At 44.8% G+C, this 101,823-nt stretch overlaps 2 protein-coding genes across 6 annotated transcripts; one reads left to right on the top strand and one right to left on the bottom strand.

Moving 5' to 3' along the window:
* Positions 1-8,986: 8,986 nt before the first annotated feature.
* Positions 8,987-31,710, bottom strand: LOC119466474 (RNA-binding protein NOB1-like). Its single transcript, XM_037726991.2, has 8 exons — positions 31,527-31,710; positions 31,302-31,434; positions 31,089-31,225; positions 30,937-31,002; positions 29,412-29,636; positions 26,079-26,176; positions 22,645-22,786; positions 8,987-9,375 (listed from the first exon to the last, which is right to left on the bottom strand). The coding sequence occupies exons 1-8, from the start codon at positions 31,620-31,622 to the stop codon at positions 9,106-9,108; spliced, it is 1,167 nt and encodes a 388-aa protein (XP_037582919.1). The 5' UTR covers positions 31,623-31,710; the 3' UTR covers positions 8,987-9,105.
* Positions 31,711-32,341: 631 nt separating this feature from the next.
* On the top strand, positions 32,342-99,192 carry LOC119466438 (E3 ubiquitin-protein ligase wwp-1-like). 5 transcript variants are annotated; one of them, XM_049669918.1, is made up of 23 exons: positions 32,342-32,494; positions 35,046-35,122; positions 35,589-35,615; positions 38,493-38,561; positions 38,645-38,786; positions 44,836-44,960; positions 45,306-45,458; positions 62,194-62,568; positions 64,686-64,983; positions 72,941-73,036; positions 76,522-76,687; positions 84,650-84,704; positions 84,791-84,875; positions 84,955-85,065; positions 87,306-87,387; positions 87,743-87,814; positions 92,043-92,131; positions 92,194-92,353; positions 92,453-92,586; positions 92,694-92,834; positions 92,899-93,019; positions 95,027-95,228; positions 96,943-99,192. In XM_049669918.1, exons 4-23 carry the CDS (start codon positions 38,513-38,515, stop codon positions 97,113-97,115), a joined length of 2,829 nt encoding a protein of 942 aa, XP_049525875.1. In that variant the 5' UTR covers positions 32,342-32,494; positions 35,046-35,122; positions 35,589-35,615; positions 38,493-38,512; the 3' UTR covers positions 97,116-99,192. The 5 variants fall into 5 exon arrangements, with proteins under 5 accessions (XP_049525875.1, XP_049525861.1, XP_037582881.1 ...); XM_049669904.1 differs by having other exon boundaries at positions 62,191-62,568; XM_049669911.1 differs by lacking the exon at positions 32,342-32,494 and adding an exon at positions 32,770-33,154 and having other exon boundaries at positions 62,191-62,568.
* Positions 99,193-101,823: the final 2,631 nt, after the last annotated feature.

The raw sequence follows: 101,823 nt of genomic DNA, 5'->3' as shown, positions 1-101,823 counted from the left end.
CGTAAGGCATACTGAAAGGTTTACAGCACATAACACTGTGTAGTGCAGCAAAGGTATACAAAGCATAGGCATATTTACCAGGGGGCACTTTCTTCCCCCCCCCCCCACACACACACACTGGCAAAAGGGGGGGGGGGGCAAAGTATGCTACTTGCCCCCCCCCCTCCCCCCCCCCTCACTTTTGAAAGTGGGCACTTTCGGCTGCATGCTGGTAAATGTTATGGCGAAGTAACATGCATGTTGATGAATTGCTGGCTTTTTAAAAATTCCTAAACCAGAAGTGCTCTAAAACATGACATGCTGACAAGGTTTCCAACAGGCCAGTCGCATACGGGCAACTTTTGATGCGAAAGATATCATATGGCCCATTGAGTGCAAAAACCGGCGGCGTCTGTAGCAGCGAAACTGCACCTAAATTCCCATTTGCTGAGGGGGGAGGGCTTTGCTGAGACGCCACGTCACCAGCGCGCCTCGATGGAGCAGATACAGTGACGCGACGCAGAACGTCTTCGATATGCAGCCAAGTGTGGCTCAAAGCACGAGCGTCGATTGGCTTCAAAGCGCGAAGCGTAGCGGCGCCGAAGGGCGACGATGAGCCCAGAAACGCGAAGTGAGATGCGTCGATCCGATGCAGTGAGACAGCAGCGGATCTGCAAAACTTGAAAACATTACAATGTCTGATAATGGTACTTACCCCGATTCTAACGTGTTTTTTTTTTTTTTCTTTTTTTTTTTTTTTTTTTTAACAAGAACATTGGGTCGAAAATTGCCTGCACAGTGCAGTCGGACACGAAACCAAAACCGCGTTCGTATGATTTACCGCATAACACTGCTGTATTGAGGCGAAGCTGACTTCAAAAATAAACGTGCGGTGAAGCTGACTTTAGAAAACCGCCGGGCCGCCTGTGTGCACACGTATGTTACACTTTTGCCCATTTTTCTTGCTAAAAAATAGGGTGCGCGTTAGATTTCTACTTTGTTTACGAGCTTTAATATCACGTTAGTTTTCTACTCAGGCGCACAGGCACTGGTCATAGATTATACATCATATTAAAAACAAGACAATATAACAAAAGTTATAATAGAGTGAAAAACAGGTCATATACAAAATAAGTCACAATTATTTCAGAGAAAACATTAGTACATATTAGGAGAACATAAGGCAACTGCAATGAAAAGCAAAACAGCAACAAACATCGAAAACACTGTAAAAGTCCCAAGATAATAATAAGATTAGTTGACAAGTCGTGAGCGAATTAAATCTTGAAACTTTGTCAAGTCAGGTTCCGTGGCAATGTCTGATGGTGAGGCGTTTCACTCAGTTATTGTGCGCGGTAAGAATGAATATGCATAATGGGATGACTGGCAGTTAATGCATTTGACTTTGTATGGATGGTCACGACGTGGAAAGATAACTGGTAGTGACTGAAAGAAATCATCATGAAGTGATGGATGGTGATAAAGCTTATGGCAAAGATTTAAATTAAGATGACTCGAAATAGTTATCGGGAAAGCAATTATGAAAATATTAGACAAATTAAATTGTTAGCTGAAAGAGCCAGATGATGATCCTAATTCAAGATTTGAAGCCCACCATTGAAGGAGTTCATAACCGGTTCCAGACAAGCAAAAAGCTGATGCTGTTAACTTCGGCAGTGTAATGAAATTTGGCCAATGTTGCCCAGAAGAAAGGCACTTGTGAGTGATCTGACTGTACCTCACTATCGGGCAAGCATGAAGTGAGTGTCCTCCTATTCATAGCAGCATGAAGGTGAGGCGTAAAGTCATGTTTCTTTATTAGTTCAATAATGCCACCATTTTTGAGGGGCAGTGCAGCCAATACAAAAACTAAACCTGTTGTTCAAATGCCATTCAACTAAAGGAGCTTTAGTTTAAACAGCCTTGGTGCACCACCTAGTACGTTTCAGCAAGCTTACAGTGGTAGATAAGCAATGTGTGTCTTCACAATAGCAGAAATAACAGTGTATCAACAAGCAAGACTCTTCTCTATATTTGATCAAAAGTGATTTGTTGACCTGAGCTCATCATCTGCAGAGTAAGTTCCAAAGGGACATTCACCTCAAGAACAAACTTTTCTAACAAATAAAAATCTACTAATAATTGAGACAGCGATAGACTCTTGCTTACTTTGGCTAAAGCTTTCATTTGATTATATGTAGAATTTTTTGTGGCATACAAGGGGCAAATACAGCTTCTTGAGCAGTCTTTTTCTTCTGATGTTTGAATGGAGTCACCTGATAACGGACATTAGGCAGCTAAAATGTACATATAAGGATAATATTGGTGCTTTAATTTCAGATCTCCTGTAAGGCACATACTAAACATTTAAATAAATGGGTGCAACCTTTCATTAATTGCAACCCAGAGAACAACCATTATTGTAAAATAAAAATTAAAGCAGAGTTGAACATTGTTTGGAGATGCTAAGATTACACGGGAAAACATGATTTTTTGCTGTTTTACCTCGGAACACAAAATTGTCAAAGGCTAGTCCAATCGCAGACCACTCTAAATGAATTACAGTGATGGATCATGCTGTGCTAATAATGGGTGAGAGCTAAATGACTAATTTTGTAGTTTGTTAAGCTGCTAAAATTGCATGCAAGAAGTGTACAGTGTAATTTTGCAGTTTTAAAAAAAATTTCTTCAGGACAGTATTGTTCTCTTTGCTGCAAAAATTTCTTTTTAGCATCAAGGCCTTGCAGACTGTGCAAACTGCTTGTTATGCCATTCCCCATGCGTTAACAGACTGCATTCACAGTATTACTTCGTTGATTATATTAATGTTGCAATACTAGCTCATCTTTCATGTTATCATTAATTTGCGCCTTGATTTCTCAGGACTTTCAAAAGTGCCAATGTTTAAAAGTTGCTCACAATTATTTAACCTCTGAGCTAATGATGCAAATGTATAGCGTGCAAACTAGGCATGGACAGGATATATAGCAATGAAGACAAGCGCTGTCTTTTCTTTCTGTTCATGTCTAGTTTCCGTGTATAGTCGGGTACAACTTAAGAAGACAGGAGATATCCCGCCCTGATGACCGAAGCGCGGCAGCAGACTGCCTCCGCCACTAAAGAATAGACCCGTTGACGGCCCAGCTCAAAGCGCAGGTTGCATATGTCTTCTGGCGACGAGGTCACCGGCCGTCCGGCTCATGACGTCAGTCTAGAGTGCGCACACAATGGTCGAGGCTCGTGTGTATCTGCCTTTGAGAGGCAAATGCCGTTGCGTTCTAAATTTGCACCCGAGTATAGGTGCATGGTGTCATGCAAGCGATGCTCACTGGGTGATATTTGCTGCATAGTGGCTGCTTTCAGAGGACGTGAAAACGCTCTGTAACCTTTTCGACACTGTTTCAACAAGGAATAGTCTCAGGCACTTCAAAATTCACTGTGGACCAAGCACAGTAATGTGTTTTGCACCTCCCATCAGATTGTTTGATTATTCATGCTTTCAGATCAAGCAAACTTCATTCATGGCACAAAGTTGGTAAAGTGTCTTTAGAAACATGGTGAGAGTATAAATAGAAGATCATGCTGAAATGAAGAATCAGCTAGCTGTGCGTGTCAGGCCACTGAGTGTTTCATCTGAGCAGATGACACAGCCTCCACCTCTGTGCTCTATTGAAAAGCATGTGCAATGTGCTGCACTGGCACCCATGGAACAACGTATACTCTGCAGTGGCACCGCTGAAACTTTTATTGGGACCAGTGCCGTGAACCATGCATGAATCGAACAGAGCCACTAATTCGACTTGTAGCAACATCCTATCGAGCAAAAGGAAATTTATTCATACTTTCCAGATATGTGAGGTGCCTCTAAATGCAGAAGCTATGCAGCTTAATTATTTAAACTAACAAAAGCAAACATTGAACAATGCAACTATTAGCTGGCGCAATAGTACTTGGAAGCCTTTATAGCTCATATTTATGTATAGTATTTCACTATTTTAACTTGTGCACACATTTTTTTCTTCATATAGTTCTGATATTGCCTGTTTCAGAAAAGAGGCTACATAATTGTGTCAAATTCTGTGTCAAATGACACAGAATTTGGATGTGTGGCATTGGCACCAGAGAGGCACTATTCATAATTTTTTGTGCTCATACAGCCTCACATGGTTCATATTAAAGAAATCCATTAAGTTAACTTATGGGGTCTTGCATGCCAAAACGACACTCTGATTATGAGGCACGCCGTAGTAGGGGACTCCGAATTATATTTGACCACATGGGGTTCTTCAACGTGTACTGTTATGTCTTAAAATGGCAATGCACATTCATTTGGTGCTACCCACAAAGCGACCCTTCACCAGCGCCCACCTAGATGATGACGAAGCCTGGCACTGACTAATGGTGGGTCAACAAAGAAACTTCGAGGTGACAGAGACTGCTGCATTCTATGGGAGTGGTAAGGACCGTCAAGGCCCGGCTCCTGAACCTGACAAGCTGACCGTCACAGAAAGCCCACTAGCTAATCGCGGCAAGGAGCCAATGCCGATTGACTTTCGTGAAACATTGTGAACCCCTATTTCCCGATTGCCTTGTCTTAGCATTGTAGGCGAGTTCGAATGTTAGACACCAGTGGTAGAGTCCAGCAAAGTGGTGCAACCATGGGTGGAGTGCTGTCAACAGTGCGACTTTGATTGGCTGAGACATGGTCATCAAGTTCCCTCGTCTAGTTACCTTGGGAACATGACTGTTTTAAAAGTGGACATCTTTGGTGCAGTGTAGGGTGCTGATGTGAGTGCTCAGACATGTTGTGAAATCATACATGTAAAGTGCTCAGACATTGAGTGTGCTGCCACATCCATGGAGCAATGCAAGTTGTAAATATGTGAAATAAACTAATTCGTTTCAAACCTGCCGACCGCATCTCCACACCAACTGGCAACTCTCGGTGATAGAGACAGACGACGGCGTGGGTCCGCTTAGCCAGCTCAGTGCGACACCCGGGTATAGTGCAGGCCAGCTACCATGTTTTAGGCGCCCCAGCGATGTGGGCAAGCGACCCTCTGAATGACGCCCGAATCTGAACCCCGAACCCCAGAATTGTCTTCTTCTTTCTGGGGTTTTATGCGCCAAAACCAGTTCTGATTATGAGGCACGTCGTAGTGAAGGGCTCCAAATTAATTTTGATCACCTGGGGTTCTTCAACGTGCACTATAACCCAACAGCACCCAATGCATGATACACTAGTGTTTTTTTGCATTTCACCCCCATCGAAGTGGGGCCACGGCATTCGAGATTTGATCCAGCAACCTCGTGTGTAGCAACGCAATGCCATAACTACTAAGCCACCATGGTGAGTTAAAGAACTCCAAGCAGTCGAGAATTTAACATGCAGCCATCCACTACAGTGTCCCTATAGGGCACAGCCCTTGGCATCAATTTAATTGAGAACTGCACAAACATTGCGCATTCTCCAACAATGAAAAAACAATTTCTTGGCACAATGACAATAAAACTTTCCACAGCTTTTATGTAGGCAAGTTCTTATTACGATAACAATTATATGGACACTCCAGGCGCATTTCTGCCGTCACCGTCAGGTTCCGTATAACGTCCAAGGGTGATAAAATCGTCGCCACGCACTGTCGGCTGTATGTGCGAGTGAAAGCGTGCGAGGGTGAGCCGGCGATCGCAGCTCAATCTCGCGCACGCAATGGAGGAAAGCGGGAAGGAAGCGCGCCATCATTCATCGCGCACAAGGCTCCAGGGGAAGGGTGTAGGAGGGGGCGTGTTCTACTACGGGCAGCTGTGCGCGCCCACCCGAGCCACTGTATCTTAAAAGTGACTGCAAGTGCAGATAGCTTCGTGTGCTTCGTTTTCGCCGCTTAGTTCGCGTTGAAGTGAGAGGCAGCACGAAGGTCAATTCGCTCGCTGCTGCTCCCGCGCTTCAGCGTTTTGACACCAAGTTTCTGCGGTCATCGAATGATCATGTTTGCTTGTGCGCACATGACAGCATGCTTGTTAATTTATACCTCTGTCACACGAGCATGCAAACGGTCTTTTACCAAGTTGAAAGACTTTTGAATGAAGAGGTGTTGCGCTAGCATTCGAAACAATATCGGCCAAAAAAAAACTTATGTATCTCAAAATATAAAGTGAAAACTTAATGTTTACACGTTTTTCAAATAAATTTAACATAAAAAAACGTTAATATAAAGATTTATTGTAGTAGCTTAAAGAGCTCATCACGTGACATCCCCAGCCCGTTCGACCTGCTTACGAGAGTACAGAAGAAAATGAGCATTACTGGGTTTACACCTTCTGCGAGACCTAAAATTATTTTTTATGATGAGCCTAGGCGACAGAAAATTTCGCATTTGATTATTTTTTTCAATATATGATAATTGCTGGTGCCCACTGGTTTCGAGGCTACTCCTTTTCGGCCGTAAAGGAGATCGGCGAACTCCTTTTCCAGAAAAGACCGCTTCTGAAAAAGAGATCGCTCCCTCTCGTGTGTCTGCGGGCGAAACTCTTTTTTCAGGAGAAGTCTTTTTGCTCAAAAGACTTTCTAGTGCCCGTGTGACGGGTATTAGTTAGTATGCCTATTGTTTACTTATACGGCCGATAAAACTACTATCCTTACTTCGTATAGCTGTCCACTAATTTGCTATCTCAATGGATGCTTCGCCTTCGGGCGAAACTGCTACTTTTTTTAAAGAATCTCAGCTTTTTGGCAATTCCACATTTCCTTTTGAGCAACCTGTAGTCGTACAGTAAAATCTCGTTGAAAGAGACACGGTTACAAGAGACACTCGGTTATAAGAGACATTTGAAAGTGGTTTGGTTGGTTTTCCCGTTTGCCATGTTAACAACATCGCATACAAGAGACATGCAAGGTTACAAGAGACACTCGGTTACTAAGGAAAACTTTTTCGGTCCCTAGAGTAAATTCTTCACTATTTAAAAGAGAGACAACCCAGACACTCACACAAGGCGGCCAACACCGTACCAACCAATATGCGCTGCAATTTTCATTCCCTTGGCTCGATGCTGTTCCATTCCGCAGCCGGCGTCATTCCTCGCATGGTTGCGACTACAAATTGCACAGAACTTTCTGTCATCGTGCTTTTATAATCACTGACGCCACCGTCGGCGTGACCTGTTATGAGGGATCATGTGGACACAGCGGCCGCGTCTGCTTGGGAAGCGCAGAAGCGAGCTGAAAACCAAAGTTTACTCCCACCTGCGCTACGGTTCTGATAAAATGGGGTTGTTTTCCCGCTTCGGGCGTCTGTGTGACGACGATTGAAAGCACTACAATGGGTAGTGACTGCCTTTGAAGGCGTCCAACATGCATGGTAGGCTATTGCTCGGTACCGCAGTGCCGGACGCGTACGCAACAAAGCCCGGTGTCAGCCTTCACACCACACGTACCCGCAGGCCAAGCAGCTGCGCGTAGCTTGGATTGCAAAACTAGAGCCGGCAAGTAGCCATCGGCTACAACTCAGGTGTGTAGCAAGCACTTCTGTGAAGATTTCTGCTACGGCGTTGGGGCTGCCATGTTCGGTGAGTAACAGAAAGTGTGCACCGAGAAGCTCGACCGCGCGCGCTGCCTGGTTAATGTCATCAAGATTTCGTCTGTGAATGTGTTGATGCTAGATACTGGCAAGTTCACCAAAATGGAAAGGGAACGGTAAGAAGCGCATTCAAAAAAGGCATGGAATATGCTCATGTTTGTGTTAGCACCAAACAATAAATGTACTGGATTAAAAAAAAAGAAGCAGCAGCAGCGGGAAATTGCTCGCTGAGAAGACCGATAAACATACAGTGCGATGCAACTTGAGCAATAAATAGAAATGTCGAAGAATTTAGAAGAAAAAGATTGAATCGTCCCAATGACATCATGAGTCGCCGTATAGCGTCGGAAGTCCCTAGTTATAACGAAATTATTTTTCAACAGCTCTGATAGCGTCCACGCAACAATGGTTGCTTGTGTAGTGTCAAATGTTCATATGCTGGGACCTAAAGCTCACGGCACGGTGCGAAAACGCGCTTGCAGCGAAAGCGAAACATTGTGCGCGGACATGCATGCAGACGCGCAGTCGGTCGCTGCGAACCCGTGCGATCGCTGCATTGAGGCTCCATTATGTTATGCTCCATTTGTTTATACAGACAGCACACTATAAGAACATACTTCACTTAGTTTGCTCTCAGCGATTGCCTACCTTTCACGCAAAAAGCTGGTTCGGGGGACTCCATCGCGTCGACCGCACGCAATGGGCGTTCGCTGTACGTTTATTCGGTAAAGAGATAGCGCCTGTAAACTATTGTGCACTTTCTGTTTGCCCAACATCATTATTTTGACAGTAAGAAACTTCCCTCGTTTATGGGGTACTTACAGAAATGGCCAGGAGGGCTCCCGCGTGGTGTTTTTATTGAGCGCCGACAGCCAAACCTATGAGGAGCGCGCGGCATTATCCCTCGTACTACGCAGGCGAGGCGCTTCCGACAGATGGCAACTCCGTAAGTCCTCGCCCCCAATTGTGAGCAACAGGAAGGCTTGCAAAGTGAAGTTCTTTACCTCCAGAAGTTGGGAAGGAAGCCAATACTATCTGCAGTGACTAAAAAACATACTACTATGAAAGACATCCTGGGCAATTTCCTGTAGATGTGTTTAAACAGATTGTGATGCTGATGTATAATAAAGTGATCTAGTTTAACTCCTCGGTGTTTTTAGAATTTTTGGTCACAAGAGACCTCGGTTACAAGAGATATGTTTCCCAGGTCCCTTGAGTGCCTCTTGTAACAAGGTTTTACTGTATATTAAAAAGCCAAATTGACACCTTTGGTTTAGCCTTCCATGCTCTCAACCACTACAACTATAATACTAACAGAGCAGACTGTCCAGTTTAGCGTAATTATCGCATTGGCAAACATTCACTCCCAAATGCAACACTAAAATGCCGGCAGTACTATGTTGGCATGAGGTATTGTTACAACAAAAGGCTCATACAATCATCAGCCATATTTATTTCGATGCAAAAAAGGGAAGCCAAGGTCTTCTGTGAGACGCCCGATTACAATAATTCACATCAATGTGGGCCAATCTTATGGTCAAACTCAGTTTGTTCAGTTCCTTCGTTTCTTATGATTTCCTGTGTTGCGTTTCACTTGGTTGGGGTTTCGAGATCCTTGAGAGCCAGCTCGCATGTTGAGGTGGGCGGAACGAGAATACACATCATTAATCTTGAATGGTGAGCTTCTTGTAAGGTAGTCTGCATCCAGGACATCAACCCGGCCCATAGCCATTTTTGATAACCGGTTCTGTGGGATTGGCTGGTCCTCGCACAAAATGGGATCTGTTGAATGTTTCCCTCCTTTAGGTGTGGGGAGAGAGTACTGCAACAAGAGAATGAAGGCAGTTAGGGACTACTGCAAAACAATGTGCTATCAGCTTGCAGGCCTTGAGAGGAGTCAACAAAATTTCGGAAAGTCACGGCACAAGTTTGCATTTGTGTATGCAAACTTTGCAGACTGCAGCTCAGTTCCAGGCAGACTGTCCAAATCACACGCACAAAAAAATATATATATTTTCTGTCTTATCAGTGCCTGCTGTAGTCTACCATTACTTCAAAGTTCGATACTACTTCAAGCAGACAATCTCTCTACATTGATTGCCTATCTGTACATGACAGCTATACAATTAGCACAAATGATTCAGTATATCACAGCCTTGTTTAGCACAAAAGAAATGGAAGTGCTGCAGGCCTTTTCCCACATGGTGCCAGTGTATTGCGTTTCTCAACCAGGAGCCATATTTTGTAAGGATACTCTTCATTCAATTCTATTCATTTCATATCATCAGCCCCACTGAGTGGCTGATCTTGGCAACAGTGGGTGTGCAGCTTTGCATGAGCTTAACACCAAGGGAAAAACTTGCGTCTTCCATATTAAATAATAGACATCGCAAACCACTCTCATCATAGTGATACCTAGGTGCGCAGATATACATTCCAACTTATAATGTGAATCTCACATCAAATTTAGGTTATTAGCATAATTTTTCATAAACAAAAAAATTCTAATTTTCAACCTTTTCATTGTATAGCACACTTGAAGAGCTTGGAAATATGCTCTTTAGAAGACAGGCACAACACAATTTGAAGATAAATATCAAAAATGTTTTTCTGAAATATGTTGTACCTTAAATTGTAACAAATCTAAAAATAATGAGTTTCTTGTTATAAAGTGCCATTCAGAGACTACTGGAAAAAAAATGTAGATTTTATAGGATCAGGAAAAAATCCAGGACTGTCAACGGCCCTAAAAAACAAATTGTTGAACTCATTGAACGTTTTCATGAATTTCAAGGACTTGTGCACCGTCTAAAATATTGTCACTCGTCCTTGCACAGTGAGCTCGTCATGCCTACATGTGTCATCCTAAACTGACCACGAGAACACAGAAGGATGCTCTCTTTGTCACACAAAAACACCAATTTATCCACTACTGACAACCGGAGCCACTTTCCTGCTGATATCATATCAATGATGGACTGCTCTTTTTCACACCAGTCATTATTTGGATTTTAATGTGTTAGCAATATAGGCAAACTTCACCCACTTTGGAGGTATTTAGCAGAAAATATGGGCCAATCCCAAAGGCAGTGCAGTCTAACAGCATCTTGCTGTCGGTGCATGACTGCAATGAGGCTAACTGTCATGAGGGGGGGGGGGGGGGCAAGCACTTTGCATAACATGCAATTTCCTTGCTTTAGTGAGAGGAATCCAACAGCGAATAAAATGCCTAATAATTATCATAATATTGACATCAAGGATGATGACGATGTTTATTTCTTCAGCGTTTTACTCAAGTATCGAAAGAGCTTGATAGGGCCAAGAAGCCGGTCTGCAGAGCAGTGCCCGTGGTCATCCGTTGAAGCTCTTACCAAATGGTCGTGGCCTCAGGGAGAGGTCAGAACCCCCCCCCCCCCCCCGTCGGTGCGCCACTGGATCCCACCATCAGTCACATATATTTTTTTACAGCGTTATAGGCGGACTCCATCCGCTTTACAAGTATATACCAGGAAACTGAGTGTACACGAGCACGTCACAGTGTGCATGAAATTGCAAGTTTGTGCGAGATACAAGGTATAGAAACGTCACTTTGATAAATAAATGTGCAAGGCTACCCATGGCGCATGCACGTGCAGCGGTTTGACATCACAGTCTGAGTATGCTATCGCTATCTAGAGTTAGCAGTGCTAAGTTCTGGTCTCGTTTTTTTCACTGATTATTTTACATGAGTGCTGCAATCATTGATTGTTACAGTGCTGACTGGTTATTTTTTCAACAAATGCAATTTTTATTCTATAAGCTGCGTCTGTATTATATTTTGCCGCATTATATCCTATCCATCTTTTTTTTTTTTACTTAGCACACTTCCATTACCAACACTTCAGGAACAATTTTGAAAATAAAGAAATTTATCTTTATCATTTAACAAACAAGCTGAGCTGCACAGTAGGCAACAGTGTCTAAATCTAAGCCAGATGGTGCCTCCAGCTGACAATTATCATGGCCTTACAGTAGGCACAGGATGTAGAACCAGCATAAACAATGAAAAAGCCCGATTGCAAAAAAAGTGATGATTCAGTACTTGTCACCATTGCACTGCACTTGGCTATGGAAGAAAAATGTATTACTGCATTCTTAATTTGAATGTGACCCAGTTTGTTTTAATACTGTGCAAGGCAGAAACCATCTTTAAAAAAACGCGCGCAGGTTTGTGCGCCCTCCAAGAGGACAATGGTGTATTGGCGAGAAAAGAAAATGACGAGAAGACATAATGGCATGTGCTTCAGCCACACGAACTCGCATCTTATGTGACCGTTCATTCATTCAAATAACTTTATTGAGTGCCCTGCGATTTGGTGGGGTGAGCCTGGACCCCGCCTAGGCTTCGGCCAAGGGTTGTTGGCCCTTGGCAGCTTCCTCGGCTCGCTAGACGGCCCAGAGTTGGTACCTCAGGTCCGAACTGAGCAACGCAGACTCCCAGCGCATGCGGAGGCTGTCGCTGTTTGAGGCTGCATCACTGTTATTGTGCATTATACCCATACATTCCCACAGGATATGCTCTAGAGTCGCAATGTCTGCACTTGTCAGTCATGTATAAATCTGGGTGTATTATGCGCATGATAGCTGGACTCGGATAGGATCTGGTTTGTAAGTGCCACAATTCGACAGACTGTTTTTTGCTTAATTTTGGGTGAGGCGGCGGGAATATGCACCTCTGCAATCTATGGTGTTGTGCAATTTCGTGAAATCTGGTCTTCGATCTTCCTACTCCCACTCGTCGGTAGTCAGTGAGGCAGGGCTAACCGAGGCTCGGTCCATAAACTCTCGAGCCATGTGGTGCACCGCTTCATTGCTACCATCTGGTAGTGTGTGAGCACGTGTCCAGATCAGATGGACACTTTTGTCGTCGTTATTAATTTTAGGAGTCGTAGTGCCTCTGGGGAGATTCGACCGTTGGCGAAGTTTCGTATCGCCATCTGGGAATCACTGATGATTATGTCCGCTTGTGTTTGTGCTATGGCTAATGCGATAGTTATTTCCTCTGCGGTTTCTACGTGCAGCATGTTAACTGTAGTGCTCGTCATACATCTTCCCTCATAATTTATCATCACTGCTATGTAGGCGCGCTTGTGTCTGTATCTAGCTGTGTCTACAAATGTGGTGTCCTTGTCGTTAGTGAATTTCTTCTGTATATCACATGCTCTGCTATTCCGCCTACCCTGATGGTGGGTGGGATGCATATTCTTGGGTATTGGAGGGACGGTTATCATGCCTCTGATGTGTCTGGGTATATCTACTTTGACGCCATGTTGGGTATGATACCCTATACCCAGGCGATCCAATATTTGCCTACCTGTTTTAGTTTTAGACAGGTGTTTGTATAGTGCTATGCGTTGTGCCTCGATTAGCTCATCCAGTGTATTTTGCAGACCTAGCTGCAGTAGTCTATCGTTGCTAGTGGTGATGGAGAGTTCGATTGCTTGCTTCTAGATTTTTCTGATTAAGCAGTCTAATTTGTATCTTTCTGATGAGTGCCATCGTAGGTACGATGCCACGTATACTATTCTGCTTATTACAGTTAAACCTGGATATAACGAAATTGACAAATTCCCGAAAAACTTCGTTATAAAGAGGATCTCGTTACATGCAGCTTCGGCCCGAAAATTCGAAAAAGAAACGTTTACCGTATTTACTCGATTTTAACGCGCCCTCGATTGTAACACGCACCTGCTTTCCGTTTTCGTCGAAGCAATCATCCTTGGAATGTCACGCCAGGTACTGGATGCGTGGACGCGTGTCGTTTCGCACAAGCGCGAGGCATCAGAAACGAAGAGCGAGCGTCACGATGGCGTCGTAGCGTCTTATAGTGTTACAGTAGAACCCCGCTGTTACGTTCCCGGGTGCTGCGGTTTCCCGGCTGTGACGTTGTTTTCGGCCGGTCCCGGCACAGCTCCCATAGAACCCAATGCATTCGTAACCCCGCTGTTGCGTCGCAACTGTGGGACCGTTCCCGCATCATACGTTCCGAACTGCCACCCCGCGCCGGCCCGGTACCAGGTACTGGATGCGTGGACGCATGTCGTTTCGCACAAGCGCGAGGCATCAGAAACGAAGAGCGAGCGTCACGATGGCGTCGTAGCGTCTTATAGTGTTACAGTAGAACCCCGCTGTTACGTTCCCGGGTGCTGCGGTTTCCCGGCTGTGACGTTGTTTTCGGCCGGTCCCGGCACAGCTCCCATAGAACCCAATGCATTCGTAACCCCGCTGTTGCGTCGCAACTGTGGGACCGTTCCCGCATCATACGTTCCGAACTGCCACCCCGCGCCGGCCCGGTACCAGGTACTGGATGCGTGGACGCGTGTCGTTTCGCACAAGCGCGAGGCATCAGAAACGAAGAGCGAGCGTCACGATGGCGTCGTAGCGTCTTATAGTGTTACAGTAGAACCCCGCTGTTACGTTCCCGGGTGCTGCGGTTTCCCGGCTGTGACGTTGTTTTCGGCCTGTCCCGGCACAGCTCCCATAGAACCCAATGCATTCGTAACCCCGCTGTTGCGTCGCAACTGTGGGACCGTTCCCGCATCATACGTTCCGAACTGCCACCCCGCGCCGGCCCGACCGGCCATTTTGAGTTTTCATGACGCTTGGCTTGGTGGCTTGACGATTGCATTGGCCACCCAAGGTGCCGGAGGCGACAACTATGACGTATTTTGGGTTTCCGCCAGCAAAAGTATGGCCCTTGAGATCCATATTTGCTATCTAAAGATGGTGTCTATGACGCGTTGTAGCCCTAAAATTGGTTTTGGCTCATAGAGGTTCCGTATCAAGTCCAAGGGCGATAACGCAGTCGCCGCGCACCGTATGCTGTATGTGCGAGTGAAAACGTGCGAGAGGAGCCGACGACGGCGTCTAAATCTCGCGCGCGCAAAAAAGAAAAGCAGGGAGGAAACGCGCCTTCTTCCGTTGTGCTGGAGGCAGCGGCAAGGGAGCGAGGGGGGAGAGATAGCGGGTAGCGTTGTACTGTACTCTGGCATCAACTGCGTACTGCGCGGCGGCGGGCAGTCGCGCGGGCCGTATCTTCAAAGCGATCTGCGTTGGGGCAAAGTCTAGGCAGTGTAGGTGCGTCGGCGGCTCGTAGCTTTGTGCGTGCTGTGTGTTCTCGGCGCTCAGTTTGCGTTGAAGCGATAGGCAACGCACAAAGGTCACTTGGCTCGCTTCTGCAGCGGCGCTTCCACACGCCGCCAGCGTTTGACAGCGCGTGTCCGCGCTCGAGTGTGACGTGTCACAGCGTCTGCCAGCGCGTCGGCAACATCAACTGGAAAAGGAGAGTGCCGGCTTGACGGGCTAGGCCAGCTGCAGCAAGCGGCAGGATCAGGTTTGAATGAAGGGAGGGGGAAAGGTCATGCCCGCAGCGGCAAGATCGCCGGGTCGAGGGATGCAGGCCCGCCTCGCGCACGCTCGCACGCACGCACACGTGCGCTCGCTTCGCATTCCGTCGCGGCGTAGAAGGTGCTTCCGGTTGCTGCTTGTGCAAAAATGAAAAAAATTTGGGCGAAATCTCTAGGTTGTCGGCGGGGAAAATTCGTTATTTCGAGGTGGTTTCCCGCTGCCACTTCGTTACGTAGAGGTCTCAAATACATGTGCTTCTATGGAGTAATGGTGGGAAATAGAAAAACTTTGTTATACCCAGGAATTCGTTATATGGAGGTTCGTTATAAGCAGGTTTAACTGTACGAACGCTTGGACTAGTCTAAGCAGATTGCCTTCTTTCATTCCACTATGTTTGAGTAGCCGCATGATTTGAGATGTTATATCATCTAATTTACGTATGGTCTATTGTAGCCATTACTTTCAATGATGAGCCCCAATACTGTGATCTTGTCAACCTTGGGTATGGGTGTACCCTCCGCCGTAGTTACGCGAATTTCCGGATTGTTTCGTTCCTCGTAGTTGCATGCTTTTTGGCCACGTCGCGATGGAATATAAATGAGGAGCTCGGATTTCTCTGCCAAACAGGCCAGTTCGGTTCCTGCTAGGTATTGTTCAAATGCTTCCTTTGCATGTTGTAATGTGTTTTCAACCTGTCCATCGTTGCCATCGCTCACCCAGAGGGTGATATCAGCAGCGTAGATGGTATCGTAGATGGACCGTTGTCGGAGAATAATAAGAGAAGAAGTGAAGCGCCGCTCGAGGAAAAAAAAAAGAAGGCCTTCTTGGTCTCCTGCTTCGAACGCTGCAGTCATCTTTTTATTTACTTGCCGTGCACAAGTTATCCCACAATAAATTGTTGTCTCTGAATTCCTTGAACTGTTTGTTAAAATTATGGTGGAGGTGCGGGGTGACCTCCAGCCCCATTCGAGTTGGAGAAAGCAGCCCGGAGCGACGCCAACTCGGACCCACTGATCTCACGCCTGTCCACCAGGGCATCAGTCGTCACCTACATGGTGAGCCACCCGAATTTCCTCTTTTGTCGGAGCCAACTAGAGTAGCAGCAGCAGACAATAACGAAATGACATCCCAGACCGCCTCAACCCGCACCGTCGTTGATCAGCCGCGGATGCCCGAGCCTTTCCACGGTGACACTTTTGAAGGCGCGGAGGACTGGTTAGAAGACTTTGAGCGCGTCGATGACTACAATGGATGGGACGAAGGCTGGAAGCGCTGCAACATTTACTTCGCGTTGCTAGACTGTGCACGAACATGGTTTTAAAACCATGCAGCTGCCCTCCGGTCGTGGGACGACATCTGACAGGAGCTGCTGGCCACGTGTTCGAGCACAGACCACAGGGAAAGAGCTGAATCTGCTTTGCAAACAAGAAGGCAACGAGGCAACGAAACAACGAAAGCGTGGCAAAATATGTCGAAGATATGTCCAGCTTATTTTGCAGGGCCGATCCGAGCATGATCAAGGACAAGAAGCTTTGGCATCTGATGTGCTGTGTGAAGCAAAAGCTTTTTGCCGGTTTATTTTGAAGCCCTCCACACACCGTTGCCAAATTCCGCTCCGAGGTGACAACTATAAAAAAGACACTCCAACAGCAAGCGAGGCTCTACAACCACGATATGAACGTGACATCTGTGATCGCAATATTAGCAGTACAGCGTTGAGGACTTATGAGAACTCGGCAAGATCTGTGGTTCGAAAAGAGCTCCAGAGGCAACAGCTGAAAAATGGCTCACAGCAGTCTCTTCAGTGGCAGAAGTGGTTCGCGAAGAAGTGATACAAGCAGTCCGTGAAGAGCACCCACAAGCACAGCCACAAGCGTCGTCACCGGTACGGTCAATGGTATCGTACGCAGAGGTACTCAGAGGAACGCCTGGACGTACTTTCGTCATGACTACTACCCATATACCTGAACCTCGGTTCATGCCACCTCTGCCTGAAGGCTTACATATGGCACACTCCTGATAGAATCCCACTGTGCTACCACTGCGGCAAAGCTGGTCATCTCTACTGGATGCGCGAATACTGCAGAGTGGGACTTTGGGAGTTTTCCATAAACGCTCCTTGCCCAAGAAACGGTGAATGCCCTTTTGAAATCCAGGAGTATTTGTCAACACATCAAAACCCTCACACTTCACAGCAACATCAACCTTGGTCAACAGTGCCGCTGAGGTATCGATCACCGAGCCCACGTCCATCCTCAAGCTCCCCGAGGCGACGCTCCCAAAGCCTGCACCGGGAAAACTAATGGAGGCCGCCGTTATTACAGTATTAGGATGCACTAACAGAGCCTCCAGCACTGATTCCGAAATATAATGGACGCGAGAGCAGTTGCGGAAACAGTGACGTTGCTTCTGATTTGTGTGTGTTTAAAGACGGCTGTGGAACTACTGCTTTAGTAGACACAGGCACAGACCATTCAGTAATGAGTACAGAACTTTCCAGATGACTGAAGAAAGTGCTGACTCCTTGGAGAGGACCGCAAGTTTTAACCGCCTGAGGACACTTTATCGACCCGGTGGGCAGGTGTACTTCTAAAATTGGAATATCCGGCGTCACATACGTTGCTAGTTTCATTGTCCTGTCAGAATGCTCAAGGGATTTAATTATTAGAATGGACTTTCTGCAAGTGAACAGTGCAGTAATCAACTTGCAGGAATGTTGAGTGTCATTCTCAACGAAGCACGCCATCGCAACGTTCGAGTGTGAAGAGCAATTTAATACGCTCCAGATTATAGACAACATCATGATACCCCCAAGATCCAGCATAGCTGTCGTCATAAGAAGCAACGTATTCAGCGACTATGAAGGTATAGCAGACAGTAACACTAGGCTCTTACTCAAAAAATGGATCTGTATGACCAGAGGTCTTGTTTGGCTGCGTGATGGGTGTTCGAATGTCTTTCTCACTAATTTTGGAAATGAAGTCCAGCATGTTGCAAAGGGAACTGTCATTACCCACCTTAACAATTACGTCCAGACTATAGATTTGAGCCAGTCCGAGGCTGCACCACTCAATTCTGACAATGTAGACTCCATACTCGCATCCATCAGCATCGAAGCAGCGCTGTCACTGAACCAGAAGCAGCAAACAGAGAGCCTTGCACAAGAACTTGCCTTGTGCTTCTGAACATCATCGAAAGTCCCGAGAACATCCACCGCCAAACACCGTATCATTGTCGAATTTGCCAGCATCCCTACCAAGTGGCACTGAAGGAGAGAGAAGTCATCAGAAACCAAGTTGAAGCAATGCTTAGAGAAGACGTAATTCAGCCGTACACCAGCCCATGGGCTTCGCTTGTGGTGCTGGTAAAGAAGAAGGATCAGATCTTGCACTTCTGCATGGATTACCGAAAGTTGAACGTTGTCAAAAAGCAGGATGTTTATCCACTTCCTAGGATCGATGACACCCTTGATAGACTACGTACGAGATGCGAAATTCTTTTCCTCTCTCGACCTCAAAAGCAGATAATGGCAAATAGAAGTGGACGAAAGAGATTGTGAGAAGACAGCATTTGTCACACCAGACGGGCTATACGAATTCAAGGCACTTCCGTTTAGCCTCTGTTCCGCACCTACCACATTTCAGCGGATGATGAACACAGTACTCTCCGGGTTAAAGTGGCAGTCCTGTCTTGTTTATCTTGATGATATCGTGATTTTTTTCTACCACCTTTGATCAGCATGTGGAATGATTACGGACTGTGCTCAAAGCTATTAGTTCAGTAGGGCTGACGATAAAGCCACAAAAATGTCACTTCGGCTTCCATGAGCTCTTTTTCCTCGGCCATGTGATTAGTTCTGAAGGCAAACGTCCCGACCCTGAGAAGACCACAGATGTAGAAAAGTTTCCTAAACAGATAAAAAGGCCGTGAGGCCATTCTTAGAAATTTGTTAATATTACAGACGTTTCGTCAGAAATCTTTCGAAGATTGCCGAGCCGTTAAGGCGATTGACAAAAGAAGATGTACCTTTTGTCTGGCTAAGTGAACAAGAAGATGCATTCAATGAGCTACGACGGCGACTTCAAAACCGCCCGGTTCTTGCGCACTTTGATGACAAAGCGGAAACAGACATCCACACATACGCAAGCAATTTCGGGCTTGGTGCCATCCTCGTTCAGTGGCAAAACGGAGAGAAAAGAGTGATTGCATATGCTAGCCACACTCTTTCGAGGGCTGAAACTAGCTACTCAGCAACGAAGAAAGAATGTCTCGCAGTAATATGGGCTATACCGTAAAATTCCGAGCAAGCGCCCCCACCCGTGCAAGAGCCCCCCCTAACTTTACGGCCAATTCCAAATTTCCGCGCCGTTCCGGGAAAGCACCCCCCCCCCCCCCGCTCTGCACCAACAATGGCCGGCCACATCCAGTCCACGAAAATAATGGCAAATTCGGCAAAGCGCACCGGTGCGCATCGCGGTGCCCCGATGAGCCATTTCATCGAATCATGGTCGCACCTGGCGCCTCTAAAGTCCCTAGATATTTTTTTTCAAGGGACCTTAGGCGCCCTAGTGGGCACACGGGCGCATCGGGGCGAACTGCGGCTGGCGGTCTGTAGTTCACGGACCGCCGGCCGACAGCGAGATTTGCCTCTCACATAGCACAGAGGATTTCCCCGCGGCACAGCGACGTGACCACTCGGCGACAGAGGAGTGGTCGCGGCTACGCCTTGGCGTCGCCTCTGCTAATCACTCACCACCGATATCGTCGCTAGGCCTTTTCCAGTTCATTTCGAATCTGTAGCAGACGGCGCTTCAGAACGAACCGCCGACGCTCCGAAGCAGCAATGTTTTGTTGCCGTCGTTGCCGCTTTACCCTCTCCTAGCAATAATTTCACACGATGAAGAAAACATGCTGATATTTGCGATGCCACCAGTTGCGATGCGAGCATGGCCGAGCCGCGGTTCGCTGTCCGCCATCGGTAGCCATGCATGGCACCCTGAGCTTGACTTGTATCGGAACTCTCATTTAGTGATAAACGTTTCATCGTGGACATGGTTATTAATAAACTGAACATTACGCATCACTTTACTCTAGCGGACATAATTTTGCCTGGAATAGAAGCTGTATAACCAATGTTCCTTTCGCCGGTCGCGGCGACTCGTCGGTGCAGCGTCGATGCGCTCTTTCTGTATTTGTTTCGGTGGTTTTGAAAGTGATAAACACCACTAACAAATCTTTGGCTTAATAAAGTTCATGTTCAATAAAATTTTAATGCCATTCCCACTGCGCTTCTTTTTTTTTTTTGGCGGGAAAATTTTGTCGCCATCTTAAATTTTGGTGCCATTCCGGGATAGCGCCCCCCCTAACTTTGCCGGTAATTTCGACTTGCTTGAGGGGGGGCGCTTGCTCGGAATTTTACGGTAGGAAAATTCCGACCATATTTATATAGTAGACCGTTACGAGCAATCAGCGACCATCACTCGTCGTGTTGGCTTGCAAACCTGAAGGATCCTTCTGGGTGAATTGCTAGATGGAGTCTGAGGCTGCAGGAATACGACATAACGATTGTGTACAAATCTGGTCACAAGCACAGTGATTATGATTGCTTGTCACGCGCACCGGTCGAATGTGCCCCTGTGGAAGATGGACACAACTTTCCGTTTCTAGGAGCCGTGACCACATATGAGATGGCCAAACATCAACTGTCTGACGCCGAGTCGCTTCTACTCATCAGGAACCGGGAAGGACACCCCATCCATGTTCTGCGAGTTTTCAACCGGGGATTATCATCGTATGTGATGAGAAGTAACGTCTTCTACAAAAGAAATTTTTAGCACAGCACATAGAAATTCCTACTCATTGTTTCTTCAGCCTCGCAATCCGAAATCTGGGAAACCTGTCACGATGACCTAACCGCAGGACACCTCAGAGTGAGTATTACGTTCGCTCGAATTCGTGCTAGGTAAGTACTACTGGCCAAAGCTATTGAGCTTCAGAACGGCGCAACAAGGAAGACAAAAGCGAACACAAGCGCCGTATTTCAGCGCTTGTGTTCGTGTGATCTTTCGTCTTTTCGTCTTCCTTATTGCGCTGTTCTGAAGCCACGCATCTATACAAACTCACCCAATTGTCAGTGCTATTGAGCTCGGTGCAGCATTATGTGAGAACATGTCGGGATTGCCAAAGACGCAAAACGCCTCCATTAAAACACGCAGGCCTCCTTCAACCAATAGAACTCCCAGAAGCCCCGTTCAAAGAAGTAGGAATGGATTTGCTTGCTTCATTTCCAACATCGTCATCAGGGAAACGATCGATTGTAGTAGTGAGGGATTATTTCACCCGATATGCCGAGACAGCCTCTCTAATCAGTGCAACGGCCATTGAAGTGGCTGAATTCTTTGTCACCAACGTAGTACTACGACACGGTGCCCCTGCAGTTATAATCACGAACCGAGGAACTGCATTCACAGCCGATTTGACGCAGTCCATTATGAAAATGACGTATACCAGCCACAGGAAAACAACTGTCTATCACCCTCAAACAAACGGGCTGACCGAGTGATTGAACAGGACGCTGACCGATATGTTGTCAATTTATGTAGACGTAGAGCACCGTACATGGGACAAGATACTACTGTATGCAATATTCGCTTACAATACCGCATTGCAAGAGACCACTCAAGTGAACGCCATTCCAGCTAGTTTTTGGCCAAACAGTTGCCACACCTTTAGATACAATGCTGCCTGTAAGCGACAGTGCAGAACAGAATCCTTAAAACAGCGACTTTACATATAGGGCCGAAGAAGCACGTCAGCTGGCGCAACACCACATTCAACAAAGGCAGCGCATCGACGCGGACCGATACAACTTGCGGCAAAGAGAAGTCGAGTATGCACCAGGTGACAAAGTATGGGTGTGGACTCCGTTACAGATGCGCAGCCTGTCCAAAAAGCTTCTGTGCCGCTATTTCGGCCCTTACCGAATACTTCGCCACGTTATTCCCTTAAACTGCAAAGTTACGCCGGAAGGACAAGTGAGCTCATCACGATGCCGACGTCGCACAGAAACTGTGCATATGGTCAGGATGAAGCCATATTATGACAGGCAGTGAATATTCTACCAAAAACCTCTACTCAGTGCCATATACCACTTTAGTATGAACAACAGCTTCTCAACAATTTCGCCGCTTTACGCATCGGGATAATGCGTTGTTGAAGGGGGAATAATGATGCAAGACAGAAACCATCTTTAAACAATGCGCGCAGGTTCGCGCGCCCTCCAAGAGGACAACTGCGTATTAGTGAAAAAACAAAGACGAAGAGGCACATGCATTCGCCACACGCCCTCGCACCGTATGTGACCGTTGTCTGTGAATAATAGAAGAAGTAGTAGTGAAGTGCCGCTCGAGGAAAAGAGAAGAAGGCCTTCTTGGTCTCATGCTTAGAACGCTGCAGTCATCTTTTTATTTACTTGCCGGGCACAAGCTAGCCCACAATAAATAAATACATCTGAATTCCTTGAACCGTTCGTTATAATACGAAAGCTGCATCAGGCAACAACGCCAGTGCATACATTTTTTTTTTTTTCAGTTGAATAAATTGAGACAAAAATTTAGTTGCTTTTAGTTGACTACAAGATACACACACAGCAACCTTATAACATATGTGGCAATAGTTGCGTGTAACAAAAGCACACTAATCTTACCCGTGTTCCACGAATATTTATAGGCCTCTTGTAGTTTATGTAGAGTTTTGTAGAGCCATCCTCTGCTACAGCCACTGAGACACGTTTCAACGTCTTATTGCCACAAGCAGGACAGAACTGTTTGGTCATAACTTTTGTGATACTGAAACAGGAAAGCACACAAGTCATCAATACAAACTGATTTCATATGAAAATCTAAATGGGTACCTTCCATGGAATTCATTTATTTGGAACTGTATCTTTTACAATTTCGGTGCCCAAGAAGACACCCATTCCAATGAGAGAATGCCATTAACCCTTTAAGGTGCTATGTACACAATTGTGTACACCAAGGTAGTGTATCAACAGTAAAAAGCATTAATCAAAGTAATGATATTTAAAATGTGTCACATACAACTTGAAACACTTCTGATTGTAATTGTGCTGCAAGTTTGTATGACATGTGCAAAAGGTTTTAGTGAAATGAGTGTGAAGGCAGACGGGCTGCATATTTTTGCTCGGTGTGAATATGTCATTGCATATAGCGGGTTCACTTCTTTTATTGTTTTTAACAATGTGTTGCACTAGACATAATTTTCAAATGGCTGGATAGGTGCTTTTCAAGCCTGCTAGACGTGAAATAGTTGATGTTCTCATCACGGTGTAAGAAGATAGGGGCTCCGACGGCGCGCCCGCACTGGGGCAAGAGAGCGGCCACTTCATGTAACCGGAAGTGAGCGCCACCGCTAGGGGCAGCACGTGTTCACGAGGCCTTGGAGCAGTGGCACAAGAGTGGATAAATTACGACCTCCGTCAGCATTTAAACACCCATACCTAAAGATATGCAATTTTTCGTTATTCAGACGCCAAATCCTGAGCAGGTAGAAGGTTTCATGCCACTTACTGTCAAAATACCGTCATTTCCAACACGAGAGAGGCGCATCGTCTGATCGAGCAGACGGCGCGCTGCGCTTGCCGCTGCTCGCCGCATCGGAGTGAATCGGAATGTCGGCAGAAATATAAAGGGACGTTCCTCCAACCAAATAGAGTCGTTTTAAGCAGGCGGAACGACAAATATGCATCGAAATAAAGCACCTCTGGCGCGCGTGCCCATAAATGCACCAGCAAAGCGAGAGAAAAAGTGGCCCCCAGAACAGGTGCTGCCCCTTGCGGCGGCAGTGTGCGTAGAGTCACACTAAGTGGCCGTGCCTCGTGCCGCCGTCGGATCACCTACCTTCTTACACCGTGGTTCTCATATTTGATGTTCCTGTAGTGAGTTTTCACATGGAGTCCACATTTTGTAAACATGACAAAAATCATTAAAGAATTGAAAACTCTTAGTCTATTCTGCAGCTGTATGCTTTTTATGATTTTGAAGATGTAAGAAATGCAGTGAATGTAAGTTTTCAATTAACAGAATTAATTGGCACCTGAAAGGTTAATGTGTATGAAGTGAAAGCTGCATACAGGATGAGCTGAAAACAAAGCTGACAAAAATAATTATTAACTCTTTCTTGTTCTGGCTTTCAAATGTCTGGCTTAGGAGAAATCATTTGGCAGCATGTGTTAGCTGTATTCAACTGATGCAACTAGGAAGTAATATTTTAAAGAAGCCATACAGCAGCTAAAAATGAGTAAATTACAAAATAAGAATACAATAAGCAAATATATGAAACATATGACAGTCTGTCTTCATGTAAATCAATTTCAATAATTTTGTGCTTGTCAGTTATGTCAACTGTCCAATGTATTACAACAAAAGATTACATTTTCTTGTGTTGTTTAGTTACTGTACCCCCCTACTGGAGGTATCTTTCTTTTCTTTTTTTGCATTAAAGGTTTATAAGTCTTTCAGAGCTTCATGCCACTAGAAAAAGTATCCACTAATGATTCCTTAGAGCCATCAGCCTTATCATGCTACCGGTACCATTTTGTGAACAGCATCCTCAAAGCTGCCATCAGCACCATTGCTGCCCTATGAACCTAATTTAATTTAGTGTTTCTGTGTGAAGCATTCTTTTTACATTTTTCATTTCTTTTAAAACACTTACAAGCTTTCCCCTGAACTCCTTAATGCTGTAATTTTTCAAAATGAAACCACGAAGAAAACATTTTTTAAATGTCGCAATCCTGACACATTTATTCAAAGTACTGTGGAAATGGCACAGCTGTTAGCCCACCACCTTTCATAGTCTTTCAATTATCTCCTGTTTTCAAATACCTCTTGCTATCTCTGTCTTTTGCTACCTCCTGAAAGCTACTAAAATCATTTCTAGTTACTTTAGCTGTCTATGGCTCAATTTCATCCATAGTAAAATACAACTTCAGAAGGCAGCGGCATTTGCCCTGCAAAGGCGGATGCACACGAGCCTCCACCAATGGGCGTGCACTCAAGAGTGAGGTTATGAGCCGGACGGCCGGTGACTCCACCGACGGAGAACATTGTTGCCCTGCGCTCCAAATAGGGCGGGACTTTTGAGCGGGACTTTTGAGCGGGACTATTTCTTTGGTCGCGGAGGCAATTGGCCGCCTCACTTCGGTCATCTGGCCGAGGTCTCTTTTGCCTTCTTAAGTTGCACCCGACTATACATGCAAGTGTGTGTTTAACCTCGCCAGACACTCAAACCATATTCAGCATAAATCTTAAGCTTGATTTTCAGGAATCATTTTGAAGATGTTTTCACATTTATATGTGTGTGTGTGTTTGTGGGGGAGGGGGGGGGGTTAAATACTGCAATATATTTACATTTAAAAAAACTTGTTTGTTTAGTTCACTGTCTATTCCTCAGCAGTGTGTCGCCACGCCATGGTATAATGGCTTGTGTGTGTGTGTGTATTTTCCAGTGGACCCCAGACTAACTGCTAAGGCTATGTGGCCAATCGTTACTATGCAGTTTTAACACTTGCATTATGTACGACTTATGTTGTACACCAAATGCCAACTAATGACCTGCCACTCTCTCCCATTCCAATAACTGATGGAACAGTGGTTGCATGTTGACAAATCTGCCTTGTCAGTGACTACTTGTAAAATAATTTATATGCACTATACATACGGCTACATACTTACAGGCTACATTTGTACAACTCACCATGAAAACCAGTACTAATCAAAAGTAGTAAAAGGATCAACTGCAAAATGTATCCTGAATTAAATGCAATGAAATACAATGCATGCAACATTTAAAGTTCTATTCAAGCAACACTTGCTTCAAATTTCTGTTCACTCTCGTGAAGAAGTTTGCAGGTGTGGTACTTCAGGCAGACATAATATAAAAAAAACATAAAACCAAGCCTTCATATCTGTTATGAGCTATTACATTGAAGCGTGATAAATACTGCACATGATAATCACATAATTAAGGTCATAAATGCACATATAAGCAGAGAGTGCTTTATGTGCTTTATGCCTGGGACAGAGTGCATAAGTATTATGAAAATATGTATCTGCTTACGTGAAGCACGCATGGCAGCGTAAGACGAATGTTCTTGCATGCTTGATAGCCATTCCATCAACAGAAACAGCTTTTAGACCCATTTGAATCAGAACATTCTGAAAGAGACATTGATACCTTTCAATACTAACACTTGCATGTGCAAAACTTTAAGAAAATGCAATGCAGGGAAAAAAAGCAGAGAAACAAGCTTGGGTGCACAATGACAACAGTATTTTTTTTCTAAAATATAGGTCACTCGTAAATGAACCAGTAAAATTACTGGTTCATTATTAAACATTACTACAAAAACAATGGATTGTCCATTCATAGACTTGCGAACAGTCTTTTTTTTTTGCATAAGCCCAAATAAAGAATGGTAGCATCAAACCAAATACAAATATGAAGTTAAAGCTTTTTTTGTTTCCAAGCACTAATGACAGTTTTCAAGTTCCTATCTATTTACTACACTAAGCATGCTAAATTTATATTGCAGCAAGATCACTTCATCTAAACTAAACACTACGGCTGAACACTGCCAGATTGTGCTTTTACAAAATGCTGATAAGAATACTTGCTAGCCACAGAATTTAGAAGGTAGCTACAAGCAGATGTTAGGCATTCAAATTTAAGAATTCATAGCTGGAAAACATTGAAAATGAAACTAAAACAAGACAATAAAAACAAATTTCGACACACCAGCCCCTTACAATAGAATGCATTGATAGAATTACAAATTCTGAATCATTGACAGAAGTAATTATAATTTCAGCTTGCTTGCTTGCACAAAATTCATTTGGAAAATGGGTTTAGCAATTTGGTGACGTTCACATCACAATCGAGGAAATGAAAATACTTCAATAAAGTGAGAAAAGCAATATAAGTAATTTGTAGGTAAAACTGGAATATATAACATGTAGCTATTACAAGCAATCCAGCTCACAAAATTATCCTTTCGGGACCAGTCACACGTTGCATTACATTGTTAACTAGCTGCAAAAGCTTTTGCAGGGGAAAAAAAGTTTGTTCCACTGCACATTTTAATATCCATTCCTGCTTGCATTTGCTTTGTAATACCAAATGGAAGAAAATCTATCATTTGACATTTAATTCATTGAACCACAAATATAACTATTTGCCGCAGGCGCTATTTTTTCATACTTTTCCTAGTTTACAATGTCAATTCAGGTCTTATGGATCATGGTACGCCACCACAAATCTTAAAGCAGCAGCATCCGTAAAAGTGTTTTTTCTTTCTTTCCGGTCTAGAAGTAGCAAAAGAGAAACACATACAGAGGGAACACACATACTTAGCCACGACCCTATACCATGGACAGAGAAATAACTTTGGATGACTACTCTAATCGGACAATTCGCTTGGGGAGCTTTGTGGAAAATTTACAGCTTTGATGCCACTCCTCAGCCAGATGATAGCAGTTTCATCTTCTCCCTAAGAAGCTTTTAAATTTCCAGAACCAGGATGGCTGTATGCTATGTAATGTGTACACACTATAATACACCCTTGTTCCAATGCAGTAACGCTTCTGCTTATAAAATTCACTTTTCAATCACTCGCCCATGTGAACTATTCCAAAACTATACATTGAAAAAATATGTTCACAACGGGGAAAAATATTCACCATTTCCAATTACAGCTATTCCATTCAGTGAGCAAATTGAATAGCACCACATTCTATTCATTCCTCAGAATCTTTGAATTTAAATATTGGCACACACCAACACACAGCTTTTAAAACATACAACACAGATACTGTACATCCTGTACTTCCTGTACCCAAGTTCTGACTGCTACTCACACCCAGCACATATAGCTTAATAAAGGCATATTTATCTTTGAAGTCCACAATTAACAAAACAATTTTCCTCTAGCCAGTTGTCATCAACCTTTATTGTGGGCTAATGCTAATTCTGCCACTTGCAAGCTTCACGGCTGGCCAGTCCCTATACTATAGCAATTTCTTGCCCTCTGGCACATACATCCATCCAAATTAAAAGAGCACCAACAGATATTTTTTGAACTGAGAGACGTTTCAAGAAAACTCCACCGTGCACTTCACATGCATGAAAAGATGCCACTTAGGCAAGTATGCTGTATCACATGCAATTTCGTTGCACAATGTCCTAGTATGTATCAACATGTTTGCACAGCGCAAAACACGAGGACACAAGAAAGAACACAGGCGCTGACTGCAACTAAGCTTTATTTACGAAACTGCCAGAGCTATATACTTTAGACATGAGCAAGAAGTAATAAAAACTTTTGCATGATGTCACACATCTCATGCACCCCCCCTATCACATCGCAGCCAGATACTTGATTTCGTTTATGGTGAGGGCAATAGACGGCATGCTGATGCAAAGGTCACAAAGCTGCTGTATTTTGTCAGCCTCTATGCTTTGCTGTTCTCGGTGTTTCGAAATTGACGCATTTTTCAAATTCAGGCACACAAGGGCAGTCTCTGCAGTGAATGCCAAGATGACCTTGGACGTCACTGTGAACATTCGGAAAGAAGTGCATTGGCCGAACGGGCAGATGCTTAAATGAGCGATTGAAAGAGCCATTTTACAATGTTCACACAGCTGTCCAACATCATCTTGGCATTCACTGCAGAGACTGCCTTTGTGTGCCTGAATTTGAAAAATGCGTCCAATTTCAAAACACCGAGAACAGCTTACCTGTAAAATGCGCAGAGTTTCACTTTTGTTCAGGAAAACACAAGATTTCCTTACATTTTCAGCACTAACATGAATGGCATTTCGTCAATTAAAAAAAGCACCAAATGTGATGCTGTCACTGACCATGAACCTGTGGGAATTATGAACGACTTTCAGTTAATTATCTCATTGAAAAAGTGTCGCACACTTATTCATATGTGATACCGCAAATAATGGAATCACAGCAGCGTGCTGAAATAAGAAGAAACTACAATCCTGCCAGCCTTGACAATAATCACTATAACAATGAAAGTGTTTTCACACACACAGCAGCTAAACTTCTGCTATTGAAGTTACGTCACCAGACTTTATAAAATGTGCACAACCAGGCAGCTTTATGTTCAACATTCAAGATCTAAAATGCAACAATGGTAATGGCATGGAACATATTTCATCCAGGACTACAGTGTGGTTGCTGCACAGTGTGAAAGAGACATGTAAACATCGTGTGATGCGACACATAAAATATATCAGAAATAGCTCTAGACAGTATCCACTTCACTGCAAAGGCACATATTTCACCTAAATGATGAACTTAGCAGAAAGACAATATGAAGGCTTATAAAAACGTACCAAAGCACTCACTTGTAAGCATGCCAACAATATTAGGTGACATACCTGAACAGCAAAATCTGTTGATATACATGCAACTGGTATTGGCGCCTCTTCCAAAGTTAGCGAGCCCATTTCTTTTTTTATATCTGTGATATTGCTTGGGGTAATCCACTCGCCATCACTTGAATCTTCTTCCGTTGAATCTACTTCATCCTCACTGCAGTCTTCCTTGTTGCAGCCATCCAGAGAGCCAGCAGGCTCCACAGGCTCAGACTTTTCTGCATCTACCTGGATATTATTTACTTAGCTATGATACAGCCATAGGTTACACTTTCACAACATACAGGTCGCACGATACACAATTCTTAAAGGGTCCCTTGCCAAGTTCAGCCATTACAAATATACAAGTGCGCTGCATAGATCATGCAGTAGTGATTCTGTCTGCAAAGAATAACAATGACATATGCCGCAAAACCAGCTGAAAATTAAAATCGAAATTTCTGGGACCCTTCCTTTCCGAAGAACCGCTCTCCCCAGTAGCAGATATGACTTCAGAACTGCCACCTTTGCATCACACAAGCCACCTGTAGTGCACAAATAGCTAGCCGGCAATGCAAGCGACTCAAGGATTGATGTTCAAACCCATGTATTGATGTTGACATTAAAGGGTCCCAGCTGGTCAAAATTTAGCCGGAGCATTCCTCCACATGAAGGTGTGGTTTTGGGAAGTGAACGCCAATCATAGATGAGACGCCATATCCTGCAGGACATCAAATCACATATATAAAAATATATGAGGAGAATTGTGCAGGACTTTGTCCTGCATACTTTGATGAACTTGTGGGACCAACGCGGGCCAGGTACAAAGAAAAAATCGCCCTATGTGACGGCGTGGATCCATATCGGCTACCAGTTGGAGCGCAAGCCGCTGTTAATGCAAGCCTGCTACCACCGGTTACCCATGTTGACATTATAAATTATCTCGTGTTATCAACAAAATACATTATAAATTATCTAGTGTTATGTTTCATTAGATCAGATGAAGGCTACAAGTCGCTCGACTCGCAAGGAATAGCAAAAAAAAAGAAAAAAGAAAAAAAAAACGATTTCATGTGATTGCTGACAGAAAATGAAGGAGGCTGTGACGGATATTTTGTTTTGACTGTTTCTCTGCAGGTAACCATTCTTGAGGTCCTTCCTGTTGATGCGCGCAAGCCAAGTACCTCTCCGCTTCTCGGACAGCGCCTTTGTGTGGTCGCACTGATTTGTTATTACCTCAGGCAAACAGTACATCTGGATATATGGGCTGTGACACAATGGACCTTATATTGAAGCAAATTGCAGCGCATAAGGGCCCTTCCACTATGTGAAGATGGAAGAGCAGCGAAGCTGTTGGTTTTGTTTATTTTTTTTTTTTAAATTTGGTGGTTATGTTAAATGGTTGAAAAGACAACACATAACTTCGTTGCGTCACCGTGCAGGATCGGCCCACTTGTTTTTCCAGATGCTAGCCATAGACAGCTTCACTGTAAAATGCTTACAGTAAACAATCTTCTCTAAACCAACACAGAACCTTCACAATACTTACAACCGCTTGGGAGCCAAAGAAACCCGGCGAAGAAACTACATCTCTTGGGGCCGCAGTTGTCCATACCTACACGAAAGGAGAGATAAAAATTAGCACATCTTAAAAGCGGAAAGGGTCAAACTGTGCAAATCATCTGGTGGAACGCGTATTACCTCAATACTCTTCGGTTTCTTGGAAAGATGATCCGTCCCCACGTGCTCCTTCTCCAACATATACGTGAGAGCAAGTACCTTGATGTCAACTGCTGACAAACTCGGGTAGTCTCCAGTGAGTTTAGAAAAATCCGTTACTGCAGTAAATAAAGTATAATGATGAGGATGCTGAGCAACTTAATTGTAGATTTGTCGGGCCGTCTGCTAACTCACTGATTTTCACTGCTTCTGGCGATGGAACTCTGTAGTTCAACTTATACGGAAGAACTTGGAGCCTCTGTTTCGTTGCTTTGTCTTTTATTTCACTTACAACTTCTGCCAGTGTGTAGATGTTTTCACCGATTTCCTGGAAAACAGATTACAATTATGATCCCGGGATCAGACTGAGGAAAACTGCCTCTAGCTACAATAGCAAACAAAAACAAAATCGGTCCTTACCTGCAGAGCTGCATTTTTTATAAAGCCTCCTGAATCAACGACCAAATGTTTCACGCGTGAACTTGACGACAAATTGACAGGATCCATCTCTGACATAAGGCCTTTGCACCACTAACACAACAGGCGAAGCTTCCCAATAGCGTGCAAAATTATGTAGCAAAATATCGCTGCCTTTGACTCGCACGTGGCTTGGCCTGGCTTGGCTTGGATGGCGTCATTGCTCTTACGCGCCGCATCACGGCCGTTTGGCAGAGGTAGCGAATGGTAGCAGACGATCGCACATGTGAGCGGCTGCCGATAACCTTTGTGGCCATGAATACAAATTTATTTGCCTCTTGGCAACTGTTGCATGTGCCATAGTTTTGTTGAAAGTGCTCAACTTTATTGAGCGGTGATGTTTTCTGCTTAACATATTTCGAGCGGCTGCAGCTTCTGCGAGTTTTATGACACATCTGGTTTATGAGTTCAACTTTACAGCATAGTGGCACACAAGCGAAATATTTTCTCAAAATCAACCTTTGTATAACGTAATTCTATCGTTTGCAAAAAAAAAAAAAAAAGAAATGTACCTAATAGGTATCTCTTATGCACCGTGCTCATGGATTTGATACCCAGTGAACGTACCACGTCTTTTATCTGCCTTTCACAATCGCTGCTCGCCTGCAGAAAAGCTTAGCTTTGTCAACAGCACTTGCAATTTTAACCGTTTTTCACTCTAGCAACGCTGAGGATTAACGTAAGAAAGCAAAATATTACATTGCAACCAACGCGCATAACGAGATTTCGCGAGATGTTTTCCCAGAACAGGAAGCGCAGGAAGTCGAGAATAATCACGTGATAACAAATGGTGGGTTCTTATCGTCTTACGAAGGGAGTTGCGATGATGTGACCAATTGGTCGGAATTTAAATGGTTCGGTGCTCGATCACTCTATTTAGGCCCATGTTTCTAATTTCCCGATAATGCAAGGTAAGATAACGGTCATGTTGCGGCTTTCGCTTCTGATCGGTGTTTTGCTCAGGCTTCTCATTCTGCGGAATCCAAGGTTACACTTCAACAATATATTTGCTTTTGCTTTTTTTCTTTGCCGGAATGGGTGTGAAATGAGTTATGGGTTGTGTGTCTTGTTCTGATTTGAGATCATGTTTATTTCACGCAAATATGCGGTGAGGCCAATCGTCACTGTCGCATAGCTGAACTGTTCCCGATTTATTGTCCGTGTCTGTTGGGAGGAAGGGGAAGAGGCGCTTCGGGGAGGCCGCATAGCACCGTTGTGTTTCCGCCTTGGACCGTAACAGCGAGTCAGCTATCATCCAGCCTTCCAGTTAGGAGAACCGCGGCGATGTTTGCGCGCCCATAGTTCCACTTGCGTGTTGGCACTCGTCACTTTCTGTAGCTTTCACATCACGGCCAGATTAGGCCTAAACGATGTCAGGATATTCTGCTCGCATTTCTCCAGTTTTCATCTCGTAGGCAGAAACGACTCAACTGCTCGGCCAGTGTGCTTTACTGTTCGTAAATATAGAGCAAATGATTGCACTTAGTGGAGCGCCAGATGCTGCGTCGTTGACGTATTTAAAGCAAGTTTCAACGCCTGTCGCCTGAGCGATGAGCAGCTGACCTGCACGGGTATGTTATCTGCTGGCAAACATCCTTCATGTAACTCTAGCCGACCGATCAAGGTTCGCGGTAGGCACGTACATGGGATTTTGCGCTACATTGTGATCGCTATGCGTCAGCGTCGGAACCATTCGTGAAGTCTAGGTATGCAGCTTGACCGAATTGAGTAGTCTCTGATTTCTGTGTCGCATAAAATTTTATTAACCTGTACGACTCGTGAAAAGGAAACCGTTATACACATAACGGTTTCCTCTTTCATGTTGTGTGCGCTGTTATGCATGGTAAATTGGAGTTCTCCAAGGTTTTCTCAATGTGAAACCAAAGTGTTTTCTTTTTTTCTCCTTTGCTCTGCCTTTCTTGTTTAATATAGGCTTATGGTTGTCGCAAAGCAATGAAATGCGAGAGCAATGCATGATCTAGAAAGTTTTTTTTTTCTCTCTCTCTCTCTCTCTCTGAACAGAAAACAGTCAACTTATGAAGAGTTAAGGCTGTGAATTATTATTGTGATTTCTCTACTGAAATACTAATATTGATGGTGAAGTGCAAACACAGCATGTGTTGTTATTCTGTAAACTGTGCTGTGCTTCACAAACGTTTACTATATACTCTATTTTCGGTGCCTGTCAATTTTAATAATTTTCTTATCAGTTTAAGATGTATAATGCAATTTATCTGAAGATGAAAGTGGTGTATGCCATGAAAAGGTGCTACGTACATTTCAAAGCAATGTGTGTGGAACAGCAATGTTATACGCATATGCCAAAAAAACACACACACATGCAACTGCTTCTTATACTTTATAGTAGAAGACATGCTCATGTAGGGCAGCACGTTATAGGTGTGACATGCCTTGCCACTCAGTTTAATAACGCGCTTCAGCTGCAGTTTTGCACCAGTGAGTGTCGCTGAGCCACATAATTTTTATACCCCATCACGTTCAGCAGAACTTGTATTGCTGCACTCTTTAAAAAAAATTACATCACTGTCAATTATCATCTGTTACTTTGACTGTCCTGTCTATGTCTATGAACATATCTTTACCGGGTCAGTTTGTGTCCATAAAAACTATTGAATGAATCCAGGATGTTTTTGTTTTTTGTATTCCCAAGAGACATGTAAAGCTTCTTTTTGTATTACAAAGCTTGCTTCACCTATGGAAGCAATCCAAAAGATAGTGTAGCAGGTACTGATGATATGCCCGTAGATGATTTCACTATATAGGACATTTTTCACACCAACGAAGACTGTGGCTGTGAAAACTGGGAGGCACTGGCACTTTTCATGGTTCATATAGTAATTTATTGTACAAGCATCTCAATTCTAATTATAAGGCTTTACATTGACATGTTTATGCATGTATTCCTAGAGAGAATTTTAAGGCAAATTGAAAAAGAAACAAAGTATTGGAGGAGTTTGTGCAGTTCAATTAGAGCTAATGAGAACATTTATATTTCGGAGGAGCATACTGTAGCAAGGAAACACTGGTTGATGCTAAACCCAGTAGCAGAATTAACAATTTTGTTGATGCACTGTGTATGGACATAATTTTATGTTCACTAGTGTTTTTTTTTTTTTTATGTTACTGGCTAAACAGCTGTAAAGAAAAAGAAATCCTGAGATGTTTTATTTTCCACATACCCCTGAACAGCTCCGATGAGATTCTCCCTGAGATTTTCTTTTTAACACCATGAACCTCTTCAGTTGAGAGCTATTGGCCTTCATGTTAGGCTGCGTAAGATGTGAAATATTGTGGTATGCATGTGCTCCTTTCTCCAGCCTGTTGTGCATTCTTGGGGCCTCTATCACAGGAATATGCTTATTTTCCTTATCAGGATATATATGTTTATTTTTTTTTCTTTCGTTACTATTTTGCTTCATGCGCTTTTTGCCTGTCTTCTAGCTTGCTGGCCAGTATGAACTACAGCTGTGCTCTACAACTCCTTTTGCCGACACTCCTGCTTTACTGACCGATTTTAGGCAAGTGATACTTTTCAGATTGCTACCTTCTGTTTGACCTTGCTATGCTCAGGAAGTAGGTGACAGGGTATTAGTGTTGTCCTCTGTGCAGTGCATGAGCCTTAACAATTCAGACATTGACAAGGGGTGAACTACATGTACATACATTGTGAGCTGATGCCACTTTTAAAAGGCAAAAACGGAATTGAATGTTGCAAGCACTCTTCCTCACACTCCAAGACAGGTGTCTATACTAAACGTAGTACGTGTTCCTTTGACTGGTGAGCTATATTTCCGAAGGCAAACGTTGGTCGATGTGATGCTTTCTGAAATGTTGCTAATGGGTATGCTATCTTTAAGTAATGTATTCGCAACATGCATGCTTGTTTAAAAAAAAAAATCAAGAAAACTTTATTAAGCATTTCATAAGAGAAGTGGTGTGTCTGCAGAGCCTGATGTCTTTTGTTCTGTAATACTTCAATTTAAGATGTGCACCAGTCTGCAATTTGGTTCTGTAAGTAGCCCTTGCTGTCTCCTACTTTAATACTGGACTTGTGTATTATGGAAGGGAATGTCACAGTGAACTTGCAGAAACAGTTTCTTGTATCTTGTGTGTACTTGTGTAATGATCAAGATGATCTTCCTCAGTGCATTTATTTCTTAGAATGTTTGTGCTTGCCATGCTATGGTTTGCACAAGGCTAAACTGTTTCTGTACCGCAGCTATCATCCTGTAAAGAGAGAGAGAGAGAGGGGGGGGTGCCTTTGGACTTAAGGGTCATAAAGCTTGGCATACCTCACATGAAGTGCCGCTGTTAAATTTTTTTTTCAGCAATTGTTTACATGAACACTTTACATAGCTTCCTGATATAGCTTCCTGATTGTTGTTAAAGTTAAATCTATAATCCTTGTTTGCAGTCTTTATCGGTGTAAATTTCAGTAGTAGTGAACAACGCAAACATGAATGTGGTTGAGGCAGTGCCACCATGAGACAGCTACAACCATCATACATGCCAGCCACATAATTGAGTGAATGTTACTGAAGTTTTGATTTTCAATAATAAATTTTCTCCTCATGTTGGTTTCAGTACAACCCAGGGTTGTTGCACAAATAATTGCATCAGTTTTATTTGTTATTTCCATTTACCATCGTCTAGCAAAAGCAGTGAGAATTTTCTTGGGAAGGAATAATATCCATGTCACAAGGGCACCCACAAACTCCTTTAGGATAAGGTAGCGTGAGACTTCCAAAGGGAGTTTGACCTCAAGGAAATTGTGGTCGTGTCACATGGCGAATAACGAGTTTTTAAAAGAAGCCGCCAGAGGCGCAATCAGTGGTGTTTTTTTTTTTTTTTTTTTCAAGTACAAGAATCTAACTTCTAATTATGCTGGTAGCTATTATAATTAACGTTCCTTTCATAAAAATGTTATTCAATATATTTGATGCGAAAAACATACGCCTCGCTAACAATCAAAGTGCGCTCGCTAAACATAGCACTACTGACAGGGATGCTAGCCACCCTGTTCTGCTACCCGAACTGCTGCAAACTATACTAAAGTGCAACATTTCGTTCACCGTGACCTCGTGAGCTTTCCTTTTATTTCGACTACTGTGCCGGTGTCAGTCACGAGTGACCACACCAGCTACTGCATGACTAGCACGACAAGGACGTGAGCGGGTCGAGTCAGAAATCGGGCTGACAGAGACCGACGTGACTGCGTTTACATGAACTCGCTTATGACGATTCTGGTCAACGACGGCACACAACGTCGAGCCGAGATATCACCGTGTTCGAACTGGGCTTCCTGTTCCCGCTGCAGTCTGCAGCAGCTCTATTTTGTGGGTCTTGTTGCTACGATGAGGTTGCACTGCACAGTGCTTGTCCTGGCTGCGTTCTGATGCTATTCCTGCTGCCGGCGCCTAAATCGCGACGTCACAGTGTTCTCGCGCAAGTCTCGGCGCTGGTGGGCCCAACCCGTCTTCTTGTACATGCACACTGCTAACGGCTCGGGCTGACTGAGCCCGACTCGATGTTTGTTCAGTCCAACCGGCTAGCGTTTATGTGAACTCGACAGGCATATTCCAGCCCGACAAGCTGACTCGTCCCGATTCTGTCGCTGTCATGTAAACGCCCCGAAAGACGGGACAAACATGGTACCAAGCGGCCTAGGTCGAGAGTATTCTGCAGCAGCAAGTATAATTATTGCTAAATTGTGCTTGAACATTTATTTAATTCAATAGAAACATTCTAAACACACGCAATATTAATTTTAATGCAAACAATAATTAAATTCTCAGTTTTACAACAAGTATGGGCACGAGAGGGCTCTCTTCAGCTGCTGAGGGAGATCGCCGATCTCCCTTATCCAAAGGCTCCATTAAACTCCCTTAGCGGAAGGGCCACCATGTGACACCGAGTGCATCTCCCTCGAGATGGAGTTTAAAGGAGTTTGCGGGTGCCCGTGTGACTGGGGTATAACATAGCAGTGGCATCCACAGCCTCCTGCAATAAACTTTGTTGTTGGCACAGTTATGCTGTCTTTCTCTGTTGATTGCTCTACAAGTCACTTCATAGGTCACCTTCTCTTTTACCCACTACTGTTGGCTGTAAAATTTATTGGTTGATAGACTTCAGTGCTTTATTTATTTGAATTCACTGCCAATATCAAAGGGATCGTAGAATTATAGAATGCAACCTATGGGCAGTCAACATTTTACTAAGAGGAATAGAAAGAAACTTGTTCAGTGCAAAATGACAATTTGAGTGAGCAGAAGTTTACATGTACCACCAACAGAAAATCAGAAAGGCGTCAGCATAGATAAGTAAACTGAATATTAGTATTCAAAAAGGTAACACACTACAGCACTTCAATTTGGTGAGAGTAACAATTTTTTAAAGATGTACCAATATAGTTGTGTAAACCAATCACAAGTAAGAACAAAAAACAATTACTTGTTAAGTATTTTGCTTGGGCAGAGAAACGCACTTGAGAATTATGAAAAGGGTCTTTTGCACATAAAAAAAAACAAAAAAACATGTCAGCGATAGACTTTCAGAAGCATACAGGGTAAGCTTTTTCATTCCATTCTCCTATAGTTAATAGGGAAAAAAGCTAATTTTGAAGCAGCCTGTACGGAAGGTGAATTTAGTGACCATTTACAAACGCTTGTGTCTGGCATATGAATGGCACACATGAGGGCAGCAACACCACTACATTGTGAGCATGGAGTAAAACATGTGGCTGATATTGCTAGTGTTGGAATATTTGTACCCATATCTGTACGAAGCATATTTTGTACAGATATGGGTATATGTTACCCAGAAGCAATGAAATCTGCATTTGCCTGATTCATTTCTTTTCTTTTTTTCCTTTTTTTCCTCCTTTTTCAGGCGTAGGTGGAAATTAGAAAATGTCAGAAGGCTCTTCAAGTGGGTCTCTTTTTGAACTTAATGTGACAGGCAAGTCTTCAGTTTCCTTGTCAATTTGTTCAGTAATCTCCTGACACTTTTTTTAAAATTTTATTTTATTTTGCACCATGCAGTTGTTTCAGCAAAGTTGAATTCATCTGGGATACTGTTCAAACCAGACCCTTATGTTGAGCTCAGTGTTGATGGTGGAGTTCCTGTCAAAACAGAGTACAGCAAAAGCACCTGCAATCCCAAATGGGACGAACAGTTTCCAGTGTAAGTACTTCTTTCTTGTAATTGTTTTCTCCGTTTTACATTTTTCCTGATGTACAGTGCAGTGGTTGGTGTACCAGGTACGCTATGGCAAATTGATACCTGTGATGCACTGATGAATAGGTGATAAATGTATGAGGCCTTTCTCAGTGGAAGATCAGCACCGAATGGAATGGCTTAATCGGCCACCAGCGTTTCTGGCGCTGTGCCAAGCTTGCTGTCTCCTCACAATGCCAGGAACATTGTTGGCCCCATACTTCGATAACTTTGATGCAGAGACTCATGCAAGAAATGGCAGTATCTAAAGGGATCGCTCGAGAATACTTCCTCTGTGTGCTTGATATCTGTGGCCACTAAAGTGCAAATGTCGGGGGGCACGGTATATTTTTATTTTATATAAATCGGCGGCATGTTACATTCAGATGCACTTTTATTTTCTTACGTTAAGCCCACGAAAATTGGGTACGCGTTAGAGTCCAGCGCGTTTTGGAAACGGGTAAATATGAAACTTCATATATTTGAACTAAAACTTGTGGACATAAGGTTGCGTTAAATCAAGCATTATTTGTGCACCTCGTGCTTCCAGTACGAGATATACTAAGTTTTGGTCACGAACACAAGTGGTTGCCAAAACATGTCACTCTGCTATTTCGGTGGTAAATAGATTCAGATCTGCAATGCTTTCAGTGTAATGATTTAGTCATATTTTGTGACATAAATAGTAAGAGACTTAACCCTTTGCGGTCATAAGCCTTTACACAGTTTGGGGTCGTTCCGGTCAGAAGCCATTCCACGCATTTTGGGCGCCATGCAGAAGAAATGCTCTAGTACACAAACACATGTTAGTGGATTTATTTGAGAAACATTCCTCTATACCCTTTACTGTCAGCGGTGCTTGAGCATAGTATTGAGCATAGTTGCAGGTGATCACCACACAAAACGTCGCCTCCTGGGTCATCACAGTCAGTGTCTCCTGACATGCTGTCATCCGAGGACGTTTGATGACCTTCTGAAGGCGGTACATAGTCCTCCTCGGAAATAAAATCATCATTGGACTCGCTAAACTTGTGCGAGTCCCATCCATAAAATGCTTGCGCAGGAAACATCGCCGTCCGGTCAGCAGTACGCACTACAATTTGTGCGCAAAAATCTCTTCAAGTCCCTTTAAAAAGTGCTGCTCTCAACTGTAGACAACAAAAAACTGCAATTTGTAATTGAAAACAGGGTCAAAAGATGGCACAACCTATCCAAATAAACGGCGAATACAAGCAAACGCGCGCGTCGGGCGCTTCTCAAGATGTGATCGGAGCCGTTATTTTCGCATGGTGGCATGAGCCCGACACATGACCGCAAAGGGTTAATGTTACATCAAATCACATGACGCATACCCATGTCTTTTCTTTCATATGCGATGTACTATTTCTTGGTCACGAATGTGAGCAGTGAGGGACTCCTCTCTAGCCTTTGTAGCATCACCTTGTAAACAGAATGATATAGCTAGGAACACAGATGGACATTTTTGACTGGCAATAGCTGGTGGCTCCTGCTTTTTTGCAGCATATGGAAGCGGTAGGAAAACACATTTGTCTGTCATGTATATGAGCATGCATACTTCCAACGTTTTCTTAATTCGCATTAAATTTATGTATGGTTTATCTTTAACTCTTTCCTTACCACAGCACTAGGCATCGATCACCGGTGATCTACGTTAAAAAAAAAAAAACCACTGCGCTCCTGGACTCATAGCGCCATCTCGGTGATTGTATACAAAGTAGAGTTTCCGTTTCTGCGCAGTTCATATTTTTACCGCATAGCAGAGATTTTTAAAGGGCGTGCGAGCTCAAAGGTTGAGGCGCACTTGAGCAACGTGATGGGCATCGACATCCGGAACCGCGCACGCTCTAAAAAAGGCAGTTTCGCTTGATCCGGACGATCCTAAAGCAATCTTTTGAACTTTTCGAGCAGTGATGACTGGGACATCGATGTCGCGTCATCGGAGTTTAGTTTGGCTGAGGAAACTTCAGCAGATCGGCCGGGAACATCAGCTATTACCCACTGACAAGAGGACAGGCTTTGACCTTGGGATGACGCTCCATAGGGGTCCGAAGTGGCTGGCGAGAGCTCTCGAGTTTTTTCGCCTGTCCTTTACAGTGGAGGTCGTTCATGCTATATGTATAAACTCCAACAAATATTCACGGACGCATAGCCTTGACAAACCGACATACAGAATTTTTTTCTCTGTAGATATACGAGGTGTGTTCAAAAAGAAACTGAACTTTTGCTATAACACCTTTACTGCTTATGGTACATTTTAAGTGCTGTCCCCTTCAAAGTAGTACCCTCTACTGGCAATGCACTCTTCCCATCTTCCATTTTTGGAAAGCCTCCTGGATTTCCTCCACAGTTTGGAAACGACGTCCTTTCAAGGTGGTTTTCAACTTGGCGAATAGAAAAAAAAGTCTGCTGGGGCTAGGTCCGGAGAATATGATGGGTGGGGCACAACATGAGTGTGGTGTTTCGCTAAGTAGTTGGGGACAAGGAGCGACGCGTGAGCCAGGGCATTGTCATGATGCAACATCCAAGCCTGATTTTCCCACAATTCAGGCTCTTACTGCGCACAGAATCTCTCAAACGGGCTAGGATTCCTCGGTAAACTTCTCTGTTTACTGTCTTACCATGTGGCACAAATTCCTGATGGACAATGCCTTTGCAGTAAAAAAAAACACAACCAACATCACCTTCATTTTTGGACGAGGAGAACCTTTGGCCACCACTGCGATCACTGCACTTTTGTTTCAACATCATAGCCATAAACCCATGTCTCATCGTGTCTTATGATGTTCTTAAGAATATTTTCATCGTCATTGGCAGCGGCGAGCAGTTCTTGGCTGATTTCAACACAGGTCTGCTTCTGTTCGTCAGTTAACAAACGCGGCATGAATTTTGCACTGACACGACGCATCCCAAGGTTCTCACCCAAAATTTCATGACATGATCCTACGCTGATACCCACTTCGTCAGTGACTTCTCTAACAGTCTACACGATGATTTCCACGAATCACAGTTCGAACTCTCGACGTGGTCATCATCTGTGGATGTGGAAGGTCGTCCAGGCTTGGGATCGTCACCGACTGACATTCTTTCATCTTCAAAACGCTTGAACCAATCATAGCATTGCGTGCAACTCATACAGTCCTCTCCGTATGCTTGGCTAAGCAACTGAAATGTCTGTGTGAAAGTTTTCCCAAGTTTGTAGTAGAACTTCACATACACACCCACTGTCTTTCAATTCCTTCATTGTGACTTTGGCACCAATCCGAAGAACAGCTTGATCATGTGCTCACTTCAGCGGCTGTAGCTCGCCAATTAACGGTCAGAGCAAAATGCGGCAAATGGCAGTTTGTTGTCTAAACCTGCCGCTACATGCGCTTAGTAGCCGCAGCGCGCTCCCTCGGCCGGTTGGCGTGCTATTTAAAATGTTTGGTTTCTTTTTGAACACACCTCGTAAGTCTGTCATTAGGAAAGTTTGCCGTGAATTTCATTAATTATTTGTGTTTGGTAATTTTTATTACGTCTTTTTGTAATGACTGTTTCTTTTCCGAAATGTGCTTTTGAAATGTGCGTTTAGTACTTGTATTTTTGTATATAATATTATGCTGGGAATATAATCTTTTTCTTGAAAAAAAAAATCGTAAGTAGGACCAACCAAGAACTTAAATGTTTCACCTATGCGTCATGTAATTTTTCTTAACTCAAAGAGTACTGTATTCACTCGCGTAATGGACGCACTCGTAATAAACGCACCCCAAGATTGGTCGCAAAAAAATTGATTTTTTTTTTTCCCCTCGCATAATGGACGCACTCCCAACTTTGCTGCTGTGTGGTCCCACGATTGAATGACCGTGCTATTGTTTTTCGGAGAGACTAGGATCTTTTACTCTCGCACATGTGTTTAAAGCAAGCGCATTTAATCTCTATGCACATCCATGGCAAAGCCATGACGAGAGAACAGTGGCGGGAAGCATGCGGTAAGGAAAGGCTACGCGTTATCGTGGTTGTTTGGGACTTGACGGAAGGAGTGACCGCGATAACGCTCAGCCTGCTCTTGCTGCATGCTTGCCGCCAGTGCTGGCGCAAAGGTACCGCGCAGGCTCGAGAGAGAGAGAAAAACATCAACTGGCTCTCTGCAACAGTACTTAACGCAGTTTATGGACTCGGTAGACTTAGAAGGAGAGCGCGCGTGCGCGATGCGCGGCAGGTCGTGGCACTTGAGAGTCCAAGGCCGTATTCTGGAACTTTCCACTTCGGCGAAAGTTTGCCTGTCACCTTCAGGCACGCACTGATTGGGTGGTTGAGAAAAATTGAATGACGTCGGGCTCAGCATGCCAATCAGCTCATCCAATTTTGCTGAAACAGCCAATCAGCGCATGCCTGAAGGTGAAAGGCGAACTATCGCCGAAGTGGAACGTTTCAGAATACGGTTGTGAAGGAGAGGCGGCCGGCTCATGATCGGCGCAGTCAGTTGCTCTGACATGCCGATGAGCAAGACGGTTGAGCAAAGAGACGCATACAGCGTGCTTGTCAAAACAATTGCCAAAAAGCAGCGCTTTAACATGATGCTTCCGATAATGGCAGACGGCCGGAAGCGGCTGCGAGGACGAACTGTTAAGGGAACCACAATGTGGATGAAGCGGCCAGCGACCTGGACGACAGGTCTGCTGGTTTCGATGCGTGATGAAGGGAAATAAAAATGCTGTTACGGTTTGCGAATAGCTTACAACTATTTTTAGTGCAAAGATAAGTTATCAAGCATTTTGAAATAATTGTCGTCTCAGTTCTCAATTTTTGCTGTTTCGAAAAAGTTCCCAAAAATTTACCCCGCATAATAAACGCACCCCCCAACTTTGCTTCGATTTTTGGGGGGAAAAGTGCATTCATTACGCGAGTATATACGGTACGTTATCCATGGGTAAATTCTTTAAAGAAATATTGCCAAGGGATATATCAACAATTTGCATATTTTGGAATTTCCCTAAAAAAATTTTTCCCAGAGATGTTATTTCTTACTAAAAAGATTTTTGAAAATTTTTGGGGTTTTTTGTTTAAGAATTTTTTTATGCAAATAACATTTTTTATATTTCTTAATAATAAATATTACTTAACGCACATTCATTTACCTTCACTTTTATATACTGCGTGACACTGTAAACTTATCAGCTGTTGCACAAAGTACTCAAACATACAAAAACAGCCAATTTCCCTGTGGTAAGGAAAGAGTTACTATGGTGAGATGCATGACTTCTATGTGGGTAACTTCATTTTTTTTTTTTTTTTTTTTTTTTTCATTCTAAGCACCCTCCTTCTGGGTCTATGAGGGGCAGGGTTCTGTATTTAAGCAGACATGCCACAATGTTCGAGGAAGGAATATTTTCTTAGAGATAGTAATTGTAGACCCATATTAAACCCTAGACAAAATTATGGCCTGCTACTTAATTGCTGCTTGTCAGCACTGCATTCCTTCCACTATATTTGCATTCCACAATTTTGTTGTAAATGTGGCACACAGGATTGCTGGGAAAACATATGCATATTTACTTACTTTCTGTACTAAAGGCATGATTTTACAGCTATCACAGCAATTTACTGGGCCGAGAATTTGTCAATAGCCAATATGGTAGCGTGCCATTGACTGTGAAAATCTGCTTTAAAAATCAAGAAACCGATGCTTATGGCATGGTTAAAAGTAGTAGTTTGGCCAGCCCATAGTTTTTTTTTACAGGGAAGAAAAAACTGCAAACCAACATAGCACGATGCAGTAATTTCCTTGGCAGGGTGTTAGAATATGAGATGTTAAAAGTATATATTAGTTAAAAGTTGAAGTGGTTGTACCATTCTGAAGCTAAAATATGTTCATGCATTGGAGTAATGTGTCTCCATGCGGCCTTGAACCTGGTACACCTCCAGAGCAAGTTTTACTTTTTTTTTCTTCACATCAAGATTGTTAAAACTTGAGAACTGCATATTTTCACGTGTACTTTGACTTTGTTTGCAGGTTGGTGACACCATATTCGAAGCTTCATTTTCGTGTCTTCAACCACAACTCCCTCATAAAAGATGCACTCCTTGGTGAAGGCTGTCTTGAACTCTACCATGTATTGGAGAAAGCTGATGGAAAATGCAAGTTAACTGATTATATTGTTTTATTCTTTTCTGTGACATAGTGATTATTATGGGTTTTTACACAGAGTTTTTAAAAAAGCATTGTAGTGTCAGTATAGAGAGACACGAAAGGCAAACTTTTGCCACCGAAAGTATGCCAGTTGGAGCAGGTTCTTCGTTTTAAAAATAGTGATGTTGCTCCTCTCTGTTAGCACCCTTTTTGTCGCTTATGGAAGTTGAAAAAAAGTTTTGCATCGGTTGTTTCAGTATGCTTGACTTAATGCTGCCTTTATAGAGGGAGAGCTCCCTTTTAATGCTAAAAATTGACACGCACATTTTTTTCCCCCTCCTTTTTCTTTCCAGTGGACAAGGTGCCACAACCACTGGAATTGAGCTGTGGCAGCAAACCTGGCCGTAGTTACAGCTACTTGCTGACCATTCTGGATGGAATGAATGTTGACATGAGCTGGTATCCACCAAAGGAAGGCATGGCCACTGCACACCCTAGAAGAGAAGGTAACTTTGGAAACATGAATCACTGTATGCTAATACTAAGCATAGATATGAACTCCATGTTTGGACAAAAATCTTGTTCTATGCTTTCATCCAGAGAGCATGGAGCATAACGGTTACTGCCATAATCTACTGATGTTATTTACAGTCGACTTCCATTAATTTGACCCTGATGGGCCCGACAAAATTGCTAGAATTATCCGCCTTGTCGAATTAAACAAATGCAGAAAAAATGCAAAAACGCGCTGCTGATTCGTACGCCAGTATTTGCCCTATTCTAACACACCCCCAAATCAAACATGCGCCAACTTTCTATGTGTCAGAAGTAAAAACGAACGTAGAAATGATATTAAAGCTCCCAAACAAAGCAGAAATCTAGGGCACCCAATTTTTTTGCAAAAAAGATGAGCAAGTGTCTAATATGTGTTGCACATTGGTGGCCAGTTTTCTAAAGTCAGCGTCGCCACTCTGCTTTTTTTTAAGAAGGCAGCTTTGGCGCAAATTTTTTTGAAGAAAAAAAGTGCGTGTTAGAATTGCGTAAATGTCGTTATCATTGTTAGCTATATTTATTCAGGGTGCGTACAGGACCTAGAAAACCCTTGAAATTGAAAAGTGCGTTTTCAAGGCCCTTGAAAGTCCTGGAATTTTATTCCTTCCTTGAAAATCCTAGAATTTCGTGAGCACTCTGATATCGACATTGCAACCTCCTTTCTGTGGTAGATCGGCGTCCATCTGACAAACTCCCCATTTCAGAAACAATACGCCACATGCAGAAACGGAACCATGTAGCACACATGGTTCCGTTTTGTAGAACTGCACGAAAAAAAATAAAAGGTATCACCGCGTCAAACCGTGAACGGAGCGGAGCGAGAGACCCGTGCCGCGCTTCGGTGCTGGCTCTGCTGGCAGTATGTACGCTGCTTTCCTCACCCTATCGTTTGTTTCACTCCTCGCTAGTGGGGCTGCCTTGTCCCACTTACACTCTTGCGCGCGAGGTGAAGCTAAAGAGAGCTATAGTGGAGCAACTTTACCACTGATGCTTAGTGCCTTTGGGTGGAGGTTTGTTATATTATTTGTGGTAATATAAGTGCAATAAAATTGCCGTATTTTTCGGTCTATAATTTGCACCTTTGTATAAGACGCACCCCCCTCAAAATGGCAGTTTTTCCGAAAAAAAAAAAAGAAATGTATATAAGTGCTGGTGTATAAGACGCACCTGTTCTTTCGGCAAGTGACTTAAAAAAAGTTCCAGAGATGTTTCGCTCCGTGAAAGCGGGTCACACGCAAGCGTATGGGTGCCATATATTTCCACTCCAGGCGCATTTCTGCCGTCGTGGTTGCTGCGATGTTCCGTAGAAAGTCCAAGGGCGATAACATCGTCCCCGCGCGCGGTATGCTGTATGTGCGAGTGAAAGCGTGCGACAGTGAGCCAAATCGCGCACAAGGGAGGGAAGCGGGAAGGCAGCCCGGGAGGGGGGGCCTGCTGGTACTCTCGTAGCAACTGTGTAGTTTGCGCAGCGGCGCACGCCGTATCTTATCTGTAGATGGGACAACTTCGGGTAGAGCAACTCGCGATCAGCCTACCACCGTTTGCGTTACTGCTCTATCGTTCTCGCACGGCGCTCAGGGACTTTATCACGAGAACCCGGCACCTGGATAGTGCGCACAGAACCCGTAGCAATTAAGTCAATGGGCGCGCTTCGCGTGGCCATAACATCGGATCCGATTTTGGCTGCACTTTTTCCGGGAAAAAAAAACGTACATAGGTCGCACCGTTCTATAAGACGCACCGACGAAAAATTCAGAAAAAAAAACACGTCTTGTACACCGGAAAATACGGTATGCTGAATGTTTTGGAAATATTTGATGAACCAACCCAGCTGATACTGCAGACGCCTGAGCAGCTGTTGTAAGTGTTCGTTGTGTTAACTTTTAATATTGCAGACTTGAGAAATGATCAAGACATGTTTTACAAAATTGCAATATACATCTATTTGTTATTATATAATGGATGTGTAGCAAGACTACACTGAATGGTTTGGAAATGTTCAGTAAACTTGCCCAGTTAATACTTACGAGGTCAGAGTAGCTGTTGGGAGCATTCATTGTGTTTTGTGAACATTTTTTTTTGGTATTGTTGTGAACTTGCAAAGTGATCAAGGCTAGACATTATTACCATCATTCGGATATACATTTCTTTTTATTTTAGTGCAATAACCCTATGCTGAATGTTTTGAATATTTTTGGTGAACTTTACCCAGCCTATACTGGAGAAATCTCAGCCGCTGTTTTAGGCATTCATTTTGTGTTGTGATCTTGTGAAGTTATCAAGGCTAGACATTCTTATTATAATTGTGATATACATTTATTGTAAGTGCATTAAAACTAGTTATTTTTAGAAATGTTAGAGTAAAGAAATCCTACTTTGGATGTTGCTTTGAATCCTTGAAAAACCTGTGACAGGTCCTGGAAAGTCCTGGAATATCCTTGAATTTTTGCCTTGGAAACCTGTATGAACCCTGTTTATTGCTTTAAAATCTTCATAGGGCAGGCCAAAAATAGGCGTTTTTGACGTAAGGTTGATGTGTGTTCAACGCATTCACTGACCCCTAGACTCACCCGAGACAGACGCTGCCACTAAAGGGGGTTGCTAATAGGGTCACCGTACGGGTTAGGCTGATTGGTCAAGTTAGAATTATCTGGCGAAGGCTATTTTAGAATCGAAATAATAAAAGTTCGGGCCTATAGAAATAGATGGGTTCTGGTCGGGACCTTCGGTCGGGATCGAATTAACCGGAGTCAAATTAATGGAAGCTTAATGTATACAGTGGAATCTCGATGATACGATCACGGCTAATACGAATTTCTGGATGATACGAGTTTTTCTGAGGTCCTGGTCGAGCCCCATTACTTTGCAACATGCTAGAGAACGGCTGTTACGAATCGATTTTCGACCTGCGTCGGTTGATACGAATAAACGCCGCCCCACCGACGGCCGCGAAAGAGAACAGTGCGCAGTCACGCGAGCTTTCCCTTTCTCTATTGGTGCGGAGGCGCGGATGCGGCGCCGGACAGCGCAGAAGCTGCGACTGGGCGCGAGGTGGCGCTTTTTTTGCTTTTGTGCTTTTCTTTTTGTCTCTTCGCTCGCTGCGGCGGCCGCGCTTCCCCACGCGCGGCCGCCGCAGCAAGCGAAGGTTCGTGCGGTCTATTGCTTCAACGGAAACTGTGTGCGGTGTGCGCGATATGGTCTGCGCGACAACACCGACAGCCGGCACAGGCGCAAGTACAAGAACGCATTTGTTGGCAGAGTAGGAGCCGCCCCCACTCCCTCCCTCCTGCGCTACCTTCCGGCTTTGCTCCTTTTGCATGGGGAGATTGCGTCACCAGTGACCCTTGCCCTCGGTTGCAAGATACGCATTCGGCACCGCAGCACAGCGTCACCCCCCCCCCCCCCCCCTCCCTCCCTCCCATACTCCCACGGCCTTTCGCGCAACGGAAGTCGCGTTTGCTCTCCGCTGTGCGTTCGCTGTCCGTGAAAGCGCGCATCCCCCGCGCGCTTTCACTCGCACATACGGCGCGCGGCAACGACTTTATTGCGCTTGGACTCGTGTTCCACGTCTCATGCTCCTCTTCCGCATCGCCCTCGTTGATCTCCTCTCTCATCGGTGGGCGCACCTCGTGCTCGCTACCGCCCTTGTCGGCGAGATTTTCCCACGGAAGCCGCAATTTCGTCTCACGCGGCTACACTGTAAGCGGTATGCGTATACATGGAGTTCTATGGGAGGGTAAACGGGAGTCGGAAAAGGCCGCGTTGTAGCCAGTTCTGCACTATAAACGGTTACGTTATAAGTGGTCTATACTGTAAATGCTTTTTACGTACGTGTGCCTGAGTGAGTTCACCTCTCGACTCTTTAATTTAGCTAATTTTAATTGTTTCGATGATACAAATTTCGGCTAATATGAATTTTTTTCGTGACCCCGTGAGATTTGTATCATCGAGATTCCACTGTATGTACAGTGACCATCATATTCAATCCAAATGTGTTCTAAAGGCCTGCTGCAATGAAACTTTAGGCCATGTAAAAAGCCTATTTTCAGATAGTGCACGTCTAGACTCTAAAGCAACCTACATGCAAAATTTTGTTTCATATACAAATGTCTGCATCACGAAAGCCTTGCAAAATTAGACATTTGAAAAAATGTCTACTTTTGCAAAACTGAAAAAAAAAAAAAAAACGCTGCCATTTCCACTTGCCGGAAGTGACACATAAAGTGCGCATCCTCTGTATGATTGCCGAGATTAGTGCACCACCCGCATTGCACTGAAAAACCTTGGAGGCGGCATTCCGGGACTTGCGTGATAGCCACCAGGTCACGCTTCGTCTGCTAAGGTGCTTTTGAAAGACTGATAATAAAATTAGATGATTACCAGCCCTGCAGCATTGGCAAGATTGCTTCAGTGGTATATACTACTCGATTATAACCAATTTAGCCAAAGTGAAGTTTTATTGCAGTTGGCCTTTAAGTGCTTTTTCTTTACTACTGTGGATGGTGCTGGATATTTTTAGTTGTGGTCTCTTGGAACTTATAGATTACGCACCTTCCTATGAAGGCCTTCGATGTTTGCTCCTTATAGCCTGAGTTTGTTAGAATTAAAGGAGTACTGACTCAAAAATTTGTGGCATGCTTCTTGCTTTTTTACATAGCTGTTGAATCCATAATTATGGTACGCCACCTGAATTCCTAGGTAGTGCCAGAAATAATTTGTTGCAGCACCTTTTATTTGATCCATTCAAAATGCATGTCAAATGCAGTGAGCAGTGGTCGGAATGCTGCAACGATTGCTCCAATCTGCTATATTCCATTAGATCTGCTGCATCCATGCTACAATTAGAGGTATTGCTCAAATGCTTCTCCAGAACAAGCTGCACCGTGCAATCGAGGAAGCCACGGCAAAGAGTTCTGGTAAATACCAGGTGGCGGTCGCCAGCGCCTTATTGAAAGAGAGTGCCGTCGCCTCTCCTGCCATTCATAATATTAAGTGAGCTCAAGGGTCACTGAGCTAATCCAATCCAGTGCGCACCCACGCATGTTTTTGACCCACCATTAGGAAACTTTATGCGCCATATTCACGGTTTGGACGTAGTTTAGAATGAAGTTCTGTTGGGCCTAGTAGTGCACATTCATCCCATTATGCATTGTTGTAGTGTCCCGTGTTTGTGCTTTTTACTGCCGGCAATGGCCTTGCAGGGAGAGGTGTTCCTCAACTACCAACGCGCACTTCTCGCATTCAGCGGGGTGGCTGTGTCATGGTGCACTCAGGAAACTGAAACTTAACCTTTTGCATGTTATTAGCTGCTTGCTGTGTCACGTTTGTGTGTGCTTATAATGCAGTGGATTTGTAGCTTATCCATTTTACTAGCTAGACGTCCTTAGGCCTAAAATAATATTGCTGAAATGGCCATCTTGCGTACGCTTTGACTGTATTGCTACGAGTTTCTTGTGCCTCTGTCTGGCTTGCTTTACCGCTGAAGACCCGTGGTATTTTCTTTTTTGGGCATGCTGGTTGACTCAAGGGGCGCTGCGTGATAGTTGTAATTTGTTCGCGACTGGTCCTGTACACAGATTATCTTCCTCGAGAATATTCACAATGATGTGCATCGATACTCTGTAACTATTTTTGATGCACACGAATGGTGTCCGGCTGATACCCAAACAGAATCATCATCGTTGACTGTTCCAAAATCTTGAACAAAACATGCTTGGCCATTCCCACCGACTGAGGCTCGGGAAGTGAAAAAGGAGACTGGTCATGTTATTGAAAGTGGAGGCATCACATGGTATCACAAACTAAAAGGCCCCCTCACCAGGTTTGTGCATTGCAAACAGACAGGCATCGAGCATAGAGCATGCTTTGGCAATTATGTCTGTAAAGCATGCACACCTTTCCTCTCAAAGGAGCCCTGCTTTCAGCCAGAGTGTCAAGGTCACACGCACAAATGTCTCTATATAAGACGCACTACTTGCAGAATCACCGCTTATGGCATGTGACCACATGTAAATCATTCTATGCAGAACGAACAACACTGCTACTGAGAGTGCACCGCGCAGCAAAAAGTGGAAGAGAAAAGAAAAAAAAGGAAGCATGGCTCTTGATGTAAATGTGATGCCAGTCCCTCGGCTCCGGAATGGGTGAAGGCATGGAAGAAAAGTTGCTTGTGGATACTAGTCGAGGCAGAACGAGAGAGTACCTACTTTGGCAGTGAAGCTTGCCTCCTGGCAGCTTGGTGACATGGCATTTCAATTTTATTGCGATAGCAATTATATGGACACTCCAAAGCAGATTTCTGCCGTCGGCGTCGCCGTTGCCGTCGCCGTCGCCGTGAGGTTCCGTATGACGTCAATGGAGATGAAATCATCGCCGCGCGCCACCGAACGCTGTTTGTGCGAGTGAAAGGGCGCGAGGGACGCGCGCTTTCACGGGGAATGAACGCACGGCGGAGAACAAACGCGCGTTCTGTGCCGTGCTTCCTTAAGGGCTGCAGAAGTAGGCGTCTCTTTCCTCCTTTACAATCACCATATATGTAGAGCAAACGCGCCTTCTTCTGACGCACGAAAGGCCGTAGGGGGGGGGGGGGAGGGGGAGGGAAGGGAGGGGACGTTTAGCTGCGGCACCAAGTGCCTATTTATATCAGAGGCTCCGGCAACAGTCATCAACGCCGCACGCATTTTGTGCGAACGCGGGCAAAACGCCGATGGCGTCGACAACAGTTCTGCGTGTTGCCGGTGCTGCTGCATGTCCAAGTTTATACAGCTGATAAAGCTACTATCATTACTCCGTATATCTCTCTACAAATTTGGTATCGCAATTGATGCTTCGCCTTTCAGGTGAAACTGCGACAACTTTTTTCCTATCTCCTCTAATATTGAACCAGTTTTAAAAATTGTTGCATTAAGATGCTGTCTAGGCGGTGCACTGCAACTTGCAGTATATAACCGAAACTTGCTGTGGAGCCTAAGGGGGGGGGGGGGGGGGGGGCTATAAGAGCCTGTTGGTCAATCCGGTTCTGTGGTGGAAAGTGCTGTGGATGATGGCTGTGGCTCCAAAAGCTGCTAAATTGGCCCTTCCAATTGTTCACTTTTGGAAATGCAGAGGGATACCCTCCCCCCACTTCTTCCTGTCCCATCGAGTGCTGAAGGAACTCTGCTTATGGCAGTACAGCGATAGTCTGTGTGTATGCATCATTGCTTTGGTACCACGAGTCCACCACAACAGGTTTCAATGACCAGGGGTGGGACTCCTGCGCCAATTGCACATTTTTGATACAGACGCAAATTCCTGCGCCAAACACAGAAAATTGACCAAAATTGTGCCACGCTGCGCCAGAAGGCTTCGGCAGTGGCCGCGAACAGCGAGCCGATTCATTCTTCGAAAAAGAGTGCAGCCATTCTTGTTACGCACACTGCGTGACTGCACCTCCCGCGGAGTTTCTCGTAATTTTCGCGCTTATAACACTGGACTTCTCAGGACTTCCGGCAAGTGGCAGGCGCGCGCGCGGCCACTGTTGGCTGTTGTCGCTGCTGTCAGAACGGCTAGGGCGGCTGTGTTTAGCATAGAGCTACTATAACCAACTCTAGAGGAAAAGCTGCCCATAGCCATGTTCCTACCCTATGCAGGCGCAGACGGCGAATGCGATTCAGACGAGGCACGCGGCCCCCGAGCCTCCGTCAGTATGGTAGCGCCATCTAGTTAAGCTGCCAGCAAACGCAACCTTTTAGACACCCTAAATTTTACATCGAAATTTTCTAAATGGCCATCCGATTTTTCTGAAAAATGTACGGAATTAGCTTCAAATATTGACTGTGCTACGTGTAAGTGCTTTCTTTTGCATATTATGTTGAATATTTTTAGTGCTACAAAAATGAGTCGTAGCAACATGGCGGCGCCTATGTGGTTCCCACTTTTTTTTCGACCAGCTTTTCCTATAGAGTTAGTATACTAATGTTGAATTCCAATGGCAGATCGCGAGCGCTCGGCCAGATCACGAACGGAGCGCGTCGCTCAGACTCGGATCGCTCCCACCAGCTCGCACCAAATCTGCGAATGGAATGCATGCGCTCCTGCAGGGGCACTTAGTACACGGAAATGAATTGAGAGGGCGCTGAACTAAAGGTAAAATAGAGAGAACAACAACTTAGTGGCGCAGCCCACCACACCGCTTCAAAGGAGATGCTTATAGCATCCATCCATTCATGTGCATCATCCCAGCATTCTCTGGGTTTGTTTTCCTTCTGGTATTTCGCGCAAGCATCGCACGTGTTGGCGCGCTTGTACCACCTTGGGCTGTACGGTACCTCGTCGTCCGAGTATCGCCGAACGACATCCTCGACGAACCCAATCACTTTAGGCCTCTTTGCAGGCAGGTGAAACATCACATCAAACGCCCGTTGACACACAGCAGCGTCACATTCACTGTCGGTGATGGTAGAATCATCACTGGACTGTGTCCGAGTCGGAGCTGTCACTGTCTAGTAAAAGCGCACGGCGCGTCGCAGCATCCATGCGGTCCATGTTTTCCATGTCTACTGCCCGCGACCGGAAACAGGCGACCATGACAGGAAGCAGAGGCGGGTGAAGGAAATACGTCACGCGGACTTCCGGTGAAATCTGCCGGTTTCGGCGGAGCAGATATTTTTGCTCCACAGAGCGATCCGGAATCGGCGGCTGGTCCCAATCTGCCATTGGAACACACAACTCACACTCCCATTCTGCCATTGGAATAGACTTGCTCCACACAGAGCAGAAATACTTGATCTGGATCTACCATTGGAATTCAACATAACTCAATGGTGTTTAGAGCGTACTATAATACGGTTTTGTGGGCCGAGTGGCGCAGCGCTCCCTAGCTGAGGTGCAAAACAACAAAAAGTAGGCTGAGAGCGCTGCAAGCAAGCTAGATATTTCAGAGGCCTGCGCTGCAGTGGGTGAAGCAGGCGGGCGTCGGTGTCCCTAAGGCCCGTATAACGAAAAGTTATTCTAATCTGTTTTTATGCCCATATGGGCGAGCCGTGAGCCATTTTCACCTATCACGAAGGGCTAATGGCGGATTTGGAATAAAACGTCGCAGTATTGCCCAAAAGGGGAAGCATCGATTGCAATTGCAAATTAGTAGACAGCTATATGAAGCAAGAATAGTAATTTTATCGGCCGTCTAAACTTGTAAACATGTGTTCACTCACTAAATTAACAAGCATGGTGTCATGCGTGCACAAGCAAACATGTACACATCTCACTCGATTACCGCAGAAACTCGCTGGGTAAACGCTGGAGTGAGCAAGCGCGGCAGCAGCAGCGAGCGAATTGACCTTTGCGCTGCCTCGCTTCAACGCGAACTAAGCCGCGAACAACGGCGCACATGAAGCTATCGGCACTTGCACTATGTCCCTATCGCAGATCGCTTTCAAGATTCCCACCATACGCAGCAGCCGCAGCAGTAGAACGACCCCTCTCCCCGGTGCCTTGCGTGCGATGGGAGACGGCTCGCTTCGTCCCCGCGTTCCTCTCTTTCGCGCGCGTGAGATTGAGCCGCCATCGTCGGCACACCCTCGTCGGCTCATCTCACGCTTTCACTCGCACATACAGTATATAGCGCGCGGCGATGATGTTATCGCTCCTGGACTTTTTATGGAACATCATGGCGATGCCAGAAATGCGCCTGGAGTGTCCATATAGTTGCTATCGCAACAAACACAGATTGGAATACAGTGTATACCGCTTATAACGTAAGTCGCCGGAGTCGTGATTATCTGCACTATAAGCGGTACCGCACTATAACCAAAAGAACAATTTCGAGCCCTGCACGTATGCAAAACATGTAGACCAAGCAGCCGCATGTATTGAAGAGAATTGAAGCGTGCAAGTGGGATTTTGCATCCGTTTAAATTTACGAACGTTGAAAAGTTAATGTCCAAGTACCCCCAATCTTGGCATGAAGCAGACAAAGTAATAATTTAAAAAAAAAAGTCTCAGTTTCGCCCTTAAGGCGAAGCATCAATTGCGATAGCAAATTAGTAGAGAGCTATAAGGAGTAGGGCTAGTAGTTTTATTGGCTGCATAAACTGAACACATTCGCTTACTAACTGAATTAACAAGCGTGGTGTCAACGCGCACAAGGAAACATTAATAGACTCGATGCCTGCAGACAACCAGTGTCAAAACACGGGCGTGGGGAAACGCGGCCGCCGCAGCGAGCGAAGGTTCGTGCGGTCTATCGCTTCAACGGAAACTGAGCGGCATAAGCACAGCGCATACAAAAAGGCCAGAGCCCTGTGGAGATCGCTTTCAAGATACGGTGTGCGTGACAACACCGACAGCCAGCACAGGCGCGAACGCATTTGTTGGCAGAGTAGAAGCCGCCCCCCTCCCTCCCGCGCTGCCTTCCCACTTTGCTCCTTTCGCGTGGGAGATTGCGTCACTAGTTCCCCTTGCGCCTGGTTGCAAGATATGCATTTAGTGCCGCAGCACAGTGTCGCCCCCCCCCTCTCTCCCTCCCTCCCATATCCCCACGGCCTTTCGCGCGATGAAAGTCGCATTTGCTCTCCGCTGTGCACTCGCTCTCCGTGAAGGCGCGCGTCCCCCGCACGCTTTCACTCGCACACACGGCGCGCAGCGATGATTTTATCAACCTTGGACTGATGCTCCACGTCTCATGCTCCTCCTTTGCATCGCCCTCGTTGATCTCCTCTCCCATCGATAGGTGCACCTCGTTGAGAAGCGTGCTCGCTGCCGCCCTCGGCGGCAAGATTTTCCCGCGGAAGCCGCATTATAACCGGTATTTTGTCTCATGCACTGTAAGCGGTATGCGTATACATGGAGTGCTACGGGAAAATTAACGGGAGTCTGAAAAGACCGTACTATATCCGATCCTGCACTATAAGCTGTTACGTTATGAATGGTCTATACTGTAATTTTACATTATACCAGCCCAGGGTTGATTGCGGCTCTCTTGGTCTTCGGTGACATATGGTGACACAGAAATTATGTTACAGCGTCGATTGGACCGCATAATTTGAGAACATTTTCCGCTATCGTCATGAGTGTAGGCACGGAAATATATAGTTTGATCGTTGTGCAACCGATGTTTCCGGCGTTACAGGAAAGCATGCGCCGAGCCGCCGCTCGACCCACTCTTCCATATTCTCGTACGCTATAGCTATGAACTGCGCTTCCACTACGAGCTTTCTGTTAGTTTATTCTGTGTTTCGTCGTGGTTTAGAAGTGCGCTGCCGTATTCCATAATTCCACCAAAATTCAGATTGGCCTGCTCCAAACTGTTTCAAATTGAAATTTTATCTGCTCCAAATTGCTCCAAAATGAAATTTAGTCTGCTCCAAGCTGCTCTAAAATGCAATTTTTTTCTTCTCCAAACTGCTCCAAAACGCATTTTGACCTGCTCCAGAAATTGCGCTAAAATGACTTTGGACATTCCCACCCCTGAATGACATAACGAGCCTCGTTTTTCATGTCCAAAGCCATGCTGCACTTGGCATATGTTTTGAACAGGTCCTGTAATTAATTATTTGTTGTGCTCTCAGGGAATTGAGGCACTATAGTGTAATTACTGTGTTGATGGCTATTAAATAAAGCAATAAACACAGGACAAATATTTTCTGTCAGTACTTCTATAAAGCCGCTGGGGATGTGCCTTTATTGTTCGGGTTTAGTCTGACAACGGCTGTACAACAATGCTTTAATGAAGATGTCAGTTTTAAAAGTTGTCTAGAATTTTCTGCGGGTATTACATTGGACTTTACACAAGGAATGTTTCCATTAAATGAACTCATCAAATGAACTCATGTTCAGGTTGGGTAGCCCATTCCAATTTACAGTTGTGGAACAGCTGTGCCACATTGCGACAAGAGCAGCTTTTTGCACCATCCTGTCCTAAAACGGCATTTTTGCATAAATTTGCACCAAGACTGTGCCAAATGAAGCATAAAAATAAAAGCCTCCTTCCGATTAGTGCTGCAGTTTGCTATTTCCTAGTACTAGCATGGGACGAAACTAGCCCATGGAAGATGCCGAATCAAGAAGAAGCCTTGGATAATGTCCAGTCATAGATTGTTCAGCATAGTTGTTGGCGATGCCACTTTAATAATGTCTTGTAGTGCATGTACTCAATTGCTGAGAAATTACCACGAGACAGCTGAAGACAACTGTAGATAGGTGGTGTTAGATATGGACCATTAACTGACATCCATGAAGTTCTCCGAGCTCAACCACTCGCTGTCACGTGTCAATCCTGGTGTGCAGGGGCGCGTCGACCGTGATATTGGTCTCGTCAAACTGGTTGATTATCCCCACCTCGTGCGCCCGCACGTCAAGCTTTTGTCTCCCCCCCTGCTTAACTTTTCCCGAAAGTTCAAAGGGAGGCTGGCACGGTTCCAGGCAGTTGACCCTGGTCCCGAGCAAAGCTGTTTTGCAGCTCTGGAAGGTCATTTGAGAACAACCCCTCCCTTCCAGCTAGCTGAGCGCCTACCATGTGAGGAGGAAACGCCGGACGAAGGCAGCCATCAAAGAGTAGAGCACTTGGAGCGTCGCCATTGGCCGAATATGACGCCACTTGCATGGGCCCCTACAATTGGAGGAAAATGACGTGATCCCGAGAGACAGAAGGGGTTAAAAGAGACGAATCAAGGGACATTCTTCTTGCCACGGGCCGTAGCGTCCGATTTGCTGCCGGCCGTCGATGACTTTATTACTGTTCTTTACTTTGTGGTAATACTGTAAATAATGTAAATAAACATCCATTTCCCTAAGTCCACCTCAACGTCCCCCAACTCCTGCAACCAACGACGGAAGATCCAATAGTGGCGATGGATTGAAGATGAAGTTCAAAGGATGCTTGCATAAGCTGCGTTCAATCTGGCTCAGAACTACGTCTCTTCTGTTGATATATTCTGTATATAGTCCCTCGCTCTTGCTTCCTTCCACGTAACAATATAGTTTGCTTACGAGTACGCACCCTCTTTGCGTCTCTGAACGATGGAAAGAGCCGATTCCATGGTTGTAATTTGATCAGCTTTCTCATGATGCACGGCATAGTTATGAAGCAGAGATTGTGCTAATGGACCTCTTCACTGTAATTTCAATATTGTCGTGCGCGTTGCTAACATGATCAAGTTCCCTAAATATTTTTTATTGCTCACTTGAAGCACGCCATGCGTCAACGGCTGTTGTAAGTATGAATAGTAGAAGGAGCTTTATACTGCAAATATTGCGCAGGAAAGGCCATTCTATTAAAAATAATGACACTAGTTTGATAATTTTTGCACCAAATGCCTCATTGATGCACTATCTTAATTGACTATTTCAATTAAAATTGAGACCATATCTGGTATTGTGATAGATGTATGTTGGACACAGCACCAAACGATATGTTTGCCTGTGCCAATACCTGCGCCATAAGGTCAAATGGCTGTTCTTTTTTTGTTTCTTTTTGGCTTGATCAGTAGCTGTGCCCCCAGTATTCATGAATCATTTGTGAAGCCACAAATGGTGATGCAGCAAATAATTTGAAAGCATCACTAATTACGACCTGCACTAGCTGTACTTCAGAACAAGCACCAAAATGGGCACCTCGCCAAAAACCACACAGCAGTGACCACTGCCAATCTTAGTGGGCTCGCGAACCAGTGACACGATGGCTGCACTAGTTCCTACTGCTAGCTGCAGTAGCCTGTTCTGTTAGCCATGCATCTAGCCGCTGTCTGAATTGTGGTCGTTTTCACTGCCACTGTCAAGTCCTGTGCCAGCCGTGTCCACTGGAACAGTGGTTCTCGGAGATCGAGCTAAGCACCACGCGCAAGCGGGCGGCTGAGGTGCGGGAAAGCATCTCGATCCCCAAAACCTGAATCGCTGCTATCGTTGATAGTCATAGCAGTAAAGATATGCTTATTTGTCCAGTGGTGGTCTCAAGACCCATGAAGAAATGTGCAGGAAAAGATGCTGCCTCATCTCGCAGCAAGGAGTGCAAATTTCTCCTGAATGTGTGCGGTGAGCATGCATTCTTCTGCCTTGACACGTTCATATTGTGGTACTTAAGTTGGCTTCAACGCACAAAATTGTTAAACGAAATAGCATGAATTTGGACATGCGCCCAATAGTTCCTTTCATGCACAGTTTTTTACCGTGAAGATCTGGTTATTCTCCTAGGTGTATTGTTTATTATATGCAGTAGTACCTTGTTGATACGTACTATATTGCTGGATTTGCCTGGATGATACAACACTTCTATGTGGTCTTTGTCACTTTTATCAGACACTTCTGTGTAATGAAACTTTGAAAAGCGATTGTTCTATGTTGTTTTGGGCCTGTAAGTGAGTGTAGCAGCTGGCTAGCAGTGATTAATTACAAGTTTTATGGTTACTGCACTCTTGTGGAGTGCAGTAATCCCTTTTACTACACTGTGAGATCTTATTTCTTAGCATGCTTTAACAATGAGCTTACCAAGTTTATTTGGCCTCTGGGGGCATGCCAAGCATCTCATGTTTGTCTAATGGCAGTACATGGCTGCCTGTGGTTACTTCACTTGTCTGATCTTTTGGACCATGTAAACAGCATAGCATCAGCAAGTGTAGACATAAAGCAGCCAACCTGAAAAATTGTTTGAAAAATGAGTGAATTTGTCATGAAATCTTGCAAAAACATGCATTTTTGATATGGAAACTGCAGAAAAAACTCATTACTGCTCACTGGAAATGATGAAGCACTCAGAATGTCAAAAACCAGCACGGCTCTTCAACATGGCACCCTAGATAGGGCGGTGCCTGTGGCTTGCTGAAAATCTCAAAGACCATGATCTTGGATTTATGCCATATTTGCTAACTACAACGTGCACCCTTCGTCTATTTAGGTGCTATTTAAACGCTGTTAATAGGATTGGTATGGTAGTACATGCCACTTGCCTAAAACCAATTTAGCCAAAGTGAAATTCTACCATTTATGGCCTTTCATTCAGTTAGACCAAGAAAGTGGGAAACAACACGCAGGCATTTAAGCATGCCATTGCCTAATAGGAAGCTGAAATTAAATAACTTCATTATATTCATTACTTTGTAGCGCCCACCGACGCCGCAACGCAAGATTTGCGGCGGGCTTTGGTCGGCGCTCTCAGCCGCTGCCTTGGCCCAAGCCGGCAGTCAAAGAAGATAAAAATAAAAGAAGCGCAGCGCGTGCTCGAGGTGCAAGCTCGGCACGCGCAGTGTCGTTCTAAAAGCCAGCCATGCTGCTCGTCGCAGCCGCCGCTCGTCTCGCCGCCTTCGTCTTCTGAATAGGGACGACGGCACGGCTCGTACGGCTGCCGTCACGTCCCTCCTACAACTTCGTTATATAGACTATTGTCCTTTACTGCTGTGGTGCGCACAACTTTAAACATGCAAGGAAGACTACGGCTCTGCGCCCTGCCGAACCGCCACGCGGCCGCGTATGCAATTAAATTTGAATAAAACAACAGCAAAGACTTTCAAGCGTGTGCATTGCGCAACTTTTAAGCACCTGACGCAACAGCTTTTACAACAGTGTCCTTATGTTCCAATGTGATCGTCCTTCGTTCTCGCTTTCCACCTGGCTCGCTCATATAGTCGTGAAACCGGCGAATCAGTGACGTGGTCGACGGGGACAGCTAGCATGCTGCGATATGAAAGAAGTCTGTTGTGTTCAAGCAGCACGTAGCACAGAACACGGTGTGCCGACTACGCAGCTGGGGCGGTATTCTCCATGGCTTTTGGAGATAGTTTCACTTTCGCGTGATGTTGCGAACCTGTCGAAGTGTGGGGCTGCAGAGCTTGGCACAGCGCCACCAGAAACGCTGTCAGCTGATAGTCGGCCGTATACACAGACGCATTTGGTCCGTGAAAGTGAAACTATCTTATCCGCCACTGTCTCGTGGCCCCGCGGCAGAGTTAATTCTGTCTGCTGTGTGAGAGCTTGGCTTGGCCAGCTTATGCTGGTTTCATGCAATCTTGGAGGCCACATCTAGCTGCGTCAGCAAGTGTGGTTCGCTACAGTGAGAGAAAGAGAAGTGGAGGCATTGGTTTTTTGGAATGCCGCGTGCAAGCATCATTATGGATATGTGGCACGGCGCAGCTAGGTGTGGCCTACAAGATTTTGGAGGGAGGGTGCGCCTAGCATCCTAGCTTTGCCAGCTACGTGCTGCAGCAAGAGAGAGGTGCGATAAGAAGTGCTGCTTATGCGCAGCGACCGTGCGCGGCGGTGAGAAAGGCCAGTGTTGCTCGATGGTGTATTCGACACGAGAGTTTTGAACTGCCGTGCCGGAGCGAGTGTGGAAACCACCAGAAAGTGATATGCTCGGCGCAGAATGGTCAGTACTTTTGGTTTTGGAGACGAATATAGTTCGTTATATTCATTTGCAGAACAATATTGGTTCATTAAAACGAGGTTTTAAATACATGGATCTCTATGGGGATTTCAAGGCGAATTACATTTACTTCGTTTTATTCATTATTTCATTATATCCCGTCGTCTCGTTATAATGAGGTGCAAGTGTATATATATTTTATAGCACAGGTTATGGTTGCATATTGTTAGGTGCCCTAAATTTTAAACAGAGCAGTGAACTGACTGAGCCCACTTTATCTGTCTGCTTTAGGATCCCCAGGGTCCTAACCTACTAGTGCACTTATGTACATCAACTTTGTTTACCATTTCATGCAGCAGCTCCTAAAAGCTCATCTTCTGGTTCCATCCATCAACAACACAATGGATCCGTGTCTGGCCATATGACCGTGGTAGCCGACCAAGCTGACCTTGGTAGCCGGCAGTGGGGCACACCTGCTGGAGCACGGATCCGAGTGCGCAAGAGCCATAACAGCAGTGAGCCCCCTGTGACCACAGCTGCGGCAGCACCTTTGTCTTCGTCTGCAGCAGAGGCAGCAGGTAATGGGCCCACTTCTTCTGACCAGCCGTTACGCCAAAACACCCAAAGTTCTGCAAGCAGCAGTGGGAACTCCAGGCCAGAGGGAACGTCTCAAGGGGCCCATTTTGCCATACCAAGCTCTTCATCGGCAGCAGTGGAGGAGGAGTCCCAGCTAGGTATACTGCTCAATGATCTTGCTCCATTAAAAGGCATCATGTGGTGATGTGCAGTTGAACAAACCTAGTGTGCTGCAGTGCAAATGAGTTTGGGTTTTCCAACCAGATTGACTGCACAATAATGTAATTGCTTCGGTATGGTCAGCTCACCCAAGGCTTGTGGTCATTTGCCCAGTAATGTACTAGAAGAGACGCGAGGAGTGACTACGGAGAGAGAAAGCATAGAGGAATTTTAATGTTCTGCAAGGATAAGCTGGAACTAGGGACACTGTGCAAGATAATTTTTAGTCGAAAAGCACTCTTCTCAGAAATCTACTGTTGTGGGTTCTTTTATCATTTAAGCCTATGTTAGCAAAAGGCTATTCACATCGCTGCATTGGTATGCCAGCAGTTCACTTTCACTCATTAGTGCTCGCTAAGTGAATGGCTTCAGTTTTCAACTTTGTGCTTGTGCACGATGGAATAACCATAGGGACTGGACTAGCCATAGGACGAACCATAGAACCACGTCTACCACCTTTAGAAAGCTTATTTCACAGCCATTCATCATCATGATCAGCCTATATTTAGGTCCACTGCAGGACGAAGGCCTCTCCCTGTGATCTCCAATTACCCCTGTCTTGCGCTAGCTAATTCCAGCTTGCGTCTGTAAATTTCCTAACTTCATCACTCCACCTAGTTTTCTGGCGTCCTCGACTGCGTTTCCCTTCTCTTGGTATCCATTCTGTAACTCTAATGGTCCACCGGTTATCCATCATACGCATTACATGGCCTGCCCAACTCCAATTTTTTCTCTTAATGTCAGTTAGAATATCGGCTATCCCCATTTGCTCTCTAATCCACACCGCTCTCTTCCTGTCCCTTAACGTTAGGCCCAACATTTTTCATTCCATCGCCCTGTGCGGTCCTTAACTTGTTCGCGAGCTTCTTTGTTAACCTCTGCAAGTTTCTGCCCCATATGTTTGCACCGGTAGAATGCAATGATTGTACACTTTTCTTTTCAACGACAGTGGTAAGCTCCCAGTCAGGATTTGGAAATGCCTGCCATATGCACTCCAACCCAATTTTATCAGGGTCCCCTTTGAGTAATTGACCTAGATAAACATACTCCTTTACAGACTCTAGAGGCTGGCTGGCGGTCCTGAATTCTTGTTCTCTTGCCAGGCTATTGAACATTATCTTTGTCTTCTGCATATTCATCTTCAACCCCACTCTTACACTTTCTCGGATAAGGTCCTCAATCATTTGTTGCAATTCGTCCCCATTGCTGCTGAATAAGACAATGTCATCTGGAAACCGAAGGTTGCCGAGATATTCGCCATTGATCCTCACTCCTAAGCCTTCCCATTCTCACTACCATTCAAGTTTGCTGAAAAAATTAACCAATAGAAAGGTATGAGAAGCTTTTGGAGCATGCAGTAGAGCTAGCTGTAAGCAACACTGATGTTTTGACTGGGAAGCCACACCACTTCAGTTTAGCTGTGCTTGTTGTAGAGTACAGTTGAGTGAGAGCTTGAAATGAACGTGGGAAAGGGTTCTTCCTTTTTTTTTATTTTATTTGTTAATTTATCTTGTCATTCAGTTGGGTTTAAGTTTTCTTATTTGGTCATGCTTTTATGCCTCATATTTAAATGCTGCAGGTACTACACGTAACTGCAGTTTATTTGAAGAATTAAAGAAAGTTGCCTGCTCTTATGGGGAGCAACCTGGAACAACAAAACTGGAAAAAGAAAAGGAAAACATTATGTTTGTCTGAGTGACACTTTCACTTGCATTTCTTTTATTCTGCCATTTTGCTGGTTCAAGCTTTCGTGCAGTCTTTTGCATAGATAATGTTGTTTCACCCTAATGTACCCTAGCTTGGAAGACTACTTTTTGGTGAACCTGTATAGGTTTTTTTTTTTTTCCCCTTTTTGTGTCATTCTGCAGCAGTGGGGTTTTTCTTTCAATACAAGGCAATTGCACTAACATTGAAAATATGAACAGCACATTTTCTTTGCCTCTTCACATTTGGGCATCGAGTGCATTGCAGCATACTTAACAGTGGAGTGGCACATATAGCTAACATTAGAGGCATTACTATTTAATTTTTTTTTTCTCTCGTGACTTGTGTGCAGGAGTGGGCACGGGTAGTCAGGCCTCACCATGGTCCTCGACCTCTACCATGGTTATCCGCATGGACAATGGTGGCGGGGAAGCAGGAGCCCGGTGGGCTGCCGCGGAGTCGTCTTCCGAGGGGGCTTCGAACCAGCAGAGTCGCCTGCGCAGGACTGGTGTCCCAGCCTCACCCTGTGGTCGTACAAGCCGCACGACTCCAGCTACAGTTCCAGGTGCAGCTGCAGGGGCGGGCCCTGCTGGCACTCCACCAGCTGCAGCTGCAGCGGCTTCTACCGACGAAGAGCAGTTGCCCCCTGGGTCAGTAAAGTTCTGTGTGAACACATTTATTTGAAAGTGCACAGAAGTTCGCAAACCTCTTGTGTCTTAAGAAAAACATTATTATCCTTTGCTCCAACTCTGCAATGAGTATATTGGACATAGTAAAGTAGGTGAATGTGTCAGGTACTTATGCACTTATTTTGTCATGATGTACACGGTGATCGATAACTCTATTAGCATTTCGCTAGAGAGTCGGGTAAGTAGACATCCCGTTTCAATGCCAACATGGCAGCCACCAGTAAAGGCTGTAAAGAATCTTGGGTTCTCGGTTGCTGCAGTAATACCTCGTTAAAAATTCTGATTTCACGGGACTGAAGAAATGTCCAAATTAACCGAATGTTGAATTATTGAAGGTATCGAGAAAAACAATAAACAAATGCTTATTACGTCGACACGGTTTTATTTACTGAATGAATCAGCAAATCCTGTTTCTAATTTGCACAAAAGGAGTGCGGAAGCTGCGATTCTCGTCATCTTGTGACTGATAAGCGCTTGCCGCGGCGAAGGCCTTGTGACTTCCTTCACAATGCGGCCGCAGTGCTCGTCTTTATCGGAGACCTGCTTTTCACTACCACGTGCTCCTCCCGATTATTTTTTTGCCAATGAGCTGGTCGCCAACAGATCATCCGTCCATCGCAATGTAGCCAGTGCTCTTCATCCTCGACAGCTTTGCTCTGAATCAAAACGACACTACTGTTTGCCACAGCCGCTGCGAACGAAACTTGTGGCCGCTATGGACGTGATCATGGACAGCGACCTTGTGGTTGTGAAGGCACGCAGCCGATGCATGCACCGAGTCAGAGCAAAACTACCCTTTGCTGCAACAACTGCGGACGAAACTACGGTCGCTATCGACACAATCATAGATGGTGACCGCAGTTAGAAGGTATGCAGCCCACGCACGCACCGAATCAAAACAAAACTACTGAGTTTCGATTATGCAGTCCCAGACTTCCGCAAACCATATGCGGCTTCTGGTTTCAATAGCCCTGACAGAAGGGCACGTCGCAGTCATGTGATCCAGCTGTCGAGGTTTGTGTGATCCAGCTGCTGAGTTTTCACTTGAAAGCAGGGTGACCGGAAGTCATTCTTCTGGCTGCTGTCGTCTGCTTGAAGCTACTTGTCGATAGCACCACTAAGCGAATTCGTCATCCTAGCCTCAGAGATGATGCAGCCTCAGAGTCCACGTCGCTGACACAACCATACTTGCATAGTGGAATCGCAGCCTAAGCGCATAGAAAGTGCTTGCAAAGCGCCAGTTACGTCGTACTCTTGCCCTTCGTGCCACTTAACTGCTGTAGTTAAGCTCTTTCATTGCCTGTGAAATTAAACAGAATTCCTACATGAACATAAGCAAAATCACAATCGTACCACGTCGCTGTTCACGGAAAAAGCACTCGCTGATATCCTCAAAGCTCGTGAGACCGTCTATGAAAGGCCTGGTGCGCGTCTAGAACAGAGAACATATTCACCGTCTACTAATCCTGCATGTCAAAAAGCAAGCGTTTGAACTTGGCAACAGAAGGGATGAACATATGTGAACAGCAATCGGAGAAGCTCCAATTATAGGCCATCCCAACTACCGGTGAGAAACAGCCACACAACAGTAGGATATGCTTCCTCGCACACCAGTTTGACTCAACTGAAAGGCAAAATCCACCTGGTTATTATACATATAGCAATGAGCATGACAGATTTCGTGCAACCCTTGAAGAAAAGCAAGCAGTTGTGCTTGATCGCTGTGCTTATCTCTAAAAGAAAGCATGATGACTGAAGCTGCAGAATTACATGGCTCAAGAAAAGCTCGCATGATGGCACACAAAGCACCGATGTAAGCAACGTGATAGCTGAGTGTACAATATTTGCCGTGTGGAATGCGCAAAGTTAGCAGGAGCACACGGCTTCTTTCATAACCAGGCGGCAGACGCCACACGCTTCTTTTTCTGACAGCCATTGTCTGCTAGCTGCTTGCACTTGTTCGAGCAAATGTCTGCTGACAGCTCCAACAGTCTGTACGCAGTCTGGAACTTCCGGTTAGTGATAAAAAAAAAGCGCACTTCTGACAACTCTTGGGACTAGTGGGCAGAGCTTCCGAAGCTGTCCAAGCAAAATCGAATGCAGAACTGCAGCCCCAAGCAGTCCATGACTGTCTGGGACTGGTAAATCGAAGAGGCCCACTGATCGCCGCAACAGCTGCGGGTGAAACCGCGATCGCTATCAACCTGATCGTGGATGGCGACTACTCAGCTATGAAGGCATACCTGCCAAGTCTCCCGGAGTCTCCCGGATTACCCGGAGACTCCCAGATTTGGACCATTTCTTCCGGTTGTACGGTTGAAAGGAAAATCTCCCGGAAATTGCAGTTGTGTCCCTTTTCTATCTGCGTCCAGTGCTTTGTCAGGCCACATTGGCAAAAAGAATCCAACCCAATTCAATCCAGTTAGAAGTTCATCGCACAAAACATTGTTAAGAAAGTAGTAGGGAAACTCTGTACATGCGCTATTTCGTTAAACGCGGAGCCGCTCCTTACGCTGACGGGGTTGTTGGGTGCCCTAGTGGCCCTAGTCTCATTAGGCTAGCGAGCGAATGCCGCGTTGCAACTAGCAACACTTGACTCTCCATCGTTCTCCTCGGCATCAGCCGCTCTTGCATTGCGTAGGCCTACGGTCAGTCATGGTTTTAAAAGAAAGGAGCGCTAGCGCAAAAAGTATCGTCAAGTATTTTTAATGTAGTGCTCAGTCGAAGTGACGCTGGGTATTTTGTTGATACCACAGAGCAATGCAGAGTGCGAGCGGTAATTTAACATCGGGAAATATACGAAGATGCAGTGCCGCTCGTCCTGTCGCTCTTCTAAGACGCTGGGAAACCTCATCCTCGCAAAATGTGAAAGAAATTGAATTTCTTACAATCAAACATTATCAGAAGAATTTTTGAACACCCGCAGTGGTTGCTTAGTGGCTTTGACATTGCACTGCTAAGCACGAGTTCGCGGGATCAAATCTCGGCCACGGCGGCCGCATTTGTTGGGGGCAAAATGCAAAAACGCCCGTTGTTGTGCCATAGTACGTGCCCATCCATCATTGAAGCGACGGGAGCTGCCATACTATACGTGCCTATCATCAAGGTGACAGGAACTCCCATTTATCTGGGACTAATCAATTCGACGCGGGCAACTTCAAGCAGCCCCGACCATCATCGCCACGAGTCAAGAACATGACCCGGGGGACGTCGGCAGCCGCTCCGTCTGTGTCCTGTCGACGAGGAGTCGCCAAGGGGACCACGACGAATCAATTCGATGCAGGCAACTTCAAGCAACCCCGGACATCATCGCCACGAGTGAAGGCGGCGATGCGGGTGACGTCATCTCTCCGCCCCACCTCGTTCCTGCTGACGAGGAGCCCAAAAAGGGATTTAAGGCAGAACCTGCCCTTTGTGACAGGGAGTTGCCACCAGCCGCCCCGTTGGTCTGGTGCGCTCTTACTGCTATTACCAGCTATTACCTGCTATATCTGTACATATCTGTACATACTGTATAAAGCTTTCGTCTCCTCTTCGTCTGCTTCAAGAGTCAGTCTCTCATTCCCGACCCTGAGTCGTAATACCGTGTGCCGTCCATTGGGTGCACGTTAAAGAAACCCAGGTGGTTAAAGTTCGGATAATCCGGAGTTCCCTACTACGGCGTGCCTCATAATGGCATGGTGGTTGTGGGACATAAGACCCGAAAATTTAATTAAATTTTAACGAATTTTTGAAGACAAAATTAGCAACAACGAATTGCTTGCAAAAGTGAGACCTTGATGTTCATGTGGTCATTTGTATATCTGTACATAAAATTGTAATGAAGTTCTCCTGGCAGTACTTGAAAATATAGACGTCAAGAAGGGGGGGCCCCCTGGTCGTAAAAACTCCCGGATATAGTTTCTTCGAACTTGGCAGGTATGTGAAGGCACATAACGAACATGGTGTTCTGCACGGCTATAAGCATAAGAAAAAGATTTCTAGCCACAAATTGGCACCAAGCGTTCTGGCATTGCTGTCATTCACGTACACTTTCCTCTGATGACTATGGCAATGCGGACTCCACCGCTTCGTTTTGTTTGGACGCTAGCGTTGTTCTTGCTCATTTGCAGTGCTCCGTGGTTGCCCAGCTCCGAAAGTTGTTTGAAAGGCCAAATACGTTCGAATGAACAACAGTTTGATTCCAATAAATAATGCATATGCCTGCTGGGACCAGGGGATGAGTCCGAATTTTTCAATTTTTCTAATTTACGAGGGTCAAATTAATGACGTTTTACAGTGTTATGGTTCACACATATGCTTGTATGAAAGATCAGGAGACAAAACATGCAATAATGACACAAGCAGGGCAGTGTCATTGAAAGAAGATTGTGTAACTGAAATTTGCACTGTCAAAATTTTGTTGAACTAGTATTTATTTAATTGGAGTACAGCTAGACTTGTACGTAACACATTACTTGTGTTAACATTTCTTAACAAGTTTTTTTTGCCAACTTCATTTTATAATGGATTCCTATGGCTGTAACTAACAGAAAAATTTAGCCCTTGGGTTCCCCTTATTGTTTTTACCGTATTGTAATTTATCAGTTTCTTTTTTTCAAGCATGCTGTGTATGGTTATTTAATTAATTTATTTAGAAAAGTTGTAAACAGTGATAGAGCATCATGCTCATGAATTTTGCTGCAGGCAGTGCAACGATTTTGTGGCTTTCGACCACTTCATCAGGTTGACTAGTGAGTGGATTGCAATATGTGAGTGGCAGCAATTACAGTAGATTTCCGTCAATTCGATTCCCACCAATGGTCCCACCCAGCGCCCATGCATATTGCTCATACTTTCGTTGTTTCGATCCTAAAATTGGCCTTTGCCGGATAATTCGAACTTGACCTGTCAGCATGCACACGCCTAACCCCCAGTGGTGACCCCATTGCGACCCCTTTATAGTGGCAGCGTCTATCTCGGCTGAGCCTAGGGGACAGTGAATGCATTTAACATGTCCCGTCGAAAACACATATTTTTGGCGTGCCCTAGGAATATTTTTAAGCAATGACTGTAGCTCACGATGTCTCATTACGGTATTTACCCGAGTCTAATGCGAACTTTTTTTCCCCCCAAGAAAATTGAAACGCAAATTGCCCTTGCGGCGTATGTATGCTTTACTGCATAAAAAGGGGTGTATGCGGCGAAGCTTACTTAATGAACCCGGTCGTCATTGTGCAACACAGACTCTTGCCCATTTTTCTCGCTAAAAATTCTATGCACTTTAGATTTCAACTATGAAGGGCCCCTCACCAGGTCTTGCCATTTTGAGCTGACAAGTATTGGTGCATACAATGCGTGCTAACCATGGTGTCTACTAAGTATTACATTGCTACACGCTGCGGAAAGAGCTGAAATTTCAAACCAAATGCCATTTACCCTTGTCCTTGTGGGCGCCGTGCTCCCAGCCGGAAAGTGACGCGTATTGCGCAATTGCGCTACAACACTGTGCTGAGACGTCACTCTCAGAGACACGTGACTTCAAGAATCATTCAAGGCAACATTAGCGTTTTGTTTAATCTATTGCTTCAATAGACGAAGTTTAGAGAAATAATACAACATACAAACCGAATGTCTGCGTGTTCTTGTTTTACTTCACTGTCTCGCAAGAGAGATGTACTTGCGTTTCGTCTGCTTGTTCCCATGTCGTGTTGTCGCACGCGCACAGAACGAAACTTTCATTTACTACCATGTTCCAGCGCATGATCATGCTCTGTGATCTGCTTGCGTGTGCCTCAGTGTTTGTGTAGCACTGACTTAAACCACTAGTCAGGTGTTCTCGCAAAATTGTGCACTGCTCAAAACAAGACAAGCGCAACAGCTGAAGTGTGTCGCGCGGCAGAAAAAAACGAGAGATAAAAAAAAGAAAAAGAAGGCGTCGTGCGATCTTCCAGCTCCGGTATGGGAGAACTCGGGGAAGGGAATAATAGCTTGCATGGGCTAGACGGGGGCAAGTGGAGAGAATGTCTATGTTGGCGGTGATGCTCGTCGCCTGAAATCATGGGTTCGCACCACTGAAATATATCTATCTTGGCTATTAATCAACCAGTTTGAAAAATTATTGCGGTAGAACGCTCCCTAGAAGGCACATAACTTCCAGTGTATAACTGAAATTCGCTATGTGGCCTGGTGAGGGGCACTTTAAGAGCTTTAATATCATTTCTACATTCGTTTTCTGCTTTGGACACATAGAAAATGGGTGTGCATTTTATTCGGGGACATGTTAGAATCGGGCCACCACTGCCAAATGAATCAGTGGCGTGCCTTGGTATTTTCTCTGCGTCTTGTTTAATTCGACCTGCCAGTTAATTTGTTCAATTTTGTCGGTCCCGTCAGGGTTGAATTACATGTGAACTTCCTTCTTGGCACTACAACCATCAAGCTACAGAGAAACCTCCTTTGAGTTGATATTGGTTTGCTAGCCCAACCAAATGCTACTTGTTAATAACTTTCAAAGGAAATACAGTAAACCTTCCCTAATCAAAAGTTGTAAAACCGGAGAAAATTCTCGTTGTAAGCAGAATTTAAATAAATTTTGCATGTGAAGAGCATACTTGAATTATTTGTAAATAACGACCAGATTTAGGTCATAGACTACAACTTCAAGAACCTGCAAGTTGAAATTTCATCCAGATAAAACAGCCACTTTTCAAAGCATTATACTGATACCACAGACAATTCACCACAGCTTCCTAAAAACAGAGGGGAAGAGGGGGGGAAGGGGGCAAAATGGTAAAACATAAATGTTTTTGACAGTTTTTCAGGAGCTTCAGAAATGCTTGCACTGCTCAGGGTCATTTTTTTCTGTGGGCATACTTCCTGAACTACATATAAATTATCAGGGGTAAATTCTTGATTTATTGTTACCAGCACAAATTTTTCACTGGTCACATTAATAAATATGGCAAATCATTTCTAGGGAATCCCGCATATTGTGGGGATTGAGGTATGCTCCGGCACCATTGCACGGCCATTCACCGGTGTTGGCTGCTCGCGGAGCGCGGGTCTCTTACTCTCAGAGATAGCACTGGGCACGTACATGCTACCTCTCGTCTGCCGACACCTTTGTGACTAGGACTTGAGCTCGCACATGGTGCCTTTCCCGTGCAGTGAGCGTGTACTTTGTGCTGATCCTTTTTGGACTCTAAGCCGAAGAATGGTGCCTAGTGCTCGCGCGAGGTACCACGCCGAGCCGCACTTATCAGAGGCCCAAGGCGAAAAAGATTGCCACAGCCCTCGCGAGTTGACCCATTGGTTATCGCAAAAGCAAGTCGCATAGCCGCTGGGACTTTTCCTAGCGGTGTGTCCCATCTTGAGCCTGTGCTCTTGCAGCGTCATACTATAGGTGCCCCTGTCTATATTTTCGCCCTTGGTGCGGGACCCCTTTGGCTCCCGTGCTGCCCCGGGACTGGACGTTTGTGCAGTGTTGGGTGCCGCTGGCAACAATTGATATGAAGATACTACTGCTATGAAATACATGCTACCTGAGAATTGACTGTACGTCTGCGAGAACACTCACCAATGCACATGCTTGCTGAAAACCTGCTGCCACGGTGCTGTATATTGCCTTGTAGTGGCTGTAAAACAAGTTGTTTTCAAGTTCTAAAAAAAAAAATGATAACATTTTGTTCTCTTCCCCCCCCCCCCCCTTTTTTTTTTCTTTTTTTGGCTACTGTGTGGTCCTAGTGAAGTCTTGATGCTATATGGAGATTAAATTTGAGTAAGAATACTATGGAAGCTCATTAACTTCACACGTTTCAAAATTTTTCAGTGTTAATGCATGCAGTTAATGTGTGCAGCTATTCTGAAGAAAACATTGTCTGAATAGGGTACTTTGTATTTTGCTTTAGTGCCTTAAAGTCATTCTGTTCTGTCTTAGGTGGGAGGTGAGGTACGACCAGTTTAACCGCAAGTACTATGTGGACCACAACACACGGAGCACAACGTGGGAACGACCGCAGCCTTTGCCTCCTGGGTTAGTTCAGCTGTACATTTGCAGAGTTTTTTTTTTTTGTCCTAGGTGACTATACTGCTGTGCTTGACGAGGTCAAGTGGTTAGTCTAGGTATGGGTCACCATCCTGTTTGCAGTTGTGGAGTGAAGTGGGCATATAGTTCAGGAATGTTTTTAAGTGCACATTTACAATAGCAGAAGGGTTTATTGCCATTACTATTTCCTGTAATATATACATGCATATTTACCATTGTTGCAATCCACCATTGCAGCGTGCTGTGTCCCATTTACAGAATGAAGCATTAAAAACACCCTTTCAACGTGCACAATGGATGCTGGAAAAGCCAGTAGCCACCGCAGTATGCGAAAGGATGGGCCTGTGTCGTCCATGCACCCTCCATAAAACTAGGGGCTCAAGAACTTTTTCAACAACATATGCCCAATATTCTTAGCACTTTCTTGCAAGTAAAGTAGTGTCGTGGCCCCATTGGTAAAATAGCAGAATATAGCTGCTCATACATGTGAAACACTGCTGGCGCCACCTTCATGTTTGTGTTCATAATCTGAGTGCCTTACCGGAATGACTTGCTGGTGTCATGAGGAATGTTTGTTTGCCCGCTGCCTTAGCCCAGTGGCTGTGGCATTGCAATGCTGAGCTTGAGGTCGCAGGTTTGATCCCCTCCTTGATTGCTGCATTTCAATGGGGGTGAAATGCTAAAAACACTCCTGTATTTAGATTTGGGTGCATGTTAAAGAACCTAAGGTAATAAAATTTAATGGGAGTCCCCCACTACAGCGTTCCTCATAATCAGATTGTGGTTTTGGCACTGAAAACTCCATAATTTAATTAGTAAATAATAATTAGTCAGAAATGTTTCACTGCACGGCACAACTCTACTCTTCTGCAGCAGTAGTGTAGTACCTTCAGAAGCTGTTATTGGCTGCACAGTGCTCTTCCTCATGAAATATCAACCATGCAATCGATGTCTGTGCAAAGGTTGTAACATGTGTCATTTTGTCTACTTAGTTACAGCAAGGAGACGGTACACATAATTGAAGAGAGAGTCAGAGTCAGCTTATAGTACTGTAATTATTGAAAGCAGTTCATTTGAACTCTTGTTTAGGAAAAGGAACTTTGGCTTGGTGAGCAGATTGTATAAGTTGATCCCGGATATATCAAACTCGGATATATTATTGTTTACATCGGAACAGTTGTAAAATCCCCTTAAAATCCCACGTAAAAGTATAGCGATGTACTACACATACATTGAACTCCCCTTCACTATCACATTTGATATATCAAATGCTGTGCTGCACCCCTGCAAGTGCATTTGTCCTAATGGAAACGTAACCACTACTCACGTTGTCGGAAATCATGCAGACAAATTTAAAAGGGCATTGTTTAGCAGATGCTATCAAACAAGAGATTGAATCTGAAGCACCATACCTGCCATGAAGGAAAAATGAGCAAGGTGCTCTGTTTTTCTCGTTGCGCATATAGTTATTCGTGCAAACTGTGGCCATGCATTATCGGCAAAAGTAGATTGGCACTCTGCTTCAAAAATGCAAAAGGCCTCCCGATTCGGTACGCATTCCACAAGAAAGCGTAGATATGCGTTCCACAAAACGCGGAAAAATCATTGCAGCAGTGGCTGGCAGTACTCATCGCTGTGCGATTTGTGGGTCCGTGCTGAACGCTTTTCATTCAGGCTTGCACCGTTACACGTGATTAAGAATGGACTGGACTCTGATGTCCTCCAAGCTGAAAGCCACTTTCGAAACTACCAGCGTGTGTGTAGTGTCTGCAGTCGTCAACGCAGGACCCAGTGGGGAAGAACCAGGACTGAATGGACATACTGGCCGCGAGGCGTTGGAGTGCTGAGCAGAATGCAAGAAAACTTTTTAGGGTGTTTGAGAAGCGAGGACGACTGGTTCAAACAGAAAGTCGGTTCCAAATTCTAACACGACAGTCTGCCTGGTTCGTTTATTGCCCACGTATGACGATAGGCAATTTAAATAGTGTATTGTAACGGACACGTGGTCGGGCATGTTCAGGTGCAATTCGCAGTACAAGTGCGCTCGTGGCAGCAGGGCGTGTCTTCATACAGGCTAGTTTGCTTCTGTAAGGCGTCCATTTTTGCCTTGTCTTGAATAAAAATGCACAACAAAAACTTATACCCGACGACAACTTTCTGTGGCAGCACAGCGAAAGCTACATGCGTGTGTTCGCATGTTCGGAGCTTCTGCTCATGTTACTACATGAAGTAGTGCTTACATTGTGCTGACATTTAACAGGAGCAGGAAATTCATACATGGACGCCAGAAACTCAGAAAACTAGGAACCGCAAAAAAGGAAGTCCTTTTTCTTAGCAAGCTTTTTATTTGTTAATAAATATTGAAAAAAAAAAATGGTATGGTTTGTTTTACACTATGTAGCGTCCAGTTGCTTACATTCGCGGACTACATGCAGGTGCACAGTAAAAAAATGTGCGCTTCGGCTCTGTAGCTTTGTCTGCGCTGCCACAGAATGTTGTCGCCAAGTGTAGCTCTATGGCCTTGCAGCTTTACAAACCTATTAGGAACAATGCTTGGCACCTCCCATGGCAGTTCCCTTTCACTTGGGTAGCATCAACTGTCGAACGAGGTAACCCACATCTTGCAGTTACAAAGTTTGCTACGCTTAGCTGAAGCTTTGTGAGCTCGTGGAGCTTTGGTGTAACGAGGGGATCAACTAGGCATGCATTCCCTCAGTGCTTATTCACATAGGGAATGTTCACATTGTGCAAAGGAAAACCAAAATCTGAATAGCGTCGCAAATAAAAGATGGCATGATTAACATTTCTTTCATACCCCCCACCCACTTTCCTGAACGGGGTCTCAAAGCTCTATCATTGTTAGGAAAATCCTTGTCATAACTTTGGTTTGTACCAAAACCATGGCTCTGATATGGATGCTATACCACTACTGTGCAACTGCTTTGCACTGCAGTTGTATTGTGACCTTACTGTCTAAATTCACCGAACAGTTCTAATTACTCCTATTAGACGTAGCATAAAAAAAAATAGGAATTTTTTTTTTTTTTTTTTTTTTTTTTTTTTGTGATGGCAATTAAACCTCAGACTTAATACCACTGCAAAGACCAGAGGTGTAATTGATCACGTATTAGCAAGTGGCGCACAAAATTTGAAATTGGGAAGATGTGTATTGTAGTTTAGCTGCAATTTTCTTTTACTTGTTGTGATGGGCAGTGAGTCATTTCCAGCACATGAGAAGTGCCCTCGACAATGTAGCTGTTTTCACAGTAAATATATAGACTGATCAATTGTCATTGTGCACCAAAACACTGAAATGTCCGCATTCTGGTAGGTATTCATGAAGAAAATTCTGCAATTATTTAAGAACGGCATAGCGTGACAAGGTAATATTTCCACGCTACATTGTATACACAACTAGTTAATTGGCAGTCAAACAACTGCATATGCTTCTGGCACCTACTTTAATCTCGCAGTTGGGAGATGAGACGAGACAACAGGGGACGAGTGTATTACGTCGATCACAATACAAGGACAACCACATGGCAGAGGCCAACAGCTGAGAGTGTGCGCAACTATCAGCACTGGCAGTCAACCCAGGCTCAGGCCATGCAGCAGTGCCAGCAACGCTTCCTGTACCATGTGAGTATCTAACTGTCATACGCTTTTTAACATTTTTTCATGCTTTCTCAGTAGTACTCAATTGTTAGGGATAACATAAAACTGAATTACACACTTGAACACATAGTATTGAATTACTGTCAGTATTTACAAACTTACAGTAGAACCTCGTTCATACATTTTGGGGAAAAAATGCAAGAAAAAAAACGTACTAACCAGGAAAACGTACAATCCAAAGTGACTAAAAATTTTGACACTCAACTTCACATCTACATAAGGCAAAGCGTTGCGCGAATCGTTGCGGCATGAGACGCCAACCTGTGTCGAGCTGGTGGGGCTGTGGCGACCTGAGACAAGTTTTGTTGTTTTCTTATTCTGTAGTGTTTTAAGATGGCGACGGGAGACCGAAACAAAATTGAGCTGGTGGACGACATTGGAATATGATGGCTACGATGCCACCTGCAGCAGGGAATGGCGGCACATTTGGGTTATCGCCTGCTAAAAGCGTGCAGTATGCTACGTCCCACACGCTGTAAAGCAATTAGGTGAAGATGCTTATCACAATAGGGTTAGCCACGATAGCTGTGAATGCGGTGTGCGACGACCCAGGAGGAGATTTGCTGGTGCCTGAATAAGAAACTGAGTATTGCGGGTAAGCTGATGCGGCAGGGTGGCTACTGTTCTTGATCACATGCGCCTCGCGCCGTTTCTTGTTTACACAGCATCTAGCGGCCGGGAACGTATCATAGGATCGCAGTCTGCAGCAGGGAACGGTGGTGCAGTTGGGTTATCGCCTAATAAAAACGTGCAGTATGCTTCCAACGGCACCATGCACTGTGAAACGGGTGAAGATGCAGATAAAACAGGTGAAGACCCAGGAGGAGATTTGCTGGTGCCTGAATAAGAAACCGAGTGCTTGCCAGCGTTTTCGCGTGATATGGGCAGGCGAGTATTGCGGTGAAGCTGCCACGGCTGGCAGCTACTGTTCTCGATCGCACGCGCCTCGTGCATGTTCTTATTTACATGCGATCGAGTGGCCGGAAAACGTATCATACGATTGCAGTTTGGCAATGTACTGAACTTTGGTGCCGAAAGATTGTGTTTTCCAGGAATGTATGAACTGGTAAAAAATGAGCGTAACCTAATTCGGTCATTTTTTGTGTTCTCGATCGCGAACATTGATGCCGGGAAATCGTGCGTAACAGAATCGTATAGATGAGGTTCTACTGTATTCCCTTCAGTATTCTTCTTACAGCCTAATGTGGTGTAATTAAATATGCCACATTACATTTTCGTTAAAGGGACCCTGAAACGATTTTGACGATTTTGTACAAAGGTACTGAGTCGTTAGAGTAGGTCCTTCTGATCATTAATTGACGCATCTAAGTGCTCTGCGTAAAGCGTGTAATTTATTACAAGGTTTTAAAAAGGCACATCGCTACCGATCGCAGCACGCCACTCAGATTAAACTTAAGCCGCCCCTGATCATTTGACGCGATTTGACCATATCACGTCAGTAGGGCGAGCTATCCGATATGCTGCCCAGGGCACCACATCGATAATTTTTCCAACATCATGGTGAACAAATGTTGTTCGTAATAGTTGAAATGTTAGTTTATTTGTTAATATAAAAAGAAAGTAACAGAATGCACAAGGACAGTGTATCACTACCACATCACTACACTCTTGAAAGCACTTCCGGCACACAGCAAGTGTCGTCTGCTTGTGTTACAATGTGCTCCGTGTTGACGCGAACTGCGCGGTCTGTGTTGGTCTCAATCTGTCTTTTCGCAAGCATGGTACCATGGTTCACCCTCGCGTTGTGGGCTGCAAACGTAGCGATCGGCGACAAGTCAAGCTGCAACATCGTGTCCTTCTGCAAGGCAAACATTTGAGCGAAGTGGCTGCAGTGCTGGTTGTGGGTATCCGATCAGCACCGGCATTTAAAATAAGCGTTTGCGGCCGTCATTTCACATCGAAGGATTACTATACAGCACAGTAGTGATTCGCGTGTTTGGTATTCGGGTAAACGCAAGCGCAAGCTGACTGCACCGGTTATGGGATGAGCGGAGGTGCAAATGTGAACGGCCTGGGCGGTGCAGCCACAAGGTGGCACAGAGCTCAACCAGACACAGAACTAATATAGCAGTAATCAAGTGTATTCTACTTTGCCGCTAGTGTCAATTTTTGGAAGGAGCGTAATCATGAACACGTTGTTATTCTAGACGTTCAAAATGTTGTATATTTGGTTACAACAATATTAACTATTTGTTTGGCTGGATAAGCTCTGTGCCACCAGGTGGCTGAACCATGCAGAGCGACTTTAGACCGATCAGGCCGCTCACTCGGCTCACTTAAGTTTGCGCTGACTGAAGCTCCGTCATCACAGCAATAGTAATATGGAGGGGCTTTAGTTTACGCTTCCACCCATCCGTCAAAATGCCCAGCTCGACTGTGGTTACCGGACGCGCACGGCGCTGCAACCTAATGCTCGCAACGCACGCTGCTTCGAAGCTCTCGCTTGGGATCGAGGGCCTGGCAGCTGGCGGAGAGGTTGGAGAGGCTTCGCACCCTGGCTCCAAGAAAACCGGAAGTAGATAACACGACGTCATATCATGATGTAGAGCCAGTGAAGGCGGAGCTTAGGAGAAAAAGCATAGCTAGAGAGGAAGGTAACTTGTAATCGTCCGTAGGTCTCTTAATATGAGACGCTTCACACAAATTGTTGTGCGAATGTTTTACTGTAGCTGTACCCTACGCGTCTACAAAATTTGTCCGAACCGTTTCAGGGACCCTTTAACAGTTGCCTCACTTCAGCACATTCATCACAGTTGCTGCCAGTACGCGTAAGCCAAGAGCCATAATGGAGCCGCAACAAATTTTTCCGACCTTAATTCAGATTAAATTGGACTGAAAAAGATGCTTGAATTACCCTAATTTCTAATTATTAGATGGTTAAAGTGAAACATTTTTAATCACCTGGCTTTAGTGATTACCCCAGCTCCGAACTCATTTTTACTGCGGCAGCAGTGGGCTACAGTGGAGACCACCACCGTTGTATTTGTGGTGGTCATCGTCATCTTGAAACTAGGCTTGTGCAAATATCAATTTCTTGCGTCAAAGTGAAGTCAAAACAAGTAGGAATTAGTGTGAAATGATTTCGAAGCGAATAGGTCGAATAGGGGTGGGATATGCATGATACTTTGACATAAGAGCCAGATGTTGACAATGCTAAGTTGGTTCTTTACTTGCAAAAAAGGAAGCGGTTTCATCTCTGGAGTCAGTTGGTTTTGAAAATGCCCTTGCTCATATATCTTCAAGCAAAAAATACAGGTTAAACATTTCTTGCAACTCCAGTAGCACAAGTTCTGTTTTATTTGCCATGTATTGAGAGTGAAGCTTAGGATAAAGAGGTGGGCCTGACAGTGACAGCATAATGTCATAATGATGCCAACGGCATAACGGAAAGTGCGCACAGGCATGCCAAACCCAGTTTAGAGGTTTTAACTGCTGTCGCAGTAAATTTTATGAACAAACGTTAAACCGCATTAGCGTACCTTTACTTAGTGAAGAAATTCATTAGCTAGCCCGGTCTGTATATTGCTTAAAATCTACACGAAAACTGTAACCCTTGTTATCTCGTGAAAATGATTCGCACTCGCAACCTGTCCGGAGAACTTGCTTGAAACTTCCACAGATTTGGGCCCACCGTACACTCACTGAACTGTATTATACTGTATTTATTTTAATTCAGTTAAACCTCGATAAAACGAACTCAGTAAAATTGGCACTTTACTTCGTCATAACAAAATTTCGTTATGTTAAAATTCAATCTTTTGTGCAAATAATACATTCGCCGACGGAATTTTCTTACACAAAAGGGGCTGTAAAATTTTCTGAATGGTAGGGTTATTGGAATTAAAAAATGCCGATGAGAAAAACACTGTTTTGTTGAATATGAGAGTCAGCGACCAAAATTATGGTTTTGTTCTGTTTCGGCGATATCTTCACATCAGGGGTAGAAGCAAAGCCTGCGACGCTTTCGCGTCCACTCCGCCACCACGGCTGACAGTGTTGCCCACAGTGGGACAATGCTATCAGGAAGAACACAGGCAGAGGGGAGCGAGCGCTTAGTCTGCCTCTTGCTTCAATATGTCTCTGAAACTCGAGAATACATGGACCTCCAATACTACACGTGTGGCGAGACAGCAGACATATAGCCACGGCCATCTCAGCTCATCTTTGCACTCGCCGCAAATTACCATATTTTTCTGCGTATAACCCACACTCCCATTTACAACAGCGGCGAAAGAAAAAAAAAACTGCATACAATGCTCAAATCTGCAAGAACAGTCGATTCACGGATGCACGGCTTGTCCACATCGTATCTTCGGCCATCGGCTCTGTTCTGCCCCCTTTTTTGCGATGCTGATAAAGCTGGATTCAGGCAATGGTCATGACTGCGGGCGAATGAGTCACGTGACATCTGATGTAAATTGGATCACTTCGCAGGCGCGGCTACCATTCACACGACATAGGATGACAGTGCGGATGGAGCAACCCTTGTATGGGCATCGATGGGGGAGCAAACGTAATCGAGCTGAAAATCCCAATGGTGATTTCGCTTTCCGCCGTATCGCGAAGCACTTCGCTTGGACCGAGGGAGAGCCACGGGAACAGGTGACGATATGAGTTTCCCGATGCCACGTGCACTATTCGCTATACTCAAGATGGCGACTCGTAAAGAGGAGGAGCATAGACTACCATGAAGGAGGGGCGAAGGGAGCTTCAACACACAGCGGTGGGGAGAGGCTGGTGTTCCCTAGGAAATAATGAAACTAAATGGCAGAGAACTTTGCCTCGAGGTGTGCATGCGCTGCACTGCCATGAAGCCACACGGCAGTGCAGCAAAATCCAGGTTGATTTCGTGTATAACCTGCCGGACCCCAGCTTTACTGCTAATTAAAAAAATTTTTGTTGCGGGTTATACGCGCAAAAATATGCGACCTCCAAGACAGGGTGTGTGGGCCACGTATGCGGTCAGCCGCACTGGCAGCCATGTTCAGCTACAGCCGGGCTAGAGGGACTCATGACCCCACCCCCACCTTCTCGCTCTTGCGGGAAGACTACGCACGTCAGGCTACCATATTTTTTTCAGCTTCCCCTCGCACCCACAGCATATATCTCGCAGGGCATGATAGGGTCTTATCGCACTTGGAATTTATACTAAACATGACAGCGAGAGCGTCTAGCTACTACGCTGCTCTGCTTCGGCCGCTGCACTCTGTTGCGTAGCACGCAATTTGAGAGGGGCATTTGCAAGCAGCCACATGTAATTCAACCATTTGGCAGTCTACGTCCATGGCAGTTTCCTCTATATTCCTTTGCGGCAGCAGTTAAGTTTTGTTATATTAGAATAGGGTAACAACATGCTTTGTTATACAGTTAAACCTGGATATAACGAAGTTGACCAATTCCCGAGAAACTTCGCTATATGCAGGTTAGGCACGAAAATTAGAAAAAGAAACGCTTACTGTATTTACTCGATTTTAATGCCCCCTCGATTGTAACGTGCGCCTCTTTTCCGTTTTCGTCAAAGCAGTCATCCTTGAAATGTCACGCCAGGTACTGGATGTGTGTACGTGTCTCGTTTCGCACAAGCGTGAGGCATCGGAAACGAAGAGGGAGCGTCACGATGGCGTCGTATCGTCATATAGTGTTACAGTAGAACCCCGCTATTATGTTCCCGGGTGCTGCGTTTTCCCAGCTGTTACGTCGTTTTCGGCCGGTCCCGGCACAGCTCCCATAGAACCCAATGCATTGGTAACCCCGCTGTTGCGTCGCAACTGTGGGACCGTTCCCGCATCATACGTTGCGAACTTCCACCCTGCGCCGGCCCGAGCGGCCATTTTGACTTTTCATGTCGCTTGGCTTGGTGGCTTGACGATGGCATTGGCCGCCCAAAGTGCCAGGGGCGACAACTATGACGTATTTTCGGTTTCTGCCACCAAAAGTATGGCCTTTGACATTCGTATTTGCAATCTAAAGATGGTGTCTATGACGCGTTGCGGCCCTAAAATTGGTTTTGGCTCATAGATGTCCCGTATAAAGTCCAAGGGCGATAACGCAGTCGCCGCGCGCCGTATGCTGTATCTGCGAGTGAAAACGTGCAAGGGGAGCCTACGACTGCGGCTAAATCTCGTGCGCGGAAGAAAGAAAAGCAGGGAGGAAGCGCACCTTCTTCTGTTGCGCTCGAGGCACTGGCGAGGGAGCGAGGGGGGAGGGATAGTGGGTGGCGTTGTACTGTACTCTGGCATCAACTGCGTACTGCGCGGCGGGTCGCGCGGGCCGTATCTTGAAAGCAATCTGCGTTGGGCCAGAGTCTAGGCAGTGTAGGTGCGTAGGCGGCTCGTAGCTTTGTGTGTGCTGTGTGTTCTCGGCGCTCAGTTTGCGCTAACGCGATAGACAACAGCACAAAGGTCACTTCGCTCGCTTCTGCAGCGGTGCTTCCACACGCCGCCAGCGCTTGACAGCGCGTGTCTGCGCTCATCGAGTGTGATGTGTCACAGCGTCTGCCAGCGCGTCGGCAACATCAACTGGAAAAGGAGAGTGCCGGTTGGCGGCCTAGGCCAGTTGCATGCAAGCGGCAGGATCAGGTTTGAATGAAGGGAGGGGGAAAGGTCATGCCCGCGGCCGCAAGATCGCCGGGTCGAGGGATGCAGGCCTGCCTCGCACGCACATGTGCGCTTGCTTCGCATTCCGTCGCGGCGTAGAAGGTGCTTCAGGTTGCTGCTCGCGCAAAAATGACAAAATTTGGGGCGAAATCTCTAGGTTGTTGGCGGATAAAATTCGTTATTTCGAGGAGGTCTCCCACTGCCACTTCGTTACGTAGAGGTCTCAAATACATGCGCTTCTATGGAGTAACAGTGGGGAATAGGAAAACTTTGTTATATCCAGGAATTCGTTATATGGAGGTTCGTTATAAGCAGGTTTAACTGTACGAACGCTTAGACTAGTCTAAGCAGATTGCCTTCTTTCATTCCACTATGTTTGTTGGCTAGTCGTTTGAGTAGCCGCATGATTTGAGATGTTATATCGTCTAATTTACGTATGGTGTATTGTAGCCTCGTAAAGGTTTGTAAAGGGTCGGAGAATACGCGAACGACAGAAATTGAGCTCGGGGCGATGATGTTCACGACACGACTTGAGCACGTAGAGTCCGAAAATCGAAAAAAAAAAAAAAAAAAGCGTTCGCATTCAAAATATTGTTTGCCGTCTTACATTAACTTTATGGGGCAGCTCTAATAATCGAGCTTGTGCAAAATATTGGTCGGCGACGCTGATCGGAAAGCCACTAAAAAGTTTTTCCCTTGATTGTTTTCATGAATGTCAGTTTTTCTTTTTGTTTCTTCTCACCAAGTTTTGTGGAATAATGGCCATATTTAATTGGCACATCCAGTATATAACTTAATAGTGGTTTCCGAGGAACGCATATGGCGTTCCTTTGTCGGGTGTATGACATTTTTTTTTTTTTTTTCCTTTAGAACTTTCCTCCACCTTGTGGACTTCCAGAGAACTAATTTGCTCTTATGTAATAGTGTTCTGCAAAGTCAAATAAAAACATATTTTCTTGATTTGTCTGTATTTCACTCATGTTGAGCCTTAGTGTGCTCCAAAACTCATATCTTCTGCTCCAAAATGAACCACTCCTGCTTCAAACCTGCTCCAATGTGCTAATTTTGGTTCTCCCAGAGCTGCTCTGAAACTCCCTTGGCCGCTTCCATCTCTCTATTGTTGAAAACCTGAAATCCTGGTCCCTGCGAGGGACCAGGATTTCCATCGCAAACTTCATTGGTCTGCAACTTTTTGTTGTAAAATGTTCCTATCGATCTAATGCTTGCAATGCTGAAACATGTACACATTCACTTGTATGCCTTGAGCACTCTGATCATGGTCTCCATCCATTTCCCTTTTTCTTTTCAGACACCAGTCCAGGTGGATGACGATGATCCACTGGGGCCTTTGCCTGAAGGGTGGGGTATGTAAAGAACTTCGTAGCCCACATTCCTCCTCCTTGTTGTTGTGAAATATTTTTCAAACGGATTTTTGTTTATATTTCAACAGAGAAAAGGATTGACCCAAACAATCGTGTGTACTTTGTGAACCACAAAAACAAAACAACGCAGTGGGAAGACCCACGTACCCAAGGGTGAGTGACATCTTCTTTTCCAACTTTTCGTGAACAGCTGTTCATAGTGATTGACATTTGATTTTCTTTCATTATGCAGAAAGGAAGAGCCCCTCCCTCCTGGTTGGGAAATCAAGTACACAGCAAACAGAGTACGCTACTTCGTGGACCACAATTCCAAGACAACAACATTCAAAGATCCTCGGCCATCGTACGTTGAATGTTTCACATGCATCCATCGCAAACTATGTTACAGAGGGAGGTTGTTGAAGAAAACTCCTTGTTCCTGCTTCTGCGGGGAAACCCTTTTTAAGGTGCTCTGTGGCAGCCTTTTAATGCTACTACTTTTGCTCCAAATCTTGTAGGTCACAAGTGCCAATGGGGATACGTCCCGGCACTCGCATGCACCATGGCTACTGTATACTTGCTTGACATGTGGCATCATTCAAGCTTGAGGAGATAATGGACTAGGATGTGCACACTTGTTTAACATTTATTATTTTAGCAACCAACACCTTGAACAGGCCAGCTAGTTAAAACAGTGTAGACCGCTTATGACGTAAGTCGCCGTAGTCGCGAGTATATCCGTACCCGCAGTATAAGCGGTACCGTACTATAACCAAAACAACGATTTTATTGCGATAGCAATTATATGGACACTTCAGGCGCATTTCTGCTTTCGCCGTTATTGTGAGGTTCCGCATAAAGTCCGAGGGCGATAAAAGCATCGCGGTGCGCCGTATGCTGTATGTGCGAGGGTAAGCCGGCGATCGCGGCTCAATCTCGCGCATGCAAGGGAGGAAAGCGGGAAGGAAGCGCGCCGTCTTTCGTCGCGCGCAAGGCACGGGGGAGAAAGGGGGAAGGGAAGGGAGGAGGAGGAGCCTCTACTCCAAACGGCCTCGCGCACCTGCTGGGGCTGCTGTATCTTGAAAGCCATCTGCCGTGCGCTGTGTTTTCGCGGCTTAGTTGATGTTGATGCAAGACGCAGCATGAAGGTCAATTCGCTCGCTGTTGCTGCCACGCTTCCTCACTATAGCATTTTGATAACAAATGTCTGCGGTCATCGAATGAGGTGTATTCACGTTTGCTTGTGCTAGCGTCACATCATGCTTGTTAATGCGCAGAAAGCCACGGCAGCGGATGTACTTTCGTGCGCTCCCGTCATGGCATCATTCTGCCCGCTCCGCGTGAGGAATGCTGGGATGCGTGGCTGGCTAGACAGACGAAAAATAGGAACGGAGCTATTCATGCGCCAGCAATGTTGGATCACGTCCAACAGCGCCAGACACGCCCGGTTGCGTCGTGTTGTTCGACTATAGGTGCCAGTTTTTCGCCACCGTGACATTGCAGAGTTCGACGCGCACACGTTATGTTGGAGTATATCTGTGGCTTGAGGGGAGCATTCGCCGTTTCAGTGGACTGCCGAACTTGCAGGCAGCTGCATTGTAACTGGTGTTTCGTCTCCCACAACTGCACTATAAAGGCTCAATCACACGGGCCGATACGCCACCGATTTTGGACTGCCGTCTGTTGGCAACAAAGTTTTCCTTCCGTTAAACTGTTGGCCACAGCGTTTTCCGTCCTGTAAACTGCTGTCACCAACAGCCGGCAGACCAAAATCGGTGTTGTGTCAGCCTAGTATGAATGAGCCTTAAGCGATACGCGTATACATAGAGTGCTATGGGAAAATTAACGGGAGTCTAAAAAGACCGTAATATATCTGGTCCTGCACTATAAGCGGTTACGTTATAAGTGGTCTATACTGTACATAACGCCACTTGATGAATGTTCTAGGTGATGAGCACTTTCCAACTTATGGCTAGGTAGGGCACAGGCGGCAATACTGGTGCTCTCCTGTAAGTGGGAAAAGTGAGAGCAAGTGGTAGCAGAGAACTGGGCAAGGTCGATAGGATTCCACTTACTCACTGGTGGTGCCAGCATTTGTGGTTCCCTTAATGCAAGAGGAACTTTTTAGTCTCTCTCTCATTTCAAATTTTGTTCAGAACGGCTTTCAATTTTCTTGCAAGTGTCCTGCATCTTCTGTGCAGGTTATGTTCCAAACCAAGTTCTTTTAACAATTTCCCAAGCCACTTCACACTGGGCCACAGTGCATGCAACAAATGCCCAGTTTTCTGCAGTTCATGCTAAAGATGTCAAAGTAGGCGTTTTTGTGCCTTGTCAAATCAGCATTCGGGTTAATAGGATGTTTTAAAGAACTTGTCTCTTATTTTTTTTTAAATGAACATTCTTGCTGTTTCGTGTTTTCTGCTGCACCAAATCTTGCATGCACTGGGCACGGCCGTCGCTGTCATGTTGACCTTCTGACAGTCTTCTTCATTTTGTCTGTGCTCTTTATTTTTTTGTCGCATAAATAGGCTTTGATATTTGGTATCTGCTTTAATTGTCATACCATATGATAGCTAATGTATGAACATTATTTTCTTCTTGCAGTCCAAAGGGAGCCTATGGAGTGCCATTAGCTTATGAAAGAAATTTCAAGTGGAAGCTTACGCAGTTCCGCTACTTGTGCCACGTAAGTTTCTGGCCAATGTTTCCTAATACTAACTGATTTGTAACTCAAAGTAGCATCAGTGCTATTGGAACACCATAGGACATTCACCACACTGTTCTCTACCCGCCGTGGTGGCTTAACAGCTATGGCGTTGCGCTGCTAAACACGAGGTCACGGGATCAAGTCCCGGCCGTGGCGGCCGCATTTCTATGGGGGCAAAATGCAAAAATGCTTGGGAGTCATGCATTGGGTGCACGTTGAAGATCCCCAGCTGGTCAAAATTCCCACTATGGCTTGCCTCATAATCATATTATGGTTTTGGCACGTAAAGCTTTTAATTGAATTTAGCATTGTTCCCTTTCTCCTTCTCCCACAGTGCAACTCTTTGCCTAGCCACATCAAGATAACAGTCTCCCGGGGAAACATATTTGAAGATTCTTTTGGCCAAGTGAGTGTACTTGCCCTGAGCTGCTGTGTGGCTTTCATGGTGTCACATGCTGGACAACTGTTCAAAATTTTGCTAGAGTTTTGCTGTTACCATTTGAATTCTTCATACACCAATTCGTTCTTTTGTTACTGTTTGTTGATAGGTGTAAAGCTGATGAACACAAGAGAGAAGAAAAGTTTCTTACATTGTTTATTTGTTTAGGTTTTATGTGTTGGCAGTTGTGAGGCTTATGTGTAGACTTCTTCAATGTCACATGTGTTCCTGGTGTCCGTCTTACGATTAACTGTTTTTGTTTTCACATATTTTTTTTTTTTTTCATCTTATAGTATATTGTATTGTCATACTCAGGTGTCACATGTGCCCGTAGTGAGCGCCTTTAATGCACTGAATAGTGGTAATGAGCAGTAATAGATAAACTTACAGGGGCCCTGAACCACACCCCACGGGCTTGGTGAAACACCACAGTCCGCGGATAGCATACGCTGCTGTGAACATCTCAGCTACGTTCTGCAGTCGTGCGCAGCCCGTGGAGCTCGCAAGCGGAGAGCGGTCACCTTTCCCTCAAATGCTCTCTTTTCAATGGAAGCCTGCTCCTCACTCTTTCCTGGCCGCTTAATTTTGTAATAAGCAGATTCCCATACATGGCTGCTATTGGAAAATAGCTGACATCAATCAAGAAGGGTGTTTGGATCAGTGCGCTTCTTCCTACTGTTACTGTGTATATTTATTGACGCAATGTAATAAGCAGGCTGAAGTAAGCGAAAATCTGCTTTCAAATTTTGATAATAACGTACTTCTGGAAGAAGCCGACTACAGTTGAAACCCGCAATAACGAAATCGGCGGGGAAAGCACAAATGTTCGCTATTGCGGGAATTTCGTTGGCGCGAGAATGCGGCAGAAAAGACACGGAATTTACAAAAAACACATTTTATTTTCAAAAGTCAGTTAGTTTGCTTTGGCGGGCCTTACCATGCAGCAATTTCATGCCTCTCGACTCACACTGTAAGAAATGGTCCATCGCCACGTCGTCGTCGTGCTCGCCGAAAAACGAGCGAATTGTGTCGAATGCATTCAGCACATCCTGCGGGCTTGTTGTTTTCTCTGGCTGCTCCGGTCGTTGCTCATCGGGATCGCCCGCCTCGCACACGCTACTGACGATGGCTTCATCAGTCACTTCCTCGTGCACGACGACGCCTTCGTCCGCGTAAACGAACTCATGGACGCTGAGGCCATCGGGAATCTCGTTTGCCACAGCACAAAGTTCGCCCCATGCACTGGTCAGTGACGGCGGCACTGCGCTGTCACCGTCATCAAGTGCGCCTACAGGCGAACCTTCTTCCGGCTCCGCTGGATCAGCGCACGATGCCTGCGGTGTGACAAGGCCGGCGTGTGTGAAGCAATTGGTTATCACGGCTGGACTCGTCGCAATCCATGCGGCGGCGATCATCTCTAGCGCCATGAACATGTCCACGTCAGTGGGGCGCTTCATCTGAAGATTTAGCAGCAAACGCTGAATCAGCCTCTCTCTGTAAGCGCACTTCACGCTGCGAATAACACCCTGATCGAGGGGCTGCAACACCGAAGTGCAGTTTGGTGGAAAGAAAACGAGGCGCACGTTTCCGAGCTGCACGTCGACGTGATGGGCGCTACAGTTGTCGAGAAGAAGGCAGACCGATCTGTTTGCCTTCCGCATGTCGGCATCGAAGGACTGGAGCCAGCTGCTAAAAATGGCCCGCGTCATCCATGACTTCAAGTTCGCGGTGTAGCTTACTGGCAGCCTGCGATTCCCCTTGAAACAGCGGGGCTTCTTTCTTCTGCCAATAACGAGCAGCGGCCGTTTATCTGTGCCATCCATATTGGCGCACAATAAAATCGTCACGCGCCGCTTGCTGTGTTTGCCACCATGGCACTTCTGGCCTTTGAAGTCCAAGGTCTTGGATGGTAGCATTTCATAAAATAGTGCCGTTTCATCGGCATTATAGATGTCTGAGGGCTTGTACTGGCTGAGCAGTTCCTTGTTGCTCAGCAGCCACGACGACGTTGTCACCGAGTCGACGGCTGCTGCCTCCCCGGAGATGACTTTGGCTACGATGTCGTGGCGAGCTTTGAAACGGCTCAGCCAGCCGGGACTCGCCTTAAAGTTGTCGTGGCTGAGCATACAAGCGAAGTCCAGCGCCTTCTGTTGCAGGATCCTGCCAGATAAAGGCACCTTGTTGGCACGCTGTTCACAAAACCACGCGAACACCGCCTTGTCCACGTCCGGGAACGCTGCAGCCGCCACGGTTTTGTTTCTTGCACTCGCGCCGTTTTCAAGCGCACCAAGAATGGAGGCCTTGTTCTTGAGAATCGTGGACAGCTAGCTGCAAGCAATGCCGAATTCTTCGGCGATGTCCATTTTTTTCCTGCCCTTTTCCACCTCACCGATGATTGCAGCCTTATCTTCCAGCGTGATGAACTTCCGCTTTTTCGTTGGAGGCGGCATCTTCGCAGGCAGCGAAATCGGACAAAGCAATCGCAACACACAGTTCACGTTGCACCAAGCCACGAAGCGACCAAGCAAACGCTCGACAAATGGCTCCACACACGCGACCATGTGCGCGCAAAGCCGACAAAGCCAAGCACAGAGCCAAGCCAAGGAATGTGGATTTTCCCCTCGATTTGGCTACGTAGTCCGCGATAACGAGCAGGTGTTTCGGCAAGCTATCATCATCATCATTGTCGCCAGCTTTGTTTTTTTTTTTTGTAAACAATGATGGCGGCTGCTTCTCAAGTACGCTGTAGCGATAGTTTTGCACAGTTTAAGTGTAGCATGAATGCATTTCAGCAGTTTTCGAATGTAGTTAATGTTGCGAGAGTAAATTATTTGCGCACTCGTGTTTCAAAAATTTCGTTAATGAGGGACTGCGGTACGAATATCTTTCGTAGTCGCGAGTTACAAAATGCATTGACTCCTATGGGCGTTCGCCGGTGCTCCGAAAATATTTCGTTGTGGTGAGAATTTCGTTCCCTCGGGATTTCGTTATCGCGGGTTTCGACTGTATTGTCTGGTCACGCTCGGCCACGGCCGCCCGCGTAGGAATTGAACTTTGGCCACCCGGCTTTTCGGTATCATAGCTGTTGTGTCTCGCTAATTTCATCTAGTTTTGAACACTTAACTAGCCTCGAACCATTCGAAACTTAAGGTCAGACCACACGCATGCTTGCCAGCGTACGATTGCTCCTGGACGCTCCTCATTAGACGCTGTGGCGCACTTCGCTTTGTAATGAGTTATTGATGGCACTTTAAAATGTGCAAGTTGGATGTGGCTACTATGCGTCAGTCTAGCTGGTGCAGCACAAAGCTGGTCTGCAGCACGTAGCAGAGCAAGGCAGGAGCATATGTGCGCGAACGCATGCTCTAGCCTGGTCGTGCACAAAGCAAACACTGCAGTTGCATGTAGCTTGCAGTCTGCTGCGTAGCGTAGATACCGCGGCCGCCGCGCACTGCCGGGAAGAGTCCACTGGCTTAGGGTACCTTGATGTCCTCCTCACCAGCGGGCGAGCAGGATATCGGGACGCCCTAACTGGCTGAGTGCACTGCGGTACGCTGAGGATAACCACATTTGGCATGTCATAGGCACCAAAATCAGAAATAGTGCTGTCTACGTGAAGATCCAAAATCAAATTTGAACTGCGCATTACGGTGACATTCAGTAGGCGTTGTGGGCACACATCGCTCCGCCGTAGCTTTCGCAGTGCTAATCATTGAAGAGGGAGCGGACGTACTGCGAGCGGTGTGCTTGATTTTCAAGTCTGCTTAACACATTGAAGAACTTTTTTCTGAACTTTTTTCGGCAAAGTATTCCTGAAATAGTCTAATTTAACTTCAGATGCATTTCTTGACTTCATTAAAAAGTGGTTCAGGGCCCTTTAATGTAAAACAGTATAGGACACCCGATCACAAAAAGTAAAGGCCAGCTGCCCATTGCCCAAAATGGCCAACTGGTATTTATTGCCATAGCTCGTACAGGCTATTTGAATGGCTATTACATAATATTAATAAATCTTAATCACATCTTACTTTTTTTTTTTCTATTTTCACACCATTTATGTGCAAATCTAGTATACTTCCGGTTGTGAAAAAAAAAATTGTCTTGTATTCAGCCCCTTCACTTCAAATTAAGTAGAAATGGCTTGTCAACATTGCTTTGTCACTTTTGTGTACTTACTAGCAGTCATCTTTCATAGATTATGCGGGTTCCACCGCATGAACTGCGAAGAAGGCTCTTCATCACATTCAAGGGGGAAGAAGGCCTTGATTATGGAGGAATAGCCAGGTGAATTTTGTTACATACTTTGTATTTTCTGGGGAATGAAAACTCGTGTTTTCTGTTTACAGAGAGTGGTTTTTCCTGCTGTCACATGAGGTCCTCAACCCCATGTACTGCTTGTTTGAATATGCGGGAAAGAACAACTACAGCCTGCAGATTAACCCTGCGAGCTCTGTGAACCCTGACCATCTGCTGTACTTCCGGTTCATCGGAAGGTTCATTGCCATGGTAAATATGAAAATCTTATGCTTTTAAAACAGCTGAAAATGTGACAGCTACGTACTTCATGTGGTGGCTAACACTTCCATTAATTGTGCTTCTTGATAGGCTCTCTTTCATGGAAAATTCATATACAGTGGATTCACACTTCCCTTCTATAAGCGTATGCTTGGCAAAAAGCTCACCATGAAGGACATTGAGTCCATAGACAATGAGTTTTACAATTCTCTCATCTGGATCAAGTGAGTGCTTTAGAAGTTGCTGAGGCCTTTGAAGCAGTTTAACAATAACATGTATGTCTTTCTCCCTCTTTGTGGCCCCCCCTCCCCCCCCCCTTTTTTTTTTTTAGAGAGAACAATATTGAAGAGTGTTCCCTTGAACTGTACTTCAGTGTAGACTTCGAGGTGCTAGGGCAGATCCAGTCTCATGAACTAAAGGCCGGTGGAGGAGAAATTAGAGTTACTGAGGAGAACAAAGATGAGTACCTGAGGTAGGTGCTTACAAGCCATTTAAAATCAGGTGGGCACATTCAAGGGTTCTACTCTTCTAAACAGGTTGATGACGGATTGGCGGTTTTCACGGGGCCAAGAAGAGCAGACAAAATCATTCTTGGATGGCTTCAATGAAGTCCTGCCTTTGGAATGGCTTCATTACTTTGATGAACGGGAACTTGAGGTATGCCTGTTCACTCCTATCTGACTTAACTTGGATTGCGCTTAGTGATTGTCGGTGCGATAACACAGTGTGCACTTAATTATTTTGTCATTACGGGGTTATATTGTGGAGTGTTAGCAACAGCATAAAGCACTCCATTAAGCATTCTTTCGTGTGAGTAAGGTAGTGCTGGTACTGTCCAGTACAGTTTTCTTTCTGCACATATACCTTTTAACATGACGCATGTGAGTTTGTGTAGCATGAGCCCAAGTGCGTAATGTTGAGTTCCTAATAATGTGTGATCTAGCTGCAATAAACATATGCCTATTTCACTATGTAACGTCATCAAAATCAAAATTTTCTTTATTGCAGTTTTTATGTTCTGAATGGGAAACAGTATTTCTGTCAGTCATTAAAACCATCAGTTTTGGTGTTCCATGGCATATGGCGCCATATCATACTGTAGTAACGGGCATTCCTTGGAATCAATGACATTTTTACAGCTCATCGCTTCTGTGCGCTTCACAGTTTGACAGTATGAAAGTAATAAGGGTGTGTGAATAGCAGTTTTCGAGATTGAATAGTGCCAGAAGCGAATCAAATCGACTAGTGCCAGAAGTGAATGAAATAGATTTTTCTAATACATTGTTTCTGAATAATGCCTTGGTATTTATGAAATAGAAAGTTTGTCATTATAGTGCACATTACAAGGCATGCTTTATTAGAAGCACAAAGAAGCATTAGGAACAACTATACAGATTGTTTGCAAACTCGGGGCTCTTAGGAGAGTACACAATCGTGCAGTATCATGTAAAATCTATAAAGGTAACCTTGTGGACCAAATAATATCTGTGTATGTCATCGCGACCGTACATGCATGTCGTCTGCAGCGACGGCAGCAGTAAAAAAAAAAGCCACCTTTTCACTAGTTCGAATTGCCGCCGCAGATGGTGCCACTATTGTATAAATTATTTTATCTGTTGTTCAAAAGTTTCAAACATTTGCACACTCCAGAAAGTAATGCTACTCAGAGTGTGTCCACATCCAAATATCTTTGTGCACGTCCACTCCTGTTGCATTGGGACCTTACCAGTTCCTGAAAACATAAGTGATGCTGAAGTTCAGGCAGAGGTGACATCCTGGTTTCAGCCACAGGCAGCATATTAGCATGACACTGGCATAATAAACTGAGTGCTGACAAATTCATAAAAAAAGATGATCCACATCTGGATAAACAGCCATTGCGTCACACTCTGACAATAATAGCTTTTTTTTTTTTTTTCTGATCCTTGTTCCTCATTTAAAAATCGGAACTTACTGTGTGGACGCGCTTCAGAATTTCCAATTAACAGTTTGTCCCTCCAGTAAATACTGCTCTACATTCAAGAGAAAAATTGGGTCAACTTCTTCTCATTTGCATGTGTCACCTTTCTTTTCATCAATTTCTTCTGCTTAATGGCAATTTTTTATGTTATTTCTGATTGTAAAACCAGCTTACAACGCACTTCACTGTGTACTCAAGTTTAAACTAAAGGTTGACTAAATTGGTTGGTTGACTAAATTCATAAACGTGTGAATGATTTTTGCTAAATGATTTCAGTTTTGATTAGTGGACACCAGGGTCTGAACATAGCACAGTAGAGCAATGCATATATAGGTGGTGATGTCAGTTGTTCTATGTGACCCTACCAAAATGTGCTACTTTGTTCCACATTGTCCTTTTTTCTCAAGTTGTTTTATGTTCATTTTCATGTGTTCCTTGTATCCTCTCTCATGCAACGCTTCAATCATCAAATCAACAGCAGTAAAACTCCCACTTTTGAAAAGCCTGGTGTATAAATTACAGCTTGGTGGCAGATGTTGCATGATTATTCACAGTTGGTGATAACTCCAGTGCTGTAATTAAAAGAAAGATAAACCTGGGATTTCTGATGGTACGCTGAGTTCGTCTGGAAACTTCATGAAAGCAGCAAACTGTGTCTTGCATTCTTTTGTTGTTGTTGTTTTTTCCCCCCATTCGCCCCATAGCTGATGCTGTGTGGAATGCAAGAAATTGACATTGATGACTGGCAGCGAAACAGCATCTACCGGCACTACACTCGCAACAGTAAACAAGTTATCTGGTTCTGGCAGTTTATCAGAGATATGGACAATGAAAAAAGGGCACGCCTACTACAGTTTGTCACAGGCACGTGCCGTGTACCTGTTGGTGGATTTGCTGAGCTTATGGGTGAGTTTTATAATAAAACATCTTTGTGTACTGCTCTTGCTAAGTCAAGTGCAAAATAACAGTAGCAGTGGTGCTGAAGTACACCCGGCCCCGAAATATTACAGACCATGAAATCTGAGAAAAAGCAGAATATCTCCACAGCCTCAGAACGCAGCTTGGTATTTGTATTTTGGGCCTCGACTAGAATATGGTAACAGCATTGTCATGTACAGTTTCACTGGCTACTGCTACAGGCTCCTCAGGAATTGAACATTTTCTGAAATCCTGAGGTCCGTAAATTTTTGTGGCTGGGTGTACATAACCATAGTAAAGCTCCATGTAACGCTGGGTTGGTGATCCCTGCTGGTCATTTGTGGGCTCATGTACTTTGACTTAGTTGCATGGTACAAAACCGCAGGTGGGGGAAATTAATATCAAGCCCTCCACTACTGCATCCCTGTGTTGCTTTGGGATGTTAAACCCTCTATTTTGATTGAGAGGGAAACTTATTTACGCATGTATAGTGATATTTTTTCGCTCATTTCCCATGGAGAAGGGCCTTTTCCCATGCCATTCAGAATTCTTCCATGATTGATATTCTTTTGCTTTCCACTGGGCGTTAAGAACCAGATTCAGACCTGTTCTGGTCTTATCTAAAACTCTAGCTTCGGTGTTTTTCAGTAGCATCATTTTGGATAATAGCCATTAGTATCCATTTTTTAAGCACATAGTGTTTCTTAGCCTAATCATACTAGCTCTTACAAAATCTCACTAGTGAGAAGCTTGAAGAAACTGTCTAATAATGTAATACTTTCGTCACAGTATGTGCCAGCGCGTTGAACCGCTTATATGCCACCGTTCATTCGCTGTTTGGGTGCTGGCTCGTTCACCCACCTATATGCCGCCATTCCTTCAAGGTTCGCCACTTGGGCAATTTCTTTTATGCTGTAAAAAACATACACAGAATTCGGGACATCTGTAGCCATTATCTAAAGCAGACTAAATTTATGTATTACACATTACTCTCAAATGTAGTAGTTATTAACTTGTTAGTAAGACTTTTGTTAAACTCATGTAACCAATGTATTGGTTTAACATAATTGGGAATTATCCATTAAATTTGTCTATTTTAGGCACTCAAATAAATGCATATTACATTTGCAGTGTCTGTATAGCTGCTTTTAATGTGGTATTTTAGTGAAGTTGTGTTGTAAACTTGATTTTTCTTTTTTTGTTTTGCTCATTTTTGGCATTGTTTATAAAAAATTTGATAAGCTAAGTAAAATATCTACTTTCACATAGCCAAATTTAATCTCTAGCCCTCTAGTGTGATGTCTCTCATAGCCCTGTGTTTCCTTGTGATGATGTGACCCCACCAATCACATCCAGTTCAGTGGCTGCCTAATGGAAGCATATCTGCATTTCATTTGCATTTGTATAGTGAAATCAGTTTACCTCAAGCTGAAGCTTCCTATTAGCTGTAAAGCTAAACCTTAGTATTTAACGTCCAAAAGAAACTACATTGAAAAATTGTTTGTTGTCTGACAGAATTTTCAATGTTTATCAGTTACACTTAAATGAAAGTTTGGAAGACAAGAATGCATAGTTCTATTTTTGAAATAAGGCATCCCTTAATATAAGTTTGGGAATAAACTCGGGGGTGCAATTGGGGCACTAGGTTTACACTTTGCACAAATAAGTGCAGCCCACTTTGCTTTGTCATTTGTTTTCTCAGGGAGCAATGGGCCACAGCGTTTCTGCATCGAGAAAGTGGGCAAGGAGACGTGGCTTCCTCGAAGTCACACATGCTTCAACCGGCTGGACTTGCCACCCTACAAGAGCTATGAGCAGCTGGTGGAGAAGTTGACCTATGCCATAGAAGAGACGGAAGGTTTTGCTCAGGAATGATGCTTTCTCTGCCCGGTATATCTGCTCGTGGGGCAGTAAGCGTTGGGAGAGAAGCACTTGGGGACCCTGTCAGGCTGAAAGAGATAACATAGGGGAATGTTGATAAGGAGCTTAGATCTCTCCAATGCCAGCTTTCCAGGGCATTTAGGTTATGTGCTACCATCAAGGCAGCAAGCTACATTGCCTGACAAGGTGCAATGAGCTTTTTTCTTTTTTTCATTAAGAAAAAAGATGAAAGGTAACTTCTGATGTGCTGTGTTCTTGTTACCTTTGTTCTGCTTGCTTGACATTGTTTTTGCGCTACTCGTTTTCTGCATTCAGGCCTAAAGGGTGCAACTTGTTTGGCTTGAATTCTTGTATGTTTTGGTACTGTGATAAGAGACAACACCACACCGGTACTAGTAGTGGTGCAATGGTTTTCCCAAGCAGTTAGCTGCTTTGACCTGTGTTTGCTTTTATGTTTTAGTCAGCTCTGGGTGCTACCTTAAGGTGGCACCTGGTATAATTGAAGATGGTTCCTTTGTTGAATGGTCTCTCTTAGTGACATTTCACTGCTGTAGAGTAGCCAATGTGAGGCTTCTGGCCGGCTGAGGGTGTGATGTAAAGCTATGGTCCTCACCAGCTTAAAGGAATATATATTTATTGTGTCCGTATGCTCACCTTGCTAAAATAATGAGAACTGGCCTGGAAGAGTATCTGGCTTTTTCTGCATTAGTGCATGTCACACATGCATCCCACTTGGTTAAAAAAAAGAAAGTAGTGTGAGCTGGAATTGGAACTGTGCCAGTGTTCCCATGCCAGGGGGATCTACTGAGGCAGCATACTTGCATGAAGTGGCTGTTCTCTCAGGTGTGTCAGAGGACCATTGAATAACATGTTTTAAAAAGACAAAACACACACACGTGCAGACACACACACACACACACACACACACAGCCACCTGTCTCCAAAAAGGCTTTCTCAGGTTCTGAAGACACTTGTGAAATGAATATTGTTTTGGTTCTCTCTGCATCTGTCCTTGTGTGGATGCCACTGCACTCTTGGTTGGGTATACTTTAAAATGGGGCTGCAAAGCTCTGTACATATGTTGTACTCAGTGTACTGAATCTTGTATTGGCCCAAAGGAATCCCCATAGGGACTACAACGAAGATTGTCATGGGATTGCATTCAGGCGGCCGGGCACACACTGGGGAAAATGTAAATACAATGTAAAAAAAAAGTAAAGGGGAAAGAAAGGGGTCTACTCGGCACACTGTTGTTCTGATGTAGATTTTAGCCAATGCAGGCATGTGTGCTTTTCTCTTCTGGCAGTAGCCTAAAAGGCGTCTGCTGCACAGGTGAAATTCTGCTTATTGTATTAAATTTTTTAGTTAGCAAAAATACCTCGGTGAAAGTGTGCTTTATCAAATTTGGTAAAATCAGCTTGAAAGTTTTGTTGCTATGCGAACATTGTTGGTTGATGTGTGGCAGCAAACTTCATCTCCTAATCTTGTCTGTGCTTTAAGTCATTTTTTACTGATTTCTACTGGTGTATTGAAAAATCTTTTATTTTTACTTCTCAGTCAATGTATTGTGTAGGCTGTGGTTGTGAAAATGCTTTCTTCTGAAGTGTTGGTCAGCTGTAATGCATCACTTTGGTTGTATGTGTAAATACTTGTTTGAAAATCTTACCAGTTTACAGTGCTGCTCATCTTGGCATATCTGGGTCTTGTGACACTTTACTGTATTGCTCCTTTATATTTTATAATGGAGATATAGATATAAGTACAGAGTGAACAAGACTGCTGAGAGTGCATATGCCGGTGTTTTGTCGCCATGTAGAACCACCACCTGCAGGAATGATCTGCCTGTAATTATTGTTTTAGACATAGCATCCTATACTGAACCATTATTTCCTGAAAGTCATTGCCAAGACGTCGTACACCAAGGTTACTTTGTGTAGTATGTTACTATGAAGAGAGTATATAAATATAAATATATATATATATATAATATACTACAAAGAACTTTGCAAAATTGGCAATATATCAAGTTTGACTGTACATACATATGAATTAAACCCGGGTGCAAAGTCAACCATTGTGTTTTGAAATTGCTTTCTCCGCTTTGGACAACCTCTCACATTTTTCATTTGTGGCCTTACTTTCCGATGTAAAAATTAAGAACACATTATGTTTACTAAATATACGTAAATGTACGTAAGGCTAGCAAGCTGTTGCCAGCAATGATTGGGTAGCCTTTACTTTTATTATGGCAGTGCATGCTTTGGTGACATTTACCTAAATGCAAAAACTTGCTTAAATTAAAGCCTGGGCAACCATTGAGAGGTGCCCATTGAACATATGTTCTTGTAACAAACTTCATTTTCTTTAAATTCATGGTGAAAAGAGTCGTGTTCTGGTGCTGCTACTACTGTTGGCAAACTTCTCTTTTAACCCCTTACTGCACAAATTTTTTTCTTGTGAAAAGGACACATCTTTGTTTATGCCAGAAGTGCCGAAACAAATCAGTTTTCCAAAGAAATCCATGGTTGTGATTTCATGAGCGGAAATTGTTATGTATTATATATGATACACCATCCAGTTACAGGTATATTTTGTAACCATACAACCATGCAGAAAGATGTTTCAGTTGGAGATCTGGAAAAATATTACAACCATTGAAAGAAACTTCGTAATAAGTGAAGTGTACTTCTTGTAGCTTGGGTTAGTACAAGTTTCCTAAAAATGTGATGTCATGCATGATTAATCAAATGATATCTTGAATATCCAACCTGGATCCCTTGTAGCACTTCCTTCCGTGTGGATTTTTGCTTTCTGTAGGCTTTAGGAGCTTGATGTGAGCATAGAGAATGCCTTCTTGCTCTTCCTCCGAGAGTTCTTTGTTGCTACTCTTGTCTTTAGCTCTAGAAATGCGGCTGGGCCGATGTTATGCATATCGTAAAGACTGTGGGAATTTTCATTTTATGATATATTCATCATAATAATGGTGCTATTCAATATAATGGCCTATAAATGTTATGTTCTGGCTCAAAATTTGTTTTCTTGCAACAGATCTCTACTTAGCAGCTAGTGACACCAGGTTCTAGCCTTTGCCAGATTGTCATGTCAAAAAAAAAAAAAAATACTGTTTCAAGCAGTCACAGATAATTCTAATTATAGTCAAGACACTTGACACCACTAAATTGATTACATCCACCCAGGAGCGACTTGCACAGACACAAAGAGTGTGCTAGGCCTAACCTTTGACAAATGAAATTGACAAAAAATCTGAAGATATGCAACTGACAGGTAAAGAGTTGTAGATTCAAGCTTCAGAAGCGTCTTCTGATTTATTTTGAGCACAAATTTGGTTGTACCTCAGTGAAAGGGCACAATTAACGCAGATTGGCCATGAATGGGGCTGTGTAAAGCAGGGTGTTGAACTGAACTGGAACTGAACCAAAAACGAGCTGAACCGAAACCGAACCGAGCAAATATTTGGGAGGTTTAGATTTCGCTGCTTTCGGTACCCAAAGGGACCTTTGCGCATCCATGCGCCACGCCCTGCTTTGGGTGCACAAATCTAAAACTCCCTATTGGAGAGTTTTTGAAATAATGTACACAAGCGCCTATATGTACCCAGAAACCCGAACACTCCATTGTAGGCCCTTTGTGTTCTTTTGTAAGACCGGCGGTTTCGTCCCCTAACTTTAGGTGCATAATACCTAGAACTTTCAATTTTTTCCGCAATCTTGGAGCTGAAGCTGAATTGGAACTTCCTGGGGGAACCGGTTCGACCATAAGTTCAGCTGAGGGTCGCCGTTGCCGAAATTCAATCACCGTGCTGCCGTTGCGCTGACGAGGAGTGGTTCTAACAGTACGTTCCAGAAGAGCCCGCCTGTTAATTCACTTTGTGCACGCCTCTCTCTCATTTTTTTCTGTGGGGAGTAATTTATGTTTACCGTGCGATTTGCTCATAGGAAGTCATTGAGCGTGCGAACATTGAATAAAAATACCCTCAAACGGAGGCATCAAGAGACCACCTGAGATTGTAAAGCGGGCGGCGCAGAATCTCCAAGGCGTCCAAGGGGCAATGAGGACCAAGGCGGACAAGGACAAGGGCGGTCCATGCATTTGGGCTCTCGAGGCCTCCGCGTGCCAACGGTTTAAAAGATCCAGATAGCCCATCTTCTACGCCCTCTGTAGTCCGCGTTCCAGCTTTGGTGTCTCATTTGGCGTCCTGGAGCCGCCGCCCAAGTATATAATGACATGTTGTTTACACTTGTTACTTGCGCAAGCTAGTACTCGCTTTTATAAGGCATCCATTTGTCGGTATTTTACAGCGAAGCTGTTAGCGTCTCGTTGGTTGGCATTTTTCGTGTCCGCGTCCGTGGGCAAAAAATGTGGGCTGATCCCGGAGGTAGTCGAATACCGGGCTGGCCCGAGGCGCAGTTGAAGCAGGTTTCAAGCACTCAGCAAAGTGAAGCGAAAAGTTCATACATTCTTTGGAATCGCACATACAGCATACACAACAGCATTCGTTTCAATAAAGAACAAGCACAAAACTAGCATGCGAGTCATACACTTGATGACTAGCCCGCGAGAAATTCATAAGGGAGTTCTATGTTGCTTCTCGATGCATGCGTCCGTGGCATAATGGTTTCAATATCGGGCTTCTGCACTAGGGATACTGTGCTCGCATCCTGCCGTCGGACAGGTTCCTGTC

This window comes from Dermacentor silvarum, chromosome 1 (assembly GCF_013339745.2).
Source record: "Dermacentor silvarum isolate Dsil-2018 chromosome 1, BIME_Dsil_1.4, whole genome shotgun sequence".
NCBI classification, from domain to species: domain Eukaryota; kingdom Metazoa; phylum Arthropoda; class Arachnida; order Ixodida; family Ixodidae; genus Dermacentor; species Dermacentor silvarum.
This window is presented reverse-complemented; position numbering and strand designations above follow the sequence as displayed.

Bases quoted from the DNA above. Each gene is read 5' to 3' on its own strand.
- LOC119466474 (XM_037726991.2), bottom strand. From the start codon at position 31,622: ATGTCAGAGATGGATCCTGTCAATTTGTCGTCAAGTTCACGCGTGAAA. The intron at 29,637-30,936 runs GTAAGTATTGTG...AATAATATCCAG, and splicing joins TCTTTGGCTCCCAAGCGGTT to GTAGATGCAGAAAAGTCTGA. The intron at 9,376-22,644 runs GTAAGATTAGTG...CTCTTGTTGCAG, and splicing joins TAAATATTCGTGGAACACGG to TACTCTCTCCCCACACCTAA.
- LOC119466438 (XM_037726953.2), top strand. From the start codon at position 38,513: ATGTCAGAAGGCTCTTCAAGTGGGTCTCTTTTTGAACTTAATGTGACA. The intron at 76,688-84,649 runs GTGAGTATCTAA...TTTTCTTTTCAG, and splicing joins AGCAACGCTTCCTGTACCAT to ACACCAGTCCAGGTGGATGA. The intron at 85,066-87,305 runs GTACGTTGAATG...TTCTTCTTGCAG, and splicing joins TTCAAAGATCCTCGGCCATC to TCCAAAGGGAGCCTATGGAG.